The 144,179-nt window shown below is 35.4% G+C and overlaps 10 protein-coding genes, 1 long non-coding RNA gene and 1 pseudogene across 13 annotated transcripts; 5 read left to right on the top strand and 7 right to left on the bottom strand.

Annotated features, from left to right (window-relative positions):
* Positions 1 to 26,546: 26,546 nt before the first annotated feature.
* Positions 26,547 to 40,170, top strand: LOC141832356 (prolyl 4-hydroxylase 1). Its single transcript, XM_074719859.1, has 12 exons — positions 26,547 to 26,713; positions 31,718 to 31,765; positions 32,609 to 32,661; positions 35,071 to 35,136; positions 36,374 to 36,448; positions 37,760 to 37,834; positions 38,394 to 38,464; positions 38,541 to 38,592; positions 38,691 to 38,783; positions 39,568 to 39,660; positions 39,799 to 39,892; positions 40,012 to 40,170. The coding sequence occupies exons 1-12, from the start codon at positions 26,650 to 26,652 to the stop codon at positions 40,083 to 40,085; spliced, it is 858 nt and encodes a 285-aa protein (XP_074575960.1). The 5' UTR covers positions 26,547 to 26,649; the 3' UTR covers positions 40,086 to 40,170.
* Positions 40,171 to 40,688: 518 nt separating this feature from the next.
* LOC141832420 (uncharacterized) lies at positions 40,689 to 41,540 on the bottom strand (annotated as a pseudogene).
* A 4,739-nt stretch (positions 41,541 to 46,279) lies between these two features.
* Positions 46,280 to 47,040, top strand: LOC141832659 (uncharacterized protein At5g48480-like). Its single transcript, XM_074720119.1, has 2 exons — positions 46,280 to 46,562; positions 46,639 to 47,040. Exons 1-2 carry the CDS (start codon positions 46,336 to 46,338, stop codon positions 46,853 to 46,855), a joined length of 444 nt encoding a protein of 147 aa, XP_074576220.1. The 5' UTR covers positions 46,280 to 46,335; the 3' UTR covers positions 46,856 to 47,040.
* A 2,345-nt stretch (positions 47,041 to 49,385) lies between these two features.
* Positions 49,386 to 57,962, bottom strand: LOC141832341 (sister chromatid cohesion protein SCC4). The gene is made up of 10 exons (XM_074719842.1): positions 57,239 to 57,962; positions 56,687 to 57,155; positions 56,366 to 56,404; positions 54,377 to 54,498; positions 53,353 to 53,499; positions 53,148 to 53,237; positions 52,946 to 53,070; positions 51,000 to 51,205; positions 50,705 to 50,829; positions 49,386 to 49,995 (listed from the first exon to the last, which is right to left on the bottom strand). Exons 1-10 carry the CDS (start codon positions 57,887 to 57,889, stop codon positions 49,804 to 49,806), a joined length of 2,166 nt encoding a protein of 721 aa, XP_074575943.1. The 5' UTR covers positions 57,890 to 57,962; the 3' UTR covers positions 49,386 to 49,803.
* Positions 57,963 to 59,408: 1,446 nt separating this feature from the next.
* On the bottom strand, positions 59,409 to 61,722 carry LOC141831860 (transcription factor bHLH78-like). Its single transcript, XM_074719272.1, is given in 8 exon segments — positions 59,409 to 59,777; positions 59,859 to 59,942; positions 60,023 to 60,094; positions 60,184 to 60,252; positions 60,318 to 60,383; positions 60,465 to 60,638; positions 60,709 to 61,174; positions 61,176 to 61,722. Coding segments are annotated over 8 exon segments (1,314 nt in total). The 5' UTR covers positions 61,457 to 61,722; the 3' UTR covers positions 59,409 to 59,675.
* Positions 61,723 to 66,627: 4,905 nt separating this feature from the next.
* LOC141831663 (70 kDa peptidyl-prolyl isomerase-like) lies at positions 66,628 to 69,759 on the bottom strand. The gene is made up of 13 exons (XM_074719072.1): positions 69,484 to 69,759; positions 69,307 to 69,393; positions 68,860 to 69,120; positions 68,700 to 68,774; positions 68,532 to 68,612; positions 68,258 to 68,452; positions 68,082 to 68,171; positions 67,829 to 68,004; positions 67,625 to 67,747; positions 67,397 to 67,543; positions 67,181 to 67,308; positions 66,979 to 67,099; positions 66,628 to 66,875 (listed from the first exon to the last, which is right to left on the bottom strand). The coding sequence occupies exons 1-13, from the start codon at positions 69,680 to 69,682 to the stop codon at positions 66,813 to 66,815; spliced, it is 1,746 nt and encodes a 581-aa protein (XP_074575173.1). The 5' UTR covers positions 69,683 to 69,759; the 3' UTR covers positions 66,628 to 66,812.
* A 6,611-nt stretch (positions 69,760 to 76,370) lies between these two features.
* LOC141831446 (uncharacterized) lies at positions 76,371 to 99,820 on the top strand. Of its 2 annotated transcripts, none has more exons than XM_074718803.1 (13): positions 76,371 to 77,489; positions 77,560 to 78,403; positions 79,429 to 79,927; positions 80,933 to 81,084; positions 81,164 to 84,622; positions 84,717 to 84,926; positions 87,805 to 88,005; positions 88,120 to 88,320; positions 90,592 to 90,750; positions 94,103 to 94,456; positions 98,795 to 99,239; positions 99,316 to 99,406; positions 99,480 to 99,820. In XM_074718803.1, the coding sequence occupies exons 1-13, from the start codon at positions 76,375 to 76,377 to the stop codon at positions 99,703 to 99,705; spliced, it is 7,956 nt and encodes a 2,651-aa protein (XP_074574904.1). In that variant the 5' UTR covers positions 76,371 to 76,374; the 3' UTR covers positions 99,706 to 99,820. The 2 variants fall into 2 exon arrangements, with proteins under 2 accessions (XP_074574904.1, XP_074574903.1); XM_074718802.1 differs by lacking the exon at positions 76,371 to 77,489 and having other exon boundaries at positions 77,705 to 78,403; positions 81,164 to 81,641; positions 81,702 to 84,622.
* LOC141831448 (6-phosphogluconate dehydrogenase, decarboxylating 3, chloroplastic-like) lies at positions 99,736 to 101,385 on the bottom strand. The gene has a single exon (XM_074718804.1). The coding sequence runs from the start codon at positions 101,306 to 101,308 to the stop codon at positions 99,818 to 99,820; it is 1,491 nt and encodes a 496-aa protein (XP_074574905.1). The 5' UTR covers positions 101,309 to 101,385; the 3' UTR covers positions 99,736 to 99,817.
* Positions 101,386 to 106,049: 4,664 nt separating this feature from the next.
* Positions 106,050 to 106,608, top strand: LOC141831374 (uncharacterized). Its single transcript, XR_012602054.1, has 2 exons — positions 106,050 to 106,387; positions 106,466 to 106,608. It is a non-coding gene; the product is annotated as an uncharacterized LOC141831374 (long non-coding RNA).
* Positions 106,609 to 109,189: 2,581 nt separating this feature from the next.
* On the bottom strand, positions 109,190 to 118,172 carry LOC141831543 (putative bifunctional methylthioribulose-1-phosphate dehydratase/enolase-phosphatase E1). The gene is made up of 8 exons (XM_074718924.1): positions 118,025 to 118,172; positions 112,213 to 112,383; positions 111,846 to 112,001; positions 111,574 to 111,723; positions 111,390 to 111,491; positions 110,065 to 110,174; positions 109,863 to 109,981; positions 109,190 to 109,549 (listed from the first exon to the last, which is right to left on the bottom strand). Exons 1-8 carry the CDS (start codon positions 118,112 to 118,114, stop codon positions 109,458 to 109,460), a joined length of 990 nt encoding a protein of 329 aa, XP_074575025.1. The 5' UTR covers positions 118,115 to 118,172; the 3' UTR covers positions 109,190 to 109,457.
* A 3,015-nt stretch (positions 118,173 to 121,187) lies between these two features.
* LOC141831542 (putative bifunctional methylthioribulose-1-phosphate dehydratase/enolase-phosphatase E1) lies at positions 121,188 to 130,948 on the top strand. The gene is made up of 9 exons (XM_074718923.1): positions 121,188 to 121,328; positions 121,875 to 121,964; positions 127,628 to 127,798; positions 128,010 to 128,165; positions 128,288 to 128,437; positions 128,520 to 128,621; positions 129,923 to 130,032; positions 130,116 to 130,234; positions 130,548 to 130,948. The coding sequence occupies exons 1-9, from the start codon at positions 121,203 to 121,205 to the stop codon at positions 130,637 to 130,639; spliced, it is 1,116 nt and encodes a 371-aa protein (XP_074575024.1). The 5' UTR covers positions 121,188 to 121,202; the 3' UTR covers positions 130,640 to 130,948.
* A 2,795-nt stretch (positions 130,949 to 133,743) lies between these two features.
* LOC141832200 (uncharacterized) lies at positions 133,744 to 142,702 on the bottom strand. 2 transcript variants are annotated; one of them, XM_074719687.1, is made up of 9 exons: positions 142,500 to 142,702; positions 142,041 to 142,377; positions 141,842 to 141,935; positions 135,102 to 135,220; positions 134,922 to 135,026; positions 134,384 to 134,443; positions 134,252 to 134,306; positions 133,965 to 134,026; positions 133,744 to 133,886 (listed from the first exon to the last, which is right to left on the bottom strand). In XM_074719687.1, exons 2-7 carry the CDS (start codon positions 142,344 to 142,346, stop codon positions 134,253 to 134,255), a joined length of 738 nt encoding a protein of 245 aa, XP_074575788.1. In that variant the 5' UTR covers positions 142,347 to 142,377; positions 142,500 to 142,702; the 3' UTR covers positions 133,744 to 133,886; positions 133,965 to 134,026; position 134,252. The 2 variants fall into 2 exon arrangements, with proteins under 2 accessions (XP_074575788.1, XP_074575787.1); XM_074719686.1 differs by having other exon boundaries at positions 133,965 to 134,306.
* Positions 142,703 to 144,179: the final 1,477 nt, after the last annotated feature.

Below are 144,179 nucleotides of genomic sequence, written 5' to 3'. Positions count from 1 at the left end.
ACATAAGCACTAAATAATCCTAACGGATCAATTATCATGGTCTAAACATGGTATAAACATGAAATAATTATCATGATATAAACATGGTATAAATATGGTATAGTTGTCATATGTTAGCATATTTCGATTATTAAAAATCTGATTTCCAAAAATTGAAATTCTTGATTAGATTAGAAAATAATTTGGAAAGATTTTCAAATTTGGAAGTTCCTAATTGAATTAGGAAACTACTTCAAAATTCAAAAATTCTGAATCAGAATAGGAAATAATTTTAAAATTTGAAAGTTCCTAATCGGATTAGGAAACAACTTTGAAGAATTTTAAAATTTTCAAATAGGGTTCAGAAAATCATTTTCTAAATTTAGAAGCTCCTAATTGGATCAGAAAATAATTTTCAAAATTCAAATTTCCTAACGAATTAGGAAATAATTTTTAAAATTAGAATTTTCTAATAAATTAGAAAATATTTTTCAAAATTGGATCCTAACGGATACGAAATATGCGGCTAGCACCATTGGTGCTACTAAGCGCCTCTTCGATCCTTTATGAGAAAACATACGATAGCTCGTGTCATGTAAAACCTTAGATCTACGATCTATGTCGAAACACAAGTAGCTCTGATACAACTATTGAAGTTTTTCATAGGATATGAACGTATGTTTTCAAAAAATACACAACAAAAGCGAAATAATTTTTTTAAAGTTTTACGCATCCTAAAAATAAGATCATACATGTGCAAGACATAAACGTAAATAAAAAAGAGTTGTTTAAAAGTCATACCTTTCTAACGATATTAGATGAAAATAAATCACCTAACAAGACTTACCTCTATTAGTATCCACGTCGAAATATCTTCAAGACAACTTCACAAGCCACAATGCCTCTTCATTTGGTACTAGCCAAATCAAGAAGACAGAACGAGAAGAAGAGAGAGGGTTGACAGTTCCAAGGAGAAAAATCGATGGTTATAGGAGTTCTTCCTTTCGAGGACCATCCAAGTGAGGAAGAAGAAAAGAGGGGGAAGGGCTTGTAGGAGGCACAAAAGGGGAAAACCCCCTTGATGGGCGATGGAAAAAAAAAGAAAGAGGAGAAAAATAAAAAAAACTCTTTTCTTTGTTCCATGGAAAGGTATTTATATACCTTTGCATTAACTCTTGAGGGACAAGCCCAAACCTATATCACATATGTAAGTCTGGCTCATCTACAAGAGGAGTGAACAAAACCCAAGCCCATGCCGCATGAGTAGGCCCAACTTGCTTGCATGAGGTATGGTCCATAAGTGCTTCCAATGCAGCAAATACTTTTCATGTTTGCCCTTTTCCTAGTCCAACCAGACTTAATCTTTCTTTCTTTAAGAATTTTATTCTCTAACTTATTTTTAATTTTTAAGATATACTCATAATGTGTGTGACCTAATAGGTTCTTGGTTTTATTGGTCATTCATAATTAATCATTAATTATGAATAGATCATGAGTGACACCTAGTAGCACATTATGACCCCCAATTGACTGAAAAATACAGTTAATTTCAAAACATATTCTAAACTCTTCAGCAGCTACAGTTATTAGTATTTCTGTTTCTGTCACCCATCTTATACCCATTTAGTTCAGGACATGATCTATATGTCAGTTTCCACTAAACTGACTACATCACACTTAGCTCAAGTAGTAGTTCCTTGTCCTGTGGATTCAAATTACTCAAAAATATATGTCTAAGAAGACCATCCTCTTAATATGTTTGCTTTGGCTAAAGACTTATGAGTAATAATCCTAACAAGAGATCATAGAGTATACGTCTCCTTATAAAAGAAGTGATGAATCTTCTGTGGGTTATTCAAACATCTTTGGGCATATTGACATATACCCAACATCACGGACCTACACCACTTAAAAAATGTTTTGCTAAGATGTCAAAGTATAAGCCTCCATGGCTAAGATAACTTGAATACCTCAAGTCTAAGAAAACTTACACTCGAGCTGCAATGAGATCCTTCATTGACATATAAAAAATCACATGAAGTCTCATAGTAGGTCACACCCGATGAACTAGTTACCCTTAACTAGCATCTACATTTTAACTCTCAACATTCCTATGTTTTCAGCCAGGGAGGATCGACTACTTAGATAAAATAAGGAGTATAATATGTGCTAGTCTCACAAAATTGATGATGTCCAGTCTTATCAATTCATTGACTAGGGAAGATTTTAATACGTACATAATTACACATGATGAGATACTCACTAATTGTAATTCAAGCATAATTTCTCTCATGCTATGCTTTATATTGTGAACTTCATTAATTGAGTTTAAGATCAAATCATATACATATAGAATGAACACTCAAATAATGAATTTTATTTATCAAATAAATAAGATAATATTTAAGATGATTGTCTTTAGGACACCTCTCAAATATAATAAAATCTTGATTCTGATCGAGGAACAACATGGGCCCGATGATAGGAGATCTGCACTAACACGGGCCTGGCTTGATCTCCAGGATGCCATTACCACGTTCTAGCTGAGAGGTTGCATAATAGTGGAGCACCTGCGAAGAGTCAGAAATAGGGAATGGAGGGCACCGTTGGACTCTTTGCAGCCTCAAGAACACAAAGGATCTGAAATGGATCTGATTTGACTTGTCTAGGTCGATTAGTGGGTTTTGACCCAAACTCACTTATGGACCTAGGCTATTTGGATTTATGCAAATTTACAACTACTAGGAAGGGTTGAGCCAGGAAATGGTAGATATGATATCAAACCTTGGTTTTGATTAAGAAACAACGTAGGCTTAATGTAGGAATATCAACACTACAATGGGTCTGGTCTGATCCCATATCAGGCCCAACATGGGCCTGATCTCTAGGATACCATGACCACGTTCTAGTTGAGAAGTTGCATAATAGTGGAGCACCTGCGAAGAACCAGAAATAGGGAATGGAGGGCATAGTTGGACTCCTTGTAACCCTAGGAACACAAAGGATCTAAAATAGATCTAATCTGACTTGTCTAGGTCGATCAATGGGTTTTGATCCAAATCCACTAATGGACCTAACTATTTGGATTTCTGCAAACTTACAACCACTAAGAAGGGTTGAGCAAGGAGAAGGTAGATATGGTGTCAAACTTTTATTTTAATCAAGGAACAATGTGGACCTGGTGTCGGGAGATCAGCACTAGCATGATGGGCCTAATCTCTAGGATCCCATGACCATATTCTAGATGAGATGTTGCATAACAGTGGAGCACCTACAGAGTGTTAGAAATTAGGAATGGAGGACACCGTTGGACTCTGTGTAGCCTTAGGAACACAAAGTGTTGGGTTGCAAAGGTGCAAACATAGTCCCACATCTATAACACATGGAAAAGATCATGGGTTTAAAAGGATGGAAGATATCTCCATTGGTATGAAGCCTTTTGGGGAGAGCCCAAGAACAAAGCCATGAGGGCTTAGGCCCAAGTGGACAATATCATGCCATTGTGGAGATGCAGACATCCTTGGGGACCCTACAATTGGTATCAGAGCGAGGCCGCTCTTCACCGGACTAACCGTCGGATGAGCCATGATCCGGATCTAACCATGTGGGTTGAACCTTAAAAAACAAAGGAAGTGGGGGCTCCCGTGTTTGAATCAAGAAGGACCAGACACCGGGCAGGAAGTCCTAGTAGGTCGGGTAGACCGAGGGGCATGAAGTCCTGGTTGCGGCTGGGCAGGAAGTCCTAGTAGGTTGGATAGACCGAGGGGCATGAAGTCCTGGTTGCGGCTGGGCAAGAAGTCCTAGTAGGTCAGGGTGGACCGAGGGGCAGGAAGTCCTGGTTGCGACTGGGCAGGAAGTCCTAGTAGGTCGAGTGGACCGAGGGGCAGGAAGTCCTGGTTGCGGCTGGGCAGGAAGTCCTGGTGGGTCGAGGATTCAGACATCAAACGGAGGCTTTCCGTTTGAGGGGGGCCTGTGGTCCTTTGTTTGAGGGGGGGGATTGTTGGGTTGCAAAGGTGCAAACATAGTCCCACATCTATAACACATGGAAAAGATAATGGGTTTAAAAGGATGGAAGATATCTCCATTGGTATGAGGCCTTTTGGGGAGAGCCCAAGAACAAAGCCATGAGGGCTTAGGCCCAAAGTGGACAATATCATGTCATTGTGGAGATACGAACATCCTTTTGGACCTACACAAAGGACCTTAAATGAGTCTAATCTGACCTATCTAGGTTGCTCAGCAGATTTTGACCCAAACTATTACATCCTGAGGGTATTCTTGTCTGATAAATTGGGCAATACCTGACCAGTGTTGTTTTTTATTGTTTTTTTATTTGTCATGCGCACCATTTAAAATTTATATTTTGTAATTAATCAAAACCCCTAATTTACACTAAAATAGCATAGTAGAAGTCTGGGTCGTCTCTCTCATGGAACCAATGATAGAAAGTTGTATTGGACATCATAACAAGGGATTTTTATTTTCTAATATTATTCAATCATAGAAAAGGACTATACCTAACAACAAGTAGGAACTTATGAGACAAGCTTATTTTAACAAGGAGTAATCAAGAAATATTTATACAACAACTTCTAATGAGGAGACAGTCTAATTATACATCATTGAACTAATAACCAACTATACATACAAACAAATGTACAATTACAAAGTAGCAAAGATAAAGAATATGCAATCACCATTTTATCAAATACATCCATGTTAATATTATTACCAATCTAAGAATATAATCCAAGAATGTATTAATCCTACTTAACAAACTTATCCTAAATATTCACATGATCACATTATTAACAATTCAAGATTACAATTCAATAATGAATTTACGTAACTTACAAATGAATCCCTATATACACCCTAATTACAAATTCATTCAAACAACAATCATAATTACAATTTCATTCCAAATTAACATATTTATAATTAAATCTAAAAATTTGACAATTCCACATTTAAGTCCAAAATTTCACAAATTCACAATTCATTCACTAATCAACTTATACTTAATCAAGGTTTATCAAAACACGTTCAATTCATTTCAACCAAATTCATAACTTCTATAATTGTTTAACCGAACTAAACAATTCATTCCAAAGGAAATAACTTCACAATTCATATGGTTGCTATTCAATTCAATTCACAGATCAACATTGAAGTCATCCGTTCCATTGCAATTAAGCTCAAAACAAGAACAAGATCAAGTACAAATGGGGGTTTTGATTAAACAAAAGCAAAATTAATGGTTACTGTCTTCAATTCATAGAAAAGAATATAAGGGTTACAATCTCCCAACTTGAACCCAGAACAGAGTCACCGACCGAATCATTGTTCTGCTCTGGTGCAATCGCGAAGCCCTTTTGGTTGAATGCAGGTCGACTGGAAGCGGAAGGATCTTCATCGAAGCTGGATCACTCTGACAAAGTTCGATCGGAGAACGCGAGATCCAATCACCGATAGTCTACCTTAATCAACTGCCGCAACTATGGAAATGGATTAGAATAGAAAATTAGACAATCCTTACCTCAAATTCACCGGTGGCTGAAAAGGCAGTCGGAGATAAACGAGGCAACCCTTGTGTTCACAAACATGTTGGTGAGAGGTACCCCGATGCCGAGCTCTGGTGGATGTGAGAAGGGAGGGGAGCTCACTAGAGCTGGACCACTCCGACAGAGTCCCTAGATAATGTGGTACGCCAGCCACTACCATTTACCAAAGCCCTAACCAGGTCGGCAGGCAACACGTTGGCAGAGGGGGTGAAGAAGATGCTCACCAGAGCTGGACCACTCTAGCGGAACTCCTAGCCGATGCATCACTGAATCTTCGATCGGGAAGAAAGGGGCTCGGCAGAGAAGATGTCATGAAGAAGAAGAAGAGAAATTACAATTTCGAGAGTTGACCTAGCGCAAGCCACCTTCTGCATGGACTGGTTTCCTGCTTTTAAACCCCATTGAATTGGACTATTAAATCGGACCGCTGAACCAAACCAGTTTTTTTTCAAATTGGGCTTTTTCTTGGGATTTTTGAATTCAATTTTTGGCTTGATTCAAACTCCTTGAAATTGGGCTTCTCTTATATGAAATTTGGCTTGATTGCAATTCTCGATTTGAACTGGATCACGATTAAACCTAACCTGATGTTTCCTTCTCAAGTTGTTATCCTCACCCTAAATTCTTGTAAAATAAAATATGATAAATTAATAATCATGAATTACCTCAAATTAATAGAAATTAAGATGAAAACCACAATGAAATCCAAGCTAATAAAATATACTAGAAACACAATTTAAGATACAAAAGAAGATCAAAACATTGAGATATAATCCTAAATTAGCATATCCCAAATATGATTATCAGTACCCCTAGTGACAATATTAGAACAATGATACCAAATCAATTCAAATCCAATGTAAAATATCAATGCAATATAAAAGCCCTAGCTAAATAGCTAAATGAATGCATGTACAGGTGGACATAATAAAACTAAACAAGGTAAATATTATTATTCAAAAGATAATTAGTTGATTCAAAAGAAAAAACAACCAAAACTATAGAAAAAAGCTCCATAACAGCAGAAACAAGAAACCTAATAACTCTAACATCAAGTGAGATCAACAAGCACTAATCTCTGAGCGACACTAAGGTAGTCGACACAACATGTCCTCTATCTGCTAACTTGAAAGTTAAAGAACAAAGAAAAGGGTAGTGAGTACAATGACTTAGCGAGTATAAGAAAGATAGTGCATGAAATACGTAGTGTAAGGAGATCAAAGGAAGCAGTCTCAGGTAATGTTACTTAGTAACATAAGTAAATGCACCAATATATTCATCTGCTAACAACAACGTATACCTCCACTGACCTACTCAATTCAATATAGCCAATAAGTTGGGAGTACATACAATACATCTAAAAATTACCTACATAAAATCAACACATAACATGCAGATAATAAGTCCTGACTGAGCGCAAACTTATGCTACCACTATCTGATCAGTGAGCAGTTAAGGTCCCTGTCTATAGGCAAACTCATGCTACCACTATATTGATCTAGTGGGTAGACAAAAGAGGTAGCTATCTAGCTCCTCAACTACTGACTGTGGGCGAACTTACGACACCACTATTTATAGTCTAGTGGGCAGTCAGAGTGTATGACTGTTGCTATCTGCGGGCAAATTCACGCTACCACTATCTAGTCTAATAAACAGATAAGACGTGTAGCTTTTTAGCTATGGACTACGGGTGAACTCACGCAACCACTATCTGATCTAGTGGGCAGTCCAGATACAGAGGAACATAACAAGTACAACAACAGCAAGTAAAATAGTAATAATCTCCATAAAGAGAATACTAGACATCTAGTCATGATATCTCATCTAACTCCTTGGTATCATCATAAATACCATAAAACAACAGGGTCAAAATCAAGTAATCCTAGATATTGGCTCGAAGAAGAAAACCTAGTGGGATACTCTACCACTCTAATAGGGAATGATATCTATCATTTGCAAGCAAGTAAAGGGTGGAATCAAGGTACTTCATGAATAACAAAGAAGACTACATAGATATCAAAATAGACTAAAACAAGTGCAAGCAAGTAAAGGTCAACTCAAGAAATAACATAGAGTGGAGTCAAGGTAACGTAAGTAACTACGAAATACATATAAAAGAATCATGCACTAAGATTAAAAGAACTATAGAGGTTAAAGCAAGAACCACCCACCTCAAATGTAGATTGTCTTAACTATCTTCAAGTCAAAGGGGTTTGCTTGATCATGATACTAGGACCATGTTCTAGTTGAGAGGTTGCATGATAGTGGAACACTTTCGGAGAGCTAGAAATAGGGAATAGAGGACACCATTGGACTCCTTGTAGCCTAAAAAAATACAAAGGACCTTAAATGGGTCTGATGTGACCTATCTAGGTCTATCAATGGATTTTGATCCAAACCCACTGAACCTAAGCTATTTGAATTTCTATAAACTTGTAACTACTAAAAAGGATTGAGTATGCAGAATGTAGATATGGTGTGTAATATTAAATCTAAGCAATGTAAACTAAATTATGGTCGTTTGCCATTTGACACAAACTCTGAGACAAGATAATCATTTTCAGTTTAGGTTTGCTGGGATTGGTTTACATTGACGATATTCACTGTGTTCCGTGCCAATTTGGGCATTGTGATTATTTCTATTTGGCTAGGCAATCAAGTTATTCTTGTAACCATTCAATATACACTTCTCATATCATAGATAGCATTGTCTATTACACAACCAATACTACATATACTACATACATTAGGATTAAATATAATTTGCAAATCGAATATATAAAAGTAACAACACTAAATAATTGTAGATTTTCATTCCCTACCCAACTGTTTTTCTTACAACACTATAGATAATTAATCTGATGTTTTGCATGACATGTCCCTCAAAATTGATACTAGTACATCAATTCTAAATTTTTTTCATGTCTGTTTGTTTGAAGTACATCTTTAAATCATATAGTAGACATCAAATCTATTGCATCACAAAGAAGACACAATTGACACTGAAACTAACATCAGCAATTTAGTATTCAATATTTAATATAAAATTTTATATTCATACTATTTTTCCTTTACTTATCAGGCTTCTTGTTGTAGACATTTTACTGTGAAAGAGACTCATTGGTCTAAGGGATGATGACTTTCTAAATAAGGATGGATTGCAGCAAGTATCTTACGAGTATATTATTTTAATTCCGATACTTGTAAGAATGAACTAAACTATAAAGTAGACATCAATTGAATTTATACTACAATACTAACATGCACATGAATATTAGATATTCACTGTTGCTTCAAAATCAGAATTTGATTTACACCCATTTGCAAGAGAATTGTAATGATTGAAAGTCATTGCTTTGGTGTCAACGGCCAACAAGTGAAAGTGTGCCTGATTAGTAGTCAAAGGTATAAAAATATATCTAACCCCATCATCTTTCATATCTATTTTTATCACTTGTTGCATGACAGACTTCCTTGAGGATTTTAATGTTAACTACGAATATGCAAAGACAAACATACTTAACCAAAAAAATAAAATATATTATAATATTATATATTCTCAAATTATTTAAACTCCTTACAGTGAAGAAGGTTGAACAATAAATAGATATGTTATAGGACCTACCATAAGAGGATGCCCCCTAAATAGAACAATATAATAGGTATCAATTAATTTCCCTATTGAAAAAATCTCTCCATTCACACCAGATAAAAAAGAAGATATGGTTAAACTAAAAAGTGGTTCCTTCCAAACTATTTTAGTTATAAACCTACAAAGTAAATCAATTACTATAAATTAGGAAAATAAATTAAAGTACCAGATAATTATCTCAATTTGCCACTTAATTGAATAAACTATGTAATTTAGAATTCAGACTACCATACTTTAGCTTCTCCAATTGTTTTAACAAGTAGGTCACATCTTCGTCTTGTTTTTTCTTCTTCGAAGTCTTAAATTGCTTTTTGACATACTACCACCATAAACATAAAATAAATTTAATTAATGATTTTAATCAAATGACTAAAACTAATTTATGTGTAAATACACACTTACGACAATGACTTATTTTCTCATTTTATTAAGTTGGGCAATCCTTGCTGCATCCTTCACTGCCTTTTTTTTGGAAATTGCCTTCATTAAGTAAGAAAGTCTCTCTTTCTTCTTACATATCATCCCCATCAATTTTTCCTTTTCCCTTGTCCACAACATTTTCAAATTTTTTTATAAATTTTTCACCCTCTCCTTCTCCTATGATGTTCTCCGCAAGCTTGCAGATGTTAGTGCAAGGAGCACTAGGTTTGACCCTAGTTTCGATCTTTGACAATACACCTGGGTCTGGTCTGTTTGACCAAGGGTTGATCCAAACAGGACTTAATATTTGGATGTAAGTGAAGTTTAGTTAGGTCAGTTTGACCAGAAGACTAGCAAGAAGTCCTAGTTGAGGTTAGGCAAGGAAAAGTCCTAGTTGGAGGCTAAGCAGGGAAAGTCCTAGTTGGAGGCTAGACAGAGGAAGTCCTGATCTGGAGGATTGGGCAAGGAAGTCCTAATTAGAGGCTAGGAGAAGTCCTGGAGGATTAGACAGGGTAAGTCCTAACTAGAAGGTTAGGCAAGGGAAAGTCTAAACTGAATGTTTGACAGATAAGAAGTCTACTTATATAAATGACTAGTCCTAATTGGAGGTTAGGTAAGGGAAAGTTCAAATTGGATTTTTGACAGGTGGAAAAGTCTACCTATGGAAGTGACTAGTCCTAACAGGGAGTTAGGCATGGATAAGTCAGTAGGTTAGACCTGCAGAATAAGGCTTAGGTAAGCCTAGTAGGTCAAATGGACTATAAGTAGGCTTAGGGTGCTTGCGTGTTTGTATGCTTATCTTACAGGAACCAGGAGCTGAAAGAAAGATGAAAGAAGCATAAGAGGAACACACAGAAGCAGTTGAACCAAGCTCGGAGTCAACTCAGGTCAAACCCGAGTTGAATGGATCCGAACGCTCGGATGTTATTCCAGGCACCTGGATGGTCCAGGCGCCCCTAGAAGATCGAGGCGCCCGGATCAAAAAGAATAAGCCTACATAAAGTCTGAAGAGATCAGATCGAATACAAGGCTGCCTGGAAGACTCTATATAAGGAGGTTGAACGTGCACCACAAGGACAATGACTCTACTACTCATTCTTCATCTTGCAGTGCTGCTGAACGTGAATGGAGTCAGGCTCGTGTGACCGGAGAAGTTCCAGGAAGGGTGTGCTGCGCTCAGGACTTCCGAATCGGCCTACTCGAGATTGGTTAATTTATTTAAGTCTTATTGTCTTGCTCTTTATTCTTTCTATTACTATTTTGAACTGTAAGACGGGTTTCTCCGTCTCCGAACGAAGATTCGGAAAGGAGACCACTAGTGGACGGGCGCCTTCCATACATAGGTTTTGGATGCACTAACTCTAGGGGGTTAGGAACCAAGTAAATTCGCATGTCCTTGCATTGTTTTCTAATTCTGCTATTGAGTTTCTGTGATAGAACGAACGAACAAAAATGTTGAACGCGCTATTCACCCCCTCTAACTGATCCTACAATTGGTATCAAAGCAAGTCTGCTCTCGATAAGGACTAACCGCCACGGGAGCACGATGACAATGATGGAGTGGGAGAAAGGTATTCATTTTAAAGTTCATTTTAGCAATAGATGCTAGAAGTCCGGAGGAACAAAGAACACATCACGTGCTTCAAGTGCTAGAAACGCGGGCATTACAAGAATTAGTACCCGGAAAGGAAGACGACAGAGAAGAAATTAGAATTAGGGCGATTTTGGTTTGATTATTTATAAAAATAACCTTAGGATTTTACATGCTAGATTTAATTTTATTGAAAATATAGATAATTATTTAATAATTTATAATTAAAAATTAATAAAAATATTAATTTGACTAATTCAACCATATAAAATTCAAATTTAAATAATTTAAAAAATTCAATCATAGAAAATTTAAATTTAAATAATTTAAATCTAGATAATTCTATAGAAAATTTAGTTAATTTAAAAAAATTAAATTTAGATAATTCTGTAGAAAATTAGTTAATTTAAAATTTTTAAATTTAGATAATTTTGTAGAAAATTTAGTTAATTTGAATAATTTAAATAATTTAACAATTAAAACTTGAACAATTCAAATTTACATAATTCAATTTAAATAATTTAACTGATTCAAATTTGACCAATTTAAATAATTTAAAATTAACAAATTTGAAAAAGTCAAATAAATTTAAATTTTTAATCAATAAAAATGAATTAAATAATTAAACAAATTAAATCTAGAACTTATCAATAATAAAAATTAACCTAATTTGAATAAATTTGAATTCAATAATTATTTAACTAATTCAAATTCAATCATTAATAATTCAAATATAATTAATTTGGATTTAATTCAAATAAATAAGAAATTAGACTAATTCTTTAACCTATTCAATCAAAATAATCTATAATTAAATAATTCAAATTTAATTAATTTAATAAATTTGAAAATTAATAACAATTTCACCAAATAAGATAAAATTGATAATCATTAAGATAAATTAAATACTTTAATTTTATTAAATAATTAAAAATTAAATAATTTAGATAATTTTAATAATAAAAAAACTTAAAACCCATCAAGATAAATACTAAAATTAATAATTTAATTATAAAAAAACTAAAATTAAATCTTAAAAAATCTTACAATAAACTTTCAAATGTTAAAAAATACTAATTCAAATTTAAACACTAAAAATTCAAAATTAGCTAATAAAATTAATTATAATCGTCTATCCTTTAATTATGAAATAATGAATAATTCTAAAAATTCAAAAATAAATCTAAAAAATTCAAAATTAAATTTCAAATTCAAAAAATAAATCTATAAATTCAAATTCTAAAATTAATTACCATCAAGTTTCATTTAATTATGGAACATAATTGAATTTAAATCTAAAATTAAAGATTAAAATTTAAATTAAAGATTAAAATTTAAATTAAAAATTCAATTTTAAATTTGAAAAAAAACTTAAAAATTCAAAACAAATTCAAATTTAAATTCAAATTAGAAATTCAAATTAAAAATTTAAATTCAAATTCAAAAATAAATTAAAATTTCAAAATAAATAAAAAATTTAAATTCAAAATTCAAAATAAATTAAAATTTCAAATTTAAATTCAACTTAAGAATTCAAAATAAATTAAAATTTTAAATAAATATAAGCCATGAACCTAATTATAATAAAATATTTATAATTATAAAACTAACTTAAAATATCACCTAATGAAATAAATTTATATAAAATTTAAAATGTATCAAAGTGGATTGACATATTCGCGAGTCCACACAAAATATATCAAATCGAGAATTTGATATATTATTAGAAATTAAAAATTTCTTGACTTATTTGACTCATGCATATCTGTCATGTACATGCATATGTTTTATTTTATATAAATGTCATGTTATCATATTTATTTGCTGCTTAATTTAGAATGATTAATTAAGGATACATGAATGTTTGATACTTGTCAAACACAACCAGGGTGGGGTGAAATGATAATACGTTAGGGAAGCTTAGTCTAGGTAAGGAGTACCTTTTTTGGTCTACTTAGCTATGTCAACCTAACTGAAGCTACCTCATCACATCCTAGACTAGTTAGACCAAGGTTTCTCAAGAAGTTGATTAAAGCCATAATTTCTTCAAAAAAAATTTTTTAAGAAAGTTGTCATTGTTTCGATAACCAAGAAGGTCTCTGCCTCACGACCTGAAAGCTGATTTTTAAAATGTAAACTTAATTGATTAACGGTTAAACTTGAATCTAACACAAGGTTAAACACTCAGTAAAACTCAATTTAAATTAATAAAGATAAAATTGACAACTCATCTCACAAAACTCATAAGGTAATCCTTGGATGTCATGTACTGAGGCACTTAGAATCGGTGAAATGATAAAGACAATTAATGTACAAAGTTTTTAAAAAAAATTCAAAAATTATTAAATTATTTTTTTTAAAACTATTTTTGAAAATTTTAATAATTACTTAAAATTCATGGTTGCTGTGTGTACTTATATTATGGCTTTCAAAAATATAAATCTTTGAAAATTAGTTTACCAACAGTTAGACACAAAACCTTTAGGTCAACACTAAGTCTAAAACCCTAAGACACATAGACAGAAAATCCTTAAGGTGCGTTTGGTTGGGGGTCATCCGTGATTACCTTGGTTATGTGATTACTAAGTAATCACATAACCAAGGTTATAGGGAATAAAACATAACCTAATGTTGTTTGGTTTAATCCTAAGTAATGAGACAAAATCTTATTTGTTTGAAGGTTTTAATACATTACTTATTGTAACATTTACTATATTACCCCTAGTTCAATTATAATCATTTTTTACAATTAAATTAATTTGATATTTAATTATTTTTAAAATTAAATTAAATTATTAATTATAATATTACCTTGACAAAATAAGACCTTACCTCTTGCCCAAAATTGTGACAAAATGATAACCAAGGGATCATTCTTCGGCTAATTTTTAGTTATTATTTTTCATAAAAATTGAAAAATGTTCTGAAATGTATTTAGTAGGATTTTTTTTAATGAGATTCTAAAATAAGAAGAAAAAGAAATGAAATATATAACACAAGTAAAAATAATTTCCTCAAATAATTAAAAATAATAAACTTATACAGATTTATTATTATTATCATTGATAACGGTTAATTATTAATATTAGCATATTAACTACTACTTATTATTAATTTAATTGTTATTGTCGTTATTGTTTACTATTTTACAATAATACAACTAAAATACAAGATTATTATATAATATTGTTTATATATTATTTAATGTAATACTATTACACGTTATATAATCTATTCTTCTATATTTTATTTTGATCTATTATTTTATTATGACATAGTGTTAATAATGAACCAAACAAATCATTATTATTATTATTTACTTTACAAATAGTTCAATCTACTAACCCCTAAATAAGTTTTCACATTTTTTATTTTAAAAAATAAAAAATATTCTTAGTAAGCTTGCAAGTCTATCCGAGAATGTTAACACAAGATCATTTCAAAGTAAGCTTGCAAATCTTTAAAATGTAACTTATAAATGGAAACTGAGACAAATCGCCAATTTAATTCCATTATTAAACATCAATGATGAGAGGAAGAAGGTGCCATTTACAAGTACACTCAACAATCCCAACATCTCTAAACCTGGTAGAACAACCACCATCGATACATCTTCGATGCATCCAAGAATCTCCTCCTGCTCAGTAAAACTAATGGCTCCCCATCTTCATTCTCTATCTGGTTAATCATACCTACACTATCGAGTAGGCTCGAATCACCTCGATAATGGGCACGCGGCACAACAAGCACTTGCCGCCATCTCGAGCCAACTCATGCGCACATCGCGAACAGGTGCACATGTGCCCACATCTGGATGGGACAAAAAGGAATGGAAAACAAATGAGAAAAAAGGTTGATAACAATACAATCTATACCAAGAAAATTTTAACCGGTAAAGAAGAGAGTCGATTTGATTATTGCAGTAGACGCAACAAATCCCTTTTTTGACATGATTCCAGTTTGTGCCATCAAGTAGTAAGTGCTGGCTATCTGCTGAGTAAAAGTAATGCAAGCAAAATATATGACAAATTGATTTCTACAATGAAAAATTCACACAAACATAACTTTAATCCTTAATTCGTCGCCAAATAGCGACGAATTTGAATTCATCACCAAATGACCTAATTTTATCACCCATCGCCTGATCCCCTTTCTTCTTCCTCCACAATTTCTCTCTTCTCCTCCGCGATCTGAGTCTTCTGCGGTGCGACAGTGATTTCTTCCTCTCCAATCTCTTCGACGACTGCGACGGCGACAGTGAAGCGTTAGGCGACAATCCTCAACAGTAAAATCCTTTTCTTCCGGTTGGTTTGTGTTGTTGCGGGGTGGTGGCCGGCCAGCTAGTTTTTGTTGTTACGGGGTGGTGGCCGGACGGTTTTTGTCAAAAAAAAAAAAAAAAGGGTTCTTTTTAGTGGTGCTACCCTAGACTCCTTATAATGCCTCCATTTTTTGTCAGGAAAGGGATCGGGATCATTTTTCTCAGTTTGTAATTGAAGGTTTCACTTCATACTCTAAGAGGAAAAGGGGAGACAAGGTATTTTTTGTTTCGGCTCGATGCCGACGACAGGCAAGCCACCAGTCGATAAAATGTTACATCAACCTTCGTTAATCCGCCAACGAGAAAAACCTGAGGAAGAGAGAAACGAACGAACGGATTAGTTGGGCGTCGGGGATTCCCGGCGAGGCCACTCCGACGCTTAAGTCAGAAGAGAGAAAATAGAAGTGGTAGTATGCATAGAGAATTCCAGATAGCTTTCCTTCATACTTGTGGGGTTTATATAGAGGTAGCAGAGACGTGATCTTCGAATCTCACCGCTTGCGATTGGCTGTGACGGCGCTATCAACGGACCGATCTCTGACAGTTTTCAAACATCTAATTGCTCAACGGTGTTGATTATTTTCATTCGATGACTAGGATGATCAGGGACCAAGTCTAGGAACTCGGTCTCTATCTTTATCCTTGTGGATGAGTGGATAAGTCTGGCGAAGGAATTAGCATAATTGTCCGTTGAGGTCTAACCTAATGCCTGAGGTTGAAAGATACATGACCGATCTATAGGAGTATGCGGGTATTGTCTGAGCTTATATGAATTGTTGAACTGAATTAAGTATGCATCGGAATTCTCCCATATGATGTACGCCCGAGCTGACCTGAGCGAGTGGCCTAGCTCTCCTATGTATGCCTGAGCTGTCCTGAGCGAGTAGCCGAGCTCTCCTATACATGTAGCTAAGCTGAACTAAGCGTGTGATTGAGCTCCCATGTGAATGGCCGAGCTGTCCGGAGTGTATGACTGAGCTTAATGTGTGATACTAGGACCAAGTAATGAGATCAGCTCTTGAGGCCGGGACCACGTCATGAGGTTGGTTATTAAAATCGGGACCAATTCCTGAGGTCGGTCATAAGGTTGGGACCAAGTCATGAGGTCGGTTCGTAAACCCGAGACCAAGTCCTGAGGTCGGCCGTGAGGTTGGGACCAAGTCATGAGGTAGGCATGTGATACCGGGACCAAGTCATGAGATCATCATGTGATGCAAGTACTTTACTAAGATTACGGTAGGAGCTCGGTGTGCATTGACTGATGCTAGGAAGAGCTTGGCATATGTGCTAGGGAACATGTCAACCTCCACATGAGGTCGGCGACTTCTTAAAGACGGATATACGAGTTAGAAGTAGAGAGGTCGGGTTTTCTGAATGAGTATTGTACCCATTTTTTCTTATCTCTCTTCTGACCCGTCGTCCATGTCATCACTACCTATTCTCGCCGGATCAATGAAGAACATTATTTTTACATCCTCGGACTATTTGATGTATTTAACACCGTTGTGCATTTTGAACTCTTTGCACTAATCATTTTATTGCTTCGTGTGTATTTTATATGGAACAGGTAATTATCGGCTGCGGAGGTGGAAAATGTCTCTCCCTAATACGTGGTCCTAGGCAGATTACTAATTCCACCGAACTTATTGGTGCAAATCTTTTAGAGATCTGTAGCAAATTAATTTCTGCTATCAAAATCATCAGTAGAGTTGATGGGTAACTGAACTTTTTACTGTGATGTTTTCTTATTACTTCATCTTGTTGCTAAGACTGAATGGTATATGTGGATAGAGGACACTGAATCTTCCAGTAAATGTTGTTTTCGTCTAAAAACTTTATTCTACCAAACCATTTTGGTTGCTAAGTTCAAACTTGGCCTTCGGGTTGTTGGTACTTTTAGTGCTCGTGCCTATACTTACAGATAGAAAATTGACTTTATCATACTGTGCCCATCTACCTTGTTTTGTTTTTCAAACTTTTGTAATGGCATTGACTTAATGGGTGGACCAATGAGAAGATTTAATAATTTGATCATTCAGTTGATGGTAATTATCGGCGGCGGAGGTGGTGGTGCATTCATCGGCGGTGGTAATTATCGGCCCCCCCCACTATGAAATCCTGGATCCGCCCCTGAATATATACATTAGATCCACAAATAACCTAACTTTACACTTACCATATATCAAAATATAAGTTCGATGTGATGCTCGTTTACAATCTTCATCATCTAATTCGTCGCCCTCCTCCACAAAAGCAGTTCTCTGCAACTCTAAGGCCTCACCCGCCTAATTCTAGCGGCGTATCAAATCGAAAGCTCATTTGTTGGACAACAACAAGACCCACTTATCCCTGCCCTCCCACACCACATCCTTCTTCCTTCTCGACAAGACCACGAACTTAAACTCCACGGATTCTAACCCTCGAAGCTCCAGACTTTAGGTCTATCTATTGGGAGTCCACTCCAATGCCATATGCTTCTTCCATGATCCAAGCTCCTTGGTCGAGCCATCGTCGCCGACGTGCTGGTCGAACTCAACCTGGTGGGCGAGCAAAATACAGAGTAAATCTAGGGATGTAAATGAATTAAATATTTGCGAAACAAACTTGATGTTTGGCTTAATTATAGCTTATTTATGTTCATTCAATATACAAAAATTTAATTAAATGAACAAACTTGAATAGCTCATTAAATTACATGAACAAACTTGAACATATATATGTTTAACTTGTTAATGTGGATAAAGATTATAAATTGTTCATAAATAATATTCATGAACATACTTATAAATCACATTCATTAATAAAGTTGTTATCAAACTTATAAATTGATTAAAAAATCTTAAAATGAATAAATAAGCTTGTAATATCAGACTTACTAACCAACCAAACAACGTTAAAAATATAAAAACTTCTCAAATTGAGAGCTCAATAACATCTTAATAAATCAAACTCAAGTTAAGCTTGAACCAAACTAAACTTGTAAAAAAAGAAGCAAACTTGAACAATCATTGCAACAGCTTGGTTAATTTTATGCTCGGCTTGGTTTGACTTGGTTAGCTTATTAAATAAGCTTGAACAACACAAACTTTGGCTCGGTTTGACTAAATTACAATCAGCCTAGGCAGATCTCTTCTGCTCTGAGTTGTTGAACTTCTTTCTTCTTCTCCTCCTCCAAGCTCCTACAAAATAAACCAACAAGGGCTTGTTATTGGCCTTTCTTGATTTGCGATTTTCAGTTTTTGGTGTGCAAAAAAGGGCTTACCTCCTGAGTGATGTAGCAATTGCAACACAACAACAGAAGCAACGACGAGGGTGAGGAAGGGGAGGAGTGAGGAGGCAGAAGGGAAGGCTGTGAGAAAGTGTCGCCATTAGAGAGGAAAGGAGGGGATGGGAAGGGAAGGTGATCTGAGGAAGGCCTAGAAGTGGTAGAGAGAATCCATAGTGATGGAGTTGGGATCGAATTAGAGATTGAAAGGTGGTGCGGGATATTTATAAGCAAAGTGGATGATGAAGATAGACATAAAGGTTGAGGGAGAAGTGGAAGCTTGGGGAAGTGTGAGAAAGGAGAGCAATATTTTATGAATTGGTCGTGTTAGGACCTTGTGAGCTAAAAGGAGTTGAATAGCTCAAATCGCTTCATCTTGAACTAGAGCAGTGGAAACTTTCTAGCAAACCAACCATGCCACACACACCATGCTAACTTGAATGATTTTACTTGGTATTCGCCTCATTGAGACGACTAATCCAAGAATCCATTCTTAGCTCACCACTTCCACTAAACCTTCTCCTTTTCAGACAAATCTCGAAAGCGAAGAAACCTTATTACAATAGGATTACAATTGCTTGGGAAAATGATAGTAGAAATACAAAGAGGAAAAAGAGAGTTTTACAATGATCTTGAGAGTTTTGCTTATTCTTCTTCAAAGAATTGCTCCAAGTTGTGTAGTAGAACATCAAATGACTTCTTCAACACTTGAGCAAGAAAATTTGGAACTTTGAGCATGAACAGTGAACTAACAACGACTAGCTTTCTCCCTTTAAACTTGCTAACTTTTTTGAAATCCGTTCGACTGATTTTTCATATCAGTCGACTGATTTGGTCAACGATCAAATAACGACTTCTAAACCTTCTGAAATAGTATCTGATTTTGTTAATTTTCAAATATCAATCTAATCGATCCATATACCAGTCGACTGATATGATTGATCGAATCACTAGTCAAATCGATTCTCTTTTATTTGCTTCTAAAATAGAATTAGTCGACTAATATAATGAATCAGTTGAATCGATTCTCTTATATTTGCTTCCAAAATAGAATCAGTCAATTGATATAATGAATCAATTAAATTGATCCTCTTCTGTTACTTCCGAAACAGAATCAGTAGAATCGATTCTCTTCTGTTTGCTTTCGAAACAAAATTAGTCGACTGATATAATGAATCAATCAAATTGATTCTCTTCTATTTGCTTTCAAAACAAAATCAATCGATTGATATCCCTTATCAGTCAAATTGAGCCTCAAATCAATCCGACAAACATGATAATCAATCGATTGATACACAGAATCAAAGCTGAACAGAAGTATCAGTCGATTGATGATTCACTTCCAATTGATTGGTATCAACATCAGTCAAGGATATCATGACCAATCGATTGATAAAAGTTTTGGTTATTCTAATGACTGAATTCATCTAAGAGTTTTCTACTTATATGTCCCTATTTCTTCTATGGGATTTTGATGCATCCTTTCCCTCAAAACTGATCCACCACACATCTGATTCATAATACGCTCGATTTTTCTTCTCTTGTTAGGAATTTGGTTATCAACCTTCTTGGACTTCACTTGCCTCACATCCAGCCTTCTGATCTATATGAATTTCCTCTGGCTAAGAATTCACTTCTCGACTTTCTTGGACTTTCCTTTGTCTTACATCTAACCTTCTTACCTGTAAGGATTTTCTTGCACACTTGATACACAAATGAGGTTTTTTATAATTTTGCTCTAAGTTTTACTGATTGTCAACTATCAAAACTATAATTCGTTGGCACAATTGCATCAACAATCTCCTCTTTTTTATGTTCGGCAATACTAAAGCTTAGAGCACTTAATCTCCCCCTTTGACAAATATCAAAATAGTATAACAACAAGATAATAGTAATAAGAAAGCACATTAAGGGTTACTTCCCCTTAACCATGGCACGTATCATATACAAGAGGGGGGAACGCCCTCATATAACACACATGTCAAACAAGCTTCATTGCCAAGCTCGTCAACATGATCATCATGGCCTTCATCCCATATCATGGTATGGAAGCCCTCCTTCATCCCAGCTACAGAGAAGTTGTATAGCCCAATCTGATCATACTCAGCCAATGATTCGATGTTGCCCCTACTCCTAGTCACATCAATGTCCAAAGATGCAAGCCATGTAGTAATGATATGGGGAAAGAGCATGTGGATCTTTTTCTGAATGAGTTTAGAATAATGCACAAAGCAATGAAACATATTGAGACCTACATCGACATCTAACCTATAACGAAAGGCATATAATAGGAATAGATGGCTTAGCCTCACATAGGCTAGAGCACAAGTAACAATAGGTAAGATGCATCCGACAATGACCTTATATAGGACATTGTTGGGAGCTAAGAGACCTTGAGCAGAGAAAATTCTCTTATTCAATGGCCTAACCCAATGAAAAAAATGCTCGAACATATGATCAATGGTTAAATGCGCAAAAGGCTTTGGAAGGGGCTCTCTATAAGTTGGGTAAAACACAAAGTCATTGTCGATTGACTACCTAGAAAGGAATGCAAGATGGCCGAAGTGAAATTGAGATCGTGTTTGGTCGCACGAGTTCAATACATGGGGGGACCATCACCAACGCAATGAAGGTTGTTATAGAACTCGGCTACTAGATCTAGATGCATAGGACTGTTACAAAACATTATGATTTCCAAATTGTAATATGTAACAATGTCTAAGACATCAGGACACTGCTTACAAAATCGTGTAAATACCAAGCAGGAATGATCTTAAAAGAGCTAGGTTGCTCACTAGGGTCCTTTTTCTTAGATGAGGTTCTAGATGGGTCTTGACTAGTCTCAATATATCTATTTTTATTCCTACATATATGCATGAATGCATCAACAAACAGATTAGAAACAAAATTATCAATTAACATGAGATTGATGCAATGGATATAAGGAGGAGAGTTTTACTTAGGAGCCATTGTCGTGGAGAAGATAGGATAGGAGCCTAGAGCTGAGAATACAAGCTTGGATCACTGCCATTGGGAAAACGCAAACACAAATCCTAAAAGAAGATAGATTAGGGTTAAATCCTACTTGAACAAGATCGATTACAGTTGAATCCTTGTGATAAGGAGACAAGCAACCGTTGGGTTTAGGATTTATCAAGGAATTTGCTTATGAGTTGCCGAGAGGTTGTTGATGCACAAGTGGTCGAACCACTAGTTGTCAGAGGAGAAATGGAGATATACTATGTTCGAGTATGGTCGGAAGAAAAATAATGGTGAGGTGAGAACAGTTGAGTCGATTTCACAGCAGGGAGGATCATGAGGTTAGGGCACAAGATGAATCGCGATAGAAGGAAATGAAATGAATTTTAAAAAATGGTCGGGTTTTTGAACCTACATTGATTTTTCTGAACCAGTCGACTAATGTATCACATTAGTTGAATGGATTCCCCTCTAAGTCACATCAATTGACTGATTTTGATTTCAATCGAATCAATTTTCTTCTGTACTAAAGTTGTTAGCAAAATAATCGACTGGTATTAATTCCAATCGAATCAATTTGCTTCTATATCGAATTTTCAAGAAATCAGTCGACTGTGTTTTTGAATCAGTCGATTGAATGCATGTTTGATTATCAATTGTGTCATACAAAATCTGAGGTTTTGGGAGTTTTTTATTGTCAAGGTAAAAGTGTGTGGGTTTAGTTACATATGATTGAGTCATGAGTCCTATTCAAGGAGATAGATTTGATTAATTTTTATTGGAATTGTCAACCATGATCTTTGGACCAAATACACATTAATTATATATCGATCTTTCTCATAATTGGTCAAATGAATGGTTCCTTAAAGTTTTTCTTTTTTAGTTGAAAGTAATGCATATCATAATAAGCATTATGAACCAAATAGTTGATCCTAACATCTCATTACATTTATGTTTCACAATACACAAGTAAGGTATTTTTTAAGTGTTTGAGAGATCTATATGAGTTCAGTTTTGAAGTGATCATAGAGGATTGATTGTTTCAACTACTGAGCGCATTCCTAATTCTTATCTTAATGACTAATTTTGACTTCAGGGAGTGATTTAGTGACAATATCAGTAAGGTTTAATTTTGACTCAACGTAATTAATTACAATATCACCTCTATTGATATGATCTCGTATGAAATGATGTTGTACTTCAATGTGTTTCGTTCTTGAATGATAAACTGGATTTTTGATCAAATTTATAATACTCACATTATCACAAAGGACTTGGATATTTTTGTAAATGAGTCTATAGTCCTCTAAAGTGTGAGTCATTCATAATAATTATGATACACATTTTTCCATAGCGATATATTCAGTTTTAGTCGTGGAGAGTGCTACATAATATTATTTTTGACTTGTCCAGCTAACTAAGGAAGATTCAAGAAGCTAACATTCTCTACTAATACTTTTATGATCCAATTTGTATCTAGCATAATCAGAATTGAAATAGCTCACAAGATCAAAAGTTTCGATCCTAGGATACCATAATCATACATTTTGTGTTCCTTTCAAGTATCGTAGAATCTTTTTAATTGCACATAAATATGACTCCTTGGCACATGATTGATATATTGCACACATACCCACGGCAAATAAGATATCGGATCTACTAGTCATAAGATAAAGGAGATTATCTATGGCACTACGATACAGTTTTGGATTAACGTCTTTTCCTTCATAATCACTATCTAATTTTGTGTTAGTGGTCATAAGAGTAGATATTTCTTTGACATTTCCATCTCAAATTTCTTGAAGGTTTCTTTTACATATTTAAATTGATGAATATATATGGCTTCTTAATTTGCTTAATTTGTAACCCTAAAATAAAATGTCAACTCACCAACTAAACTCATTTCAAATTCATTCTTCCTATTTGTTTGTTTTCAAGAAAGGGATAACATGCAAGAAAGGGATAAGATTATATAATACATTTTTATTATTCATTTAACTTTTTAATGATTCAGAATGCATCGAAAACTCTTTGGAAAGAAATAAATAACTTTCTGAATATAAAAGTACTGTGTTGATATCTTTATGAGAGCTGCTTTTCCCACCCTCTTGACACCGCACCCCCCTCCCACTTCCTCTCTCTCCCATTTTAATGACATTTCTATCCTCCTCTTTTTATTTATTTATTTATTATTTATTTAAATTTTTATTTAGTTTTATTTTTTAATTAATTTTATTTAAAAATAGCTCCTATATATTTTTAATTTTATTTAGTTTTATTTTTTAATTAATTTAATTTATTATTTTTTTCATCAATACGATATTTTTTTCAATTTTATTTAATTTTTATTTAGTTTTATTTTTTAATCAATTTTGTTTATTATTTTTTATCAATACTTTATTTTTAGAATTTTATATAAATTTTATTTAGTTTTATTTTTAATCAATTTTGTTTATTATATTTTTTCAATTTTATATAAATTTTATTTTTTAATTAATTTTGTTTATTATTTTTTCATAATACTTGTATTTTTTCAATTTATTATTTTTTAAATTTTGTTTTTTATTGATTTTATTTTTTTGTTAATCAGTTTTTTTCCAATTTTTTTATCAGTTTTATTGTTTTGAATAATTTTTTTATATGTTTATAATCTTTTATTTATTTTTAGAAATAAAACTAAATAAAAATTAAATAAAATTTATAAAAAATTTAAAAATTTTAAAAATAAAACTAAATAAAAATTAAATAAAATTAAAAATATATATATAAGTATTAATGAAAAAATAATAAACAAAATTAATTTAAAAAATAAAACTAAATAAAAATTAATTAAAATTTATAAATATATATATATATATATATATAAAAGTAAAATAAAAAAAAAACAAAAAAAAGGGTAAAAAGTCATTTAAATAGGAAAGAGAGGAGGGGAGGGGGTGCGGTGTCAAGGGGTGGGAAAAGCAATTTACTATCTTTATTCAGTTCCTGATATTTTTTTACTCAAAATAAAAGATTATTATCAACTCTTATGTACAAAAAATAATTTGTTACTATTGTTGTTCCCGTCAAGAACCTCTTCTGGGCAGAACGACACGTCCTCTGTAGTACTATGCGGGAGAACGGAGGAGACTGGCTGACGACCGCCGGAGACCTGCAACCACAGACACCGTGAGATGGACGGCCGGCGGGACCGGCGAGACCACTCCGATGCTTAAGTCAGAGGCCGCTGAAGAGAAAACAAGAGTGGCAATAGTTAATGAACAGTGAGCACATACCTCGCCCCTCCGCAGGGGCTCGCCTTATATAAGGGTGAGTCGGTCCGTACCACGGACGAGGCAAGGTGGACCTTACCTTGAAGGTACTCTCCGTACCTGGGAGGAGTGCCGTCTTTAATGAGGAGGTACATCGTGGACAGTGTCGTACGCCGAGACGGCGCATGGCCATGCCTGGCGGCGTGCTTGTCAGCTGGAGTGGTCAGTAGGACAGGAGAGGGAGTGGTCAGAGACAGAACGTACGATTCAGCCCCGACTCCATGGATCGAGTCGGGCACGCTGTCCAGTCGGACTATCCGGGAATCGGCTTGGCAGGACTATCTATGACACATGCTGGTGAGCTCCGACTTCTCAGGACTGGTCGGGTACATTGTTAATACTAAAAACTTATAGGCAGTGTCTACAAATCAATATTAACGATCCTTGCGCATGGAGTCGCATTAAATTAACAGACCTTCTTTTGGCTGTTTCGTCAAACAAAAAACCACTCTTTGGCAAACCATTGTAAGTTGGAACTTCCTGTACTAATCAATCTTCTTCTCTTTGTTTTCAAACTGTGAAACAAACTTGGTCATCACTCATCACTTGCTCACTTGCAAGTCGCAAGCAATTATCTCATAGTCTTAGCTTATGTTATTACATCACGGGGGCACTGTCCAATTTAAACTCAAAATAGGGAGAAAGAATAATTTTTAAAATTGTTACTTGTATAAATAAAAGCACATACAGAGTTTGGAAATTCCTGAAGGTCCAAAATCATGCGAGCCTCGATGTGCCAATATAGCGCACGTTGCAACCCTCTCTGCTCCAAGCATACTCACCCCTTATATAAGGACAAGGGCGTGACCCAACTGACAACGACCTCAACAACACGGCGGACAAAGAGAACGACGACCAATGTTTTCTAGTGGCAGCGTCGCGATTTTGGAATGGGGACGCAATTTCTGGATTTTAGAGTTAGCAAACCCTAAAATCCAAATGAAGGCGACGGGACATGGCGACGGTGGTGATTGGGACGGGGAGAGGTGACAGCGGCGACGAGCTCTCTCGCAGAGAGATCGAGATCGGGACGGGAGCTGACAAAGGGAGAGGCAACGGCGCCGACGACACAGAGCAGAGAGATCTCGTCGGGACTGGTCACCGACAAAAACGGCGGCGACGACGGCGATGACGCAGAGCAGAGAGATCTCAGGACAGTGAGCCGACGAGAGAGAGAGGATGAGCTATCGCAGAGCAAAATCGGATCGCGCATGGATTGGAGAAGAAACGGCGGAAGGGCGGAAGGAGGAGGAAATGATTCATGTTCGAAGTCGAGTAGCGCGGATGTTTTGCTCAGCCGGCGAGGTGTTTCGAAACGGAAGAAATGGATCAATTTAATTTGAACAAGAAATGAATCAATTTAATTGAAAAGGTACATCGCCCAAGTAACCTAAGAAACGGGAGAAGAAATGGGAGTTTCTTATGTTACTTGCGATGTAATTAAATTGATTCATTTCCAAATTCTTTGTAACTCCCGTTCTGATCCGCCGTTTCTTCTCCAATCCATGCGCGGGGGAGAGGGAGAAAGTACGAAGAGGCGATTTTGCTCGGGTGGTCGATTGTGGTTGCGATGATGACTCGATCCATGTGCGTCATCCTGTTCCTCACCTTCATCACCGCCGGCATGATCCTCGGTCCGTTTCCTTTTTCCCTGTCCCTACCATGTCCTCGGCGTCTCGTTCTCTCAATTTGATGCGTGCCGTCTTGTTATCGTTTTTTGAAATCATGGTCAGTGTGGCACATCTTGTCAGAATCGCTATGTATGCTATCTTTCCAGTCCTATTTATAAAGAATGCCAAGCACCGTATTTCATCCATGAAAGGTTCCAATTTGTACTGAACCTATATTAGGTACAAAATTATTGGAACTAATAGTGAATCATGAATTTAGATTTGAAAATTAAGTTGAAAAGGAAGTTCGGCAAGGTAATTGGTGCTAAATTTTTCTTATCTTTATTATGCCTTCGCAAAATGGACATATTGTCAACATTGCCAATATTTATACACTGATTTTGATGTGCCGTGTGGCTAAGAGATTAGTGAAGGAATCAGTAAGTTGATCAACATAATGCATATGAAACAGAAGAAAGTTACTTGTTTTGAATTTGAGACCGAATAAACTGGAAATCAATCTTAATGCGCTTCATGTGGATGCGGAAAATTAGAGTTTAACATGGATAAAGTTATGCTAACATTATTTACAATCAATTGTTGATGGAGCAACCAGACAGAAGCTAAGTTCTCATAGCAAGTTCTGAACCCAATGAGCTTAGCAATTGTATGACTACAACTCTTTATTCAGCTCATGGAGGCCCATGGATGGAGTTGGCTAAAGAAGGACATGGTTGATGGTTTCGTTGAGGTAGCAAAGAACTTTCTCAGCACTTGACCAAAATGAGCGAAAGATACTGTAGAGCACCATTGACCTGTCAATATTGAGAAAAATCTATAGAAGACAAGCCAGTTACCAGTTGACATGGATGAGGTTTGGAAAGTAGGCTTGGGTTTAGGCATGACGTGTGACCAGCAAACATTGGCTCAATTTCCAAAGTTATCACAAATTTTGACACTGATTTTTTCCTCCATTGAAGTTTGGTGTAGGTGGATTACAATTAGGTAGCACCCTTATTGATGTAATTGCTAGCATATTGTTTACTAAAACTCAGTTGGCCGCCACCTTGGTAGTTCTTCATTTTATTGTTATTATTGGGGCCTCTTTGTATCGGTTGTTGTTATTCAATCACTAGTTCTATTGGGCAGTAATGGTATGTGGCTCCATCTTGCTAGCTTCAGAATTCATGAAGACTTGATGACACAAGTTTATTGTATGATATTGTGGTGTCTTGAGCATAGATGACAACACTAATCTCTTCTGGTACAAGACTGGTAAGAGCTTTAAACGCAAGTTCATCATCGACCAGTGCTAGTTCATCAATGGCAGTTTCAATCTCATTTAGTTATTTCCAATCTAACTAATTATCTTTGACAGTGTAGGCTAGAATTGCTCAAAGACCATAGACTCTGGTCCTTGATTTGTTGGCATATGTCATGGAGAGGCTATCCCAAGCTTGCTTGGTCTTTTATTGTAACAATGTGAGCAATGGTGGTGTCAACTAGAACCACTATGGGATTTTGAAGAAGACTGACTATATTGTCTTCTCCACAGTTTATACTTGGACACATTTAATCTTGTAGGCATGGAAATGTATCATAAATACAACTCATCATATCATATCCATAGAGCAAAGTGAGGATTTGCGTTCTCCAAGTAGAGGCTACATTGAAGGTCATCAATGTGACAACTTGAGGATTGGATCCAGTTGGTGGAAGAGTGGTGGGTTGGAATTTAGCAATGGAGGTTTCATGGTTATTAGCTATAGATAAATTATACTTGTTGAAGCTTGTGTGGCTCTGATACCATATAGAGAGCATCGAGGTAGAAGACAATTAGCTAAATTATAACTTTTGGAATAATGAAATGCCAATAAGATGGTAGAGTCAAAGAATAATGAAGAACCTATGTTAAGTACAAAATAATTATAATTAAGAATGAATTATGAATTTGTATTTGGGACAAAATCAAGTCAAATAAGGAAGGATGACTAATGTAATTGATGTCAATTTATTCTACTATTGGGGTCGTTTTAGTACTTCTCTTTAATGTGTGGGTGGGTATCTTCATTTGATTGGCCTAAACTTAACACATGAATAAGTATTTTTGACATAGGCAAGATTGGAGCCATAACCTCCTTCTCTAATACCATTGGTTTACCACTTATACCAAAAGCTTGAGTTGTTAGTAAATAGACCAATTTATATATTTATATTGTTAATAAAGGTAATGCTGGGTTGAGGAAGCATGTTTCTCTTATCAAAGAATTATGACATGGGTGAGATTTGTGAAATGTCCAATTTTGGTGGACTTGTGAAAAGATTTAACAGAAAATATGAGCTTTCATTCATCCATAGTGTCCAACTTGTATAACAGCTTTGTAGTTTTCTGTGTAGTTCTAGAGATAGTTTTAGAAGAAGATACATTGATCATTAGTAGAGACCATCATGATCTAACAGAGTCACTCATTCTAGAGATTTTCACACTTTGACCTTAAAGATAATGTATAGAAAATCTAGGATATATACCTCCTTTAACTTACCCGCCAACAAAACAGATATTTTATGAGGATGAGTTCACTTGTATCCATAGTTCTTCATGCTTGTTACTTATACATAGCAACACACTTGAAGGATATATTTTCTTGTCACAAACTAAACACATTCATATGTTAGGTAAGATATACTTTTCCTACCACAAAATAAAGATATATCACAAAGTAAAGATATATTCATACGTTTGATATGCTAGCACCCTTGGATTGTAAGCAATACATATAGTTAGTAGATAACCAAAGTATAAATCCGTGGGCTTGGTTAGATTGACTTCTAATACAAAACATAATATATCATGTAGCCAATTTATTGCTCTATATTCTACTTTGATTGTCCCACATGTCTTGTTTCTTGTTTTTTCTTGAAATTAAGTTTATCTCCTTATGGAACTAGGGACCTAATGTAAATATCATTCATATCAGGGTCTAGTTTTAATTTTTAGATTGATTAATAAAATATAGAGGTAGAGGGGACTACTTAATTTGATGAATTAGTTATGAGCTTACCTGAATGAACTTGATACTTAGCTCTCAATGGTCCTTTTAAAAAATAAAATAACTGAACACGTTTGAATACTAGTGCGCTTAGTTCATTTCATTAATGTTTATGAACAAAGTTCATGAACAATTCATAAATGAACGTATTTATTAATTTGTCTAAAATTCGATTATGATCTTATTTCTTTATATTTATATTTAAATATATAAAAACATAAGGCATATCTTAATTGTTTTAACGAATGTTTGAATTTTGACTCATGCTCAAAGCCGTGCTAGGCGACAGATTGAATTTACCATTTTGTTCCTTAGACGAAACACAAAACAAGGTGCATGATGCAAGTGAAATTTCATACTCCCTTTGTGTTGGAATAGCGTTGCCCATGTCGAGAACGATTAGGTATTACAAATTAGTCTTGGTCGATATAGAGGATGACTAGATGAATCAACTATAGTTTATCCCATGAGGCTTCAAATGATTTAGTTTGTCATGCGGAGGGGAAAGGAGAGGAAGAAGACACATTATAAATTGAGATGAAATTAGGAATGAAAGCATACCAACAACAAAAAATAATCGAGGAGGTGGATGGAGGAGGGAGGTGCTAAGAAAAACTCCAGAGGAGGAATCAAGTGATATTAGTCATGGAGTTGTGAGGTAAATTTATAAGAGGGGTTTTTTGCCTTGTCGTTAGAGTCAAAATTTGCATCCATGAGTCAAAATCACCACAAAGTCTTCCCTGCAATAAAAGTTGCGCCAAAGAAGTATATGTATCTATTTTTTTCTCTTCCTCATTGATTAATTGACTAATGTTAGGGTACATTTCATTTTAACCTTATATCTTAGAATAAATTTCACTCTACCCTCTGATTTTAGTACAAATTTCATTAACCTGTATTTTAGGCTAAATTTTATTTTATCTCTGGATTTTAGTTTAGGGTAAGTTTTAGTTGAACCTCAAATTTTACAATAAATTTAATTTTAATCCTGGATTTTTATAGTAAGTTTCATTTTAACCACAGGTTAAATTAGGGTTTTATCAATTGTTTATAATTAAATCAATTAACTGATTAATCAATTTTAATCAAACAATCAAATTAACTTATTTTAATCAATTAATATATTTATTTTATTATCAGTTAATCCTTGATAAGTTTATCAATTAACCAATTTCAAGAATTAGCTTGTCAGTACTTTAATTAATTAATACTGTAACAAATAATTATATATAGATTCTGTAATTAATTAATACTATAATTATCCATATAAGAGTTATGATTATGTTAATGGACATGTGGAGAAATAAGTATCAAGTAAAATTATTTAATTTGGATGTTGGACAATTATGAGAATGATGTCACAAGAATATTGCAAGAATTGATGCTCAAACATGATGCATGACAATTATCAAGGAGATTTTTGTAATAATTTTTATTCCTCTTAAATATTAATGAAAATATTTACTTTAAATTGATATAAACTCATATCTGAAAGTAACTAAAAACCTATTTGTAGGAAATCCTCTCTCAACATGTCCCTTATGAAAGTAGCTAATACAACCTTACCCATCTTTCCTAGAAAGGAAGGAAATAGCTAAGGAAAGAAAAAGGTAGTATGAGAAAATTTATAGGAAAAGAATTATGATCTATTTTCCATCCAATTGTTTCCTTGGAAGGAAGCAAAAGAGGGAGAAATACCTAAATCTTAAATTTTTATTTATTAAAAACATTAATATTTAATATTTAGACATTTATTTCTTTCTCCTTTTCCTCAATGATTTTGATTGGGGATACATTCTTCGTATAAGCACTCAAAGGAGTTCCACTCTGTTCTTGGGGCTCCTAAAACAAATGCTATGTCTCAAGCAATAAATGATCTTATTGTTCTGTAAAGTTAAGACAATAGAATAGTTGTTTTCGATCTTCTTAATTTGCATGATTCAATCTTTAAGTGATTTCATACTTGTAATGCCTGCAGGTATTTTCCTCCAGTTGTTACAATTCTGGAATTTGGAAAAGTCATCTGGTATAATTTCTTCTTGAATGGGCTTGCAGTTAATCTACTCTTGATGCTTTAATTGAAGTTCATAGGGAGCAATACTCTGTTGTATTCAAGAACTCTTAATTTAAATACTCCCTAATCTCTCAGGTTGAATTATTTTGTGTGACTTTAATAGATAACCATGTAATTTCTTAACACGTCCATGAAGTTTATGCTAATTTTTAAAGATAACAGGAACCAAGTTTCTCTTCTACTGCAACTATATAGTTTGATTAAGTTATACAGCTTTCCAGTATTGAAGTTTTGTTCTAGAGTGATAACTTAGGGTGTTTCACACACTTCCTAATTATGTTAGAATTCAATTACTAGATAAGATATGACATATTTAGCTAAGGAAGAATGATGTGATATGCGTGGTAGTAGTTGTCTAACTTGTCTTTACCATTTTTATTAACTTCAAACTATTTCCATTTTTATATCTTCGTCAATCTTGTTTTTTTTTCTCAATGATGATTCACACTGTTGCATGCCTTTCAAAAAACTTCTTTTAATGGACTGTGGGTCACTCACTGTTACAATGTTGCTTAACAAATTTATACATTTCAAAGGGTGTATGATTATGGCTTCATGTTATTTTCATTCTGATGTTTTTTCAAAGTCATGTAATTATTGATATATATAGTCTAGGTAATATCTAAGAATTTGTGCCCACCTTCACATACATAAATTAGAGGAATGCAAAATCCTAGTAAGTGGTAGAATTTTGCAAAATGATCTTCGTTTTTCAATGAGTTGAAGCTTTTATTGATTTGGTATCATATACTATGAGCAAAGTTCCAATCTTTCTTAAAAAACTCTTTGTCCTAGGCCCTTCCCCCTGGGTGTCCAAGAAACAGTCTGCTTTCCTTCATCTTGGACTGGTATGCTTTTGCTTCCTTTCAAAATGATGAAATATTTATTCACCTTTTCTTGTTGTTTAATTTTACAAAATAATTTTTGTTAACATCATCTAGCCAACCCCAAATTTTTGGGAAAAAATAATTGGGACAAATATAATGATGATGGTGTGTTTTTGCTGACTGTAGAGTACTTCTTTTAATGACTTTAGTTTCTTGAAAAAATAGCCTTCACCTTGTGTAGAGCAGATGATAAAAAGCCGCAGAACATAGTTGGTTCTTGTTCAGATCTTCAATGGAGTAGATTTATTTCAAGTTTATCATCCAATTTTTGTTTCTTTCCTATAACGCACACTATCATGAGGTTCATCCAAGTCTGCGAAGCTAACTGAGCCATGACTTGGTTTTCCATAATTGAATATTAGAAATGAAAGGAATTAACAAATTCTCTTAAGGCCTACAAAATTAACATGGAAATTTGTCCCTCTGCTTGCTTTCACTTGAAGAATGTAATTAGCTGAAAGTTGTGAGGGATAGAGTGAGAGATTGAAGATAACTATATTTAATTTAACTAAAAGCAACCAAATTATCTGAGTATTGCTAATGATATAATCATAATTAAAGCTCAATGATGGATAAGATTCATGTAGCAGGCTCAAATAGCTAGGGCATACAAGTTCTAGTCATTGCCCAAAAGTGGTTACAAGATTCAAATTATCCTCTTGTAAACTAGTTTTTCTAAATGGGTCATCTCAAACAAGCAGTCCTAAGATTGAGTTAGTCATCTTTTGATTGAAGGTATTGCAGCCGTTAGTCCTACTAAATTGATTGACTAACCATTATCCCAAAAGCTCAAGCTATTAGGAATTGATCTATTTATATCTTTATATTGTTAAGCCTCCCTCTTGATGTGTGGGTGGGGTATTTGACATGATTAACTTTGAGCTCCCAATACATGAGTTGATTAGATATCCATTTTAACATAGGTGGGAAGCAAACCTCCAACATCCTGCTCTAATGCTTGATTAACTAACCACTTATTCCACAATTAAAAATTAAAAGTATAAGTATAAGAAAGAGACTAATGTGTATATTGTATAGTTAATAAGTCACACGTAGATAAATGTGGTAGTTTATTTTGTTTGCACATAACGAGGGTATTCCCATCCCAACTGACTAGTCATCTTTGGATGGAATGGGCTTCACCCTAATTCAACATTGTATTCGCATCAGATCACTGCTTCTGAGCTATAATGGACAGGAGGAGCATGTTTAAGCTATGATACTCCATATCCATTAGTCCTACAAAGATAAGAATGGTGGTTGATTATGTCTATATATTAAGAGGGAGTCCCCTGATAAAGCACATAAAAGAGAATAGAAAAGAAGAAAAGAAATTACTTTCTTTTTTGATTCAGGATTGTAGACTAACATGCTTATTTATACAAAATATCTAGACAATATATGGAAGATATAATGATTAATATAGTAATAGTGAATATGGTATACAATCTCAATAATAATAATAATAATAATTGATAGTGATAATTCTGGGCATATTAAGTCTTTATAATTGGAATCAATTTGTGAATTATGGACTGTTCTTTTTGTCGTCATCCTAAATCACTAGTAATTTTGGAATGGAGTAGGGCCTCCACTCCAATTCAACATGCAGAGCTAACAACTACCATGCATCTCTCATTTGATACAAATGGAGTATATGCAAACTATCTAAAGTTGTGTAGTTCATCTACCCTCCAACATTGAATGAGACTATATCGTATAGTATGCAATGTTGAAAAATAACCACTAGTTAGAACTATCTATTTAAGATAATATGAAAAAAAAAAATCAACAATAGAAGGAAATGACACAATGTGATATATTAAACAATTTTCTTCATTTGGATCTCGTAGTTAATTTTCATGCTCAACTACCTAAGCTAAGAGGTGTTAGGTGATGAATAAAAGAGTTTAACAATAGATCTTAGTGTTTGCTTTGTTAAGAAACCCTAACTTACTAATGGAGTTGCAACATGCTTCTACACTTATAGTGGAATGATTGGATATGACAAACAATTTTCTAAGTTACTGGCAATGGTGTTGGACAATATCTATTTCTGAAAGCTTGTGATAATTCTAACATGTTTAAGAAATTGGCTTACTTGGTCTCTAATTTTTAACAACTGAAATTGTCTTTTAGACAGCTCCATCATCTTGAGTTTTATATATTTTTCCAATCTTAAATGTTATTTAGGTCTGAGCATGTAGCCACTTTGTGCAGTTTTCTTCTGGTCCAAAATGCTTTCTTATTATCAGATGTGTGTCAATTGTCTCAATTAGAGCTAAATTTGGGCTATAGATCCTCTTATGGTCTGTCAGATTGTTTGTAATACCCATTAAATTATATTGATATTCATATTTGTTTATTTAGGTAAAACCTGAAATTCTCAGCTGGTCACCACGGATTATTCTTTTTCGTAATTTCTTAACGATGGAGGTATCACATTTCCCTTCTAAGAATTTTTTTTCTCAATAATGTTTTATTTCATCTTTTGTGTATATTTAAATTTTAGATTTTCTTTTCTTTTAGGGGATGGAAATGGGGTGGGGCATAGTATGTATGGTGTGCATTGCTGGTGTTAGGATTTTTTTCTTTTGATCTTTGTCCTTGCCAAAGTTACCTAGTTACTGTAATCATAATCAACTTGGTTCACTAATTAGAAGTTGGTATTTATCCACTGTGTTTGTCCATCCCTTGTGCTATATTCTTGAAAATAAAATAACAGTATTAGGTCTGGGAGAAAAACGTGTCTTCTATTTTTCCACCTCTTCACTTCTTTATGCATTGCTGCATTTTGCTTGTAAATTTTAACAAATATTATATGCATCCAATATTTTTTATGTAGATTCTTTTATTATAAGGTTTTTGTGTACACCTTTGATGGTTGGTCTCTCATTGCTTCCCAACTTAAACAGGACTTTTCCATTATTATTTTTTTATGTGATGTAGAGAAGCAAAAAAAAATCAAAAGGGCACCCCAAATCATTCTTATCTTCAAAAGAGTGGCTTTCTTTCATAAATTATCAAAACAACATCTCACCCATAAATTGATGCCCAAAGTGCCCCTATATGCTTCATCTTGGAGTGGCTTTGCAATGCAAAGTGCTTTGATCCCAAAGTGCCCCTATGTGCTCCAAGGTGGGTAGGTAAGATATTGTGTTTATTGATAAGAAAGAGATTTGTGTTGTCGAGGTTATTTCTTTAGTTGAGAATGGAGATAAAATTTTAGACATTATATACGTTGATTTTTTAATTTTTATAGGTTTTTTGTTTTTTTACTTTTGTTTCCTTTTCCTTCTATTTCCTTTTTTTCTCTTCTAGTTAGCGTATCAAAAAACAAAAAATAGGAAAAAATAGAAACAAAACAAACAAACAAAAAATCAATGGTGCAATTTTGACCAAAGTTGCACTAGTTTTGGTCAAGGTTACTTTAAGGTAGTGCAACTTTAACCAAAGTTGCTCCAAGGTGGAGGACACATGGCTAGTTCGGGTATTAAATTATGGGCAGGTGCTCTTTTGATAAATTTTGAAAGAGAGGCATCCTTTTGATGATATGGACAATTTGGGACGCTCTTTTGATTTTCTGTCAATTCAGAAATGGATATTGCAAGTTTGATTAAATTGACTTGAAGGTTGTCATACATTTCTCAGAGTTGTGTTGTTACTCTTACAGGAATGTGATTATCTTAAAACAATTGCTGAGCCTCATCTTCAAGCTTCTCAAGTGCAGGATACTAAAACAGGGAAGGTAAGTTTTCATTCTCATAACATATACATGAAACAACTCTATGGACCCGCTTAGCCTTTTTTTATTAGGGGCGCTATTTTTTTATTTACTTTATGCTATTTTTTCTAACATGATCTACTATTGTGTTTACTATTTGATTCTTTTTCATCATTCATCAGACTGCTTTTAACACTTGAGGACAGGTATCTGCAGAGGTGGTTTAACTTCATGATCTGATTTGAAAGTCGAACAAATGGTTGGTTTTATATGGTCCAATTATACATATATACACATGTACATATATAAATATATGTATAAGTGTATGTATGCATATATATATTACTTCTTGAATGAGAAACAACTAGATAATATCAGCACCATATTCCTTGGAAAGTGGAAGTGTTGATAGGTCAATGACTATGAACATGCTTGTTGATTTTGCCAAGTTTATTTTAACAACATTTTACCTACGACATTTTTCTCAGTCGAAGTCGCTATTTTTATATGTATATCGGTGTCTAACAATAAGTAGCATGACTTTTCTGTTTGTTTTTCTTCTAAATATTGATGTAATCTTAATTTAAAATTTTCTAATTGGTACTAGACTAGAATGAGGAGCCTTGACGCAACAGTAAAGTGGTTGCCATGTGATCTGAATGTCAAGGGTTTAAGTCATAGAAATAGTCTCTTGCATTGCAAGATAAGGCTGCATACAATAGACCCAATATGGTCTGACCTTTCCTCGGGACTCCGCATTGGCGAGATTTTTATGCACTGGACTATTCTTTTTTACTAGGTTAGGATGGAAGGATCTACGGTTTACCATTCTTGGACTCTTCATTTGCCCCCCTTTAATATCAGTTTTGGGTATACAATGCTCTTAGTCAAATTCTAACACTTTATTGATTGTGTGCAAAAAAATTTCTAAAACATCCATGTTTGCCACACATCGAACCTTGGTTATATAGATTTTTTAATATTATTTTGTATGTAAGAGTTACATATGCAATTTTTCTCACTTCTCCTTTTCTTTATCAGGATTATTTTTTTAGTATGTTGACTTGAACATTGTTTATTGGTTTATTTTGTATACAGTGCCCGAGACCTTTTTTCTTAGGTCTATTTTCTAATAAACAAATTCATGAAAATAAGAAGTCATGAAATAAGATTTCCTATGTCAATGTGTCATTTTTTTCTGTTTAGGTTGTTTTGTTGAAAACCTATTAAATGTTTATTTTTTTTAAAGAGAAAATTATCAACTATTTATTATGCTACTGTGAATTTGTCTTGAGAAGTTGTTCCATGCTTCTTACCTCATTCTTGTTTTTTTAGGCCGTTACAAGTGATGCTCGAACAAGTTATGGTACCTTTCTAACACTTGGACAAACAAAATTCTCAATGATTCAGGTTGGTATTACTTGCAATTTTTAGTCGCCTTTTAGTTTTAGGACTATCAGTTCTCAGAAATACAATTCCTCTTCCTATTGAATATGTGCTTGTAATTCTAACTCATGAACGCTTGCTTATTTCACTGATAGTGTGATGGTGTATTCATATTGACCGAAATATGATCTAAAAACTCATTCTAACTTGACTTGAATTTTGTTATAGGGAATTATTCATCACACAACCCTCTAGATAGACTCGCTTACCTATAGATGTTATTAAGGAATATAGAATATTACAAGGACACCCAACTTGCATGCTACATATGAGCTCATCAAGGTTTAAGTAATATAGCGGAAGCTTATGTGATTGTTAGAGTCTTTTGATGTCACTTTATCCTGTGGAGGTGCTTCTTAGTAATTTGTATTTACTTCTTCGACAATAATGTCAGTTTATCCTGTGGAGGTGCTTCTCAGTAATTTGTGTTTACTTCTTCAACAATATGCTGATTGGCATACATAACAAATTCATAGATCCAATTTATCCTTGACTTACCTTTGATATTTGTCTACTGTGTAAGGCTGTTGAAAAGCGGATTGCTATATTCACTCAGATCCCACAAGAAAATGCAGAGCTGCTTTATGTAATTAGGTAGCAATAATTCAAAATATTCTTGCAGAATAGATATTCATGAATAAGTAATAATCAGGAATGCTCTGTTGCACAGGTACCGACCAACCGAGTATTACTTGGTACATCATGATTATCTGCCTGAAGATGTAAGTATTTATTTTTTGTCAAAATAGAAAATAATAATAATCTACATCTAAATTCCTTTATCTAAGGATTACTGTTGCAACCCGAACCCTCAATGCAGACAATAGCAGGGCTAAAGGGAGGCCAACGTGTAGCGACGATGCTTATGTATTTAAGTAATGTGGTAGAAGGGGGCGAAACATACTTTCCATTGGTTAGTTGTGATGAATTATCTCTCATCATGTTTCTATTTGGAGAATGCTTGTCTGTATAAAAAAGAAATCTCTTACACACTGAAAACTTAACTAGTGTTAACCAAAATTAGCCACTTCTAGGGAACCAATTTAGATCCATCTTCCATTAGTTGCTAAAAATTTTTGCAAGGTGTCTGATTATTATTATTATTATTATTATTATTTTGTCAGCCTCAAGTGTAAAACAATTGAGTAGAAATAAAAATGATAATATCCAAACCTTTTGAACTAAGTTTAGCCTAAATTAATGGTTAATGGGCATTGATTGCTCAAGCCTAACCAGAATGGATGCCTTGTTTGCTTGCTAATGCAATGAGTTGACATTTGATATCTTCTAACTAGTTTTTTAAATTGTCATGTTAACTTTTTACCTCAGTTTTAGTAAACCAGCGCATGTACTTGCCCAAATTCTATTCTTTAAACAAGCATGTATGTTAGCAAACATTGTTAAACTGATATGATCATTTCCTCTACTTCAGTTAGTTAGGTGCTTTGAGTCAAAAGATGCTTTTGCTTTTAACAAGTTCTCAATCTAAATTTCGACCTTGAACTAGACTAGTTCCGAGACTGTCGACCCATCTAATCCACCATTTAATTCTGGATCTTAAAGTATTGTTTTCATGAAACTCAAACAGTGTGACCTTTGAAAAATCTTTGCTGGGAGCTTCAGTTATGATCTAATTTCCTCCTCATGCATCCATCTGCTGATGATCCCTTTTCTTTTTCAAACATTTTCCTCTTCAGGCAGGATCTGGCAACTGCAGCTGTGGAGGTGTGACGGTGCAGGGACTGTGTGTCAAACCAAACAAGGGAGATGCACTCCTTTTCTGGAACATGGTCCACCTTCTCACTCTTCTTTCATGACATGATCTACTTGTCAATGCAATCTATCCTTTTTATCTCGTTGCAAGCATGAACTCTGCAGAAGAGACATGGGTCAAAAGTGGTGTGCTTTCTTTTTTTTTCTAATTGTAGGGCCTCAACGGGAAAGTAGACCCAAGGAGTCTTCATTCGGGCTGCCCAGTTCTTAAAGGGGAGAAGTGGACAGCCACGAGCTGGATGAGGCAGGGTACGTTCTTCGTCAGACCATAATGAACATAAGACGTACCTTGTAGGAACTGAAAAAGTTCATGTGGACAAACATCAACAAAATTGATGCTGATTAACTTGTATAATGTAACACGACAGGAAGTGCGAGGGGCTTTTGGAATACCAAGAAACCATGGACTTCTGAGGCATTCAAACGATCCTATACGGCATGATGAAAGATCCACCATCAGGAGTCAACAATAGCAACTTTAGTCATTGCCTGGCCTTCCACTCAAATAATGGAGCGTCAGACAATAGCTAAGTTAACTCCTCAAGAAAATGAAGTATAATTTGTTTTTTTTATTATTATTCAATAGATTATTGAATCATTTGATGATTTAAAGATGTCTTTTCCAAAGGATAATTGTGTTGTGTCGTCCAGTATAACACTCTATTTCTACTTGTTTGACTTTTACTTTGTCTTTGGTGAGAAAAAGAAGAGAATAAAATTACCATAGTGCCCTCATCTTTGTTGACAAACACTTTGAACTGTTTAGGACATATGCGTTTTGGATCGAAAAATTGCTCTGCGGAGAGAGTAAGTCAACTCCTCTCCGTCAGTTTACCACAAGGAGAAGGAGAGCTCCTCGAAACTAGAGCTTTCTTCTCCATCAACAAGAAAGAACACACAGGAACTTTAGGTTAAAGTTCCTGGAGGTTGCAGAAGTACAGAGCTAACTGAAACGGTTAGCATGAAAATGTAATTAGATTGCTATAAACCACACTTAATGAAGAAACACCTAGCTTCTTGGATTAACTCTCTTTGATATCCTCTCACTTAATTCTACCAGTCACTGATGCTGTTGTCCTCCAACATCCTGAATTCTCATGCAATGCAGTGCAATCCCATGCATCCCGACCACAAGCTCCTCAGCAACCTCTTCTGCATGCACTCAAACAAGCCCATGCACTTCTTATATCTTTAATCACGCTTGATTTAGGAAGAAAAGACGGTCAGCAATTTACCCTTTTCGGCTTCTTGTAGAGGAGCTCAGGAGGGATCTGGTACAGGTCCTCGTCTACCGCCCTGGGATCTCTCCTAGGCCTTGCTTCTCCTCTCCTCTTCCTCCTCCCACAGCATCATCAAACACCTTCCCCTGCTTCCTTTCCTGCCCTCTCTGAAGCTGCTTCTCATCCCCCTTCTTCACCTTCAAACCAACACAAAATCAATCAGGTGCGTGTTTACCACAGAAGAGAGATAGAGAGAGAGAGAGAGAGATCTGCAGTGAGTTACTTACCCTTCCTCCACAGGAAGTTCGCAGAGGTGGCAACTTGAAGAGATCATCACCAGCTGCTGCCTCGCCATGGAATTGGCACCCTCGGACCAGCCCAGCCTGCACAGCCGACTCGAAGTACTGGGTGATGGGGAGATCGCTGCAGTAGTCCCAGTTGCCGAAGGCTGGAATGCTCTGCCTCTTGTTCGTCGTCGTCACCACGTCCTGCAAAGACTCATCTAAGAGATTCCAAGTGGATGACGATGAAGGTACTCTCGACAGCTAATTAGTTCACATACCTCCATTGATGTTCGGACGCAGCAGAAAGGCAGAGAAAGTAAGCTGATCTGAGGGTCTATATAGAGGAGGTAAAAGTTCCCTTCGAGATTTCTTATATGTCGAGAGAGAGAGAGAGAGAGACCCATTCCATGTGGGATCTATGAAAGCATCGCCTGCGATGCCATAAACGCTAATGGCAAAGGCTCTCGATCTCATTCATTCGACTTAAAGCGAGAGTATGTGAATACATTAAATGGCAGTATATGAACCAACTACTGTGCAGTACTTTTGAGCAAGCTAAGTCTGGAAATCAAAAGACTGAACTAGCTAGGGAAAACAACAAAACTGGTGATCAGAGTAATTAAGTAGCTAGCTAGTAACAAATGGAGGGAGGGCTACGTACAGATTAAAATACATATAGAGATCGATGAAGGTCCTTGTGTTGTCACAGGGCGAGGAAAGAGAAGCTAGCTAGGATACAAAGAGCTGAACTGGCTTCCTCATTATACGTAGTTTTGGCTTCAGACCAGGAAGCCAACTGTGTTGCCCAATATAATATAAAAGAAGGTCATCTGGATCCCCTAAAGTCAAGCCTTTCCACAGTCTGTTTGCTTTACGACTCGTCTCCCAAGAAAACAGGGACCCTTCCTTGACTGCCCCTCCCCTAGTCCAAGGAAAAGAAGTAGAATATTATAACTGCCCGGTCAGTATTTTTTTATTTTTTTTCTTTCTTTCTTTTTCAAATTTGACTGTGATTTTCTTTTTAATTTTACCAAATTAAATCAGATCATGTATAATTTAAATATAAGTTAATATTGTGTCAGAGAAAGAATATTTTTGTATAGGTATTGATTGCTGGGCAGTATAGAAGATATTGATCATCTACCACTTTGGGCGGGTGCCAAGGTATTTGTAGTCTCACTGTTAACGTACACATCTGTCACTCCCTGCACCGGTAAAAAACAAAGTGCATGCCTCTTTGACCGACAGAGACAAAACTCCGGTAACCATTTTTTTTTCTTTGCTTACAAGAAAAAGAAAGAAAAATTAAAATGAAGAGACAATTACTTATATTTATAATAGTTATAGAGCAGTAGAAATTATGAAATAATCATGAAAGAAAAAAAAATGATCGACAGGTGCAATCATAAAATAGATAGAATAATAATAGAAAGAGTTGACTTGAGTGATGATGTGCAACATGGAGTAATCAATTATCACAGTTGTGATTCATAATCATAAAGAAATTATATTGTTATTATATTATAGATAAATATAATGAAATACATTTTGTATTACATAAAAGATAATATCAACATATCATACATATATAAGTAGAAATAATTTTATAAAACATGCAAAAAGGAAATGATTAAAAGTCAGATGGTAAAAGGACGTCGATAAATTTTTACAAGACATGCATACAATAACAATTTTAATTTTTTACAATAGTTTATCTATCATAAGAAGATACGTGTATCTCTATGAGCAAATATTTCTTAATAGCATTGAAAGAATCAATAGTTACATCGATTGCAATCGCTTATAACAATCATGATTCACAGAAAAAAAAAAACTTGTGAAAATGGAATAATGATAAAAGAGAAAAAGAGAGATTGATTGTCGGGTGTCGATTGCTCCTGATAGTAATAGCAGGAGTCGATAGGTGAAGCTGTGAAGAGCAAAAAAAAATCCGACGGATGAAGAGGAAGAAGAAATCACGGATGAAAAATCAAGTGGATAACGCAGAAAAAGAAATCACGTGCGTGAGAAAAAGAAGGGTTAGGGATTTTATTTTTTTCCAAGTTTCCTTCCCTCTTTATGTAACCTCCGTAAACAAACAAAAAAAAAAAAAAGCTCTTCCCATACAAACAATCCGATTTTAACCCAGACTATGGAAGAAACCGTCCAATTTTTTACTAGGCTATATAATTAAAAATTAGATCCTAAACTATTATTAAAAGGAAAAATAAAATATTAATTGGACTTAATTAACAGCCCGGGTAAACTTGCTTCCGTCCTTGAACTAGATGATTTCAAGCGGTACAAGAGTCGATTCTCAATAGGTACATAATGCTCCGTTAATTATCTCACTTTTTCTTGTGGACATTACTATTATTGGATAAAGTTCTCGTAATTAATCTCCTTTTATAAAGTTAGGATTGTCAAAATGATGATTTCACCTTTTATTAGGAATAAAAAGATAAAAAAGATAATTATAGAATACTCTATGTATAATAATGATATTTTTCTGAGATGATAATATAATATAATAAAATTTAATATAATAAAGATGGGAGACCGTGTGTAGCAGCGGCAGCAGCTCCCATGCACGTCGTCGCGCGCCTCCCCATGCACGTAGGTAATCGCTTCACGTAAACCGCCGTATCTAACGTTGGATGATACGCTGCGAGAGCAGATGGGTTTAGGGCACAGCCACATGACCACCCTATTCAATTAATTAATTAATTAAGTTTAAATATATATTATTAATTTTTTTTGAAAAAAAACTCAAATGTTATTTCCGTTTTAAAAAAAAATAAAATAGTATAATAATAGATGCCACAATAATTAGTACAATATAGAGTAAACTTATTTTTAATTTTACCAAAATTAATAAATAGAATATTATTATATTAAAATAATTTTTATTAATTTGTTAAAATTAATTAAAATCATTTTAACTTAATTACAAATTATTTTAAAAGTATTGTAGTAACTATGGATATATATAGTTGTTATAATTAATAGTTTTAAAATATTTTTGATCAAATTTGAATAATTTTAACTTAGTTGATGAAGTATTTTGATTTTTATATACATTAATTTTGATTAAGTTGGGTGAGTTTACTTTAACATATTATTTCAGCTATAGCGATAATTACTACAATATCATTGGAATAAGGCTATTTTTAAAATAAAAAAATATATATTAAAATGATAATAAGAGATAGACTAAAAAATAAGTTAAATTGTAAAAATTTATTAATTAAAATTTTGATATTTTATTGCATGTTAAATTTAGTGTAATAGAAGAAGAAATAAATTAATTTTCCATATGATCGAGGCCCAATTAAGATCGGGCCCATATTTAATTGGGCCATGTAATCCTTCTCGTCGAAAAATTGGGTTGGGCCGGATCTTGTAACTTTAGTATTAGTTACAATTCTGATTCACAACTCGAAATTATAAAAGTTATTGGGTTGGGCCGGATGTAAAAAATTTAGGGGGCGTTTGGTTTGGAAAATATTTTCCATTTTCTGTTTTCCATTTTCTATTTCTAGTTTTCTATTTTCTGTCTAGTTTTCAAAAACAAAAATATGTTTGGTATGATATGTTTTTTTCTATTTTCTAGAATAGAAAACTGGAAAACGCGTTTGGTTTGATAACTATTTTCTATATTTTTTATTTTAACTAATAATCAATTATCTGATTCACAACTCGAAATTATAAAATTCTCGCGTAGCTTGGGATGGCAGAGGCGGCGGACAGGCGGCAGCGGATGAAGGGCTTGCAAACAATTTAGTTTTTTTCTCCTCTTCGCGAGCTGGCGACAACTCGGTTTGGAAGATCTTACTTGACTTCTATTTTCAAATTATTTTAAAATGATTTTATAAAAAAAAATTTTATCAAAATTATCACTTCTTTTTATTTATTTATATTTTATAAAAGTTTTATCAAAAAACTTCTTTTTATATTTTTTAAAAAAAATATTCTTAAATTTATATAATTTATAATACCTCATTTGACTTTGTTCAATTTAAAAATATATATATACTTTTTGATATTGTTAAATTCGTAACTCACAATAGGTTTAGTTAAAAATACATATATTTTTTATTTATTTAACAAATTTTTATTAAATTTAATATCAAAATTGTCCACGAAATGCCCTATTGATAAATATATATATATTTAAAAATATTTTATAAAAAGAAAGAAAATGCCGTGTATTCAAAACAAATTCGACAGACAGCGAACCACACCCACGAGCAACCCACATGTGGGCCTGGTCACGTACAAGAGGGTCCCACTGCCGCAGAGCAAGGGACGAACGTCCCGAAAGTACCACCAACTATTTCTCCAAATTCCACCTATGCCTAAAAGTACCTCGCACAAAACACACCAGGTACTGAATTCGATTTAAGTGTGCGGTCCCACTCGTCGGAGTTCAGACCTTTCTGGGTGAAACTTCGGGTTAGAAATCTGGTACGTCTAATATTCCAGGCAAGGTAATAAAAGCGGGCAAGTTGATGGTCGTTGCCAGGCCCACTGTCGTATCGGATCCTATCCATCGGCTACTCTCATTCAAGCGTAAATCTCACCGTTCAATCTAAGCTCAAGCTGCATCCAACGACTCGGATTTCGTAAAATCGAACTCACTTCGAAGTATTCTTGCAGAGAATCCTATGACTAGGGTTCGACGCTCTCTCTGTCAGCATTAGCCCGCCTACCTACGCGGAAAACGTGAAAAAACTGCTTTCCACTTCTACCCCTACCTTCAACTTAAAATTTCATGTTTGCCCCTACGACCGCACTGACTCGTTATCCGTGCCGGCGTCCTTTCAATTCCCTTCCCTCATCTTGTCCGTTGGATTGCTCAATGACCGAGAATCGGACGGCTGACATGGATTCGAGAGGCCTCGGGACCCGCGGCTTTATACATCGTACGAGGACGCCTCGGAACTGAAAAAAGAGCGAGCCGCGGACCATTGGAATGGCAGTATCGTAGTTTTCGGGCAGTACAAGGGCATTTAAGTACTTGGATTAAATTAAATGGAGTTTACTCCAACGGTTTGAGGACTTGGCTTTCTATAAATACCTCGGCATCGGATAAGCGTCCTCGCTTCTTGCTCATCTGCCTGCTCGTCTCCTTTTGTCCATCTCGCTGCTTGCTAGGGTTAGGGTTTCGGGAAGCTTCGATCTCGCAATGGCGGCGTCGGCAGCGGGGCTGTTGGGTTTCAAGCCGCAGCTGATGGTTCCTGGGGCGAAGGCGGAGGCGGCAGTGAAGTTCTACAAGGCGGCTTTTGGGGCGGAGGAGCTGCGGCGAGTGTCGCACCCCAAGCGCAAGGCCGACCAGGACCTTCCTCTCATTATCTCCTCCGAGCTAAAGATCGGCTCCTCTTTTCTGCTCGTCGGCGATCGCTTTGACGAAGGGTAAGCCGTAAGCAACTTTCTTCTCTATGTCTTCATTTCCGCTACCATTTGGGCATGAAGCTCGTGTCGTTGGCAGGGGCGATGATGGATCTGCGCAATACGGCGGCGGGGTCGTGTTCCGGCTCGAAGCTGAGGACGTCGCCGAGGTGGTGAAGAAGGCGGTAGCTGCTGGTGCGGTGGTCGTAAGCGAAGTGGCGGAGGATGAAAGTGGAGTCGCCGGGACGGTGAAGGATCCGTACGGTGTTGTCTGGGTCATCGCGGCCGCCGTGAAAAGCGCCGATCCAGAAGCTTGATCTGGGCTTACCGATTTACTACTTCATCATATAGCATATCTCTTTTTGGGAAACATTAATGAACTTGAACCGTCTGTAATAGCTAGCTAGCTAGTAGGCCTCAGAAAAACCACAGTAGTCATTGTGGGTTTCTCTCGTAACACTCGATTTACTAACCTGAAGGACATCAAGGTTACTGGTTAAATCATTCCCTATTTTGTGATGCATCTAATCATCCTTCTTTTGCAGGAATATTATATAGCGGGAAGTTTTAACCCCTTGTCGCTCATTTGTTACTTGCTTTCTTCCTTAATTGATTTCCGCTTTATTTTTTTATATATTTTTTGACTCATAATCTTGTTACATCATTTCAATGCCTGCTTCAGCCATGTATTTTGTGAGTCATCGAACCTTCTCTTTTATATTGCATAAGTTGTTGTTAAGTTTAGATCTACAGTTCTATAACTCTAATTCTCTCTTTTGACTTGCATCTTCATTAAGTTTATATCATTTGTTATTGACTGGCTCATGAATCATTATTCTGGAAGCAAGTTTCTCTGATCGTTGTGGATCTTTGTTCTTTTTAACCACACCTTTTTTGTTTGGCATTGCCTTTTAGTATCTGCAATTAACTAATTTTGTCAGGTGATTTCAGCAGTTTGTCATCTAGGCATTTGGAAGGTTTCAGGATGATCTCAAATTGCAGAAGGATAACTTGTAAATTGTTTATTTGTCTGCTATATTTTTTTTTACTGCTTAATATTCTCTTTGATAAGGCTCTATGATAATTTACAGGCGAGTTTGTCTACTGTACCATGTTGGTCAACCAGGTTGCTTACTGAATGAATAAACTACTCATTACCAAGAATCTTTTGTTAGATTTCTGGAATTAAAACTGTTGTAAATCCTTGTTGCTTATATCTTATTATTCTGATTAGAGGCAACCAGAACTGAGTTGGGTAGTTGGTACAACAACCTTTTCTCGTGAAACTCCTCAAGTATAAATGCTAAATGTCAGGGGTGGTGGTGTCAGAAAATGGCAGGAAATGGAGACCCGAAAATTAAATAGTTGCTTGGGAGATTGCTAAGGCTGTTGATAAATAGAGCTTGTTCTTCAACAAACAGATTAGCCAAGTGGTGTTAAAGTATATGATTTGCATGTTGCAGTGCCATTGTTCCTTGTTATTTGGTATTTATTTGATAGTTATTCATAGTCAGTCGATGGCTTTAATGCTTTTATTGTTCTCTGACTGATCCCATAGTTTTGGAATGAAAAAAAGACTGGTTGTGTGTGTTAATCCATACCCTGCCAGCGTAACAAAAAAAAAATAGGAGAATTTAACCTCCCCTTCCTATTCCTCTCCAAAGGAGTTCGATCAAAGCAAAGACACATCCTCCTCCAATCTAAGTAAAATAATTTCTTTGATGCCTACACTTAGTGTAGTGTAGTAGTAAAGTATTTTTAAAAATAATAAAGAGATTAAAATTTTAAATGGAATGAATATTTTAGAGATTGCTTTTGTATAAATTATACTTTTGAATGATTGATTAGGTAAATCAGATAGATAAAAGGAACTTTCAAAATTAATCAGGTGAAATTTAAATATTTGAATTATAAAAAATAAAAAAATATTTTGGCATCCAAAACACTTGCCCTTTTCTCTTTCAAACACATTCGCAATCTTTTCTCTCTTTTTTTTAATAATTAAAATGTTTAAATTTTATCCAATTAATTTAGGATAGAGAATCTTCCCTCACTTTATTTGCTTTCAATGTGGCTCTGAACTATCTCTTGCCAGCCTTTGTCCAATGCTTCCCCGCCTGCATCCCGCTTTCTGCCATCTAACTGCATATCCTTTCAAATTGATCAGAAATACATGAGAATTTAATCTCCATCATAAACTTGTCTATGCATTTTTCAAGTTTTTAATTTTTACAATTCGATTAATCTTGAACATGGATGACCCTGCAATAAGTTTTTCACCAATCCCAAAGAGTAAATTCCGAAAGTGATCCCTACAGTCTTCACCGTCCTTGGAAGACAGTCCAATATCGAATCAATACTCTGCTCGTGAAGACAAACTCATAGATTTTTTCTGCGCATGAATACTTCAACACACGTCCATCCAACTTGAGTTTTTCACTAAATTCAATGTCAATATATGTCCCAACTTAGGATCTTATACTCACCAACCCAAAGGGCCTTTAACTCTCATCTCTTTCTCAACAATCACGATTGCCATGGAGAACAAAGTAGTTAGAACCATCAACCTGATTGATCTTTAAAAGTAGTATGTATGAATCCTTTCTAGATAACTGTGTAGTAATCAGTTGTAAGAATTGAATGAGTGCTTTCATCAAATGCCTCAGAACTTGAAAAGCAATAACCAAGTATGGAAACTGATTTCCTAATAGTCTCATTGTCACGCAGTTTGAACTCTGAGACATAAGTCCAACCCTTGTACTTGAGTCATCAGTCCAGCCCTTGCACACCTACCAGAGTAAGGCATTTAACCTGATTGAATGAGCGGCAACCAGACACAAGTATAAATTGTCTGAACCTGGGGCAAATTCCCCACATGAGTTTGCCAAATCTAATGACATTACAAATTTGCTACTTCTTGTAAAGTTGATGACAAATATCGCTCATTTGAAGCACTGCTGCCCTCAGATTCAACCAGAATTTCTTTATTGATCCAGTTGAAGCAATCTTCTGGCAGATTCCTCCTTAGTCAATCGAGGGTTTGCATTTGAAAACCCTGATAACAAACCCTTGTTTAACTTTAAAGCCTTGGTTAGATTGGTTAAAGCCCTGAAGTAGCTCTATGTTTAGCCATTACATTACATACAATTTACAGATTAGCTTTTGTCCACTATTTGTAGCCTTTTCTGCTTGTAACTGGGGAAGAATAAAACATGAGCACAGTGAAATAAATCCCCAGGGATTGCTGGCAACATATTATATGCTGCTACATCTTCATCTTCCCTCGCCTCACTGAATCAATTTCTCGCAATTTTGACGATAACATTGCAGCAGGTTGCGGCATGGGCACACCAACTGATTCAGGAATGTCCAGGTCAACTTTTGCCGATGGACCAGAGATCGTTCTTCTTGTGGCAAGTTCATGTGGTTGCTGAACAGTGAATCTTACCCTTTCAATCTGCATCACAAAGACAAGACTGTATCAATCTATGGACACGGGGGAAAAAAAAAAAAAAATAGTAGCTTGATTGCAAGAAGAAAACTTATAAAATCTGCATAATCAGTCTTTAGGTCTAATTCATTCAGAATCATCAGATTAAACTTGCTTAGCATAACAGAACTAAATCACTTGCTAAAAAAGTTCAGCCCCTTAATTTTTAGATCCATGTATCTTGTATTCCATTGCAGCACTATCAACTCCTAATATAGCACAGAACTATATAAAACATGGCTAGGATTGCCATTGTGGAATTTGAAATTTCATATAATTTTGCTAGTTTTTCCTTGATGCTTTGCTTCATCCATGCATAGCTGAATTATCAAAAGCAGGATACAGAACAGGTTAACAATATTGGTGGCATTTTTCAAACCAGTAGATCCTTTATAACAACTCTATAACCATTTCCCTAAAATAAATACTCTAATTTATCCTTGGCATTAACAACCTAGCAAGCTGAACAATGATACATTCCAAATATTGTAATTGCCCTTTCAACACTAGAATGAATATGAACTTGTAATGAAGGTGAAGAGATATACTGCATTTAGATTAGAAAATGGTGATCAGTTGTTTCTTTATACACGGCATGTAACTACAAGAACTATCACAACAATAGCCTGAATTTCATAACAATCAAAACAGAGGTGTAAAGATAGATTTTGCATACCAGGTCCTGGTGATGAAGGTGGGAAAGAGCATCAGATAACCTCTTTTGCAAGTCATCTTCCTTTTTTCTTTCATATTCTGAGTTCTCCATTTCATTTCCCCTCTCTCCAATTTCTTGGTACAATGCTGCAATGATTATTTGATAGATTTTACTCTTATAATAGATGCATCATTTCGAAACATGTATTCCAAACTGTAGACTCAAAAACCCATCCCTATAGAAGCTGCAGCACTATTTAAACGAATAATCTTATTCACCTAAAATCGTGAAGAGACAAACTATATCACCTACATACCTGTCAAGACAGAAAGTACCCATATCTGGGTTGGAATGTCATAAAGTGTCTTTGCAAGTGTCAATGATGACTTCAATATCTCCCTAGCTTGAACAGTGTCATGTAGCTGAAGGGCTAAAGTACCTAAGATTGTCAAGTACTGAGATACGAGTTGAATATTACCCAATTGTTGGTGTGCGATTTTCAAGCCACTGGCGAGTCGGATTCTATAAAACATACATGCATGATTATCTGAGAAATGAATATTAGACATTTAAGGATACATCATTGAACTGGAAACACACAATGTGAAGAATGAAGAACAAGACCATAGCCAAGAGTCTCTTTCTGAAAAGATAAGACTTAGACACAGCACCAAAACTAATTTAATTCAAGCTTAACAATTTCTTCTTGTGTGAAAGGACAAAAGTGAAAAATAGTGGCAAGGTTCAGAAATTTACATATTCTACAAATGATAATGCACCAACGTGTTACTAATCATTTCCAATTGAAAAAAACTTTCCAGGAAGAGTACATTGAAGTGGAAAATATTAAGCTAAATTGTTATAGCTCCAGGAAAAAAACATTCTGATTTGATCTATTTTTAGTTCCATTTGTTAAGTATTAGAAACATAGATGTCTTATTCTTCAATAAGTAATACATGCGACAAATAGGTTTTTCTGTTATGAAGACCAATCCATTCTTTGACACAGAGGTGGTTTGTCGGCCCATTTGTACAAGACCCACAGATAGTGATATCGCAGAGAAAAATAAAGATGAAAATAACAAACACTGTTTGATTCAAACATTATGTATATTTTTTCTAAGGTTGTAGAAAATATTTTTGTGACAGTCAGCATATGCTAAACAGATCATTCAGCCTTCCAACAGGTACATAAAACAAGTCGAGACGGCACAACCGGACAGAATTTTCTTGCAATGCATCTGTGAGCGACATGAGGCTTCCACGAGGGCTAGGGTTTAACTTTTTCATGATGAAGTTTGTCTTGCAATAAGGGCTCATGACAAGGCTCAAGGGGATGAGATTTCAACCCACCAGAACTTCCACAATGCGACAAGGAATCTTCCCAGGTGTGCCTCTTATCCTCTTTCAACAATTGGTCATACCTCAATATCACAAACAGATAAGATTTTTATTTTGTAGAACAGATACATATCTCTTCTGCCATTTGAAGTATAAATAGTGATTCCATATCACTTGTTTTACAGCTCCACAATAACATATCATAATATACTGAGTACTGACTTCTCTAACAACTCCTAAAACTGCTTGTATAGAAATGGTGATATCATCATGTTAGACTTGGAAAACATGACAAGCAGATGCAGCTAGACAAATGGGAGGTAACTTCAAAAATGTCAAGACAAATAACAGAAGCAGTGGATTCACTTATCAAAAGTAATGACTTAGATGTCTCAGCCTTTCATTAATTCCTGAGATCATATTGAACTTTCAAAATAAAGTCCAGATCCAGATAGAGAAAAATTGGAGTAAGACAATTTCAAAAGGTAATACAAATAGAGACTCAAGGCATTTACTTCTCAGAAAATAATTTTATTATGGATTCAGTAAAAAATTTCCAGTTTGTTTCCCTATTAATTAATTTCATCAGCAACATATACATTCAGGAAGAATTGATTCTTCCTCAAGATATATTAAGCATAAACATAACTTCTACCATGAATGGAAGCTGAAAAAAAAATCATAAGAGGGATGGTTAAACAGCAAATACACTCCATCACAAGATTGCAGTTTAGACAACAGAAATTAAACGATGAATAATATCTGGAAGAAAAAAAAAAAAACCATCTAATGAGAATTGATGGGAAACTATCACTCCTGAAAAGGATTTGATTATCTTTAAGCAAAACACTAGAAAACAAAAACCACATAAGTTTCCAAATGAAGTGTCATATTACATAAACAATGAGTTAATATCTGTACCGTGCCTCTTGTAGATTATGTTGCCTCATCAGCAAAAGGCCATAAACAAAGATAATACATGTTTTTTCTCGCACACCAACAAATGAATCCATGATTCTGAATACTGGCCCCACCAAATCGAGAGCCTAAATAGACCAAAAACAACTCACAAAAGTCAAACAAAATACCAGAGAAATAGTACTCAAATTCATGAAAAGTGTACCTTAGAAGATGATTCGGCGTCCCCTATACAAATATAGGAGACAGCTGCATAAACTTGGCACACAGATTGCACAGATCTACTTTCGGTTAGCTAGAAAAATAATAAAAAATTTGCAATTAAAGCAAAACACACCACCAATCCCAACTCAGTATTATTCATTAGAAACAGTTGAAACGCATAAGTAGAAATTAGATTAGAGCTAAACCTTTGTAGCTTCAACAAAATGAAAAACCGCCTCATGGAAGCAACCAACAGAGTGAGAATAATGCCCTCTTAACATCTCAATAGTGCTTTCACATGCTTGAAGGATTGTTGGGAAACGGATAAACCAATTCTTCATTTGTACTAAGGCCTATAATCACAAGATAAAATTAAGTTAGAGCACATAGAATTTAAGAATCAAAGAGAATACTGAAGATCCTATTGGGTCCATTTCCTTCATATGCCTAAAAGTTTCTCTCTTAGCTTCAGTTCAATAACACCCCCACACAAATTGCAACAATCACTTCAGAGGAAACTGGTACTTTTCAAAAATATACAGTTAGGAAGTCTGAAGATATGGATGCTCAACATGTAGGGAGATTACTAGGATTAACTATACTGCATGTAAACAGTCAGGGATACTAGAGGCAAGTTTAAAGAGACCCAGATGCATTAGTTTACAGTAATTATAGAAATGGTACAAGTACCAGATGACCTTAAAGCACACACTATTAGAAACAGCAAAAGAATCCAATTGAACCAACAAGAAGTAGGCAATTCCCCTGCAAGCAGAGGAAGTAATCTTCTAGATTACATACCTCCAGAATTCATAGGAACACAACAATCTTATAGAACTCTAGCATAAAACAAAAAAGTTTCAGACAATGATTCAGAGGTTCTGCCTCTTGAGCACCAACATACACAAGCCTAAGGAGAGAGATAACACTGAACCTAAAGATTTTGCAACAAAGGAAAGTAGGGTATCGATAAACTTGTAACAGTTTTTGGTGGGAGTAAACAAAATCGGTCTTATTTATCATGTTTTCACTGACTCAATATAATTAAGGACATTGTAATAACTACTAATGAAATAGTCATGTCCTGGATTTTAATTTTCATCCTCTCTTAGATATAGCATAAATTGAATGGAAATGGAAATATATATTACCATTTACCAGAACTCATAGGAGCACATTTTATAGAACATTGGTACAACAAAAAATCAAGCAGAAGTTCAGAGGTTCTACCTCTTGAGCATCAACAAACTCTGACCGAGTAAGTTCTACAGCTACTTTATTCTCCAAGAACTGCATGAGAAGCACCAAATAAACCCCGGCCATCCAAATTGCCGAGTGCTGCAAATCCACCTCTGAGCATAAAGGAAACATTACCCCACACCAACAATCATTGAAAAAAGTTACAACTCCGACAAAAAATCAGAGAATTAGATACATTAAGAAGACAGACTTAATTTCCCAAATCATGCATAAGATCAGCCTCGAGTGACCAGCTAAAGGGCATACATAACTGAATGTACTTACATAGAAGGGCATAAGAATGTGAATATCATACGAGAACTTGTAGTTCTCAGCATGAACTAGAACAAAATCGATGTTTGGAAATGGTCCTTAAACTCTGATAGAGTTCGGGGGAAGGAACATTTTATTGATTGCTATCTATAGAAAATACCCATTACATAGTATCTATAGGATATATCTAAAATCGTTAACCTAGACATGCCTCATAATGCATAGTAATTCCAACGTGCCACCTTAAGGTTGAGCAAAGATACAATCCATGTCCAGCTTATTTCATACACTAGAAAAGTTCTTGCAAGAAATGTATAAACTAAGACAAGACGATGATGAAAACAATAACACAATAATTGCACATAGAAGTTGATTCCTTCAACCTTGATTAGCACATCAACAAAGAGAGGGTGAACAAAGATCAAAGACAAGTCTCTTGAGTGGGTTTTCATTGCAGCACATGCAGCAACACATGGTAGTTTGAAGAGAAGCAAAGCGCTCTGAGAATTCTCAAGGCAATTAAGGGGATAAAGACATAGGAACATGTGTCTCAGGCACATAATCTGCCACCCTGGCTAGCACAGATAATAGATTACTGTAGACACCATGTTCCGTAGCACAGTAGCAAAGCGAGTGCTCAATATTGCACATTGAGGAATTTTGCAAAGAAGAGAGATCCAGTTCTTTAAAGACACATGGGAGATATCATGATCATGAAGAAGGGGACAAGAAAATCTGTAGATTGTGAGCTATGAAAAGGAGATGGTGTGACTCAAGATACAACAGGTTATGGATGGTATGAAGAAGTAGCCAGTACAAAGGATGGTCATCGAAGAGATAAAGGGCAGCAACTACTTGAAGTTGATCTTGTGGTCTTAGAAGCCAAGTGCTTGCACTCTTCATGGTGGCGAAGACCTTATAGGCAAAGAGATCCATGTGTGCAGTCCACAAGAATCAGGAAAGATAAAGAGATCAAGCCTCTTTCATGATGATGAACTGACATGGTTAAGATGATAAACAAGCAGAAGACAAGGACGAGGGCGCTTATTGCCCTCACATTACACTCAAAGACCTCCCCTTCTAGGATTACTTTAGAAAAAGATAAACCTTAAAGAGGGGCTCTTGTACCATGTTAAATTTTGTGAAACTGAGATTGAACCACTACTAGAAAAAGTAGAATGAAGCAGAATGACTGAGATTCTGTACAAAATACATCACCATGAGATTAAGATTGAAAACCACGATAGTTATAACATTTAATGAGATTCACATCTCTGTAAATTACAAAACCATTCTTCGCAGGTTTATTGATGAAAACCAAACCCCTAACACCATTTAAGATGACTAGTTATCCTAAAATGCAAAGTTTAGCTGATGATGCTATCACCAACAGATGAATCATTTTCCCTATAATTGCAACACCCAATCCAGCCTGGGTTGCACCTTAACTCTTCGATAGTAATGCAGGAGAAAATCTACAATATGAATTGTAATTGCACATGTTATTGTACGAATGAATTGAATAATAGTATAATACTATAATATACTAACTAAAGTAAGGTTTCTGTGAAACTAAAAGAGAAGATTTAAGTCATAAGAAAAACAGCATTATATAACAAATCCTCAATTTGAACAAATAATCAACCATGCATTTGATGCTTCCTAAAAGCCAAAAAAAGGACAAATCTAACAACAAAATATGCATACCTCTTGTGCCATCGACAATTCCCAATTTCTCGAGTTCCTCTGGACAAAAGTACAGATTTCAATATATTAATAAAAAAATATTAAAATGAAAGGCCCAACTTTTTGTTTTTTGCCCTCAACACCCTCAATGAAAATTTTGAATATATATTAAATGATTAGAGTAACAAGAAAAACAGTAAACTTGTTTGCTATTTTGGCATCTAGAAACTCTAGAGTAAGAGAATGCAAGAGACTACTGAAATAAATAGCACATAGATGGTTGATACTTGAGTGTTACATATGTAGATTAACCAAACTATGTCACTCAAACTCAATATTTACCATAAATTAGCTCCAAGCCAGACTGTATCCTCCTTCCACACTCCTTAAATACTCCTTTTGGGCGATTCAACATGACGGCCATAAGATCCACCAACGCAAAGACAGCAGCTCTCGGAAGCCACTCCCCGTCCATAGGTGGAGGCGCCAACAGCAACTTCTCCTCGATATCCAACAACCTCCTAGTGGAATCCTCGCCAGTAGCTTCTCTCAATTGCTCTTGAATCTGGCCCTGCTTCTCAAACAGAGCCAATCTATCTTTCTTTTGCAAATTGGAACGGGAGAGCATACCATTCACAGAATTAAGGTCTTGGACCAATTCTTTAATATATTGAACCTTCTGGTGCTCGTTCTTCATGGCAGCATCAAGTTTTTCGACGTGTTGAGCCGCTGCCTTGTAGTCGCATATCCTCAGTAAATAGAACGTTTGGAGCAACTCGTTGTAGAAAAACAGGCCAATGTGGTGCTGTCTCTGAAGCAACAGAAGTAGCAAAAATATCAGGCAGGAAAAAATGCCTTGCCTGAATCTGAGCAAAAAAAAGGCGGATGTGAAACCTGATCGAAAGGGATGGATTCCCAGAGCTCAAGGCACTGGCGAACATTAGCCTCAACTGACTGAGAATCTTCCCAGTGAAGGAGATGGACGTGGAGAGAAGAGGCGGCAAAGAAGAGCTTAAGCTCAGAACTGCCTAGCTCAGTCGCCGCAGCAAGACCAGACGCCAGAGTGGAGAGTGCACCTGGGTAATCCCCATCGATAGCAAGGTTAGAAGCGAGCTGGGAATGGAAGTTGGCTGACCAGAGTAGAGTGTCAGTCGCAGGGAGGGCGGCGGCGCCGCGGCCATCAGCGGAGGAGGAGAGCAGGTTGAGGGCACGGAGAATGATATGCTTCTGAGCCGGGATGGCGCCGACGAGGTGGTAGCATCGAGCGAGGAGGGAGTGCGCGCTGAGCTTGAGGTGGAGGGAAGCGGAGGGAGCCGAGGAGAGGAGGAGGAGTGCGCGCTCGAGGTGGGCTTTGGCGTGGTTGAGATTGTAGGAGCGATTGAGGAGGATGTAGGCGAGGCGAAGCCGGGTGCGGATCTCGACGAGGGGTAGGAGAGATGCGTCCGACTGGAGGAGGGCCTCCAGGCACTTGACGGCGGCGCCGTAGTCGCGGCGGAGCTCCGCCTCCTCCGCCAGCGACCACAGGCCCTCCACGACCGCCTCCATCGGCGGAGCTCCGCCGACGGCCGAGCTGCGAAGGTTAGGGTTCGCACGACAGAACTCAATTCTCGCTGAGGAAGTCGAAGATCGGCCCGGCCGGTCAGTAAACTCAAGAGTGGAAGTCAAACGGGCAGCCCGATTCTTTAAAACTATTTTATTTATTTGGCAATTTAATTAAAAATATCTCTTCTCTTTTTTTTTTTTTGGTGCATTTTTCATTTACTTAATAAAAAAACAATTTCCAAAGCCTATTACTACTTTTATCTATTTAAAGAAAATTGTTATAAATTTTTAGTACATTTACAACAAAACACTACTTAAACCCTATTTTATGTGTTTTATCACCAACACTAATCAAGTCAATCAATTATTGAAGTAAATATTTTTCTAATTGAATGATTTTGAGAATATTTGTGTGAGATTATTAAGATTGAATATAATTTTGATTAATATAATTTATTTTAGGAGGAGGGACATTTTACGGTTAAGTGTGCGATTTAGATAATCCTATGCACATTGTAGGAGCTCCTCCTGCTCGCTCGCTTGGTCGCGTACACGAGCTCCCATGATCGACGTTGGTGAGGGGAGAACAAATGCGAGAAGGGAGTCACTAGGATTTTGACAATTTGCAAAGCGGAGAACAAATACGAGAGGATCAGCTAGGATGTGAAAGGGTCGGCTGAATCGCGAGTTGCAAATGACGCGTTCGAGAGTCGGCTAAAATGGGTTGAGACGCAATTTGATATTTGATACACGTTTAAGGATATTGTTGTCATAAAGGATAAATATTTAATGATATTTTTGAGATAAATTTATTGTTAATCTCGGAATCGTGAAAAATCTTACCCTATTAAGGTAATTAGATTCTAAGGTTATAACTCATTTTGCTGACGTAACAGTAATACTGTATTACTCAAGAATCGTTGATAACATAAATCAAACAATGTTATCATTGATAATCTTAGACAGATAATCAAGGTTATAAAAGATAACCTTCAATTAAACGCCCCCTAAAAGTTAAATGCCACCAAAACATATAAAAGCTCATTGAATCAGGTTAAATCCTCCACATGAATGAACAATATGAGCCACAATTGCCTCTGGAGCATGATTGAATTGGTTATTACGGGATAGGCTTATCGAAGTGGACAAGAGTCAAATCTCGATGAAATTGAGACAATGCCCTCCCTGTAATGGTCAACTGCAGTTTGCCGATTTACCTTCGTATAAATGATCCTGGGACCGATCGTATAAAACTGCTTGAGTAGCAAATTCCACTCTTATTGAAATTGAAATATGAGCTACAGTGAATTTCTCAAAAAGTTTTTAACTTTTTACTGTAAAATTAATGATAAATAGCCAAATGGTTGTTGGCCCTTGAGCATTTAAACTAGCAATTAAATGCTGCTTGTTCATATCTGAGGCCAACAACAGTTTGGTCATTCAAACAAGCACCAGTTTGAGGTAGAATTTGATAATATTTGTTTTTTTTCAGTTTATTTAAATTTTGTTATAACTTGTCCCATGCATGAGGTGCCTCCATGCAATACAGAAATGGATTACAGATTAAACAAGTGATGTTAATCAACCACTTCACTTCACTCACTCATCTCTGAGGAAGTCATAGAACTCTGATAGGCATTCCTGTGCTTGTTCCACACAAATACATTACATTGATAGGTAGATAAGCACAAGATGCATCTAATAACCTAAGCGAGCGAGCGATCATACACATGATTCGATCTTCTTCTTTGGAACATTGATTGATCGCGACGACGATGGCGCTTCGATCTCACTCGGCATCAAGAGTTTGGGGGGAGAAAGGTGCCTCCTGGCTCTGCGCGAAGCCTGTTTGAATGACATACCGAAGGTCGTCTTCGTAGAGATTTCCAAGCTGAAACACAAATCAAGTTTTTAGCCAGTGAGACTACTCTCCACACACTCGAATTTGTGTTCAGTAATGCATTTCGACTACCTGATTGTCGATGGGAGGTAGTTGCGAGGTCGAAAGCATTTGGATCGACGAGTCCAACTGGTTCTTGGCTGCGTGCAAAGCCATCTGCTGGGCAAATGAGAAAGGTGAGGTTGCTGTGGCAATGGTAGATGAGTGTGATGCATGATCGAATGAAAGAAATTTACTTCTTTTGGGAGGAGAGTCGCCATGTTGAACTCGAGCTGGGGGTTCACGGTGGCCAGCTTCATCGACAAGAACTGAAAGAAACCAGATGAACACGATTTAGAAGGAAGTGTTACAGTTTGCTGAAAAGAAATTTGGACTCTCTTTTATGGTATGGTTCTACCTCGACTTGCCGCTGCAATGACTGCACGTAGTTGATGATCTCATCGAGCATAACAGCCTTGCCTGTTACCTGCAATTCAGAGGCATATTGATTCAAGAGATCGGAGCAAGAAAGCATTGTTGGCAAAATTCTACCTTGTTGCAGCCTGGCACAAGATCTTGCAGCAGCTTCATCCTCTCACTGATCTTTTCTCTCCGGACCTGGTGAAGAAGAAGACAATGGCGAGTTCAGAAATGGGAACGAGAGTTGATCGTGGCAGGAAGATGTGTTTCTTTGCTCACCCTCTCGGCGAGGCTATGGCTGTCGGTGGCTTGCCCTCTTCTTGCCCTGACATGGATGTAGTCCTTGGGCAGCTCCGGAGGCTTGGCATTGCCGTCTTCTGTCGGTTTCTGGCCGTCGTCGCTGCTGTTCTGCTCGGTCTTCGGTTTGCGTCTCTTTGAATCAGGATTATCCTCCTGAAGAAGATGAATGAGTTCTCGATATTAATTTCAATGGCTTACGAAAGATTCGATTTTGGGGACTTACCTTGGGAGGACGATCCATGGCGAGGGAAGATGAAGGCGCCCCTTTTCCTTTGCCCTTCGGAGCTGATTTGCGCTTCCTCCGGTTATTTTCGGCGACAACCGCCGGTAATTTTCCAGACGCCGATGAAGCCTCCGGCGACGGCCACTCTGAGGCCCTGCCGCGACCAAATTTGGGCATTTCCATCACCGTGTCGGAGACTGTTGCCTCCTTCCTGTTGGGCGCCGCCAGAAACTGGCTGCTCGAGACCCTCGACAGCTTGCCGGCCTCCGCGAAACCTAATTGGGCGTGATTCCTGGCGCCGAAGCAGGAGAACCTCGCTCCTGACTCCGCGAACAGCGCGAACTGCGCGTCCGCCGTTGGGCTCGCGAGCATGCCTTGCTGCTGGTGATCCGCGCCGGAAAGGTTGAGCTTTGGGGGAGAATTGAGCGGCGTGCTGTAGTGCGCGCTGTGGTACCGAAGGGGAGGCGTCCCCGGAGTTGCAGATGTTGCCGAGACGGCCGATGAGTTCGCGAATGACGACGCTGTCGTTGCCGGCCGGCGCGTTGGACGACGGCGACGAGACGAGGGAGCTGAGTGCCGACTCGATGTGGGCGTGAGATTCCTGGTGCATCGCATGCTGCCACCCGAGGTTGGCGAAGGAATTCGGCAGCTGGTCGGCGCCGGAGGAGGAGTTCACCTCCGGCGGAAGCCCAGCGTCCGCCGACTGCCGATTCCCGACGAAAAATCGCTCCTTTTCCATTCCCGACATGGAAAACAGCCGCGAGAAGCCAGAAAAAGTGCAAAAGGTGAGATTTTAAAGGGAGGATTCGGAGGAAGAAGAAGAAGGAAGAACGGAGAAGGAGGAAGAGGTAAGAAAGCAGAAGAAACAAAAAAGGGCAGAAAGGTTTGGTTGTTGACCTCGGAGCATATATAGAGAAAGGGAGGAGAGATAGAGCCACCGCAAGAGGGGGTGGGAGGATGCCGGGCTTCAGACGCCAGAGCAGAGGAGGAGGCGTATGTGCCCCTCCACCACCGGTGACCCTTTATGGGGATTAGCTCAGCTTTGGGTAAAGAGAGAAGAAGAAGATGATGAAAAACACAGGGGTAATTTTGAAAGTTAGAGGGGGGAAAAAGAAATATTCTTTAGAGTAAAAATTATTAAAATTATTAAAAGGGAGTTTCATGTTAAAAAAATTAAAATCACAATTTAGTAGTTTTAATTAAAATATTTAAAGCACTCTTTACTTTCACAACAAATGTCACTTTTGCACTAATATAATATTTTTTTTTAAATGACACTCTTATTTCGAAAATACTTTTATTTTTATATTAATTTAATAATTTTAACCAAAACTATTTTAACATACTCAAAAATTTAAATAATTATAGACAAAAACTATTTTAACATGGGTTTATAAATTCCTTAAAGGATTTCCATTGGAAGGAGTGATCTAATTTAAATCGATTAAATATTATTTGAATAATTTTGATCAAAATTATTATAGTTAGAGTTATTTTTTACTATAATGGAAAAGATTTTATTTTGTTATAATATAAAATTTTTAATTAAAACTACTATAATATAGAGCACTTAATTAAAATTATTAGATACATTTTTGATAAAATCTACTCTAATTGAAACATCTTTAATTAAAACTGCTTCAATCTCATATCAATTTTGATGTAAGTGAATTTTTTGTACCTAGATTTTTTATTATTTCAACATTTATATTTGTTACTATGGAAAACCTTCAAAATTAAGATTTTTTTAAAATTATTTCAAGATAAATTTTCAGTTTACTACAGACACTTTTTAACTTTCAACTCTACAAACTCTGAAGTCTAACTTTATTTTCCAATATTTAATATTTTGATTTTAAATTTTCAATATTTAAGATTTTTTTTTCTATTATTCAATGGTTTCAAAAACAAATGGTGACACTTTTATTTATTTTTTTTAAATTGAAAGGTTTTTTATTCAGAAAATATGAAGATTTAAATAATTGAAAATCTGACTAAGATATCACTCATTGGGTCCTGTCAATGTTCATTAATTGACAAGATAATAAAGAATTATTTATTATTGTTATTATTTAGAAAAATGTAAATAAAATATTTTGATTATGTTTTATTTCTTAAGATGAAAGGAAAAAAAATAATAGGTAGAAATATAAAAATTAAAGAATGTTCATCCTCCACCCATCTCCCTCTACTAAAGCTCTTGAAAAATCCGTAGGTGCGATATTACATCTGAAGTTTGAAAAACTTATGATACTAAATTCTCTGTTATACGATTTATCTATCTTTTCTAATTTATCTTATAAAAACTCATGATACTAGATTCTAGAATCACTTTTAATCCGTAGCTATAGGTTGAATGTACCTTTGTTCGTTTCATCATCGTATATCTGTTTAGTTTAAGACATGATTTATGTATTAATTCCCACTAGACTGACTATATTATACCTAGTTTAAACTGTAATTTTTTATTTTACAGATTCAAGTTATCCTAAATAACTATTTAAGAGAATCATCCTTTAGATGATTATTACTTTGATTAAAAACTTATGCATAACAATTCTGATAAGTGTTATAGAGTATACGTCTTTAAAGAGTAATGAATCTTCTGTTGATTACTACTCATCTGTCTTTTTTTAATTTATCTTATAAAAGAGGGGACATAGGAGAAGGTAAAAAGTTTATAAAAGTGAATATTTTATTAGATGAACTTGTTGTTTGATAATGTGGGTAGGGTGATGCTTAGGGAATAAAGAAGGCATTTCCTTTACAAAAAGAGATTAAAGGAGTGTTCCCTTATGGCTAATCAATCATTGCATTCATCAATTATTGTAATTACCTTTATAAATAATCATCTTTAATTACTCTAATGTCGAATGATATATTTAACCATGCAATTTAAAATAGTTTCTATCCAAAACAAATGAATAATTATTTGTCATGATTCATATTCCAAACAACATCATCATAACCCTCTTGATTTAATCTCCATATACCATCAAATAATTAACAACCCATAATGTGTTGCAATCATTAATGGAGGAAGACAAGCAAATTAAATCAAATCCCAAGGTGACTAGTTAATGAGACCACACCTAATAATTTCAGTTTAATTATAATTATATATCTATTTTTTTTCAAAATACCCTTATATTTACTAAAATTAAATATCTTTATTTCCACTATCTATTTCATGAAATTTACTTTTAGTACATCGATCAATTAAGTGTGATAGTAGGGACTAGTAATTAGGTGGACCACATCCTTCATTGTCTAATCAATTATTAGATTTGGTAAATAGATTGCACAACCTTTTTAAGATTTCCACACTTTTGGTATGTGTTTAACCCTCATAGATTTTAGATGAACAAAAAGAGGAAAATCTTAGTTTTGGGGGATTTTTTTCCCTTATTTACCATTAAAAAAACTAGAGTAATTTTATAAAAATTAAGAGGTGAATAGCAAGTTCCACTATTTTCATTTATTATAATGTTGGAGCTCACCTATACTTCGTCTACTCTCAAATTTCGTGTCTAGAGTCTCTGTGTCTTCATTCACCTAACATTCAATCTCCTAATATGCTCGAGCTTTTTTTCTTATCAAGAATTTAACATTCAAACTCCTTAGATATTATCACTAGACTTTCTCTTTATCAAGAATCCAACTTTTAGTCTTCTTGGACTTCATTGTTGTGCATCTAATCACCTAATCTACTAGGACTTTAAATTCTCTTTCATTAAGTTGATAATTTCTACACACTTAACAATCAACATTAGACTCCAACATTTTGTCTTAATTTAAACGCCGTCAATCATCAAAATTAAACTACATGAAATACAACATGTATGTATGGTCATGATTGCACTAATATTAACAACTAATATTAATTTTTTTTTAGTGTATACTTAGATTCAAAGGTTATATATAGATGTAATGAACTTTCACATAATCCTACTTCCTTGACAAGATAGTTAGTTAGATAGATAGATAGGTAGGGAGCAACCCTACTTAATTGACTTCAATCGAGTTGGTTCACATAAATTTCCTATTTTAGTCAATAAATCAAAGTCATAAATTTATAGGACAAAGACAGTAGTTTGTATGCTATCCATTTGATGGCGATATATAAATGTGGTTTTAATATGTAAAGGGTTGCGATCCAGGACACCACTTGACCTTCTAAGGGCATTGCCTCAGTGGGCACAACCTCATTAATGTAACCTAGCTCTTTGATATTATATGCTATTTAGGGCAAGCCCGCGCTCACACTTCTTCTTCTTCTTCTTCTTCTCCTCGTACCAACGAGCGTATCAAATGAAATTACTATCGTAAAAATCCTAGCTATCGCGGGTGTACATGTAAAGATGTTAAAGTACTAGATTATTTTTTTTTCTTTTAATTTAGTAGATAAATAAATGTGTACTTGTCATTTAAAACTAGCTAGGTCAACACTAACTAATTAACTCATTAATGCATGGATTAAGAATAAATTAGTTTGTGGAATGTGTACTTTTGGTCTGCTTAATTAAGGAGCATCTAGTTTAATTGGTTTGTTGGGCAGATAGTTAATTAAGCAAGAAACATAAAATAAAAGAAATACTTTTTAATCAAGAAATAAAATAAGTAATTAAGTGATTAATTAATGGGCACAAGCAGTCAAGATCTAACAACTCCTGCAAATAATATAATTAGCAGCAATTTAGTAGGCCATTGGAATTTGGGAACACAAATTGGTGAAATTATTTATAATATTATATTGCTAATTAAGTAAGAAAATTATGACAAAGTATACAAGTTTTAGTAAATATTTAAGTTGAATTTTATAAAATGATAATCGTAAAGGAACCGTTATTAAGATGGAAGGCCACATACTGCTCGTGGTCAATGATTTTCTGCTTAGAGAAGACATGGATAGAACTTAGAGGAACCAAATTCGAACTCGACGAATTGAGCTAGGAATGAAGAGCCCATAGAGCACCTTTGAGAGCTTGAATGAGTTGCGTGGAGAGGTATTAAAAGCGGATTCAGGATTTTAAATTTAGAAGGGCCAGGTTGATACTTGTTAGGATAACAATCAAAGTCCCACGTTAAAAATATGGAAAAGATCCTAGGATTATAAGATGAAAAATATCTCATTGGTATGAGACCTTTTGGGTAATGCCCAAAAACAAAACCACGAGGATGTGGATCCAAAGTGGATAATATCGTATGGAGATATAATATGAATTTAACAATGGTATCAGAGCGGATCCATGTGATAGAGTTCCTATTAAAGGGTCCATTGGAATAGTTAAAGGGACTCATTGGGATCCGTACCAATAAGAAATCCGTTGGAACCGTTAAGGAGACGAATCCGTTGGAATTTGTACCAATAAAGAGTTTATTGAGACCCTTAAAAGGGAGTTCCCAGTGGTCCTTTGTTTGAGGGGTAGATTGTTAAAATAACAATCAAAATCCCACATTGAAAATATATGAAAAAGATCCTAAAAATATCTCATTGATACGAGATCTTTTGGATAATGCCCAAAAATAAAACCACGAGAACGTAAATCCAAAGTAGACAATATAGGATAACAATCAAAGTCCCATAATTAAAATCTCACATTGAAAATATATGAAAAAGATCCTGAAAAATATCTCATTGGTATGAGATCTTTTAGATAATGCTAAAAAATAAAACCACGAGAACGTAAATCTAAAATAGACAATATCGTATATAGATTCCATCTAGATTTAACAAATACGTCTCCCAATTAGGATTCTAAATTTAAAGGGGCCAAGTTGATACGTCTCCCAACGATACGATGACTTGCTCCATGAAAGCGTCATCGTAGGACAACATGATCCACGACCGGTATCCCAAACTCTTCTAAAGTTTCTTAATCAACGATAATCATGGCTGAGTAGGTCAGTTTTCTGGTTGAATCTATAATTCGTTTTGATGCTGCTTACAAGTACAACACTTTATATACAACTCACTCCATGGATGCAATGAAAGACAAACAGAAAATGAAAGAGTTTATTATCTATAGGTTGTGCCTCACACCCCCACTACGTACGTACATTTGTTAAGCAGCAGAAAATTTGAGACCTTTTATGGGAATCACTCATGCAGCACTCTCAATGCTCATTGGTCGTGCCTCTTGCTCCGGTGCCATAGAACTCGTTTTCTGCAATTACAAAAGGGTATTCAGCTGCAATCAGTTAAATTAATCTACAGCCAAAATGCAATCAGAATATAGTCGGTTTGAGAGGAGTAGAAGCCCTCCTTACATTTGCCTCTATCTGCTCTAGTTTGTTCAGCTTGGCAAAAATGTTGCTATAGAACTTTGCGTCTTTCTTGTTATACTCTCTGACCTTCTCCTTTAAGCGCTTGTACTCTAGCTTCACATCCCTGAGTGCCACAAACGATCACAGGTAATGCCAATGTGCATTGATACAAAGTACTTAATAGATAGATGTAAGAGTGTAGAACCTGTTGTCAGGATCAATTTCAAGGGCTTTTTTAATATCCTGTTCTGCCAAATCCAGATCACAAACATTAATGTATGCTTCTGCCCTCCTGTACAAGGCCTTTACATTTCTGCTATCAAGCTCCAACACCTGATTTTTTGGGGAATCAGTTGACATCAGTTTACAGATTGAAGTTACAATTTGTAGAGGATATAGCTGCCAAGTGTTTAATACTTACCTTTGTGCAAAGCTTCTCTGCCTGTTTGTAGTCCCTCAGCTTCAGCTTGCAGGCGGCGTTGTTCAGGTTGCAGGTTAGTTTCAATGCCTTGGACTGCTTTTTCTCTTCATCACTGAATGAGCTATCGTGCTCGATGAACTTGGCACCCTGCATAATATAGTACCACAACATGTTCAATAAACTTCTGGAGATTAAAAAGATATCTTCCAGTTGTAATGGATAGGTTACCTTTTCATATCTTTTGGAGGCCCTGGCATATTTGCCTAACTTGAACAACGCATTGCCCTCCTCTTTCTTCTTAGCAGCAGCTTCAATTTTCTCCTGAGTGTTGAGATCCCAAGATTCTTTTTCCTGGAGGTAGATAAGTTCCAGATTCACCAAATGTAATTTTTTTTGAAATTAACATTAACAGGCCAAGGATCAATAACTGACCTTCACAAAGGAAACTAACTCAATTTCGTAATAGACAGTTGAATTGGGAGGAACCACGGCAAGTTCCTGTTTTGATTCCACAGAACCGAATGCATGCTGGGGGGGAATTGTGACAAATGCAACCTCCCCTTTCTTCATCGACATCACAGCTGCGTCTAATCCTTCAATTACTTGTTCTGCATATCATGGAAAGTATCAAAACTATTAACACGGTTCAAAAACTAACAATATTTTAGATGCGAACACGAATTACCTTCATCAGTCTTGAACTCGAATGGTTCATCACCTTCATGTCCCTTCTTCACAAAAATAATTCCATCTTCGAGCTTTCCAATCAGCTTTACTGAAACAGATCGAAATAGGATATTAAGCAGCATAATTATAAAAGATCAATACAAGCAGGACATAGCATTATAATCAAAACAATACCTTTGACGACGGCACCATCGTTGGGACGCTCATAGCCTTCCCCTTCTTTTAGAATCTTCTTAATGATCGTCTTATCATCACCAATTTCTGTCACAGTTTTCCAAGACACCAATTCCAGGTCAATGTGAAGAGTTGAATTTGGAGGAACAGCTGCTTCATCACCAGATGCTTGCTTTCCCGTTTCACCAAATGCATCTGTTTTATAAGATTCAAAAGAGAGTTAGCATCTCCAAAAAAAAAAAAAACTTAAACTGTTCCTGGTTTCGATTCTCACATTGTGGTTTAACTGTTAGTAGAACTTTTTCGCCCTTCTTCATCGTCTTCACGGCTTTTGAGAACGCAGGACAGAAGAATCCTGGTCCAAAAAATACAGTTCAGGGAAAAAAAATTACATAATGGTTCCGATAAATCATGTTATCGTCAACTTTGCACAAACACTAACCATCTTTCACAGTGAACTCTACGCCATCTGATTTTGAAACTACAGTTCCATCTTCAAGCCTTGCCTCGTATTTTACTGCACAAAAATAAAAGTATTATGATCAGAGACCCATCCAAGAAAATACAACACAAATGGGAGCTTCAGGAAAACGCATTTATACCTAGAACTTCATCTCGGTCTTTGGGATTCTCCCATTTCTCCCCTTCAACCAATATTTTCTTGAAAAGTCCGCCGTCTTTGCAGATATCTTTGACGCTGGTCCAGGAAAGCAATTCAACATCGAATTGAAGAGTGGCATTGGGAGGAATGGTGGGAGGGGATCCCGTTGCACCATAAGCCAATTCCGGCGGGATGGTGAAGATAGCATTCTCACCCTTCTTCATTGTCTTGATACCTTGATCCCATCCCTTGATCACCTCCCCTGTAACAAATAACTGTGAGAGAAATAGCCAAATTGATCTCCTCTTAACTCGCACTTCAAAATCAGGACCAACAACATCACAGTAATCCTATATTGCTTCTCGATTCAGCCAGAATCTACAATATATGTAAAATACAATTCCAGTTTGATTTACCCAACAGCGAGAAAGAGACAAAGAGAACACACCTTTGCCAAGGTTGAACTTGAAAGGATCTCCGCGATCACGGCTGGAATCGAACTTAGTCCCGTCGAGCAACGTTCCAGTGTAATGCACTGCGACATAGATCAAACTCTCAGCCCTTAACCCATCAAGAAGCCATAAAACTCTCATTCGACCACAGACTAAAACTTTTCTCGACTTACCTTCGACCTCATCGCCAGTCTCGGGATGATCCCACCCCTCCCCCTCCTTGACGAGCTTCTTCTTGAGTCCCTGCTTCCCGATCTCCTTCTCCTCGCCCACCTTCATCACTCGTCCTCCGATCTCCTCCTCAGGCATCTGATCCACGGGGTCCTCGTCCATCATCTCCTCGCCAGCCGGAATATCGAAGTCCTCATCCATCTCCGCCGGGGAAGAAGTCGAATCCTACGAACGAAGAATGCGTAAACGTAAAGATGCACGCAAAGCGTCCGAGAGCAAACGAGATTTGGATCGCGATGCCGGAAGAGGCAGCAGCGGAGGCCTTAAATAGAGCGGGAGCGGATCTCTGGAGAGTTCGGCGAATATCGCGATAGAAGCGGGGAAGGAGGAGCCTGCAAAATAATTAAATAATTGTTGGAAAAATGAAAAATAAAAGATGGTTCTAGCGCGAACTGGTGGCTTCGCTTATTTGACACGTGTTGGGAGGAAATGGAACTGTGGGTTATTGTTCTAGAGAGTTCTCTCATAATTAAGCTGATAATTAAAATTGAAATAGGATTAGATTTTTTTAACAGAATTAAGAGTAAAATAAAATTCTTTAACAGCTGAAGCAAATAAGGTAAGATAAAATTTTTAAACAATTTAAAAATGATGAATTTCTTTATTCTCATTGAATTTTTAAATTATGCATCATAATTTATTTATTTTTTTTATAATTCAGGTCTTCAAATTTCATCCAACTTATAATTTATATATACTGATCTCTAGAATATTTATAAAAGATTCAAATTTTGATCCAATTTTTTTTTGATATCCTAATGTTTTAATGTTTTTTTTAAAAAAATCCTCACTATTTATCTCTCATTTCTCTAAGAATAATATTTTTTTCCTTTTTTTCCTTTGTTTTCATATTATTATTTTTTGGGAAAAACATAAAAATTATCTTTTATTTTTATTATTGCCAAAAGAACCTCTCATATTAAAAATATGTTGCTTAATTCTAATTTTTATACTAAATATACCCTTAATTTAATATTATTATAATAATGTTGGCTAACTCACTACAATACGTATAGTAATTTTTATCAAAACTCTCGTATCACGTAATATAATAATTTCAATCAAAACTACTACCACGTATATGTAGGGATCTATATGCGCGAAAAACTGATTAAACCGCATATATGCAGCAGAAAACAGGATCCCTCCAGAAGATCCATGCGAAAAACATACTCGTTTGACGATTCTACCTATTAGAATCGAGATTACCTTTGATGCGTGTCCTTCGCAATCCTGACAACAACTCTTTGCCTTCAAGATCGGCGGATCTCAGCACGATCAGTGTGTTCGCGCCTCCACGGTATCCACACAAACACTGAGATGGAGAAGAATCAAACTGTGGTACTAGCCACAAGGGGAGGTTCGGCCAAAGGTGGAAGAGAAGAAGAAAGGGAGAGCAAGAGCATCTAACAACCCCTTCATCAAGAGCCTCTCACCCCTTTTTATATCCCACCATGAGATATGAAGGATGAAGGGTTTTCTTGACTTTTAGTGATCTACGAAATTAATATTTTATTAATTTCCATGCATCTCATGCATGAAGATCTTTCTGATGCATGATAATCTTTCTCTTCTTTTAAGGAAGATCATGCAACTTTTTAATGATCATGCATCTTATGCATGATAATCTTTGATGAATTCGAATTTGGCTTGTGTGACTTGAGTCCAACTCGAGTCTCACACAATCTGAGTTGATGAGTCCAACTTGAGTGAATTGACACTAATGGCTAATTTTAACAGTATAATGGTTATGATAAATGACGCAGTCAAGATTTTAACTGCTCTAATTTCAATTGTCAAGTTATGTTGGACTCTAGACTGCATTGAGCTGGATTAATTGGATTGCACTGTAAAATAATATATTCGTTCCAATTACAAATGCACTATAAAATAATATATTGATTTCAATTGCTGAGCTGTATTGGATTGGAGCTCAGTACAGTTCAGCCCTAGCTACGCCATTGGTTATGGTTGAAGTTATTATAACATATAGTATTTTTGGTAAAATTATTAGAAGCAATTTTGGTTAATCTATTTCATGTTATATATATTAGTTTTGTAAAATTATTATAATAGTGTTAAAGTAATTTTGATTAAATTATTACAATAATTGTGTCACATTATAGGATGAGAAATTTTTTTAATAATAATTAAAATAAAGGAGACTCTTTTAATATTCAACCTATTTTTAATGTATCTTCATAGTTCATAATGAAGATTCATATATCTTGATCAACTATAAGAGCATCCGCAATGCGCGTTAATCGTGCGTTAATAGGGTGATGTGGAAGAAAGAGGAAAGGACGTGGAAGAGTGAGAGAGGAGAGAGATATTTAACACGTTCAGAACATTGAACGTGTTAATCGGGACAGTGGATGGGTCCCACGTAGTGCGCGATTGAATTTTTACACGGGGATCGATCAGTTAATCGACCACATGTGGTGGTGGTCGACCACTACCATGTGGTCGACCAGTGGTCGACCACTACCATGTGGTCGACTAGTGGTCGACCACCAAAGTGACGTGGGCGTTATAACGCCACATCCATTGCAGTTGCTCTAAGAGAATGGTGGATAGATGTCGGCCTATAAAAAAAACATTCTTGTAATTAATAACAAAAAACAATCAAACTCATTGGTTGCCTAGAGTGCGTATGTGTGAATCAATTGATCGTGTCAAGCATTTACACAAAGGAAATATAGAATAAAATAGTAAAGAATGAAAACAATGTTGACAAGATAGATGTGATACGATTGTTAGAACATGTGCATACGATTGTTAGGACATGTGCAAATTGAAAAAGGAAAGAGCTGAATAATTTTGATCGCTTTGTCATTTAGATGCACAATAAAAATCTTGAAATGAAGTCAACGAAATAAAATATGACACTAATAAATTTATTTTACTTAGTTCACCACTTGACAAGGCTACTACATCTAAGATCTAGTCCTAACGACTACCACTACTAATCTTTCTCTTTTTGGATATCTTTCGGAGACAGAGAAACATCTTAAAAATTTATGATTACATACAATACAAGTAAATGTAAAAGATAAAAGCAAATACAATGAAAATAAACTATATACATGAATTTTGCTTTGAGCTCTTTCTTGTTTATTGGAATTTGCCTCTTATTGATTCGGAAATGTACTAACACTTCGCTTTAGAATCTCTAAGAATCGACATCGAAAATCTCCTCGTGACCCTTCTTTTTCAACCTCAAGTTGAGACTGATTTTCGCCTATCAATCGACTGATCCACTGTAAATTTAAACATTGCTCTAACTCATTAGCTCAATGGTTTCATCTAGCTCAGCATCAGCCAACTATTTCCTAGTCAGTTGAGTCATGTAGTTGAGTTCTAAACTCTTTGTTGCTCGAACAATGACATCAATTGATTGATCATAATCATTCGAGTTTTGAAGCTTCTGTATATTGCTATAATGTCTATCAGTCAACTAATTAAACTTATCAGACAATTGTTATTGCAACAACATTGTAACAAAAATACTATAGTAGAATGTTATTTACGGTCACTGTAGCAATATTATAGCAGTTTTGTAACAGTTATATTTTTGGAAGTTTTGGATTTTTTGCATGCATTAGTGGATTGATACACTCTATCAATCAACTAGTACTTTTATTTTAACTTTATCAAAGTTAAATTCTCATTTTGTTTGGTATCCAATTGACTTCAATATACCAAGACTTTTTTTCGCTTAACATCCAATCAACTTTACCCCTGTCAAGATTTTTCGTTGCCTAACACTTTATCAATCTTAACTTACTGAGACTTTATCGTTGTTTAGGTATCTAATCAACCTTGACATGCCGAGACTTCATATATTATGCCAATTTTGTTGGTGCAAGAAGCACCAGATGATCGAACCTTAGTTTTAATAATGATACTAGGTTCAAGTTAAGTGTGTTATTAGACTGATGTATTTGATCTAGTGTGCAAATAACACAGGTAAAGTCCTAGTTGAGACTAGGCAAAGGACAAAGTCACAGTTGGAGGCTAGGCAAGGACAAGTCCTGATCTGGAGGATCAGGCGAAAGTCTTGGCGAGTCAAGAGCATCAGGTGCAAGCCCATGCAGTGTCAGAGGACCGAGAAGCATGGCCAAATCCAGTTGAGTACGATCATGAGACCAGAGGATTGGTGAAGACTGGACGATCTGGAGGACCAAGTCGCAGTAGCAAATCCTGGAGTTAAGGACAAAGCCGAGTAGAAAAGTCCAACAAGTCTAGAGGACTTGGTTGACAATCAGGTAAACTCTCCCAAGAGGAGTGGGTCAGGACGCGTTCTCGAAGAGGAACGTTAAGCGTCGGTCTAACCGAAGGTTTCACCAGAAACCTAAAGTTAAGATCAAGAGACAGTTCTAAGAACTGACTCTCCACCTGTTCTTTATTTGTTTTGGAGCTAACTTGTAATGCAGATTGGAGAGGTGAAATAGTTGACTCCGGGCAAAATTATTCAAAGTTCGGATGTTCAAGTCGACCGGAATAGACATTCCAGTCGACCTAAGTTTGGATAAGTGCAGTGGAAGTTGAAGTATATCAAAACCCTCCACGTCAGCTTGCAGTCGATCGAAATGGTGAGTCCAGTCGATCGGAGTGCCGAGTCTATCGCAGAGAAAGTGGATCGAAAATCCAAGTGGAGTTGACCTGAGATATACTCCAGTCGACCGGAGGGTCCTATAAAAGAAACGCCGATCAGAGGCTCGTGACAACAATTCTTACACTTCCATGATCAAGCCCTGACGAGCTGACGACGTCCTGAGCAAGCAGAAGCAATCAACAAGACGTTGTAACGTCGGATTCACGCCTAATCGAGGATCAAGAAGCTTCGACATTTAGGTAACAGACTTTAATTGTTGAATTTGTAAATCCGATAAAAGTTTTTATCGCGATATTTTTGTAATCAATACAAACTTGTTTCCGTAAGGAAACAAGTTCATTAGTGAATTACCCGTCGGAAACGATCACAAACCGTGGATCTTGGAGTAGCAGCCTTCGGATGTGAACAAAGTAAAAAAATTTGTGTCTTGCCTATTCTTATTTTTCTAAGTCTTCTGCAATCACATTTTTCTAAGTCTTCCGCTATCGCATACTCTGATTTTCGCAATCGAACGCACAAGTTTTAGAAAATCGAGAAAAACGCTTAAGCGCTATTCACTCCCTCCAATCCTACAAATTCTTGTTGGATTTTTGACTGCTAAGTGTCCAGTCAACCGTGACTCATTTAGACTTTCTTCTTATGCCAACTTTATGTTGGATTTTTGATCGTCAAATGTTTGATTAATCATGATTCACTTAGATTTTTTCACTGTCAAATATCCGATCAACCTTAACCTACTTTACTCTTCATCAACCAACTAACATATTGATCGACTGTCAAGTAACCGATCAATCTCGAGTCGATCTCAACCTACTTGATATCTCACTCAATCAACTAACATATCAATCAAACATTACAATTTTAATTTAAGCTAAATCAAACTTGATCAATCTTTGACTAGAGATCGATTGCTCCAATAATAATTTTAAATTTATTCATACTAAATAGTCTTATCAATTGGTTAGGTGAATCACTCTCGTGAATCTACTATCATACTATCAGCTAATCATTCCCAAAGATAAAGTAAAATCCATACACACCCAATAACTCGCGGAAAACTATAATATATTTTCTCTCAATATAAAATGACAAAATAAGCAAAGGGAAGAAAAATTAGCAAGGGCTTATAGAAACAATCCTTCAATTTAAATCACAAAATCTCAGTAGTACGTGGTCACAATAAAATTATAATTATTTTTGTGCACTCAGGAATCTATTCAATGATTTAAGATTTTCTAAGGCTCCAACAATAGAAGGACTCTAAAAATTCAAAAGATGATTTTTTTTATTTTTTATTATTTTTGTCAAACTAAAATCCTTTATTATTTTAAATTAACTTTTAACACACCATTACCTCTATAACTTAAAACTCCTCATGGGTTTGAGGAATATCGTAAAATACTGAAAAAGGGTAAACTTGGAAATAGAATATTAGAAGGGTTTAAATTGTTATTATTTGATTAGAACAAACTTGGGGACTGATTTGGTAAAATCAAAAAAGCAAGGAGTTTTTTGTTTTTCCCAGTCGATTGACGACGAATCAAAACCCTGAAGCGGATTCCCTTAAAACCCTTCGCGGCCGGTTGCTCGCCAGACGTGCCGCCGATCACAAGGCAGCCGGACGCCTACCGGACCCAGATTGCAACCGTGCGCTTTCCGCCATCTCAACCGAGCCGACGTCTTCGAGGCGGTGCGCTTGCTCCCGTAGGCCATCCTTCGCGACTGCAAGCTTCCGATTTCAGACGGGGGAAAATTGGCTCTTCCGCCGGATTCCTCTTGTTAGGTAAATAGGGGATAGGGAGTACGGCAGCTGGCTTGGAAATCGTGCTTGTCCGCAGATTTCAAATCTTTATGCCTAACACAGCTTTAGTTTTTTTTTTTCAGCTTGAAATCTGCGTCTTGCATTCGCTTCTTCACCCAGCTCGCTGTCGGCCAAAGGTGGGGGCTTTCAGCTTCTGTCGCTTTCGTGGTTTGCGTGGATCACATTTAGATGGCAGATGCTGATGATATTTCCCCTGGCGGCGACCTCCCACAAGGTATTTTTAATTCTTAAGGCCGCTCGATTGCTATCATGACGAGACTTGCGTTTTTTCTTTCATAAAAGACGTTCTTTTTAATATCGAGTATTTTTTTTGAGTTGTTCTTTTGTGTTATCGATTGGTATTTTCCATAAAATTTGATCGTTTGGATCTTTTTTGAAGGAGAAGAGGAACTTATGGATGGAGAAGACTATATTGAAGAAGAGGACAACATAATTGTAGAGGAGGAACCTAGAAAAGAATTGTCAAGTTCGTACAGAATAAAAATTATTGAAATTTTGAGAAACCTACATTCTCCAGAGATAAAAATTTATTCAGATGCCTCCAGGAAGTTCATTAGTTCGTTGAGGGGGGAAATAGGCGGAGAGATCCTACATGAATACATTCAGTTGTCTCCACAATGCTCTGAAATCGTGGAAGCTTGGAGGATTCATCAAGGAAAACCTGGGATGGTGCATATATTGTCATTAGTTTCTGTGATTTTTAACCACCCTGAAGGGAAGTCTCAGACTAATGGATTAGGTAGGAATCTTGATAAATTTGCACTATTGATAATTGACACCAAAATGAGTGACATTTATGCTGAACTTGATAGTAATGAATCAAGACGTCAGATGACAGCCCTGGACCTTTTGGCTTCAATAGTTAGGCGTGGTGGACGATTTGCTTCTGAGGTTGCCAAAAACTTTGATTTTAAGCTGCAAGTTCTTTTTAAGATATCAGGACTACAAAAGAAAGGTAGGGAGGAGAGGCACAGCTTAAGACGGTCCATGAGGAGGGCATTTGTTGGCTTTTTCATGTCATTTATTGAAGTCGGGAATCCTAGGCTAGTGAAGCGGGTTTTGCAGCAAGGCGAGTTGTATTCCGTGGTGCTCCGTGGACTTGCAAGTGATGAGACTGAGACTATAACGTATGTCATCACTACACTGCAGAACAAGGTCCTTTCTGAAGATTCACTGGTACCACCCTCTATCCGGAGTGTTATATTTGGGAGCATCGCCTTAGAGCAGTTGTGCCGCATTTCAGGAAATCCAATGGCAGGCGGTGCTGCTGAGCTTGCACATGAGATTTTGGTAACGGCATGCACTGATCCATGTAATGGTTTGATGCCTGGTTTAAAATTGAAGGGGAATGTGAAAAGGCTGCTTGAGCTGATGAAGAAGTTGAAGGTAACAGAGGTTGGTTGCCATAGAGATTTATTATTGGCTATTTCCACCAAGTGTCAATCCTTGGCTGCAGCTTACATGGATGCCTTTCCCTACAATGTTGAGCCCCAGCCATTGCCTTCTTGGTCAGTTACATTGTCCTAAATTACTTTTGTCTCCTTTATTATTCTACTCTTTATAATATGAATATTTCAGGTTTACTGCTGTATCCGTTGCAGCTGATGTCATTTCTTCTGTAGATACTGAAGCTAGTGCCTTGTCACTTGCTTATGCTTTTGAAAATCTGCCATCTACAGTCAGTGATCAGTTGCAAAACATCTTTAAGAACATCATTCCCCGAGTCTGTAGTCGATCATTAGTAAATAAGGGATTGCTTCATGCTGACATTCTTGTTAAGCATGGTTCTCTCAGACTTATTATGGAATCACTTAAGTCACTAAAAGTTCTTGTCACAACAGTAGATAATGCTTTGAAAAATCGTCTTCATGAGAAAATAGTCAATTCACATGGCAAAGAGATTGTTGAACTGCATGGTCCTCCAGGGTTGAGTTCCTTTCTAAGAGTGGATAAGTTTGTAGATGATGGAGCATTGTGCCCTGATAATGTAGGAACCACAAAATGGATGTCTCTAAGGCAACACATACTGGACGAGATAAGAGTGTTGCTGCCTGATCCTCAAGTTTTGCTCAAGTTGTTATCTTCACTAAGCTACAAACATTCGGCAAAGCACTCAAAGAGCTTAAAGAGAACCAAGACCATGGCTGAAGTTTCAGGAAAGAGATTGAAGTCTGATACCACTATAGAGAATGATGATATCGTTATTGGCGGAATTAATACTTCACCTGTTGCTGAACTTGTTAAATATGAAAATGAAGTTAATCATGAAGTTACCATCGCTGAGTTGGACAGGGACAAAGATCCTAGAGCAATAGTAGCTGAGATATGGAAATTAAATAAAGAGAAATTGGTCACAGACAAAGAAGTGGATGAACAAGATTATTTTTATGCAAGGCTGCTTGATGTCATTGCACTCTATATGGTAATTCTGTGACTTGCTCTTCATTTTGCGTCAATAACATAACTCTAATGCAAAACTTAAACTAGAAGAATTTGTTTCCTTTAGAGTGGGCACTATTCTAAAGATAGAGTTAAAGAATGCTTAGGCATCAATTCACTATTAGAATACAGCGATCATGTGTAATTGATTGATACTTGCAATTTTTAACTTAATTGTAACGTTTGATTCTGTTCGTCTGCATACATACTTCTACTTGCATGCAGTTGTTTTTCAGTGTGATCATATTATTTCCAGATTAATCACACCTTATTACTACATTATTTTATGCTGTGCTTTGTTTGGGAGCTCTGAATTGTTAAGAGGATGCTAGTTGATGATAACCACTGTCATGTTAAATCTTGCCATTTGACCAAGCGTTTTTGGGTTCCAAAACAAAGAATGTAGAAAAGAAAACACATTCTCTTACAGTATAGCAAAATTTGAGAATAGAAATAATGGAGTCAAGTGAAACATAAATGTTTAATGTGCAATTAAGAAAACCATGATGTAATTTTACAACCATTTATAAATTTGATGCTTTTGAATCAATAGTTTGGCACACTTCTTAATTGGTTATGAATTATGGTTTTAACACTAGGAACTCTTAGTTTTAAAATGGTTCAGAACAGGTTATGAGCTCAATTTCTTGCTTTCCTTAATCATTTCACCGTATTATTTGCTTATAAGTTAGCCTCTTTGTGCCTAATTTGTCTTGCACCTCTTTGGGTTCAATAGAAAGCCTAACTCAAACCTGGGATAAAAGAGATGTTATTAGTAGTCTTAAAATATTGTAACTGAAGCTATTGAAATGGTGATCCAATTAATGGTTGACAGTTTCTAAGAATTGTGGAATCTTTTGTTCAGTTCTATGTATTGTGAAAGGAAGATCTAGAAGTTTTTCTGGTTTTATGTTGAACAAGGATAGTTGTTTTACATTTTTTTCAAGAGACTTAAAATTTTCTTTTGAGGCATTTGTTTTAATAATGATTTGAAATGACTTCTTGCAGTGGATTTTGCCAAGTGCTTTTGAAGGTTCTTTTGACTTTTTCAAAATTCTGCCAAGTAATATTTTAAGTCTTCCTATAGCACAACAACAATCTCTATTGTCTTTGCTGGTAGAATCAATTGGACAATCTCCAGGAAGTAGTGCTTCAGCCAGAATTCCAGATTTTATGTACAAACACCTGCAACCTTTAATTAATCTCTTGATATATTCACCATCTAAAGAAATTAAAGATCTAGCATATATATTGGCAAAAGCATCCCTCATCAGCACTGGGGCATTCGACCAGAATATTTCAGAAGTTGATGCCTGGATGATCTCCTTACCTGGCTTTAGCCAAGCGTCACATTCTTCTGTGGACAACAAAAGAGCAGAAACATTTAATAGCTTATATTCAGTTGTCATTTCATTTCTTTGTGATGCTGTTTCAACCGTGGGAAATAGTTTATACAAATATTTTGACCAAATGCACAAGCTTATCTCTAATTTTGAAAATTTTCATGGTAAAATTTTTAACCCTCAAATTACCTTGTTTGTTCATCTTGACATTTCAACCAAGTGGCTGTTAAGGCCATTAGATATTGTGTCTACACAAACTTTTATGCTCTGTGATTCTCATCTCCTGTTTTTCCCATCCTATCCTCTGTTATTGTATAACAATTTTTGTGGTTGGTGATCTTGATTATGCTATATTTCACATAACTCAGCCTATGTTGAATATTGGGATGTCAGGTGTAGTTTTGCTTCAGCATACTTCTGTCTTGAAAATATTTAAGTTAAAGATTTCTGTTTTCAAGGTGAGGAAACTTGTTTGTGAAGTTATTAGATTACAAAAGAAATCATCTGCTATGCTATCTGGAAAGGAATTCTTTTGAGTCAAAGTTTTTTTTCTTTCTTGTATTTGCACTTCGATTAAATTTATGAATTAATGGTAGTCATTTATACTGAGAATATTATATAAAATAATTATACTCCATTCAATTGTATACTTGGTAGGAACATGAAAAATATAGACTGGGTCCTTTGGCAACAACTTTAGATTTCAGTATAAATGCTTATCGTATCACGTATTGCATAATGGTTTTTAAATTATAAGGTACACAATTTGCACTGACACCATGCCAGCATTTTGTCTCTTGCAATTTGTGCAGGGTTGGACTACATGTGCATGGTATATACTTTTTGTTAAGTATCTGTATTGCCTCATGCCTCTAAATGACACAAATTCTCCTATGATTAATATTGGCTCATCTTTCTTAACTCTCAGCTGTTTGCTTTTGGTTATGTGCTAAAAGTTGTGCTGTAATGGTTACTTCTACTCCATTTGCCATTAAATAGTTTGGAACTTTTTGGCACCTATGAAATAATTTGCATGCTTTTTCTTTACGTCTTTTGTGATGAGCTTGACCTTTTTAGGTATGACTTTCATTTTCTCTCTTTTCTGTTATATTTATTGAGCTCATTTTCTTGCTCAAACTGGCCTTGATTGCCACTTTAATTTCTTGTAGATGATTCCCCTGGATTTAGCCCTTTGATCATTTGCATCTTTCAGAAGTGCTTGAGGTTGCTTGAGTCAGATACGGGAACCTTCAAGTTATATGAGAGATCTGTTGTTTCATTGTATGTATCTAACACCCTAAAATTGATTTTACAATCACAGGTATACAGTCTGTGCTACCCTCTCTAAAATTTTCCTATCTTATGTTTGATGAATATGACATTCATGTAATATTTGATAGGTAGACATGAAAATACTGCCTGGTCTTATAAATTCAATATTGAATGAGAAGTTTGTGGATGATTCAAAGAATTCACTATGTGAATGGAGGCCACTGAAGAATCTATTTCATTTCTCCCAAGATCTTTTAAACCAGAAAGGATTTACTTTGTACTCCATGCCAGAGATTACAACAGAAGGACTTGACTCTTTCCAATTTATTCATTCCAAAATGAAGGAACTTGCAGGTCGGCCGCAAGATGAAGTAGCCTTTGCACTTTTATCTTCAATCATATGTGCTCCGGTTGAGGATCTCCTAAGAAATCTTCATTTCCTTTTCACAATTGCTCCACTGCAATTTAATTCTCTTGTCCCATTCCTGTCATATCTACTCTTTATTGAACCAAAATTTCTTCCTGAAGCTATTAATTTGCAGCCGAATATGTTTCTTTCTTGTCAGAATAAAACTGATGATGTAAATGCAGTACACGACTGCAAAGGTAATTTCAACCATTCACTGTGTATAGATGATTATTTGGCTGATATAACATTATTCTCAGATGCTGCTGTTTCCAAAAATTCAGTTGCTAGTGCATTGTCTTCATTTTTAAGGCATGCTCCTTTTTGTGCACTAGTTTCTTCATTTGTTAGCTTGGGCAGCTATGGGAAATACTCAATCAGAATGTTAGAAATAGTGCGCTCTCCCTTATTTATAGATCTGCTTAAAGATAAGATAGCCAAAGGTTCAATTGATGACTTGGTTTTATTTCTCGGATGTGTACTCTTTTGGTCTCACCGTATACGGTCATTTTATAAGGCTGAGCCATCTGATGTTCTTGAAGAACTCTTCCAAGTGTGCTTCACTCTTGTAGAGTGCATCTTTGAGCATATTCTGGTAGATTCTGCAGCTGCAGTCAAATCTGTTGACGTGGAAGGATCTTCATTAACTAAAAATGTTATAGATGCTGTTCGGCTCTTTCTCAACCACCCACTGATTTCATGGTCTATATCAGATCCAATATGCTATAGCAAAGATGTTGGAAATGATAAGCTGCTAGATGCTACCAAATCTTTTGATTCTCTTGTAATTTACTCAAAGCAAAATTTTCATAAAATGGACAGTCTTGTGTTGCAACGTTTAACTAAGCTTTTTGACAACTTCTGGTCTTTGATGAGTCAAGATCGACGTTCCTCCCAAAGCCATGTATTTGTTGAATCTGTTCTTGAGGTTTGTAGGCACCTAATTCAGAAGACAGCCCTCTTGTTCAGGGAAAAGTTTGATGTTTGTGTTGATAGGAGTTCTATGATTGGCCTTCTTCCTCACTTCTATATCTTTTACTCCATGATGAACTTCTGTTCTCCTTTTGATCTTCTTGAACTTGCTAACTGGATGTTTTCAAAGATAGAGACCGGAGCTTCTAGCTGCAGTTCAGAGCTTCTTGTGCCTCTTCATTTCTGTATGTCTATTGCTGATAGTGCATTGGATTTGCTATACAGTTATATGAAACAGAGGAATGGCACACCTGAATCATATGGGTTTTATCGAGTGGATGAGAAAAGTTTTAATGTTGCCATTCTTCAGAAGGTTTACTGCAAGATCATTGATTTGGTCTTATGCTTTAATATGAAAACTGCAACTACTTGCCTTCTGAAAGCTGTTTATATTGTGTACAATCAGAAGTCTTCATATGTTCACCCTACTTCCCTTCCATTGTACATGCTATTTTCTAGGATGATCATCCATAGTCCAATGAATTTAGTTATCTGCTGCCTAAATTCCACAAGCAAGGTTAAGGGAATGATATTGTCGTTGCTTATGGAAGTAAGTCCTTTGTTCATGAGTCTCTTTGGACAGATATTCTTGGGCATTTTGAGCAAGGGTACATCTGTTTGTGATTTCCTAAATATAGATGGTGGATGGTCACAAAGGACTAAGGTTGTTAACCAGAGCTGCAACTTTTGCCTTTCTGAGGACGATTTCATGCTTCTACTTCCAGCTACTTTGTCATATGTCACCTCACACATAAAGGATCTTAGATCTAATGAAATACTGATATTCTACTCTAAAATTCTTTTGGAGAACTTTTCAAATTGGAAGAGCTATGTGTCTGGCATTATTTTAATGGAAACAAACTCTCCTGAATATCCGTTCACATCATCTGAACATTTTCATAGATATTTGAACAATTCTCTTATTGGAAAAACACTCACTATGTTGCACTACTTTTTCACTTCAAATGGGAATTTAGTTGGGAAGAAGCAACGACTGCAAATATTTAATTCTCTTTATCCAAATTCCATTGAGCTACTTGATGATAACCTCAAAGAACTAAGCAGTTGTTCTTTTGAGGAATCCTTGAAGATCATTATTGATATTTTTGCCAAGATATCATTTACAAGGATGTTGATATCACCTGTGGAAACTTTGTCACCATGTCTGGAATCAGAAACCAGAGAATCCAGTGAGATGACTCAGAAAAAGGGTTCTGAAAGATTGAATCGTGCAAGATTGAGGTTTATGACTATATTGGTTGGTTCATTGGATCAGATTGTCAGCATATTGCCTCTTAAGAATGGTAGCTCATTCGATTCCTGTGTCCCTGTTAGTTATAGTATTCACTGTTACATGGAACATTATATTTTGAAAAACATTGTTGAATTGGCCATTGAAATGAGGAACTATCTTTCTCAGATACCTTCTGTTCCGTCTCTAGATCACTTTATCAGATCTTGCCTCCTATATAGGTTTGAGGATCCTGCTACTTTAAAAGCAATTCGTTGCTTTCTAGCTGCACTACCTGAAAAGACATTTTCTTCATCTGAAATTCTTGGGCTTTTGCTTGGGCACTCTAAGTTTGTTTCTACAATTCTCTCAAGTGAGAGTTTTGCTGATTCATCTGCTTCAATGGCTAATGAGCAGTCACTCCCAAGTGTTCTGAAATTTCTTGATATCTCTAATAATTCCCATGAATCTACTAAATTAATGGTCAAAAGAAGCTCTGATAGAGACGAAAGAAGGTTAGAATTGATTAAGTTGGTCAGAGTTTTGTTTTATTTTGAGCTTAGAGACTGCAATGTGAGACCTGAATCCAGTGACAGGGATTCAAGGGAGTTATTTTTTCTTCTTTTATCTGCTTATGGTGCAACTCTGAGTAAAACTGATTTGGAAATACTCAATCTGATGCATGAGATTGAATCAATCGAAGGATACGACAAAATTGCTGAGATGGATTATTTGTGGGGTAATTCTGTCTTAAAAATAAGAAAAGAAGTTGTCCATGATGGCCAGTCCTCTTTAGCCATGGCATCTTATTGTGAATTGGCTGAAGATCAACGCAAAATGCTATTCAGAGAGAATATGCCAGTTGATATGATCAATTGTGTGATGACAGTTTTGAATTTATGTCATGATGTGTCTCAATTAACTACTTCAGTGTCAATAGAAAATCTTCTTCAGGATAAATTCCTTGATGTGATAGAGGTAATTCCAGCTTTCCTATAATTGATTTTTGTATTTTTCAGAAAATTTACATGTCACAAAGTTCCCTTAAATCCTCATTCTGGTACTTCTGCAGCAACCTTCATCATGTGACTCAATTCTAGGATATGATCCTGCTTTCATATTGCGGTTCTCACTCCATTGCCTTGTGATAGGGTTCATCGAACCCATTGAGTTCGCTCAGCTAGGCCTGCTTGCTGTCGCTTTTGTAAGCATTTCTTCTGTAGATGAAGAGTTGCGGAAATTGGGTTACGAAGTCCTTGGAAGATATAAATTATCACTCGAGGTATAAAAATGTTACCACAGAAGCATACTGTACTGAGCTACTAAATATAACTCTTTTATCCTTTGTCTTTGGCTATTGATGTGACACCATATCTAATAAAAGATATTATCACCTGCAACCTTAGTTGATCTTGTATGAGTCTTTTTCTAGTTTGACTGACATATCTACTTATGAATTAGGCTACGTGATATTACATTTGTGACTCAATGATACTTATTTGACATTTAGCTTTGACATGCAAGTAACACCTGTGCCTGGCTGTGTCTATGTATGTTTTTTATCAAAGGTTTGGTTGGATAATTTCATGTTCTAGTCTTTTGCCTATTTATCTCCAAAATGTCTTTTATATGTTGGTAAACTGCTTTTCCCTAGCAATTGATGATTATTTAGCAACATAATTTTCACTTTCTCGACACTATTAAGGTTATTAAATCCTTCATGTTGTGTTTTTATGGACTTTTATGCAGCCCTCTATGTACATCATCTTAAGCTACATTGCATCATCAGACTAGCCTATTTTTCAATCTCAAAGTCTTATAAACTGCAAGCTATTTTTCTCTGGAAACCGATTTACCTTTTAATGTTAGAAATAATGGGTATAATTCATTAGTCCAATAGCTAGTTCTTTGATTTAGTTAGACCTAGAGTTAGAGGCTATATTTACATGAATTTAATCTCCTTGAGAAAATAATAATACAAATTTTACTTCTCAAGTTGGTACTGGAGCAAGATTTCCACCTTCTATGCCATTGCTATCTTCTCTCTCTGATTCACTCCTATCCCTTATTTATTGCCCTTGTTTCACTTGGCAATGTGAAGCCTTGTCCTGCCTTGTTTCACTTAAACAATCTATTTACCCATTCCTAGTTCTATTGCCTTGAGATTACTCTTCTCTCCCCTTAGTCGCCTTCGCTCTCCTTGGATAGTTAAAAATCCCTTGTCTGGATGACTATCCCTTTCCTTTCTTGGATCAATAATTCCCTCTATAGTCGCTAATTTGTGATCCCACCATAGCTTAATAGTCCTTTCATCTTCATGGATTAACAAATCTCCTCCAACTATATGTTGATCGCTCCCTCTAAGATCACTTTTCATGCTCAGCCACTGCCTGCCCTATAATGCTTAAGCCCAAATTAACTTGTCAGTTCATCTAAGCTCATAAAGCTTCTTTATTAGTCTAGAACTCCCATGGGGGCCTAAACTTACACGTTCATTCTCTTCAGCTTAAAACTTGATGTTTCTATCAAGTTTGAAAGTACAACTCAGTTGATTATCCCTAACTGACAATAGAAGAGTCTCAATGGTGGCTACACCATCATGTAAACATCCTCTGCAACACCTCACTGTGCCTAAGATTAAGTCTGGTATGATCTCGAAGTCATATGCCAATCCATCAAATTATGTTGCCTAGTACTTAAAGATGCAGTAGTACAAGTTGCACATGTGGTGTTCATGGGTATATGTAGTTATTATTAAAGATATTGATATGAAAAATCACTAATATACATGTAATAAAAATGTGTTAATCGACGCATCCAATTCATACTTTTGCAGAAAATGTTAATGAAATAACAATTGCTTGGTCTAGTGGTAAGCGAACTAGGTGTAGAGGCCTTTTGGCCAAAGGTTGGGTTCTTATGGTTGTGCACTCATTATTCTCTGTGTAGTTTGATAATCAGCCATGCAGACTAATTCCAATGCTGATGAGTTATTAATCCAAGAGTACAACTTCAGAAGATGCATATGTTTAAGTTTAGTGCAGATACTTATCCTAATCCTTGCAGCCTAAGAGCATATCAGAATGCAAGGTCCAAGATCCATTAAAATTGAGGACTTTGCAGAATCACCTTTGTGGTTTTACTTTGGGGAATAATCCGCACTAGTCAGCTGTGTTTGTACCAGACACATGGAATTTAAATTAGAATCCGTGAATGCTTTAGTAAGAAGCTACTAATTGGGTAAAATAGTTGTCTATAAATTTGGAATCTAATAGATTGAGAGTGCTCCTTATCTAAGAGAAACAATTTTTTTTCCTTCTCCAAGGAAATGTCAACAAAGAAATGATGCCCTCATTTTCTCAACAAAGCAAAGCCAGGCACGTTATTTGGACCTCACTTCAGTTCTACTTTTATTTTTCTCGTGTTCATTCTCCTTTTGTCCATTCTCTGCTCATTTCCTTATTTAATTTTCATAGAAAGGATCTATGTTTGTTAGCATTAAATCTTTCAGAATTCATTTCATAAACTAGTTGGGTTATGTTGGAGGTTGAACTGAAATGGAAGATTTTCATAGATAAGTTGTTGGGATGGAAAGACTATTTGAGTATCCATTCAAGATTTGCTCACGGTGATTCATGGTCTTGGAATTATTTTCATCTCAATGCTGGTTGATTTTTTTTGGTCTTGATAACTAGCATACCACTGTCCAAAAAAGTTTCAATAAGTTGCAAAAACACTATTTTGCATCCATATGTTGGAAATTGCCTGTGATGTGGACCAATGTCTTGATCATTCTGCCAACTAAAGTTTTGATCTTCATCTCTAAAACTACCCATCATTCCGTGACTATTGTGACAGGTGGACCTAAATGTCTATGAGCAAGATTGTTTTATAGAAATATAGCACATTTTGATAAAATCATAAAACATCAGAGAAAAGTCAAATATAGTTGCCGGAGAAGAGATTATCAGAATTAGTTAGTGAAGCATGTTTACTATGGTCAGTTTACAAGCTATAGGTATCACAAAGACTAGACAGTAAATGATGTTGTTATCATCTTCCAACTGTTAACAGATGAAGTGTCTCTTAAAATATAAAAATTGTCTATTTTCCTTAGCTTCTCATTGTAAGTATTCCTAGTAACATGCTGTTATATGCAGAATTCTCGAAATAAAGACCTACTGCAGCTCCAACTTCTCTTAACATATTTCCAGAATGGTATAACACAACCATGGGAAAGGGTGCCTTCCATTTTCACTATTTTTGCTGCAGAAGCTTCTTTCATACTCTTAGACACCAGGCAGAATCATTTCTTTACTATAAGCAGGTTCTTAATGCATTCACGTAAAATGGATTTTAAGGTAATTATTTTCTAATCCTGTGTATTTTTTAGTGTACAAAGTCTGAATTTACTTACATTTTACATGACTACGGGATTTGACTCACTGCACACAACTTTTTCTTTATGGCTGCAGAGTGTTCCTTTGTTTCACACAACTTTCACAAGTACTGATTCCAACAAATTGGAGCACATTTGGATCCTTCAACTTTTATATGCAGGAATCAACTCAATTGATGATGCTAAAATATATAGGAGAAACAAACTTCTAGAATTCTTGCTAAGTTTTCATGCATCATCAATGTCAAATTCTCAATCTAGTTTTCTCATTCTTCAGGTATTTTCTCTCTGGATGTTATGGTTTTCTTATTTTCCTTTACCTTTTATCCCCAATATTAGTTGTTCAATGGGAAGAGTAATGCTTTGATAAAAAACCATAGTATTCTAGGTTCTTTTAGTGGTATTAAAGTATTAGTAGACTCAAATGTATTTGGTTTTTTACTCAAGATAATTGATAGCAATTTCAAAATCTAGTTCTCATTCTTCAGGTATTTTCTTTCTGGATATTATGGTAGTGAACTGTTTTCTTATTTTCCTTTACCCAAAGGTTTTATCTCCATTATTTTTTTGTTGAATGCAAAAAGAATAATGCTTTGATAAAAAAAAACCATAGTTCTCTAAAGTTCTTTTACTGGCATTTGGCTAATAGTAGACTCAACGTATTGGTTTCTTGATTTAATGGAGAAGGTTGTTAAATTCTTCAAGTTCATACCGAGGTACGATTTAAATGATACAATTAGGGATCTTCTACTGGTGTAGATTGTTGTAGGCTTTGAAATTTTAAGCCTTTTGAGTGTTTAACGTATCTAAATAATTGGTTAGAGATAGCATGCATCATCATCTCTGATGACTTTAACAACTGTAGTTTATTAGAGAAAAAAAGTAAAAAATTAGTTTAGTTTGTCATCCGTGTTGGATCCTGCACAATAACAGAAAATAATTTAGGATTCCTGTGCCTAGATTATGATTATACAATTTAATTTACTTCTTATATCTTATAGAATTTTTTTTAATCATAAGTTTATTTTGGCATAGGAATGATAGGAAATTTCATATTTGGCTGAAAACTATTTTCTATAAACCGAGAACATAAATTAGTAAATTAATATTGTTTTGTTCAGGAAAATTTTCATGGCCTGTGTTCAGTTCCTAGAAATAGTTTATAGAAAAATATGAAAATTTACATCAAAATATCTGTCATAATTTTTATGTCAATTTTCAATTTGATCAATTTTTCATATTTTTATTGCTAACTATTTTCTAGAAATTGAGAATAGAAACCAAAAATGAAAATTTTCCTAAACCACAACACAACCTAAAAAAACTAAAAATTTCCATGAACCAAATGCAACTTGGTTGGATCATTTTCATCTTGTTTTTTTTTTCCTTTTCCTCTCTAATAACAAAAATGAGTTTTCTCTGTCTGGTTGATTTCTTTGTAATGAGATCCAGAAATATAAAAAAATGAAAAATGAAAATGTAAAATATGAAAATGGTGAACTAATAAAAGTTTTATAAAATTAAAAATTTCATGTCCTTTTCTTGAAAGAGTGAAAAAATATTGCCAACTGAAATGCTAATACATTTATAGAATAGTTTACGGTATTATATAAGTAGCATTCCTGTATCATAAAATATATATTATATTATATAAGTAATATTGTAATTATATATGGTTTGCTAATTATTTATAATTACTATATATAAATAACAAAGTATAAAAATATTAATTCTAATAGAATAGAATATATAATGTTATTTAGTGATATTGTATATACAATGATATTATATCTAATAATATAAATATAAATAATTAAAATTATATTATGTTGCATTATGTTATATTATAGTTTGTTTATATTTAATATTATACGAAATAATATATGATAACATAATAATGTACAATAGTTTGTAATATTTGTAAATCATATTATATTAATATAGCAAAGTATTTTGTTGTATTATTATCATACTAGTATATATTGTTTATAAATTATATTATATTAATATAGCAAAATACTTTGTATTATTATTATTATTATACAAAAGGATTTTGCTGATACTATTTCTCCATCATACCATTAATGATCAACCAAGCAAGTTTTTATATATATTTTTTGTCTCCATGAATACTAGTACTTGTTTGATATACCAAACAAGTTTCCAAAGTTTCAAATTCTGGAAAAAAGTTATAAATTTTTTCATGTCATGTGCCTGCTGAGAAATTTTTGTGAACCAAAAAGGCCTGATGGAGTCGTATCTACTCCAAGTGCTAATGTAACAAACTAAACCTTTTGACTTTCATGCAGAATTATAGTTTGTGGATCATATGGCTTGATAAGCAATGTATTCATGTGCATAATTTTCTAGCAACTTTTAGTCTAACCGTCAGCTCTGCAAGTTATTCTCATTCCATTGGTTTTTCTTTAAGTACTGCCGAGAGACAAGATTATTGAGTTTCTTGAGTGCAGTGCAAATTGGGTTTCTGTTTTCTCTAAAATTACGATGAAACATAATGGTTTAACCAGATTGTAATCCTATGTCACAGATTGTACAGAAATCAACAAAGCTACCTATTCTAGCTGAATGTCTGGTGAAGGAATGTGGTTTGCTTTCATGGTTATTCTCTGTTATAACATATTTCGGTGAAAAACTGCATGCAGAAGAGAGGCAATTTTCATTAACTGTCATGGAATTGATTTTGAAGGTACTAGTTACTTCCAGAGCATTGCCTACTGCTTCCAGTTGGATCTTATTCAATTCATTATTTTAGATGAAGCATTATAATTAGTATGGATTTGAGTATAATAATAGGGGACTGCTTTTGTTCGAGAATAGGACTTATTCCACATTTGTTCGACAGGAATAGTTTAATCCAATTGTTGAATCCATTATTCTGACACTGACTGGTGTCAAGTTGAAAGAACTAGAGTTGGTTCTTGATGCAAACATAATGTTTCTAATAGCTTGAATATTAATAGGTTTTGCATAGCCAAAAATAGTTTCCCAAATGAAATCTTCATTTTGGTGGAGAAAGCAAAGTTAAAAAGAATGTGTAATGGTTCATGCAAGGTTTAAAATATCGAGCCGTGTCGAGGTTTTGGTCCCAGACTGGAATGATACAGTTTCGATACCGTATCGTACCGTGCTAGTATAGTTTCGGTATTTTTTAAAATATAAAATATATTAACTAAAATAAAAAAAATTAATCTAAATATAAAAAAATAAAATACTTTTAAAAAATAATAAGATAATTTTATGGGTTTTAATAAAGTCTATTTAAATTATCCCCAACTATAGTTAGGAATTGATTATTAAAATCTTATTAAACCTAAGTTAAAAAAAAAAATAAAACAAAAACCGCGATTGGCCACTCGTGCAATCGAAGGGGGGGGGGGCGCGGCTCGCGTGCGGAGGTGTCGCCGGGCCCGCATGACGCCTTCGGTGGCGTTGCCGAGCCCATGCGACGCCTCTGGTGGCGTCGTCGGGCCCGGGTAACCCCTTCGGTGGCATCGTCGAGCCCGGGCGACGCCTCCGGAGGCGTCTTCCGGTCGGAACGCCTATGCCGATGCTTGGCCGTGAATGGAATGAAATTTTTCGCCGATATTGCACAATACGGCTCGAAATTTCAATCCATGAGTTCATGTACCATCCAAGTTAGATGTACACACCCATGCACAACACATATGTATACTACTTCACAAGTTAATTCATGCTGCATATTTATCATGAAATGTTATTGAATTGAATGTGTTAGAGTGTTTGGTGTTTGTTATTATTGGTGTCTTGATGTGGAGTTGTTCATCAATATATAGTCTTCTAGGATCCGTATCCTGAACAGTGCATTGTTTCTTGATCTTTACGAGCTATAATTCTTTTTGAAATATATTCTTTTAGTGAAAGTTATCTAGTTTATGCTCAATCATCTAGTTCAGTGGTCCACTTATGATTCAGCGTGTCATTTTATTAGATTTGCCTGCAAATCCAGGGGATACGTCAACATCATCCATAGGTTTATAATATGTTGGTGTAGTTTGCCTTCAGGGTTTCGATATTTGACAATGTACCTAAGTTTAGTTAGTTTGACCAAGGGTTGATCCAAACATGTCCTAATGTTTGGAGGTGAGTGAAGTCTAGTCAAGTCAAAGTTAACCAGATGACTAGCCAGGGAAGTTCTGGTCAGTGAAACTAGGCAAGGAAGACTTGGCAAATCGAGGGCACTAGGCGGAGAGTCTAGGCGGGTCAGTGGACCGGACGTCTAGCAGGTCGATGGGTCAGCGAGGAATCAGTGAAGGTCGGACATTGGAAGGAAAGTTCTGAGGGTCAGAGGATCGGATGTTGAGCAGGAAGTTTAAACAGGTCAATGGTGATCGGATGCTTGGCAGGTGAGAAATCTACCGAGTGACTAGTCCTAACTGGAGGTTAGGTAAGGGAAAGTCCAAGCAGGTCTGGGGGACTAGATGTTTGGCAGATGTGAAGTCTACTGAGTGATTAGTCCTAACTGGAGATTAAGCAAAGGTAAGTCCAAACAGATCAAGGGTGATCGGATGTTTAACAAAAGGAAATCTTGAGGAAGTAACCCTTAGGTAAGCCTAGTAGGTTAGACCTATAGGGTAAGACTTATGCCAGCCTAATAGATTAGATAAACTACAGTCAGACTTAGGTTGCTTGCTTGTTTGTTATATGCTTATCTTGCAGGAACCAGGAGCTGGAAGCAAAGACTAAGGAAGCACGACAGAAGCAAACAGACGTAGCCAAACCATGTCCGGAGTCAACTTAGGTCAAATTGGGTTGAAGTAGTTCTGGGTGCCCGAATCATATTCGAGGTGCTCAGACGGTCCAGGCGCTCTGGTCTGGTCCAAGTGTCTGGACCAGGATGAAACTTGACTCGATAAAGACCGACAGAGTCAGATCGTATTGAATTGGTTCGGAGCGCCCAAAAGGATCTTTATAAGCCCTCAACGAGCAACATCACAAGATCAATAATTCATTGCTACTCTCAGATCTTGTTGTGCTCGTGAACGCGATCGAAGCTTTGCTTGTGTGATCGGGGAAGTTCCAAGAGGGATGCGCTGCACTCAGGACTTCTTGATCGGTTCGACTTCGAGTGTTTATTTTATATTGATTTAATTCTCATTATCTATTCTTGTACTTTGACTGTAAGACGGGTTTCTCCGCATCTGGAAAGAGTTCCGGAAAGGAGATCACTAGTGGACGGACACCTTCCGTACATAGGCCTTGGAGTACCAATCTTGGGGGATTGGGAACCAAATAAAATCCTGCGTGTCATTTTGTGTTGTTTAATTCCATTGCCAATTTTCTTTGATAGAAAGACGAAATTAAACGAACAGACGATTTAGATTCCCCTCCTCTCTCTTGCACGCAACGGTCCTACATAATCTTCCTCACTCGCATTTAATGGTGAGCCTTAGCAAGTGCATGTATAGAGATAGTTAAATCAAAAATCTTAGGGAGATATCCATAAATTAGCGTATCCACTATCCAGTACATAATCAAGGTGCAAATGCTTGCTGGTTTCGTCGATGTCCTTTTACATGCTTTTTGTGTCATCCATTACAGGCTTTGATACTTGATGTTCTTTTGGAATATTCTTCCACATCCTTACCTAATCCCTTGTTTGAAAACTTCATGTCTGTTTTATGGAATCTCTTATTCTCTAGAAATTAACACTTTAATTATCAAATTATTTACTAAATTTTAGTTGACTTCATTATTGTGAACGGACACTTACGCTTTGTAGTTGTAATAATTGAATCTCTATAAAATAACAGTTTCATTCATCAAAGGCCAGGGAATTTGTCACTCCCTTTCTATATAGTAACATAATTCCCACAAAGATAGCTATGATTCTAACTGTTGTTGATGTTGCAGAAATTACTTCCGTGTAAAGGAAGTGATGCTGTCATTCTATCTATATATGTTGCTTCCCAAGTGACATGACTTCTGTTCTAAATATATATCAAATGAAATGTGGTTTTGTGTGTAAATGTCCTTGTTGTTTTGATAATCTCAAATTTGCTGTATTTTTCTGGTTTTAGGCAGTGAATGAAGTGGTTTCTAATCCATCTATTGCTGAATGGCTTCAAGATTGCGCCCTCGAACAATTATCAGAACTTTCATCTTATTTACATAATTTATTCGTGAAAGACATTAAGTTGCTGAAGGAAAATGTTTCATTGGTAAGCTTGATCTTGAATGTGGTGATATCAACATTCAATATATCTCAGAAAAGGGCGATAGACCAGCCAAAATTCACCATTTCACTTGAGGGCTTATATAATTTATACTTCTCCATCAATGCTGAGTTCAGTATAACGGAGTGCGCAATGGCTAATGAACTTGGATTGACTGCTATGCTTATGAGCAGTCCATTGCCAGTTGTATCTAAGTTGGTATGTGTCTCTTCTTTCTGTGTTTTCATGCCATTTCTTGCACTATAATTACAATAATCTTTTTTCATCTGTTTTTTTTTTCTGTTCTCTCGATTGGCTTTGCCATGTTACGTAACATATCTATGTTTCTATGGAATTCAGAAAACAAATATATAACTTCACCACAACTTTTATGGAGTCGATTCAAGTTATTCACAACAATTTGAAACTTCAATCTAGTTCCATGAAGTTTGTTATTGAATTATGGCAATCATTAATGGTTTGGTTGGTTTACCACAACATTAATAGAATTGATTCAAGTTATTCATGGAAATATGAAACTTTACTCTAGATTCATGAAGTTTGATATTAATTGCCCCACTAATTCCACTGCTACATCATTCATAATTGTAATGCCACCACAAATTTTAATGTGTGTTCAATTATATTAATTGCAGTATAGTTACTGTTACGCCCCGGGAGACAGCTTTCCGAGAAATTTCGACAGCATCTCCCCTGTAACAATTGACTTTCCCTGAATACATACATAATAAGGCCTACCTGGCCACCATACACAAGTCAAAATATGAACTCCGTACTAATTAATATAAATAAAAAAAAAACCACTACCAATTATATAAGCATGCACCACCACAACTAACACATACGAAAATTCACTGGAAATAGAACAGTTTCTGACACAGTACGACATAAAACAATTCCTGCCACAATAGACTCCGAAAATGTACGCAAAAGGAATTTAAGCAAATTGCAACTCGACGCGGGACTAGCAGCAAGGCTCTCCAGACAGACCTCAACCTGAAAAGATAAACGCAACGGGGTGAGTTCAATGAACTCAGCGGGTATCAAGTAGACATGTATCAAATAACTAGCAGACAGAAATAGAAATACCGGTAGAACAATGACAGGAAGGAAAATCTGAATTCATGTGTAAACGTACTCACCAGAACATGCGAACGATATAATCATAAGTAACATGATCACTAACCAATCCATACGACCCCTGTATATACATATCCAACATATGCAAATGATCTGAAAGTAACCATATCACCAAAGAATCCCGATATCATGCACAAGTATAAAATCCCATCCTGGTCACCCCTGCTACCCATCTGATCCTTACATACCAAAGTGAGGTCGCGTGGGTCCTCAATGATAACTGCCCGTCAGATCCATCACCGAGATGTGAGGTCGCGTGGGAACTATGCCCGTCAGATCTATCACCGCTAGGTGAGGTCGCGTGGGAACTGGATATGCCCGTCAGATCCATCACCGGTAGGTGAGGTCGCGTGGGAACTGAATATGCTCGTCAGATCCATCACCGATAGGTGAGGTCGCGTGGGAACTGAATATGCCCGTCAGATCCATCACCGCTAGGTGAGGTCGCGTGGGAACTAAATATGCCCGTCAGATCCATCACCGATAGGTGAGGTCGCGTGGGAACTAAACATGCCCGTCAGATCCATCACTGGTATGTAAGGTCATATGGGTAGGGGTATAACCGCTGTGCACTCTGACGTCATCGCTAATGCGTGACCGAATGGACAGTATGCTGGCCAGCATGTCATAATATAAACATGGTATCTAACCCTAGTACGGTACCCACCTACAATCCCTAAGGCATACTACACTAGTACTACTGTGGTACGAAGTCATATGTCTAGCATGTGCATCAGAAAAAGTGATGTATAACAATCAAGCAGTAGCATATGGAATGTGTCACATGATATTCAATCAAAGGAATAACAGATAAATAATCAGATCATAGGTATCAAACAAAATCGGTATAAACTGAAAATATACTATCACTGGTAGCTAGAAATAAATACATGTCTAAACCGGCATATCTATAAATAGATAAGTCAGAGACAAGATACCCGCCTTCCGAAAGTAGTTGGTGCCCGAAAATAAAATCTCCGTTCTTCTCAAATATTGCACTTTTCTAGGCTGTACCAAAAGCTGCAAACAATGTGTGCAGAACATCAACAGTCTCAACATATTGCATGTTCTCAACGGACGCAAGATGCACATTGCTCTCAGGTTCCTTCACTTTCCCATCAGGTCCAAGGACAGGCTGCATGGTATCCTCAATTGCTTGGGATACTACTCCCATTCAAGGCATTTCTAGCTTCCGCAGCAATTGCTGCATCAATGTATTGAATCAATGCCTGGAAACCAGCAGTCCTTTCAAAAGTAGCAATTTTGTGGACAAATCCAAAAGCAGAAAATACTATATGAAACATCTAGGCTGACATCACCAGCTTCCACACCCTCTATTGTAAGAAGCAAGATGTTTCCAACAACCTCTACAGAAGTCTTGATGTTCAAAATCTCTTGCCTGATTAAGGTCTACGAACTCAACAAAAGCCTGGTTGCGCAGGCGAAGCACCTTCGATGGTGTCTGGGTGTAGCGAAACTGTGGCTGCCCGAGGAGGAAGACCTATTTGATGATCGGACCAGCCGGAAGTGACTTCCGATCTGGGAGACGACCAGCCGGCGGAGACGCTTCCGCGAGCGGAGGAGCTCGCCTAGGGCTTTGGAGGAGGAAGCCATGTCTTCGGGATTGGAACTTGGGAGGTGGGGGAGGGCGGTGTGCGATGGAGGGCAGCGACGTCGAGCACCAGATCGTGGGTTTAGGGAGGGACACCTATTTTGAGGAGCTACAGTAGTTTATAAGGTTTAGGTTGATCATGCGGCGCAATTAGGCGGGCTGAACCGGCTAAAAACCTAGATTTACTGTAGCGATTGAACCGATTAGTGTAGCAAACCGGGTTCGATCCTGGTTCGCTCGGTTCACTAACCAAACGATCTCCGATTTGATCCAAATCAGTTTGGTTTGATTCGTCTTCGCAAGACGAATCTTCTTGCCCCTTTTATTTTGTCAACCCCTCTTCTATCACGAATCAAACCAAGTTGGTTCGATTGGGTCCAAAACTGACCTACTAAACCTAATGGTTTTAATATAATTTTAGCTCCGAGCTCGTTAACCTAAATGGCTTGGCAAATTTTAGGATTGATAAATTCTAACCCTAAAATTTCTAGGAGATTACAGTTACATACATCCTTGTGTGTACAACCACTAACTGCAAAACATACATCCAAATGTGCTTAACCACATTAACTGCTGTGTAAGTACAGACGTTTATGTATGCCCACACAATTGCACTAATTGCAATGTAGCTATAGACAACCTGTGTACAATGTGTTGCTATTGACATCCAAATGTACAATTATACTGATGATAATATAGCTACTACCATTCTTAATGCTGGATAACACTGTCAACCATGTATAGTACTGTCACGCAAGCCGTCATATGAATAACCTTATGACACGTAGTACTTAGGAGCATACATGTGAATTCTTGGGTTTTACCCCTATGCTCTGACTACCTATCAAGAATTGTACCTTGTCACCCAAACACAAGTATGACTATTGAACAATCACTACAGTTCGAACGTGATGCATCTAACAGCATACAATCATTGACATCTAATTGAGGTTGACAGCCAATTCAAGCCATGAAAGTGTCATCCAAGTCCAGATATGTATCATTAGTGAGACCGTAGGTTTTATCATTCAATAGGTTATCCATCATGATATTATGCAAACATCTGCTTCCTACCATGCTACTAACAAGTATATCAGACTAGAATACTAAGCGCATCAAAAATCTAAATCAACTACCAATTATCCTCATGAATCATACATCTGCCATAATCTACCACACATATACATGCTACGTATAATCTAATAAATCATACCATGAATGATACTCCATAGTAAATGCTAACTACTGTCATGCATTCACGTAATATAATATTTACATTAATTTAGATCATAAACTACACATTTATGTAAATCATTGATAATCAGTAACATTAAGGTATTGACAAAAAGAATAGAGCATGCTAAGTAGAATGAACAATAAGGCATGGCTTAAAATCTCTTACTGCGTCGGACAGTGCTGTTGAAATGTATTGTTCCAATAAATTATCAAAATTTGATACATAATCTATCTTGTGATATTGTGTCATGTCAATGAGTATCGTGTCATACTGGTAGGTTTCTGTTTCTTTTCAGATAGCTCAGCCACGCTGTCAGTACTGTTGTGCCTAATTCTGTGAGAAACACACAAAATAATCAGTATATTTAATCTCTATTATGTATGGTAAGCTGGTGGTAGCTTGACAGCTTAATACTTTTTGGTTGTTAGTTACCATGTCAGAAGGTTGTGAGGTTGTGCCTGTGTCATAAAAGCTGGTTTATGTAACTAAATCATTGCAGTTATTACCATTCCATTGACTTGATTTCTCTTTTGACTTTGAATGACAGGATAAGGCCAGACTAGTGAAACTTACTGGTTGGGCAATTTCAGCTTCTTTACAATCATCATCTCGTAAGGGATGCCTGTTCAAAGAATTGTATCCTCCTTTTTTAGTTGCGCACAAAGCAAAACAAGAAAACGAACCTCTTATATCAAAGCTGCTGCGATGGGTTGTCGCTTCAGTAATTCTGGGCGCAATCTCAAGTGCATTTTACAACAAAAAAACAGATTTCTGTTTTGGGTTATCAAGTCCTACAACTCTGGAATCCGCACTTGAATTTTTTACCCCAAGAGAGGGCAATATCGGAGAGGAAGAAGAATTGTTTGCTAATGAGGCATTAGCTTTTACGATACTGTATCTTCAACAGCTTCTCGGAAGGAGCTGTGCAGATCTTCCTTCAGTGATATTTTCATTATGTTTATTGCTTATTTCTGATGGATCCAGTAAAACTGGTATGCACACATTCCCCCTCATTTGATTTTTCTGTCCTAGTTTTTACATTGCATTTGATGTCTTATTGTTCTATAGGTAAGGACTATTTAAACGAGAATCATACTCAGATCCTCTCACTGTGCTCAAAGATTCGTTGCCCCCCGGAGGTTCATCCTGCTTGGAAATGGTATGGAGTTTACATTATTTTTGAGTTGTCGTGGTGATCTTAACATAAAACGTTTCTATCATCACACACACAGGTCCTTTGCTCAGCCATGGCGGGAGGATGCCGCATCAACCCGAACGGAGATGGAAAAAATAGAAGAAGAACAGGCTTGTCAGAGTCTGCTCATTATCTTCTCAACTGCTCTCCATGGGAAACAATCTGATTTTCCAGGTCTCTCATACGAAGACCTGGAGCGGTCTGGGCTGTTCCAATGGGAGCGAGATATCGCACTAGACAACGAGGTAGGTACTCTAACTTGATGAACATAAGGCATCAAACAGAATCCAAACTGCAGTAACAAACCGAATAACATTGTTTGTGTAAAGCTCACAATGCTTTATTAGAGAAGTCTGAATAAAATGATGGCTTCAGTTACGGATGGATTCCAGTGCCGGCTCTACCCTGCCTCGCGATCTTCGACCACTCGGTGTGGAAGGATCCCAGGCGGTCGACCCGCTCGTAGGTGTGCGCTCCGAAGTAGTCCCTTTGCGCCTGCACTAAGTTCGCAGGCAGCCTCGCCCGACGGTAAGTGTCGAAGTAAGCGAGGCTGGCGCACATGCCTGGGGTGCTGATCCCTGCCTCGATCGCGAGTCCGACCACCCTCCTCCAAGCTGCTTGTCGTTGTACCATCTCCCTCGCGAACTCTGGATCGACGATCAGGTTTGCGAGTCCTCGGTTCCGCTCGTAAGCCTTCTTGATCCTGTCCAAGAATCTGGCCCTTATGATGCAGCCGCCTTTCCAAATCCTTGCTAGCTCCCCGAGATTGAGGTTCCAACCCTTCTCCGCGCTCTTGGATTTGAGCAAGTTCATGCCTTGGGCGTAGCTGCAGATCTTGGAAGCGTAGAGGGCCTGGCGTACGTCGTCGATCAGACGTTTTTTGTCCACGGATCGGAATGTGGCGAAGTCGGCGCTGCTTATTCCGGCTTGCTCTAGAGTCTTGGCGGCGGCCTCCCTCTCTTCCTTGAGCCCGCTGAGGTACCTGGAGTCGAGTGAGGCGGCTATGGTCGGAGCGGCAATTGAGAGCTCAGCTGCCTGCTGGACTGTCCATTTGCCAGTACCCTTCATCCCGGTTTTGTCCAGGATTTTGTCGACGAGCTCCCCGTCCCCATGCTCATCGCGGACTCCGAAGATGTCGGCAGTGATCTCGATGAGGAAGCTTTCGAGCTCGCCACGGTTCCATTCGGCGAAGGTGTCAGCGAGCTCAGCATTAGACAACCCGCCGACGATCCTGAGTACGTCGTAGGCCTCCGAGATGAGCTGCATGTCACCGTACTCAATCCCGTTGTGGACCATCTTGACGAAGTTTCCAGCACCGCCCTCCCCGACGAAGGTGACACAGGGACCGTCATCGACCTGGGCGGCTATACGGGTGAGGATGTTCTCGATGTTGTTGTAAGCCTGGTGAGATCCGCCCGGCATGAGGGAGGGACCATTGCGGGCGCCGTCCTCGCCCCCGGAGACGCCCATCCCAAGGTAGAGCAAGCCTCGGGCAGAGGCCTCGCGGATACGGCGCTCGGTGTTCTCGTACCACTCGTTGCCTCCGTCGATGATGGCGTCGCCGGGCTCCAGGTATCGGGAGAGCGTGTCGATGGTCTGGTCGACGGGGGCGCCGGCCTTGACGAGGATGACGATGGAGCGGGGGCGACTGATGGACAACACGAAGTCCTGCGGCGAGCGGTGGCCGAAGAGGGGCAGCCCGCCCTCGGAGGCGGCGCGAGTTACGGTCTCGTCGACCTTGGCGGCGGTGCGGTTGTAGACGGAGATGGGGAAGCCCTTCTCGGCGATGTTGAGGGCCAGGTTCTGGCCCATCACCGCCAGGCCCGCGAGCCCGATCCGCGAGAGCATCGCCGATTCCACCGCCATCCGCTCCTAGTCGCCGCTCCGCCGCTCGAATCTAGGGTTAGGGTTGGGGACGAAGAGGAGCAAGAAGACGGAGAGCAGAGAAGAGGAGGGGAAGCGCTTAAATAGGGAAGCGGAAGCAAAGCGTTAGGTTGGTTCGGGCGGATTCGTCGAAGCAACGGAACTATCAAGACCAGCTGCACGAGGTGTGTTATCTAAATTGCCTTTTCCGATGGAGTAAAATGCAAAAAAAGAAATATGAATTGAATTTAAATTGAATGAATGGAGTTGACTTTTTGACCAAGTCAAAATCTGGAGGCACCGTATCGATACCGATACTTTGGCGGATGGACGCCAATATCTGGCTTTGACCTTCCAAACAATTCTAGTAGTTGGTCAACGGGGCGTCTACTCGATTAATTATAAGAGTCCCATGAAACACATGTTCATATCAAAATCAATTAGATTTAAATCCGCTGCTTAGATCATGGCCCCACATTTAAATTTTATTTATATTCAATTTTATAGGGCTGTCCTATCTAAATCTTAGATCGATCGAGCACATTGTATTGTATTGTATGTTTTAGTCGACAAGGAGAGGGAGAGATAACTATGCTTATGAACGATATCATCACGAGCCATAATAATATTTTATCGCAATGTTTTAATTTTAGAATGATGAATATAATTTTTTTGTCGGATAAATAGTGCTAATATTATTACACAATTAAAATTAAAATATTTTTATAGTCAACGGAAGTCTAGCAACATAACCACTCATTGTTTACATACTTAGCCCTCCCAATATAATAGAGCAACGTAATATTATTTTCTAGTAAACCAACTTACAAGAGAAGAATAAAACAATCGGTAACTTATGATTTTTCAATTAGCTTTACAACTCTCGAGTTGGCTTGAATTAATTTTGATATTCGATTAGGGGTGTAATCAAGTCAAGCCGCTCACGAGCTATTCGGATCTCGGTTTGAAAAAAATTCGTTCGATTACGTTAACGAGCCGAGCTCAAGCCTGATTTCGAGCTAAAAAATATTATCGAGCCGAGCTCGAGCTTAACAATATTTGGTTCGTGAGCTCGTGAACGTGTTCGTTAGGAGGCTCGCGAACATGTTCGTTAGGAGGCTCGTGTGTATATATATATATATATATTTTAAGGTCTAGTTTTTATGTGTTTAATATTTATTTATATATATTTTTAAAAAACAATATTTACTCTTAATTTTAGATTAATTTAAAAATATTATTAATTATTAACTTTAAATTATTCTAATTGTATTTATTATTGATTTTTTAAATTATATATCTTATGTTTAAAAATTTAATCGATTCTTCTTTTTCTGTATTGATCTCTTAAAAATATATGTAAAGCCTGACAAATAGTGATTATTCTAGAGGCAAAAGATTGAAAGAGAATTGTATTGAAAAGAACAAGTTTGAGAAATTAGAACAATGGCTAGAAAACCGCGACGGCATCACCTCTAAAGTTTTTGTCAAGAAAGAAAATTTTTATTCAATCAACCAAACTGGCCGTAAATGATTAAACACTCCTATAAATAGGCTGTAAACCAAAACCCTAACTTGAAAAAGTTAAAAATATCAAAAAAAACCTAAAAATAAAAAATTACTATAAATAGTAAAAAATAAGTTTGAAACTACGGACGGAGCACTAAACGATGTCAGATGGGCTCAAGAGTGAGTTGGTATAGGTTTTACCCGGTACTAAATAAAGGTCTTTGAAAGAGTTTCGATTAGCAACCGACTGTGCCTCATTCTGATATCCGAGTCAAAAGTTATGATCCGTTAAAACTTCGACTCCTCATGTCGAGTCACCCTGACATCAATATGCCTTACAAAGGGCATCCTTTTCCTCCCTCATCGTGATCTCCCTTGTTCGTAATTTCTTACTCTTTCAAATAAGAATAGAAAAAAATTTAAATTTAAAATTTTTAATATTTTTTAAAATTTTTATTTTTGACAGATTCATGGGTTGATCATCTTAATTAAATCATAAAAGTAAACAAAAAAAAAAAAACCTCATCTGTTTAGTAAACAAAAGAGAAAAAAAACCCTCATCCGTTTAGTAAACAAAAAGTAGAAAAGACCCCTCATCTGTTTAGCGTTTAGCTGTTTAGTAAACAAAAGAAAAAAACCCTCATTTGTTTAGTAAACAAAAGAAAAAAAACCTTAAATCTCTCTATCTTAGGTAAAACCCTAGTTGATCTCGATTACCATCCGTCCGTCCTTGCTGCCTCAAGAATCGTCGACTCTCATCCGCTTTGCTGGCTCTCAACGCTTCGCTGCCTCAATGCCTTCAGGAATCGCCTGCAAGAATGCCTCCCCGTGAATCGCATAGACAGTACGCCTTTGCCTTCAGGGAAACACCTTCGATAGTCTCTATCTTTGATCTTCAAGCAATCCCTAATCTCCAAGCTCAAACCCATCAGTCCCGGCAGTCCTTCAACCTTGATCTCCATTCTTCAAGCTCTTGTTTGAGGTGAGAAAATTTGTTTCGTTTCCTAGTTTCTAGTTTCCTTCTATTTCGTTTGTGGTTTCCATAGCCTTTTGCTCCTTGTTCTCAGCCCATGTCTTACATAATATGTGCCTATCGAGCATGGCAAAACAAACAACCGGGCTTGTTGTTTCTTTCTTTGCCCATGCACATTGCACACACAAACAACACTTAGGATGTGATTTTTGTTTGCTTATTATCAAGCTTAGAACTTTTGCAATTAAATTAACATCAACCTTTTCTCTAGTAGCAAGTAAAACTTGTTTGCTTGTAGAGTGATTAATTGTTTCAATGCTTAAAACTTGCTTGCTTGTAGCCTTTTTTATGCAATTTTTATACAGGACTTTTGTATTCAATGTCAACTCCGCATTTATCAACTGAAGATTCTGCCATAAACCCTACTTTGGGAGAAATTCAACCTTCAGCAAATAATACCAATGAAACAATTCAAACCAATAATGTGCAACAATCCGAGACAATTGAAGAAGAGGATGAAAGTCCATATGCTCCAAAGAAAAGAAAACGAACATCCAAAGCGTGGGATGACTTTAAAGAGGTTACTCTTCCGAATGGGACAATAAAGGCTGAATGTATTCATTGTAAACATCGGCTCACAATAAACAAGACTGGTGTTACATCCCATTTTTTGAGACACCTCAAGGGTTGTATGAGGAAGCAGATTAGTGAGAAAGGTCAAAATAATCTTACCGTCTCTACAACTATTGTTGAATTAGAAACTGTTAATGCTGTCCAAAATTTCAAGTATGATCATGGGAAGATAAGGGAGATTCTTTCTCACATGATCATTGTTCATGAGCTGCCATTCCTTTTCTCAGAATATGAAATATTCAATTTATTGAAGAGGACAACGACTCCGTATTAAGTGTTTTTCCTAGATCATGAAAAAATTTGAAGAAGGTTAGTGTTGTTTGTTCACTTGAAATGAAATATGAAATGTGAGTAGATCAAAATTGATTGGATATTTAAGCATGAGAAGTTTTGGCAAGTCAAGATGATCAAATTAATAATGAAGTCCTAATAGGTGAAAGTTAATCGGATGTTAGACAATAATAAAGTCTCAATAAATCAAGATTTATTGAATATTAGATAATGGTGAAATTTTGATAGGTCAAAGTTGATTGAATATCAGATGAAAGAGTCTTAAAATTAGAAGACGATAATTTCAAGTCAATGGAGGTAAAATTAGAAGATGATAATTTTGAGTTCAACAGAAATTTAACAAGGAAAAAATTTAAGTGAAATATGAAAGAGTGGATACTTGACATGAAAATAAAATCCAAGTGGATTATGAAAAATCAGACACTTAAAATGAAATATGAAATTCAAGTAAATCAAAATTGATCGGATATTTAAGCATGAGATGAGAAGTCCTGGCAAGTCAAGATGGTCAAATTAATAATGAAGTCTTAATAGATCAAAATTGACTGGATGCTAGACAATAATAAAGTCCCAATAAGTTGAGGTTTATTGAATGTTAGATAATGATGAATTTTTGATAGGTTAAAATTGATCGAATATTAGACAAAATAATCTTAAAATTAGAAGATGATAATTTTGAGTTCAACAGAAATTTGATAAGAATAAAATCTAAGTGAATTATGAAAGATTGAACACTTACATGAAATGTAAAATCCATGTGGTTAATGGTAATAAGACATTTAAAATAAAATATGAAATCTAAGTAGATTCAAGTTGATCAGATATTTAAATATGAGATGAAAAATCCTGACAAGTCAAGATAGTCAAATAAATAATGAAGTCTTAATAGATCAAGATTGACTGGATGCTAGACAATAATAAAGTCTTAATAAGTTGAGGTTTATTGAATGTTAGATAATGACGAAGTTTTGATAGATCAAAGTTGATCAAATATTAAACAAAAGAGTCTTAAAATTAAAAGATGATAATTTCGAGTCAATGGAAGTAAAATTAGAAGATGATAATTTTGAGTTCAATAGAAATTTGATAAGGATAAATCCAAGTGAATTATGAAAGATTAAACACATTAGATGAGAAATCTTGGCAAGTTAAGATGATCAAATCAATAATAAAGTCTTAATAGGTCAAGATTAACTGAATGTTAGACAATAATAAAATCTTAATAAATCGAGATTTATTGAATGTTAGATAATGACGAATTTTTAATAAGTTATAGTTGATCGAATATGTTTCTTAATTCACCAATTAACTAGGTTGTTGTGATTGTACTGCAGAAAGTGCAAGCTTTAATTGAGAAGAAAGGTCAAGCGCCAGAGCTTTCAGATTGAGGTAAGCAAACTTACTGAGGTTGAAGAAATCAGTTTTTCAGTAAATGCGACTTTGGAACATTATAAAGCATCGGCATCATGTCGTTTTGTTTCGGGCAATACTAGTTGTTAAAGGTGGCCGAATTGAAACACAATTGCAATTTTGATATATTTGTTCTAATGGGCTTCTTAGCTTGCTCATTTGCTCATATTGTTGTAAATGCTATCACTTACTACATCTTGCAAGGTCCATTCAAATGAAAGATCCCAACCTTGTTCCACATTTCTCGAGTTCTATTATTTTCCAAGGTTTGTTTTTCCTTTTTAAAAAAATTTTTTGGGTCTCCGTTTGGGTATGATTTGAGGAGCTACAATCTCTTTTTGCAGATTAGCAAGGACCATTAAATCTTTACTGAGATTTATTATTTTCTCTGCCTAAGTTGTAAGTTGTTCTTTTAATGTAATTTGATTGAAAATTTTAAATTGTGTCATCTGAACATCTATGCGTTATATGAATTGGTTTAATCAAAGTTTATGGTCTTTATTTATCATACAATTTGAAACAGGAAATTAGAAAACTTAGATAAAGAATCACTCCATATAGAAAGATCCCTATTCAATTATTACATTTTCTCTATTAAAGAGCAGATGAATCAAGAGTCTTTCATGAACTTGTTGAAGAATTCCTTCACATGAATTTAAACTGATTTAAGAAATCATGACTAAAAGGAAACAATTAGTAAGAAGCTTACCACAAAAATGTGAACTATGTGATGAAGAAATTATCTTAGGACATGATCTTATTAAACCTGGTATGTAAAATAAGAACTGAAGTCAACTAATTGGCAGTTATTATGATTTTTCAAATAATAGTACATTTTTAATTTATAATCCTATCGTATTTATTAATTCATATTTGTGTGTTATTGTCAAAATATTGATTAGGAGTTTTATCACCTTGAATACATTCAAGGTCTTCTTACATATTACATGATAAAACTCTACAATGATTTTAATTGTCTGAAACATTCTTATTTATGATTTCTCATTTGTACCGGAAATGCCTAATTTCTTCTTGCAAATTTTTAACTACAATAATAATTTTTATTAAAATTCCTCCAATGTTGATTCTCTTTATTGATATTTTTTTTCTATAAATTTTAATCAATGATTTTATTTTTTTTAAAAGTAATTATCATCAACGCACTCTTTGTTCATTATTTATTTCATGATTTTTAAACTTACTAATAAGCATTTTTCAGTCTCTAATTGAACTGCAATTAACTTTTGACTAAATATTTTATAATAAAAATAAATTATTTTATCTAATTCTTTCAAATATACCCATCACCTCCTTTCATATTTTCCTCATTTTGATAATTTTTAAATGTAACGAAGTGTAGAAAAGTGTTAAGAATTTTTCATCATATGCAAAAACATAATTAATTTCTTTATCTTTTTATCAATCAATTCATTTTCTAAATTATTGATATTAATATTTGATAAATTAGATTTATAATTTATTATTATTATTATTTGTTATTAAGAAAACTCATTAGATTTTTCATATCAGTTTTCAAGTACTAGTAACAAATCTATCTATCCCAATCTTCTTGGGTTAGAATAAAATTTTCTTCCTTTCTTTGTTCATATATTTTTAATATCTAGATTGGTATTTTTTTATTAGACATATTTGTATTCAGATAGTAAATATTTTATTGAATTTAAAAAATACTTTAAAATACAGGGAATAATAGAACCTATTCTATTCTGTCATTTAACTTTGATATTACTTCACAATTGACTATAAAATCATTAAAGTAGATAACAGCTAAGTAAATTTTAAATAATGAAAATAAATAAATTAATAAGAAACTATATTAATTTTTAACATGTTATTCTTTTTACAGTTAAAAATCTGAAGAAAAAATGCAAATCATTTATTAGAAAATCTGAATAAACATGATTATTGATCCTCTTTTCCAAAGATAAAAAATAATCTAAAATAACCATAAAAATTAAATCATTATTTAGAGATAACTTAGAATTGTAACGAACTCTTAAGCCGATGTCCTTACCTATGGGCTTATAACTGTAAATTTAAGTGAACTTGCATTAATTCTAGCTAAGCTTGATTATTAAGATATAATGAGTACTTTTATGATCTATTATAAATTCATCATAGCATTAACATTACACAACTTTGCATTTAGACACTATTAATCTAATTAATTACCTAATAAATTAAATTATCATTGCTTTTGGTGGTGAGAGGGCCTTAATGCATTATTTCATCAGCAATTTAATTTAATTTAATTTAAACAATTACATCATCACACAATAAGGGCATTAAATATCACTCACATGGTATAGCAAATTAGAGCCAACTTTGGGACACAAACAAGGAGAGCCACCACTTCATGGCAGATATCGCCGGTAGTCACAGTGACAATGTCAACTTCGTCGATCACATCTCCTACGACCTCAACTATGGTTGCGACTTAGATGAGTTCATGGCGCAACTAGTCATCGACGCCGACGCCGTTGGAGATGTGGCGATGATCGGCAAAGGGGAATCAAATTGTTTATCGAAGATGATCAAGGAAAGGCCGGGGAAAGATTTTGGTGTTGGAGAGGAAGAGGAGGGTGAGCATGAAGGGAGCTGTATGAGCTAAGGTCTCTTGTTCTTATAATAACCAAGGCAAGGTACGGATGTGTATCTTCTTCTTCTTTAGTTAAATTAATTAGCTAGTATATATGTTAATTAATCCACGATCGACATTAACTCCGATAAAAGCAAAGCTAAATTAAATTGAGTTTTTAATTATTGTTAGTAAGATCTATGTTCTTAATTAGGAGATGAAATCTTCTTTTTTATTTGAATATTGAATTTAGTTTGAAAAACGCAAAAAATATCGTATAATTACTATAAGACCAATAATAATAACAATAATAATAGTAATAGTAATAATAACAATAATAATAAAACTGCTCTTTTTTTCTCACGCCATTATTCATTCAGTCACCTATCTTATAATGGATAAGAAGACCACTGGACTGCATCTGTAAAACCTGCTCTTTTTTTCTTCCCACAGACAAACAGACAACATATCAGAAACATGCTTCATGATGTGCATTCTTAATTATGAAATTGCATGGCAACTCCATTTTTTCACAGGATTACACAAATTATATATAAAAGTACATCATTTGCTGGTGAAAGATGGATTTGAAGGTGTCTATTTAAACCACCTTATTTGGCACTCTTTATTAGTTCAAAAGAGTAGGCTAGGCTAATCCATCAATTCTGAGAACTACGAGAGCTACATATCAGCCATAGTTTACCAAATGAAACTTGCATGAGATGACTTGTCTTGGTTTATATTTCCGCAAATGATCTAATAGTTTTGAAGCCATGGTTCTCCGGAAGGACTGCATTTCCAGGACGGACAGAGATGAGCACGTCGAGACCTACAAGCACGCAAAATGAATTATCATATACGAATACAATGAGTGATATCTTGAAACGATAAGTTTCTTACAATAAGTTTTGAAGTCTACTCCTTTAAGTTGTTGTAAGTTAGAATGAATACCATTTATCGGACTATCAGAAAAACCAATTCAGATTTAATCAGCCATGTATAAATCTAATCTCAATGTTTAAAGCCTGAACAATATGGATTTTGACAGAATCACACGATAACCACTTAGCCTCTGTTTTCTCCATATTCTAGTATAATATATGCTAAACTAAGCAAGGAATTCCAGAAAAGTATGCACTAACCAGCTGCCTTAGCTGCCACGGCTTCTTGATAGACATCGGTTACAAACAAGATTTGGGATGGTTTATCGACTCCCACTGACAGTGAAATTTCAGAGTAGCTGTGTGATTCTCTTTTGTTACTGTGGATGAGAAAAGGAAGAACGGAAAGGTTACTTCTGGCAAAGAGCTTTCTCAGGAGCAGAGGAAACATGCACAAGCTTACCCGACTGTGGTGTCGAAAAATCCAGACAAGTACATCCTCAAATCACCATAAGGAGTATTTGCAAATAAAAGCCTTTGGGCCTCTCTGCTACCACTTGAATATATGTAAACCTGCAATGCAAACACCCATGTTTCTTGAAACATGCAAAGACCGACAAATATTTAACAACAACATCATGCTCCGAGCAATGTTGCCTGAAACAAAATCATGCTCCAAGTAATGACCTATGTTCCAAAAACCTATATGAAAAGGACTGGATATTTCTAAGACAAAAGGAAGAAAAACAGATTAGTCAGTGAGAAATAATCCAAGCTGGTCACTTACCAATGAAACTGTAGCTTTTACCTATGGTTTAACTAAACTTATTTTATGTATTCAGTATTTACACAAAATATTCATACAATAATGGAAACAAAAAAAACGTAAAAATATATATGTTAGCTAGGTGTTATGCAAGACTAGCATATAATTCAGACGAAAAAGCGAAGATACTTGGAATCTCAATATTTGGACATTTTAATGAAGTTGGAATAACAAAACCTTTAGAAGATATACGAAATGCAAAAAGGGGGACCACTAGTAAGAGTTGTACCAGATTGAAGTTCAGATGGTGTTATTAATGATACTAACAGTACAAATGTATGGTTATATTAGTATAATTCATTCACGAATATAACCTAGTTTTGGAATAAAACTCAAGGGAAATGTGATTTGTTCCCAAGGTCAGTAGGTGATTGAAGAACAGAATTAGAAATAAATACTGGTTTATTCTACTGGACTCTTAGGACATATTTGAACCAAGACTCAAATTTAAAATACATTATGAGAACTACAAGATTGTGACCATAAATGTTGGATTAAAAACTAACTACTTATTTTTAAAATTATGTCCATTGTCCAAGTAAAATAAAATTTCAGATGGTTTATATTATCAACAAAAAGAAACTTTTGGAAAAAAAATCATATTTCATATCCTAGTTATCAGAGGATTGCAGAAGGAAAACAGAATAAGAGATGAGAAACTGTTAAACGTTCAGCTGACCTAAATAAGATGCAAGGAACAATCGCTAGATGAGAGCAATAAACTCAAGCCATTTCCTAACTATTATTTGCATCAAGAATCAATTTTACAATCGCTAGATGAGAGCAATAAACTCAAGCTATTTCCTAACTATTATTTGCATCAAGAATCAATTTTATTTCCCCACTTTTTGAAGTCATAACAGACTAACCCACCATCCATATACAGAAACACAAACTAAGCACTAAATAAAGGATATCACATAGCTATAAAAATATACAACATCAGGATCAACAAATTTCACCTTTATGCCGCTTTCATGCCACTTCTTAAGAGCTTCAGGAACATCATCATAAACAACCCCCTGCAGTTCCTTGTGCTCGAATCCAGTTCTCCAAATATGACCCTGAATAACAAAAAATATATATAAACTTCAAAAATAAAAAATATGACGGTGAACAAATTAAGTAAAAATGGGTATGTCTTACTTGTAATTGTTTTAAAGAAGTAATTTTCCTATCTGACTTTATCATTGACTCCACATTATCTACAAGAGAATCAATAACCTTCTCTTTCAAAGCATCATCAGGTGGAATAGGCACAGAACCAAATAAGCCCTGCTTCAAATCCTCCTCAACCTACAAAAGGAAGTTGTTCTTTATCAAATCATCATCAAAAGTAAAGAATGGAAGCATACTACTCTGATAGACTTAACATGCATTCTTGGAAAGAAAAAAATAATATGGAAGACAGATCTTACTTGAGCTCGTAATAGCTTAATATCATCCTTAGTTTCATCAGAATCATATGTAGAAGAAAGATGTTTCCTCACATTGTCACGTGCATAAGGGAAAAGGACATCAGTAACAAACGTTATAGGAGTGGTTGTTCCTTCAATATCCAATACAATGCAATGCTGCATGAAGACCAGATTAAACTTAAGATTGAATTGATATTAGTTTGGTTAAATTTTAAAACAAATTAAATGATGGCTAAAGAAGAGATAGTCTACCACCAAAAATGATCTGCTGTTCCACAATAGGACATAAGTTTGCATAAATGCGCACAGACAGTAACTACCACATTACAAGAGTTTTGGAGAAATGAAAAGAATACATTAAACTTACTCTTGAGGGATCAGGAGCATGTACTCCATTTGCTAACCCTGAGCTTAGATGTTTGTTTTTGCTTTGAAATGAACTCGGACTGTTGACTGGACCGTGACCTGGACTGCTGTAATCAATCCCTAGTTGATGAAGCTTAAGTGCAGCATCAAAAAGATAATGATAGCATTCAGCCTGAAAAGCACCCAAGAAAGGGATCATAATTCCAAAATAATGGCGTGAATATACAATGGATGGGTAAGAAAATAGAGAGAAGAGTGACCGTTAGAAATGACAGCCATAATAAAGTTAAAAATGAGCCATAGGCATACATAATACAACAGCATCACTCCAGTTATTTCATACAAAATAACCACATTAAAGCCTGATTTAATTGTTTCTGTCATGGACCCAGATTATACTTGTGGGAATCCCTTGAGGCTTAGAGGAAGATGGACTTCATTAGTTTGCTCAATTGGGTCGCTGAGAAGACAAAAGATTTCCCACGCTAATCAATTTTGATCTCGTTGGGTTATGAAAAACATTGGTGTCTTCGCAGCATCAGTTGCAGCCACCTCTTCTACAGATCTCTTTATTGTCAGTTTTGACCCTATGCACTACACTAACTCCATCCCTCCTTGAGATCACATTCTGAATGATATTTGATGCATTCAGTTAATGTGATGGTATATTTGTGGCTCTTTGTTTTTCTCAATTTAGGGATGGGATTTGACTTAATACATGAAAATAGAAATATCCAACTATCATCTCTATGATCTAAAAGCAAAGAAACAACCATAGATTTGGTTCTTGGAATATTTATTTTGACAAAATTGCATATATGTCCTTGTAAATATAAAATTTTACATATTTTTCACTTTAAATTGTAATTTTACAAAGATATCAATCTAAAATTTTAACTCTTATAGACACTTGTGTATATACACCATTGACGAATTTATCCCATTTAAAATAATAAAATAATGACTTAGTGGCTACTTTTATCTTCTAATTTTATGGACCATATTTTGCATAAATTATTTTTTATCAAATCAATTATTAACTGAACAAGTTTTAAATAATAAATGTATATGAATAAAGGTTCTGATATTATTTTAATATATATCAATGGTCAAAAATTATAAATTTTTAGCCTATCATTCTCTAAATAAACTTATGCATTATAGGGTAGACACGTGTACGAAGCTCCCGCCAATGAAGGTTCCCAAGGAAAGGTCTATCGTACGTAACCTTACCCTACTTTGTAAGAGATTGTTTTCAAGACTCAAACCCATGACTTCCAAATCATACGGCAACAACTTTATTGTTGCGCCAAGGCTCTCCTTCAAATATACTTATGCATTATTACTAAAAAAATTATAAATAATATATTATTTCCTAACTTTTGATGATCGTTATTTTTTCCTTTTTCACATTACTTAATACATTTTACCCATGCAAAATGTAGATATTTCAGAATCTAGCTTTAAGCAAAGAACATAAGGACCCACAAAACTTAACAAGATGATCTAACTGTTATTGCTTGCTGGTTTACTAATCAAGCCTAATAAAAGATTGAAGAGGGACAAGGACTTGGTTGTTTATAGACATCGTGAAAGGCTAGCAATAGATTCTATAGTTAGAAGAGTAGAATTTTTGTGAGGGTAGAAGGACACTAAAGGAAATATTAGTTAAGGTAATAAAAATAATTTAATTAACCTGACTATTATCAGTGATAACATTTTGCATAGAGCTAAATAGGAGAATAAGATTCATCATTGGAACAATCAAAGCTTGACAGCAATGCCACTTTATTAAAACAAGCATAGCTTGATCGAAATGATGTTGTTGATAATGATGATTCAGACTTGATTGTTTATCAAATTAAAGAAGCACAAAGGATTACCTAACAATCTAGCATCAAGTTGATGGAGATGGCTTGACAGTATCACACCACAACTTTGTTAATGTACAGCATTTTGACATGGATGATGAACTAGGGTTATGTGGATGAACTCTTACACCATTGCACATTAACGACCTTAAAATTCAACACAAAGCATTATGTTGACCAGTACCACACTAACCTAGATCCAAGAGTCACCCTAATTAAGTTGTTTCTAACATGTTCATTTGCTTCAAGCAATTATTTCAGTTGGAAACCAATCATATCAACCGAATGTTTGATCGGAAGAGTGATTGGAAAAATTAAGAAGTTTTAAATTTTTATAGGTCTAAAAGGCTTTAAGATTTGTAACATTTTATTTTGGTTAGCCATAGCAAACTAGGTAAATCTACATAATTATTCAGAAATATATAATTTGTTCACCAAGTTTATGGGGAATAGATTATTTATTTCCAAGTAAGCCAGTGTTAAGACCACAAGATCTCAATCTCTTGTTTAATCAGATTCAGTTTAATAAAATATGATGCTCTTGAACTTTTGTTTGTTTCTTCCTGGTGCCCTACCACCTCCTTATCCTTCTCTAGCAACACCAGAGGAAAATTCCCTCCTCATATCTCCATGAGGCTTTTCACCATCCTGTTAGCCAAGATCTGTGCCTGCTTAGTATCTCCAGCCATCATGCCTTGATGTGAGACAGTTGTTGGAAATATTAGATTAATAGGCTTATTTGTCTATTGAGTTTAGTCACCCATTTCTAGTTAGTTGGTATCAATCAAATTCAAGATAAAAACATTCAAATGTTATGAAAATATTATGAGATATTTTAAAGGCACTATTGCTTATGTTTTCAAAGGATGGGTCAAACCAAGGTTTAAAATATCGAGCCGTGTTGAGGTTTCAGTCCCGGACCGAAACGATAAAATTTTGGTACCGTATCGTACCATGTCGGTATAGTTTCAATATTTTTAAAATATAAAATATATTAACTAAAATAAAAAATTTAATCTAAATATTTAAAAATAAAAAATAAAATACTTTTAAAAAATAATAAGATAATATTATAGATTTTAATAAAGCCTATTTAAATTATCCCCAACTATAACTAGGAATTGATTATTAAAATCTCAATTAAACCCTAAGTTTAAAAACAAAAAAAGTAAAAAATCGCGGTGCGCACGACTGGGGTCGCGCGCGGCCTGCACGCGAAGGCATCACCGAACTCGTGCGACGCTCCGGAGGCGTCTCCCGGCCGAAACTCCTGTGCCAGTGTCGGTCCGTTAGCGGAACGAAATTTTTCACCGGTATCGCATGATACGACTCGAGATTTCAATCCATGGGTCAAACCTATGTTTACTTGGATATTTAGACACGAATTGGGGAAAACACCTTGATCAACACAAACCCACTTTCTTTCTTACAATCAGGTGTAATATTTTAGTGTAGTAAAAAACAAACACGCATAGCGCTATTGACTATGGAGGCTAAATTTATTGTATGTTCAAGCATTGTGCAAGGTGGTAAAGATTTTTTTTTTTTAATTAGAGAGTTAAAGTGATCGTCTTGAATAGTGTTTCAAATTTTGTTTTGTGTGGATCAACAAAGGCAAAAGTTTTCATTTTGCACACTGACTAGCAAATGAGGTCTGAAATCCTTTGTACACAAGTGAATCCTTGGCATAGAAGCTCATCCTTCATTTATGAATTTGTTTGCATCCTTCATCTGAATGTTTGTTGGCGAGTGAGCCGCAAGCTCATCCTTCATCTATGAGTTTGTTCAGAAGCAAATCTTGAGCTCATCCTTCACTTGAGTTGGTGATGCCCTAGCTCTAGCCCTCATCAACCACGAGCTAATCCTTCATTCATTCTGTAGTTGCCTAAACCCAACTTTGCCATAAAGTTTTCACCTAGGCCCTCATTCCATGCCCTTGTTATGACTCGCCTAGCATCAACAATGCCTCCTTCAGATAAGTAAGCATCAATGATGCCTCCTCCAAGTGTTCCTCGTTGGCACAAACAACACCATTTGTGAGCACAAGGTGAAACAACATGAAACTATTTCGTTCCAATGGGGAACTGACACCCAGCTTAGAATGAGATTTTATTCCTTAGAGTTGGACAAATGAATGCATATTGTGACAATCAAGCACTTAGAATGAGGTTTTAAAACAAATGAATGCCTATTGTGACAATCAAGCAGTGATTGCTTTTGTAGCTTATAATTGGTCCTTTGACTAAACAAATCCCAACAATTGTTTATCTTACACGTGATTTCTCTTGGACTGCATAGAATATAAAATGTGTTTTGTTGAGCCCATATATCATACTTCTCTAATAATTGTAGGTGACTATTATGTCTTAAATTTTTGTTTCATCATGATATATACACACATCATATATTGTTTCAGACTCGCAAAGAGATATCGCTTAGGTTTTAAATTGGCATTCTTACATGAGCAATCAACTCTAATGCTTAGATACCAAGTAGAGATGAGGGATAATTTTCTTATTGACATTAAAAATATGAGGTTATAACTATATTTAATAACCGATTTGAATAAGTCTATATCCAAATGATCTATGAAAGTCATGTGAATTATCAGTTATTAAAATGACTACAAAATGAGAGTTTAGGTTAGGTATGAAGTACTAATTGAACCACTATGTACAATGTTTTATAAACATTGAGAAGTTACAAACATTGAAGCTCATGATTAATACCATGTGTGCAAGTTTGACTAAAAAATAGTAGAAGAATGGATCTGCTTTCCACTGTATGAGAACTTTTGACGTTAAGTTTAACCTCAAAATATTACTACTAATCCTTTTCATTGTTATTTGGTGTTTATATTTATAGTTTCCAATCACGCACCCTTAAAACGTCTATATAATAAGTTAAATGCAAATTGTATATTTCGGGAAGGTTTTTGCTTGGCTTGTCAACCTTGTCTCATGAGAAAAGTGATTATGGGCACACAATCGAATTCATTTAACATGTTTTTTGAAGGATTATAAATACTACAAGAAAAGGTTGAAGTTACTATTTCATTCCTAACAAATGCATGTTTGTCAGGTTGCACAATCTATTGGTATGAAAATGTTGCACAGAATCCCCACAATGGCGTATATTCCTTGTCATGCGCGAGAGGAAGATGGCAGTGGTTGCCTATGTGGGCAAGATCACAACCAGAAAAAAAAAACAAATGCAACTGCTCGTGGTAGTTGTACTGTGTGACAAATACCATGGACAGTTGCTACCAACCAAAATTTCAGCCCCTCCCAATTTGCTATTTGACATAATAAATAACGGGGTGGAATGCAATGGAAATAGTGAGAGGAATAATACATACAAGTTTAAAATAGAATGTTTTGGATAGAGAGGATTGTGAACAAGTTGGATTATCCAAGAGAATTTCATGGGATTAAGTGGTCATTTCAAGTACAAGTAGAATCATATGAGGTAAGTGATTCATTTCATTCTATTTCAATTTTGTGCAATATTGACAATTATGGTTAATAATTGATGAATGCAAGGGATCAAGACTTGAAACCTTAATATTTAACATGGTAAATGTTAACCACACACCACAGAAAGTTAGATATCCTGTTAAATTAATTAAATTCTTAATCCATGTTCAGACTGGTCTGTTTTCTATTTGTAATCAATATTTTTAGCTACAAGGCTTTAAAATTTTAAAGGGCACAAGACTATGACAGTTCCAAATCTTCTAACACCAAATATGTTACTACGAAAGAGAAAGGTAATAAAGTAAGAGTCCAATTCAAATTGGCTGTTACAAATTTACAGATGCAGTAGCAGACAAGTTGCAATGGTTACTGTTACTTCCAGAAATTTGAGCAATGAATTGCTTAGGTAGTAAGAACTGATGAGATTGTCAAATGCACATATGAATAATTACAACAAGAAATCAACCTGTGTCTTGGCATTAATCCATGAGTCTCCCCAGACATATATCCCATGGTTACGGACAAGCACAGCAGTTGCTTTGGGATATGCTGCCATCTATAAACAACATTAAATAGCTGTTAAAGTTCCATATAACTATTAGTAGGCATTGAACTACAATATTAAAAAAAATAATCATTACAAAACCAATGCAGAACAGCATAATTATCACCTGGATTAACAATGCAGTTTTCAATGGTTAGAAACTTTGAAACTTAGTTAAGCTGCATATGTGGCTGTAAGGACTAACTGATTCATCAGAATCTTGAAATTTTTTTTTGAAATACATGACTATGGTTTGAAATTTGAACTGTATGCACATACCAGAGTAATGCATTATGTTTAGCAAACACACTAACTTTTGGTGATCCACTTATATATTGTCACACCAATCCATTGCCCTAACTGCTAGGCACTTGCCCAAGAAAAGCTATGTAATCCAAAAGTAAATGGAATCAGATCCAATCACCCAAAAAAAAACAGTAAAGAGAAGCGACTGCAATAACAATGGCCATAAAGTAAAGTGAACATATTGTTGAAAGTTGAAACTGTTGTGCATTTAGATTTTGATCAGTTTGGTGCATTTTGCACTTTGTAAGACTCGAGCAAATTCCATCTTTATTGCACCAGATATCAACAATTTTTTCCCAAAAGTAATAGGGCCCACCACCCAGATAATCCATTCCCTTTCTTCAATGAAAGTTATGCTTCTCAATGGGTTATACAACATCACTAGCTTCTTGCAGCATACAGGCTTCCTCAAGGTTCAGTCGTCACCAAAAGGAGAGGCATATTTGGTGTTTGTGCCTTGATGGGCATGCTTTGCATACATGACAAGACTGACAAGGCAGAAGGAAGTAGTTGTTACTGAAAGTGATTGACAAAGCCATCATTTGCACGAGCAACTGAGGGAATTGTCAGTACACAATTTCATGATGAAAAGTATAGGAGAAGCATTGGGGTTGGCGGTAATAAGAGTAGAGATGACGAGGTGACATCACCAGGATCTTTTGGTCATAAGGTGTGGACAAGGGGAACAATAGGAAGGAATCTGGGTTTAGCTATGGCAACACAATGGAGAGATGATATATTGGAATTTAGACCATGAACTAGTTTAGCTTATTGGACCTACTTATCTTTAAAATGATTTACTTTATTTGCATCTCTACTATTCTACAATTTTAATTTTAAATGACCATGAAACAAGGCATATTTTTATATTTCATGAAGACGAAGGAATTCCATTCTAGTAAGAACTAGAGTAACTAATTTACACTATCCAATTTTAACAATATGATTATTAGCTTTCTCAATCTGAATCTATGAGATGAATCGTGGAACAATCATTCAACCAAAATGCATTTAGAGGGAATGATTATGAAAAGAAAGTGAAGTTATATTGATTTGAAGCAATGTATTTCATTTAATCTTTTGTTGCACACAAAACCAAGTCTTAAAGTAAGTTGGCCAAAAAGAAATTGTTTGATTATGTGAGAATTTTAATTGAAAGATTGCTGACTAATGACTTAGAGCAATACTGCATTTAATCCTGACTTAAATTAATTTATTCTTTTCAGACTCTTAGATTGTCTCAATTGAATGAGTAATCCACAAACATTATCAATAGGTGATTTAACCAAGAAATAATGAGCTTTCTGCAAGAGAAAGTTACTAAGGAGTTCAATGTTAAATCAATATAACTTCACTTTCTTTTCATAATCATTCCCTCTAAATGCATTTTGGTTGAATGATTGTTCCACGATTCATCTCATAGATTCAGATTGAGAAAGCTAATAATCATATTGTTAAAATTGGATAGTGTAAATTAGTTACTCTAGTTCTTACTAGAATGGAATTCCTTCGTCTTCATGAAATATAAAAAATGCCTTGTTTCATGGTCATTTAAAATTAAAATTGTAGAATAGTAGAGATGCAAATAAAGTAAATCATTTTAAAGATAAGTAGGTCCAATAAGCTAAACTAGTTCATGGTCTAAATTCCAATATATCATTTCTCCATTGTGTTGCCATAGCTCAACCCAGATTCCTTCCTATTGTTCCCCTTGTCCACACCTTATGACCAAAAGATCCTGGTGATGTCACCTCGTCATCTCTACTCTTATTACTGCCAACCCCAATGCTTCTCCTATACTTTTCATCATGAAATTGTGTACTGACAATTCCCTCAGTTGCTCGTGCAAATGATGGCTTTGTCAATTACTTTCAGTAACAGCTACTTCCTTCTACCTTGTCAGTCTTGTCATGTATGCAAAGCATGCCCATCAAGGCACAAACACCAAATATGCCTCTCCTTTTGATGACGACTGAACCTTGAGGAAGCCTGTATGCTGCAAGAAGCTAGTGATGTTGTATAACCCATTGAGAAGTATAACTTTCATTGAAGAAAGGGAATGGATTATCTGGGTGGTGGGCCCTATTACTTTTGGGAAAAAATTGTTGATATCTGGTGCAACAAAGATGGAATTTGCTCGAGTCTTACAAAGTGCAAAATGCACCAAACTGATCAAAATCTAAATGCACAACAGTTTCAACTTTCAACAATATGTTCACTTTACTTTATGGCCATTGTTATTGCAGTCGCTTCTCTTTACTGTTTTTTTTTTTGGGTGATTGGATCTGATTCCATTTACTTTTGGATTACATTGCTTTTCTTGGGCAAGTGCCTAGCAGTTAGGGCAATGGATTGGTGTGACAATATATAAGTGGATCACCAAAAGTTAGTGTGTTTGCTAAACGTAATGCATTACTCTGGTATGTGCATACAGTACAAAAATCAAAACCATTCTAGGAGTTGCTAGATAAGATTGATACATCTATGAGATAATCAGCATGTTTCCAATCTGATTGAAGAATCTCATCATTTTTTTTCCCAATGTTGATTGTTTTGTATTTACTTTAGTCTAATGTAAATAAATTGGAAATGTGGCCCATGGAGTCCAGGCAAATTAAGCAAATGAAATTAATTCATCAACTATCCTTGCCAATTGGGAAGGGAAGAGGGGGAGCTTGTTAGTTGAGCTTCTTTAAATCCTAGCTTGGTTAACATAAATTTTTTACTTTCTTTTGTAGACATCCAATTCTGGTTGCTTTGTAGTTTTAAACATTATTATCTATGTGTTTTTCTGATGCAGATCACTCACATGGAGATGATAAAAGGAATTCAAGGCCATGGTTATTATGATGAGCTGGTTGTTCCAATAATTGAGAATACTGCACATGAGCGTGAACTTACTGAATCCCTTAGTGAAGCTGTATTCTTTTTCTAAATATCTTTAGCTTTATTACTGAAAGCCTCAATTTCTCAACATACTTCTGTGTGATACGTAGTTCTAAGGCATAGTTGTGTATTATCTCTGAAACAAGCACAAGTTCACATATTTCAATAAGTTGCAAGATAATGGATTCATGTTTATTACAAGTTCTTATTGTTGTTCAAGACAAAGTAGGGAATTTATGTTTGCTCAAATCTTATGCACATAGGCAATCTTAACTGATGTAACCATGTTAAGTTTTGTCGTTGTCTGCCCTAAAGTTTCATTCTTATGCTTTCAAACCAGAGCCTATGTATTTCAAAAAAAAATTTCAAGATTCTGGTACTGAATCAGTTAGTCCTTACAGCCACATATGCAGCTTAACTAAGTTTCAAAAGTTTCTAACCATTGAAAACTGCATTGTTAATCCAGGTGATAATTATGCTGTTCTGCATTGGTTTTGTAATGATTATTTTTTTTATATTGTAGTTCAATGCCTACTAATAGTTATATGGAACTTTAACAGCTATTTAATGTTGTTTATAGATGGCAGCATATCCCAAAGCAACTGCTGTGCTTGTCCGTAACCATGGGATATATGTCTGGGGAGACTCATGGATTAATGCCAAGACACAGGTTGATTTCTTGTTGTAATTATTCATATGTGCATTTGACAATCTCATCAGTTCTTACTACCTAAGCAATTCATTGCTCAAATTTCTGGAAGTAACAGTAACCATTGCAACTCGTCTGCTACTGCATCTGTAAATTTGTAACAGCCAATTTGAATTGGACTCTTACTTTATTACCTTTCTCTTTCGTAGTAACATATTTGGTGTTAGAAGATTTGGAACTGTCATAGTCTTGTGCCCTTTAAAATTTTAAAGCCTTGTAGCTAAAAATATTGATTACAAATAGAAAACAGACCAGTCTGAACATGGATTAAGAATTTAATTAATTTAACAGGATATCTAACTTTCTGTGGTGTGTGGTTAACATTTACCATGTTAAATATTAAGGTTTCAAGTCTTGATCCCTTGCATTCATCAATTATTAACCATAATTGTCAATATTGCACAAAATTGAAATAGAATGAAATGAATCACTTACCTCATATGATTCTACTTGTACTTGAAATGACCACTTAATCCCATGAAATTCTCTTGGATAATCCAACTTGTTCACAATCCTCTCTATCCAAAACATTCTATTTTAAACTTGTATGTATTATTCCTCTCACTATTTCCATTGCATTCCACCCCGTTATTTATTATGTCAAATAGCAAATTGGGAGGGGCTGAAATTTCGGTTGGTAGCAACTGTCCATGGTAGTTGTCACACAGTACAACTACCACGAGCAGTTGCATTTGTTTTTTTTTTCTGGTTGTGATCTTGCCCACATAGGCAACCACTGCCATCTTCCTCTCGCGCATGACAAGGAATATATGCCATTGTGGGGATTCTGTGCAACATTTTCATACCAATAGATTGTGCAACCTGACAAACATGCATTTGTTAGGAATGAAATAGTAACTTCAACCTTTTCTTGTAGTATTTATAATCCTTCAAAAAACAGCTTAAATGAATTCGATTGTGTGCCCATAATCACTTTTCTCATGAGACAAGGTTGACAAGCCAAGCAAAAACCTTCCTTTTCTAGTGGAAATATACAATTTGCATTTAACTTGTTATATAGACGTTTTAAGGGTGCGTGATTGGAAACTATAAATATAAACACCAAATAACAATGAAAAGGATTAGTAGTAATATTTTGAGGTTAAACTTAACCTCAAAAGTTCTCATACAGTGGAAAGCAGATCCATTCTTCTACTATTTTTTAGTCAAACTTGCACACATGGTATTAATCATGAGCTTCAATGTTTGTAACTTCTCAATGTTTATAAAACATTGTACATAGTGGTTCAATTAGTACTTCATACCTAACCTAAACTCTCATTTTGTAGTCATTTTAATAACTGATAATTCACATGAGTTTCATAGATCATTTGGATATAGACTTATTCAAATCAGTTATTAAATATAGTTATAACCTCATCTCATATTTTTAATGTCAATAAGAAAATTATCCCTCATCTCTACTTGGTATCTAAGCATTAGAGTTGATTGCTCATGTAAGAATGCCAATTTAAAACCTAAGCGATATCTCTTTGCGAGTCTGAAACAATATATGATGTGTGTATATATCATGATGAAACAAAAATTTAAGACATAATAGTCACCTACAATTATTAGAGAAGTATGATATATGGGCTCAACAAAACACATTTTATATTCTATGCAGTCCAAGAGAATTCACGTGTAAGATAAACAATTGTTGGGATTTGTTTAGTCAAAGGACCAATTATAAGCTACAAAAGCAATCACTGCTTGATTGTCACAATAGGCATTCATTTGTTTTAAAACCTCATTCTAAGTGCTTGATTGTCACAATATGCATTCATTTGTCCAACTCTAAGGAATAAAATCTCATTCTAAGCTGGGTGTCAGTTCCCCATTGGAACGAAATAGTTTCATGTTGTTTCACCTTGTGCTCACAAATGGTGTTGTTTGTGCCAACGAGGAACACTTGGAGGAGGCATCATTGATGCTTACTTATCTGAAGGAGGCATTGTTGATGCTAGGCGAGTCATAACAAGGGCATGGAATGAGGGCCTAGGTGAAAACTTTCTGGCAAGTTGGGTTTAGGCAACTACAGAATGAATGAAGGATTAGCTCGTGGTTGATGAGGGCTAGAGCTAGGGCATCACCAACTCAAGTGAAGGATGAGCTCAAGATTTGCTTCCGAACAAACTCATAGATGAAGGATGAGCTTGCGGCTCACTCGCCAACAAACATTCAGATGAAGGATGCAAACAAATTCACAAACGAAGGATGAGCTTCTATGCCAAGGATTCACTTGTGTACAAAGGATTTCAGACCTCATTTGCTAGTCAGTGTGCAAAATGAAAACTTTTGCCTATGTTGATCCACACTAAACAAAATTTGAAACACTATTCAACACGATCACTTTAACTCTCTAATTAAAAAAAAAAATCTTTACCAAACATCTCCTTGCACAATGCTTGAACATACAATAAATTTAGCCTCCATAGTCAATAGCGCTATGCGTGTTTGTTTTTTACTACACTAAAATATTACACCTGATTGTAAGAAAGAAAGTGGGTTTGTGTTGATCAAGGTGTTTTCCCCAATTCGTGTCTAAATATCCAAGTAAACATAGGTTTGACCCATGGATTGAAATCTCGAGTCGTATCATGCGATACCGGTGAAAAATTTCGTTCCGCTAACGGACCGACACTGGCACAGGAGTTTCGGCCGGGAGACGCCTCCGGAGCGTCGCACGAGTTCGGTGATGCCTTCGCGTGCAGGCCGCGCGCGACCCCAGTCGTGCGCACCGCGATTTTTTATTTTTTTTTGTTTTTAAACTTAGGGTTTAATTGAGATTTTAATAATCAATTCCTAGTTATAGTTGAGGATAATTTAAATAGGCTTTATTAAAATCTATAATATTATCTTATTATTTTTTAAAAGTATTTTATTTTTTATTTTTAAATATTTAGATTAAATTTTTTATTTTAGTTAATATATTTTATATTTTAAAAATATTGAAACTATACCGACATGGTACGATACGGTACCAAAATTGTATCGTTCCGGTCCGGGACTGAAACCTCAACACGGCTCGATATTTTAAACCTTGGTTTGACCCATCCTTTGAAAACATAAGCAATAGTGCCTTTAAAATATCTCATAATATTTTCATAACATTTGAATGTTTTTATCTTGAATTTGATTGATACCAACTAACTAGAAATGGGTGACTAAACTCAATAGACAAATAAGCCTATTAATCTAATATTTCCAACAACTGTCTCACATCAAGGCATGATGGCTGGAGATACTAAGCAGGCACAGATCTTGGCTAACAGGATGGTGAAAAGCCTCATGGAGATATGAGGAGGGAATTTTCCTCTGGTGTTGCTAGAGAAGGATAAGGAGGTGGTAGGGCACCAGGAAGAAACAAACAAAAGTTCAAGAGCATCATATTTTATTAAACTGAATCTGATTAAACAAGAGATTGAGATCTTGTGGTCTTAACACTGGCTTACTTGGAAATAAATAATCTATTCCCCATAAACTTGGTGAACAAATTATATATTTCTGAATAATTACGTAGATTTACCTAGTTTGCTATGGCTAACCAAAATAAAATGTTACAAATCTTAAAGCCTTTTAGACCTATAAAAATTTAAAACTTCTTAATTTTTCCAATCACTCTTCCGATCAAACATTCGGTTGATATGATTGGTTTCCAACTGAAATAATTGCTTGAAGCAAATGAACATGTTAGAAACAACTTAATTAGGGTGACTCTTGGATCTAGGTTAGTGTGGTACTGGTCAACATAATGCTTTGTGTTGAATTTTAAGGTCGTTAATGTGCAATGGTGTAAGAGTTCATCCACATAACCCTAGTTCATCATCCATGTCAAAATGCTGTACATTAACAAAGTTGTGGTGTGATACTGTCAAGCCATCTCCATCAACTTGATGCTAGATTGTTAGGTAATCCTTTGTGCTTCTTTAATTTGATAAACAATCAAGTCTGAATCATCATTATCAACAACATCATTTCGATCAAGCTATGCTTGTTTTAATAAAGTGGCATTGCTGTCAAGCTTTGATTGTTCCAATGATGAATCTTATTCTCCTATTTAGCTCTATGCAAAATGTTATCACTGATAATAGTCAGGTTAATTAAATTATTTTTATTACCTTAACTAATATTTCCTTTAGTGTCCTTCTACCCTCACACAAAAATTCTACTCTTCTAACTATAGAATCTATTGCTAGCCTTTCACGATGTCTATAAACAACCAAGTCCTTGTCCCTCTTCAATCTTTTATTAGGCTTGATTAGTAAACCAGCAAGCAATAACAGTTAGATCATCTTGTTAAGTTTTGTGGGTCCTTATGTTCTTTGCTTAAAGCTAGATTCTGAAATATCTACATTTTGCATGGGTAAAATGTATTAAGTAATGTGAAAAAGGAAAAAATAACGATCATCAAAAGTTAGGAAATAATATATTATTTATAATTTTTTTAGTAATAATGCATAAGTATATTTGAAGGAGAGCCTTGGCGCAACAATAAAGTTGTTGCCGTATGATTTGGAAGTCATGGGTTTGAGTCTTGAAAACAATCTCTTACAAAGTAGGGTAAGGTTACGTACGATAGACCTTTCCTTGGGAACCTTCATTGGCGGGAGCTTCGTACACCTGTCTACCCTATAATGCATAAGTTTATTTAGAGAATGATAGGCTAAAAATTTATAATTTTTGACCATTGATATATATTAAAATAATATCAGAACCTTTATTCATATACATTTATTATTTAAAACTTGTTCAGTTAATAATTGATTTGATAAAAAATAATTTATGCAAAATATGGTCCATAAAATTAGAAGATAAAAGTAGCCACTAAGTCATTATTTTATTATTTTAAATGGGATAAATTCGTCAATGGTGTATATACACAAGTGTCTATAAGAGTTAAAATTTTAGATTGATATCTTTGTAAAATTACAATTTAAAGTGAAAAATATGTAAAATTTTATATTTACAAGGACATATATGCAATTTTGTCAAAATAAATATTCCAAGAACCAAATCTATGGTTGTTTCTTTGCTTTTAGATCAGAGAGATGATAGTTGGATATTTCTATTTTCATGTATTAAGTCAAATCCCATCCCTAAATTGAGAAAAACAAAGAGTCACAAATATACCATCACATTAACTGAATGCATCAAATATCATTCAGAATGTGATCTCAAGGAGGGATGGAGTTAGTGTAGTGCATAGGGTCAAAACTGACAATAAAGAGATCTGTAGAAGAGGTGGCTGCAACTGATGCTGCGAAGACACCAATGTTTTTCATAACCCAACGAGATCAAAATTGATCAGCGTGGGAAATCTTTCGTCTTCTCAGCGACCCAATTGAGCAAACTAATGAAGTCCATCTTCCTCTAAGCCTCAAGGGATTCCCACAAGTATAATCTGGGTCCATGACAGAAACAATTAAATCAGGCTTTAATGTGGTTATTTTGTATGAAATAACTGGAGTGATGCTGTTGTATCATGTATGCCTATGGCTCATTTTTAACTTTATTATGACTGTCATTTCTAACGGTCATTCTTCTCTCTATTTTCTTACCCATCCATTGTATATTCACGCCATTATTTTGGAATTATGATCTCTTTCTTGGGTGCTTTTCAGGCTGAATGCTATCATTATCTTTTTGATGCTGCACTTAAGCTTCATCAACTAGGGATTGATTACAGCAGTCCAGGTCACGGTCCAGTCAACAGTCCGAGTTCATTTCAAAGCAAAAACAAACATCTAAGCTCAGGGTTAGCAAATGGAGTACATGCTCCTGATCCCTCAAGAGTAAGTTTAATGTATTCTTTTCATTTCTCCAAAACTCTTGTAATGTGGTAGTTACTGTCTGTGCGCATTTATGCAAACTTATGTCCTATTGTGGAACAGCAGATCATTTTTGGTGGTAGACTATCTCTTCTTTAGCCATCATTTAATTTGTTTTAAAATTTAACCAAACTAATATCAATTCAATCTTAAGTTTAATCTGGTCTTCATGCAGCATTGCATTGTATTGGATATTGAAGGAACAACCACTCCTATAACGTTTGTTACTGATGTCCTTTTCCCTTATGCACGTGACAATGTGAGGAAACATCTTTCTTCTACATATGATTCTGATGAAACTAAGGATGATATTAAGCTATTACGAGCTCAAGTAAGATCTGTCTTCCATATTATTTTTTTCTTTCCAAGAATGCATGTTAAGTTTATCAGAGTAGTATACTTCCATTCTTTACTTTTGATGATGATTTGATCAAGAACAACTTCCTTTTGTAGGTTGAGGAGGATTTGAAGCAGGGCTTATTTGGTTCTGTGCCTATTCCACCTGATGATGCTTTGAAAGAGAAGGTTATTGATTCTCTTGTAGATAATGTGGAGTCAATGATAAAGTCAGATAGGAAAATTACTTCTTTAAAACAATTACAAGTAAGACATACCCATTTTTACTTAATTTGTTCACCGTCATATTTTTTATTTTTGAAGTTTATATATTTTTTTTGTTATTCAGGGTCATATTTGGAGAACTGGATTCGAGCACAAGGAACTGCAGGGGGTTGTTTATGATGATGTTCCTGAAGCTCTTAAGAAGTGGCATGAAAGCGGCATAAAGGTGAAATTTGTTGATCCTGATGTTGTATATTTTTATAGCTATGTGATATCCTTTATTTAGTGCTTAGTTTGTGTTTCTGTATATGGATGGTGGGTTAGTCTGTTATGACTTCAAAAAGTGGGGAAATAAAATTGATTCTTGATGCAAATAATAGTTAGGAAATGGCTTGAGTTTATTGCTCTCATCTAGCGATTGTAAAATTGATTCTTGATGCAAATAATAGTTAGGAAATGGCTTGAGTTTATTGCTCTCATCTAGCGATTGTTCCTTGCATCTTATTTAGGTCAGCTGAACGTTTAACAGTTTCTCATCTCTTATTCTGTTTTCCTTCTGCAATCCTCTGATAACTAGGATATGAAATATGATTTTTTTTTCCAAAAGTTTCTTTTTGTTGATAATATAATTTTTTAAAAATTTTAAAAATAAGTAGTTAGTTTTTAATCCAACATTTATGGTCACAATCTTGTAGTTCTCATAATGTATTTTAAATTTGAGTCTTGGTTCAAATATGTCCTAAGAGTCCAGTAGAATAAACCAGTATTTATTTCTAATTCTGTTCTTCAATCACCTACTGACCTTGGGAACAAATCACATTTCCCTTGAGTTTTATTCCAAAACTAGGTTATATTCGTGAATGAATTATACTAATATAACCATACATTTGTACTGTTAGTATCATTAATAACACCATCTGAACTTCAATCTGGTACAACTCTTACTAGTGGTCCCCCTTTTTGCATTTCGTATATCTTCTAAAGGTTTTGTTATTCCAACTTCATTAAAATGTCCAAATATTGAGATTCCAAGTATCTTCGCTTTTTCGTCTGAATTATATGCTAGTCTTGCATAACACCTTGCTAACATATATATTTTTACATTGATTATATTGTATAATAAATTTGAGATTATGTGTTTTACAAAGGCTATTTTTTTCTAAAAAGTTTTATCAATTGTATGCAGTCAACTTATATACTCCGTTTTTTTTGTTTCCATTATTGTATGAAAATTTTGCGTAAATACTGAATACATAAAATAAGTTTAGTTAAGCCATAGGTAAAAGCTACAGTTTGATTGGTAAGTGACCAGCTTGGATTATTTCTCACTGACTAATCTGTTTTTCTTCCTTTTGTCTTGGAAATATCCAGTCCTTTTCGTATAGGTTTTTGGAACATAGGTCATTACTTGGAGCATGATTTTTTTTTCAAGCAACATTGCTCGGAGCATGATGTTCTTGTTAAATATTCGTCGGTCTTTGCATGTTTCAAGAAACATGGGTGTTTGCACAAGCGACATTGCTGCAGGTTTACATATATTCAAGTGGTAGCAGAGAGGCCCAAAGGCTTTTATTTGCAAATACTCCTTATGGTGATTTGAGGAAGTACTTGTCTGGATTTTTTGACACCACAGTCGGGTAAGCTTGTGCATGTTTCCTCTGCTCCTGAGAAAGCTCTTTGCCAGAAGTAACCTTTCCTTTCTTCCTTTTCTCATCCACAGTAACAAAAGAGAATCACACAGCTACTCTGAAATTTCACTGTCAGTGGGAGTCGATAAGCCATCCCAAATCTTGTTTGTAACCGATGTCTATCAAGAAGCCGTGGCAGCTAAGGCAGCTGGTTAGTGCATACTTTTCTGGAATTCCTTGCTTAGTTTAGCATATATTATACTAGAATATGGAGAAAACAGAGGCTAAGTGGTTATCGTGTGATTCTGTCAAAATCCATATTGTTCAGGCTTTAAACATTGAGATTAGATTTATACATGGCTGATTAAATCTGAATTGGTTTTTCTGGTAGTCCGATAAATGGTATTCATTCTAACTTACAACAACTTAAAGGAGTAGACTTCAAAACTTATTGTAAGAAACTTATCGTTTTAAGATATCACTCATTGTATTTGTATATGATAATTCATTTTGCGTGCTTGTAGGTCTCGACGTGCTCATCTCTGTCCGTCCTGGAAATGCAGTCCTTCCGGAGAACCATGGCTTCAAAACTATTAGATCATTCGCGGAAATATAAACCAAGACAAGTCATCTCATGCAAGTTTCATTTGGTAAACTATGGCTGATATGTAGCTCTCGTAGTTCTCAGTATTGATGGATTAGCCTACTCTTTTGAACTAATAAAGAGTGCCAAATAAGGTGGTTTAAATAGACACCTTCAAATCCATTTTCACCAGCAAATGATGTACTTTTATATATAATTTGTGTAATCTTGTGAAAAATGGAGTTGCTATGCAATTTCATAATTAAGAATGCATATCATGAAGCATGTTTCTGATATGTTGTCTGTTTGTCTGTGGGAAGAAAAAAAAGAGCAGGTTTTACAGATCCAGTCCAGTGGTCTTCTTATCCATTATAAGATAGTTGACTGAATGAATAATGGCATGAGAAAAAAAAAGAGAGCAGTTTTATTATTATTATTATTATTATTATTATTATTATTATTATTATTATTGGTCTTATAGTAATTATACGATATTTTTTACGTTTATCAAACTAAATTCAATATTCAAATAAAAGAAGATTTCATCTCCTAATTAAGAACATCGATCTTAACAATAATTAAACACTCAATTTAATTTAGCTTTACTTTTATCGGAGTTAATCTCGATCGTGGATTAATTAATATATATACTAGCTAATTAATGAACTAAAGAAGAAGAAGATACACATCCGTACCTTGCCTTGGTTATTGTAAGAATAAGAGATCTTAGCTCATAGAGCTTCTCCTTCATGCTCACCCTCCTCTTCCTCTCCGACACCAAAATCTTTCCCCGGCCTTTCCTTGATCATCTTCGATGAACAATTAGATTCCCCTTTGCCGATCATCGCCACATCTCCAACGGCATGAATGTTGGCGTCGATGGCTAGTTGCGCCATGAACTCATCTAAGTCGCAACCGTAGTTGAGGTCGTAGGAGATGTGATCAACGAAGTTGACATTGTCACCATGACTACCGGCGATATCGGCCATGAAGTGGTGGCTCTCCATGTTTGTGTCCTAACAACGGCGTAGTCAGGATTTTGACTACCCCGGACTTCAATTGTTGGGTTACATTGTGCTCTAGACTGCATTGGGCTTGACTGGACTGCACTATAAAATAATGTATTGGCTCCAATTGCAATTACACTGTAAAATAATATATTAGTTTTAATTATTAAGCTGGACTGGGCTGGAGCCCAGTAAAGTCTAGCCCTAGCTACGCCATTCTGTCCTAAAGTTGGCTCTAATTTGTTATACCATGTGAATGATATTTAATGGCCTTATTTTGTGATGATGTAATTGTTTAAATTAAATTAAATTGCTGGTGAAATAATGCATTAAGGCCCTCTCACCACCAAAAGCAATCATAATTTAATTTATTAGGTAATTAATTAGATTAATAGTGTCTAAATGCAAAGTTGTGTAATGTTAATGTGATGATGAATTTATAATAGATCATAAAAGAACTCATTATATCTTAATAATCAAGCTTAGCTAGAATTAATTCAAGTTCACTTAAATTTACAGTTAGCCAATAGGTAAGGATATCGGCTTAAGAGTTCGTTACAATTTTAAGTTATCTCTAATTAATGATTTAATTTTTATGGTTATTTTAGATTATTTTTTATCTTTGGAAAAGAGGATCAATAATCATGTTCGACTAAACTCTTTGTACTTATTCAGATTTTCTAATAAATGATTTGCATTTTTTTCTTCAGATTTTTAACTGTAAAAAGAATAACATGTTAAAAATTAATATCGTTTCTTATTTATTTATTTATTTTCATTATTTAAAATTTACTTAGCTGTTATCTACTTTAATGATTTTATAATGTCATCCATTATCTACAATTTTATAGTCAATTCTAAAGTAATATCAAAGTTAAATGACAGAATAGAATAGGTTCTATTATTCCTTGTATTTTTAAGTATTTTTTAAATTCAATAAAATATTTATTATCTGAATATCAATATGTCTAATAAAAAAATACCAATCTAGATATTAAAAATATATGAACAAAGAAAGGAAGAAAATTTTATTCTATCCCAAAAAGATGGGATAGATAGATTTGTTACTGGTACTTGAAAACTGAAATGAAAAATCTAATGAATTTTCTTAATAGCAAATAATAATAATAATAAATTATAAATCTAATTTATCAAATATTAATATCAATAATTTAGAAAATGAATTGATTGATAAAAAGATAAAGAAATTAATTATGTTTTTGCATATGATGAAAAATTCTTAACACTTTTCTACACTTCGTTACATTTAAAAATTATCAAAATGGAGGAAAATATGAAAGGAGGTGATGGGTATATCTGAAAGAATTAGATAAAATATTTTATTTTTATTATAAAATATTTAGTCAAAAGTTAATTGCAGTTCAATTAGAGATTGAAAAATGCTTATTAGTAAGTTTAAAAATCATGAAATAAATAATGAACAAAGAGTGCGTTGATGATAATTACTTAAAAAAATAAAATCATTGATTAAAATTTATAGAAAAAAAATATCAATAAAGAGAATCAACATTGGAGGAATATTAATAAAAATTATTATCGTAGTTAAAAATTTGCAAGAAGAAATTTGGCATTTCAAGTACAAATGAGAAATCATAAAGATAATAATAAGAAATTTTCAGACAATTAAAATCATTGTAGAGTTTTATCATGTAATATGTAAGAAGACCTTGAATGTATTCAAGGTGATAAAACTCCTAATCAATATTTTGACAATAACACACAAATATGAATTAATAAATACGATAGGATTATAAATTAAAAATGTACTATTATTTGAAAAATCATAATAACTGCCAATTAGTTGACTTCAGTTCTTATTTTACATACCAGGTTTAATAAGATCATGTCCTAAGATAATTTCTTCATCACATAGTTCACATTTTTGTGGTAAGCTTCTTACTAATTGTTTCCTTTTAGTCATGATTTCTTAAATCAGTTTAAATTCATGTGAAGGAATTCTTCAACAAGTTCATGAAAGACTCTTGATTCATCTGCTCTTTAATAGAGAAAATGTAATAATTGAATAGGGATCTTTCTATATGGAGTGATTCTTTATCTAAGTTTTCTAATTTCCTGTTTCAAATTGTATGATAAATAAAGACCATAAACTTTGATTAAACCAATTCATATAACGCATAGATGTTCAGATGACACAATTTAAAATTTTCAATCAAATTACATTAAAAGAACAACTTACAACTTAGGCAGAGAAAATAATAAATCTCAGTAAAGATTTAATGGTCCTTGCTAATCTGCAAAAAGAGATTGTAGCTCCTCAAATCATACCCAAACGGAGACCCAAAAAATTTTTTTAAAAAGGAAAAACAAACCTTGGAAAATAATAGAACTCGAGAAATGTGGAACAAGGTTGGGATCTTTCATTTGAATGGACCTTGCAAGATGTAGTAAGTGATAGCATTTACAACAATATGAGCAAATGAGCAAGCTAAGAAGCCCATTAGAACAAATATATCAAAATTGCAATTGTGTTTCAATTCGGCCACCTTTAACAACTAGTATTGCCCGAAACAAAACGACATGATGCCGATGCTTTATAATGTTCCAAAGTCGCATTTACTGAAAAACTGATTTCTTCAACCTCAGTAAGTTTGCTTACCTCAATCTGAAAGCTCTGGCGCTTGACCTTTCTTCTCAATTAAAGCTTGCACTTTCTGCAGTACAATCACAACAACCTAGTTAATTGGTGAATTAAGAAACAAATTTGTTGTAGAACAAAAATTAGTTTTACCTTGACAGAATTTCCAATCTCTTCGAGTTTGTGCAATATCATATCTCCAAGAGGGGGAACCTACAAACAAGAATGGACTTGGAAAGATTTTCTAAATAATAGAAAAGATATCAAAGCAATATCATATAAGTCTAGACTCCACAAACGGAATATCATTTCTGGAGGGGTAAGAATTGCCATAACATAAATTCTTCAAATAAAATATTTTGTGGAGAATTTTTTTTCTTACAGGTTGTATCTACCAGAAATAGTCAAAAAATCATTCTAGGTTCCTTGAAATTCTGGTATATATATATATATATATATATATATAAAAGGAACTTTTACTCAAGTTGACTCGTAAAGAATAGAGTCATCACTTTTCAGATATTTCAGATTTCAAATTACACGCACTCAGCACAAGGGCGATCCGAAGTCATGTAATTTGAAAGAAAATTTTCTTGCACGGGCTATTTTGGGAGGAAGAAAAATAAAAATACCAGTAGCTCCACAAAGCAAAATTGCTTTACGAGCAAGTATGAAAAGCACTTCACCATACCCAACTAGTAGATGGACCAGAACCAAGTGTATGAGGATCTTCAGACATGTAAATTTGCTTGCTGAGACTATCACTCCTCGTATTTGAAAGATGCATCAGAACAGCCTGCACAAAGTAGGTCTAGAGTTTATTACTTCAGCAAATAGTGCTGATGAATCAACACTTATCTGATTGTAGTACCTTGCGGAAAGCCCCAGGTTCAGAAATTCCTTGGATTTGAACATCATCACTTGGAGGCCTTCGTACACCTGTATTCTGTATTCTGACAGAAAATATGCCGAAGAAGGATTGCAAATAACCTGTGCATGCATACAAGATTGTTAGTGTGCACTCAAGCAAGAATTCAACATGGAAATCAAAAAATTATTTTGCATGAACCATCTTGTGTTTCTAGCGAATCAATTACAATAATAGTTACTTATCCATAATGAGATGGATATGCACAAAACAGATACATGCTGAAAAACAATAATGAATCAAGCATGTCACTTGGACTTGGAAAAAACTATTCATATCCATGTAAGATACAAGTCTCAAACACTTAATTTTCTAAAAAAGATGGCACATAGAAAAAAGAGTTTAAATTTAGAATTCAGATACAGACAATAAATCTTTAAAATTTAAATACTAATATTTGATCAATTCACATATATTATGCTATATAACCTAATTTATATATTTACATAACATGTAACATATAATAATTATAACTGATAATGTAACTTATATTATGTTCCCTCCCTCTGGTGATGCAACAGTACTCTCCTTGTGCACCATGATGTTGAAAATTCATTTCCTCCCAGCACAATGGATATTTCAAGTATGTTTATTCTTCCTTTTGCTCTCACAAGTGACTCTGGCTGCTCCCACTCATTTTTTATATAAACAAACATGTGGTGTCGTGCCAACATAGGTACCATGAGGTAAAAGGTTAGTCCGAGTATTGTAGGAATCAAGCAAACAAAATAAAAAACTAATCATCCACATGAAGCCCATGTTGAGGTCACAATATTGGAAATAGTATCAATCTCAGGCTAGATTTTACCACCTACTCAACTTGGTGTCTAGCCATAACTACATACAATATTTTGGAGGAATCAATCAAACCTTGCCAATATCTCCTGACTCTCCAATTAAACACTCTCAACTCACTTTTAAAATATGCTTTTTTGCTATAATATGCTTTGATTAAGTATAATCTTGAAATTTCCTGCCTTCATATTCTTATTTATTGTATAAAATTTCCCAATCTTATAGAAACTTATGATGTTTGCCAACCACACATAACCTTTCATAGGAAGCCTCAGCTACAAGGGCAGCTTGGTGTACAAAACTCCTGCCAATGCGGATCCCGAGAAAGAGTTAGACTACATTGGTTTATTTTATGCAGCCTTACCCTGCATTGCAAGAGGCTATAAGATTTCAAATCCGTGACCACAGAATCACACAGTAACAACTTTATCATTGTGCCAAGGTTACACAAAAGCCTTAGACTATAAGATTTCAAAATTGATTTTATTAGAGAAATAATGCTACAAGCTTAATTCAATTTGTAATTATTGTCAATGATTTCATTTTTCATTTTTTGGCTTTGGAATTTAATAGTGAGGCCTCTTCATTTTTCTTGAATGTCGATATTCAGAAATATTTGAAAAATAAATCATTGTAAACTATGAAATAGGGATTAATCTTTGAAGCTTAAAAGCAGATATCATTTCCATGTTCTAGGTTATAGTTTCTCTCATTTAATGTCATGCAACTTATATGTGGAATATTTTAGGAAAAAAAAGACAGCTCGGTGCACGAAACTCCCACCAATGTGGAATCACGGGGAAAAATTGGACTATATTGGGTCTGAGCATCTTGTGATTTTAGTACTATTTTATTTAGGTTCAACATTTTTTTCCTTTTATTGCCTGTGTAGAAGTTTGTACATATACTATTGTTGCCTAAAACTAGTTAAGTACTAGTCTTTAGAGCAAGAAGTTAGTTTGCATAAATTTAAATGACTGATGCTCTGATTTGTTGTACTTAAAAAGAAACTTTCCATGAATTACTAGCACTTCTAGCTAAATAAATAATGCCATAAAGATTCTTGTTCTAAAACTGGACTGAACAAAGACAGCAAGTTGATGATTCCAGTCCCTTTTGTTCAGTTTTCTTGCAGGAGACATACAGCCATACAAACCAAACAAGTTCCTCTGTCTTGAGTATGGTTGTCAAAATCGGCAAATACACAATCGATCACTTGGGTTGTAGTTGTATGAGTATAGTAAAAGACTAAAGGTGAACCAATTTGTCTCGAGAAATGGAGCATCACGCAAGGATGGAGTAGGTTGAAATGCTAGACTAGATAGACTTTGACAAATTCGGCCAAGCTAAGTTGAAGACTAATGAAGGCATTCAAGAGAAGATGACAATGTTGGTGCAATCATGCCTAAAGTGGTCGAGCTCGATCATAGGTTTTGATATTTGGGCAAAAGGTTTAAAAGACTTCTACCTGTATATTTGATATATATCTTAAGTTGTGCAAGGGCTTGGCTAGATGCATATGGAGTTCACTAAGCTTGTGATTAGATGAAATTGAGTGAGGATGATGACTTGGTGCAGCCAAGGTCACATGCTCAATGGTTTGAAGGTTCGATGGAGTTCATAGAAGGTTAACATGAGGCATTCGAGGGGATGTACAACAAGAAGAATTGGGTGATGATGGAGTAGCTCGTCAAGCTTAAAGTTAACTTGGTGGCTCGAGATCTATTGGAGATCAAAGAAGGATGGAATGAGACATCGAATGGACTGCATAATGAGAAGTAGGTGTAATGTTGATGGTTGCTAGAAGAAGGTGAACTACATGGGCAAAGAGTAAATAATGGCACATAAAGTGAGTAGTGGTCTTGTGCATCCAAGGGACTTAAGACCTAATGCCTTGGTGAGGAAGTTAAGCTGTGGAAAGTAAGCTTTTGAGGGAATTATGAAAGTAAAGCAATTTGTACTTTAAGGTTAGGCTAGCACTTGGCTTAGGCAAAGATTTGATCATTAGGATGGTTGTAGTCGAGGTCCCAATCAATTGTAAGGTGTCTCCAATTGACAAGTTAGTTGACTAACAACTTACTTAGGCTATGTGACTTACGAATAAAATGTTTCTATTTGGACTGAGTCAAGTGGGAAATCAATTAAAGATGTTGAGTTGAATTATGTGTTGCAGTTCAATCGATTGATTCCTTGACATGAGTTAGACCGTTGATTGGACAAAAGAAAGTTGCAATCATCAGATGGCAAAGGGTAAAGTTAGGCAGTCAACTGAAGTTAGACTAAAGTAGTCATTGGCATATTGAAGACCATAGCAATTGTAATAACACAACCAACAAATGATGCAAGAGGGCAATTGATCAGTGGCAACAGAACAATAAAGGTTAAAGGCTATATAAAGAGAACCAAGGAAAGTCCTTGAGGACTAGCAAATCTTGAGCAACATTTTGATAATTCTTAAGCTTCCTGGTTGTAATTTTTAGCCTAGATTTTTTTACTTCTTGTTCTATCTTCTAGTAAGAGACTTGTACGAGGTTTCTCCACTTCTGAAAAGTATGCAAGAAGAGGAAACTATAGTAAGGATTTGTTAGCATCTTTGCTTGTGTTTATTGTCGTTGCATTTAATTGTGTTTGATTGACTTGGCTAAGGCATCAAGAAAAGTAAGAGACACCACCCCCACCCCCTCTTACCCTCACAGTCTTAATAGATAATCCTATCTAATTTTAGAAATTCAAGCTTAAATCTCTTAGCTCAACATCATTTAAGATTTGTTACGAGATCAACAAAATAGGTTTATTGTTGCATGAGATTTACCATTAAGTAGACCAAGCATATCATCCATCTCTTTATCATTCAGTTAACAAGAGACATAGTAGCTTTCTAGATCAATATTAGCCTCAAAACCCTTTTCTCAACTAAACCAAATAATATAGACTTTTAAACAACAATATATGTTAGTAAATAAGAAATTAATATCTAATATTACTTTATATTAATAACTAAGATAGTATCAATTGATGTCTTTTTTATTACTGATTTTATATTCAATAAAACATGAGTTATCATTGGTCAATAAACCTAAAAGATATACATTGGTTTAATAAAATAAACATTATGTTATTGCTAATGACTATCTTTTATCCTTCGGAGATGTCTCTGTCACCTCCTTCCCCATCTCCTCCATTGCCGAATGCACCATCTCTCGCCTCATCTCCTCCATCACAGGATTATCAGCGTCGTCCTCGTTCTGCTTTGCCGCCGCCCATCACTGACGTTGTCATGGACACATCTTTGGAACCAAGTCTTTTGTCTCTTCCTCCGGTCCCATCTCCTGAGTTTGATATTCCCATTGCACTTCGAAAAAGTATGCGTTTCACTCGTAATCCTGCTCCTCATTATATTTTTTTGAGTTATCATTGTATTTCTCTTTCCTATTATTCTTGTCTTTCCTCCTTATCGTCTGTTTCTCTTCCGAAGACTGCAGGTGATGCCTTTGCCCATTCAGGATGGAAACAGACTATGCACAATGAAATATGTGCCTTATAGAGTAGTGAGACTTGGGATCTCATTCCTCTACCACCAGGGAAGTCAGTTGTCGGTTGTCAATGGGTATATACGGTGAAAGTTGGTCCAGATGGAAAGGTCGTCCGACTTAAGGCTCGCCTTGTTGCTAAGGGCTATACTTAGATCTTCGGATTAAATTACGGGGACACTTTTTCTCCTGTTGCCAAGATGTCCTTTGTGCGTCTATTCCTGTCCATTGTTGCGATTCGACATTAGACTCTTTATCAGTTGGACATCAAAAATGCTTTCTTATATGGTGACCTGCTCGAGGAAGTCTACATTGAGCAACCTCCGTGTTTTGTTGCTCACGGAAAGTCTTCTGGTCTTGTATGCCACTTGCGGAAATCTTTATATGGCTTCAAGCAGTCTCCCAGAGCATAGTTCGGTAGATTTAGAACTGTAATTCAACAGTTTGACATGACTCAGAGTGAGGCTAACCATTCTATCTTTTATCGCCATTCATCAACTGGTTGCATCTACTTAGTAGTTTATGTTGATGATATTGTTATCATAGGTAGTGATCATCTCAGGATTTCACAAGTGAAACAGTATCTTTTCAAATATTTTCAGACAAAAGATCTCGACAAACTCAAATATTTTTTGGGAATAGAAGTCACACAGTCCAAAGATGGGATTATCATATCTCAAAAAAAGTATGCAATGAATATTCTAGAAGAAACAGACATGTTAAACTCAAAGACAGTTGACAACCCCATGGATCCTAATGTCAAGTTCCTGCCAAATCAGGGGGAGCCTCTTCCAGATCCTGAACGATACAGGCGATTAGTAGAGAGACTAAGCTACCTTACTGTTACTTGTCCAGATATCTCATTTGCAGTAAGTGTAGTAAGTCAGTTTCTCAACTCTCTATGCAAAGAACATTGGGATGTTATGACTTGCATTATCCGATATATCATAGGCGCTCCAAGAAAGGGTCTTTTGTACGGAGACAAAGGACATACTCGAATCATAGGGTATTCTGATGCAGATTGGGCATGCTCTCCCATTGATAGGAAATCTACTTCTGGGTTTTGTATATTTGTCAAAGATAATCTTGTTTCTTAGAAAAGAAAAAAGCAGAATATTGTGGCAAGATACAGTGTAGAGGCAGAATATCGAGCTATGACCATAGCCAGTCAAGAGCTTATATGGCTCAAACAGCTGCTTCAAGAGCTAAAATTTGGAGAGGTTACATAAATATCACTTATATGTGACAACCAAGCTGCTATGCATATCGTCTCGAATCCAGTTTTTCATAAGAGGACAAAACATATTAAAGTCGACTATCACTTTGTCAGAGAGAAAGTCATATCTAAGATTTTTTATGTTATTTTATAGTTATATTTTATGATCAACTAACAGATATATCTACTAGTTTTGTTAACTCATATGATCAACTAACAGATATATTCACTAAGTCACTAAGAGGTCCTCGAATTGACTACATATGTAACAAGCTGGGTGCATATGATTTATATTCTCTAGCTTGAGGGGGAGTGTTAGAATATTTAGGGATAATAGTCTATAAATAAATAAATATATATATATATATATATATATATATATATATATATATATATAGAATAGGCCCCTAAATTTGTATATAAATAGGGCTTTGTTTCTTGTAATGAAATAGGATTTTTTATGTTATTTTACAGTTATATTTTCTAAAATATTATTCTATCAAATAGTAACAATAATAATCACATATTATTAGCTAATTAATAACATTAATTTGATAATACTGATATTATGTCTTACCTAATTAATCAATCACACTATTCATTATTGAAATGCAATTTTATGAGACATAATAAATATTCTCAACATCTTTTATACCTGACTTTAATTTTTCAATTTTAAGTATTGTCAATGCATCATTTTCTATTGATACTTTGACCAAGTTATGGTAAGCCAATGCAAAATAAATATTTATGAAAGAAAAGATTGTAGGTTCCTCGGTATGGAATGCTTGTTTAGCAGCCATGACTTAAATGACACATCAATATAATTTTCAAATACTAAGTTAACCTGAAATGAAGAAGATCAGTTTTTTTTAGGCCCAAACATAGGTATGTTTTCTAATGGATGTCATCTACGTCGAGGCAGGAGTTTTCATGAAATCTCAAAGAATTCAATTCCTACAGAACCATAGATGTGAAGAACTGAATAAGACTGAACCACTTGTATCAGTGTACACAGGCATATACCTTCCAGTTGCTAAAGAAAAAAAGTAGGACTAATGCCAAAATCTAATCATCAATGAAGGTACCTTAATATTTTAAAATAATAATACATACATCCTAACTCCACACTTCAACCTTACCTTGTTCAACTACAATATCTGCAACTGAGGCAAGCACTACACGCTTTTCTTTCTTCAAAACTCCAAAACAAGGAAAAGCTACTGGTCTTGTTACCTGCAAATATAAAGAAATCCAACTGAGGAAAATCATGTACTAACCAACTGTTTGTTACAGCATAAGGTGAAGAAGTAGAGCATCCCATGATCATGTTTGATTTACCTCATACACAATCGCATTGGAAGTCACATATAGCTTGCGAGAGCGGAAGTCGGATCGCAAGATATGTCTTCGAATTGGCAAATATAGCAACATCAAGGCCCCAATTCCCCATGCTAGCATCAGAAGCAAGGAATACAGAATCCATTGAACCGTTTGGTACTTGACATATTTTTCTTCCATCTCATAAAAGGATGCAGTGTGATGGATGGTGTCTTCTTCAGCTTCATTATATCGATTTGTAACTGAACCTGATAATAATCGTCTCTCCAAGACGTCAATTTCAATAGCTTCGTCGGTTGATCCCATATGAAACCGAAACCCAAGAAGAAGAAAAAATCTGATAGAAAAGATCATCATCAGCCAAATTATTGCTCGCAAAGCTTAAATACAAGGGGAAAACACAATCCAAAGCCCTAACAAACCTTATTGATATCGTGAGTGATGGAACAATCAAATTACCTTTTCAAAGCATGCGGATCGGATTCGTATGATCTTGTGCTGCCCAATTCGCCCAAATTAATACAGAAAGCAGCAAATCGAGGAAAGGAAAACGCGCACTGAGGCCCTAAAACCACGAATCGAGCAAGAATGCTCCGCCATGAATGGACCAATATCACAATGGATTCCAATCGAATTTAAACGGTGAAAAGTTGACTGGTAGGAGAGGTCGAGGAAGAGGAAGAGGAAGAAGAGCGAAATGGCAAAACAGTAACGGTGATCGTGACTGGCCCGGGCAATGGTCTATTGGGCCTAGCCTGGCTGGCTCGAGTTAAAAGTGAATTGTGCTCATGTCAATCCGAGGTTTGTCCGTCGGCTTAATTATATTTAAAAAATTAATATTAAATTAAAACTTATAAATATTTATTGTTTAAAATTCTAATATTTATATAATTATATCTTAATTTCCGACATACAACATGAAATCTAAAATATAATATCTTCAATTTTTAATATAAAAAATATTTTTATTCAAATTTAAGTTTTTCAACCTTCCATTGTTTATGCACCTTCTAAAAGAAGAAAGTTAATACAATTCTCAATACCTTTTTACTTACTATATATAAAATGTACATGAGTTAGATCCTGTTGTAGTGCAGGAATTTAAAATAATGTACCTAAAAGCTCAAAGAGCTTGGTGACTTAATATAGTCGAGTTGATTGGTTATGGGTTTGATGTCTCAAAGGTTTGAAGTGAAGTCGATATATAGGCAAGCTTGGTGAGTTAATATAGTCGAGTTGATTGGTTATGGGGTCCGATGTCTCAAAGGTTTGAAGCGATGAAGAATGACACATTGAAGCAAGATTAAAGAGGTTAGTGCATCCAAGCAATCAAGGGCTTACAAGAGGTGGACTTAGAAGGTGGAGGGAATGACATGTTGAAGCAAGCTAGGAGGGTTTGGTGCATTTTAGGTATTGAGGTTCTAACTTGAGGTGTTTTCTAGGGAGGCCTAAAGTGAGATAGATAAGGGGTGAATTATACCATATTGAAGTAAATTTGGAGAATTTGATGCATTCGAGGGGTTGGAACATTATAATATAAGATGGACGTAGGACAACAGGAAGTATCAATAAGATTGAAGACCTAAATGCACGAAAGATATGAGAGATTGAGTAATGTATAATCTTAGGGGGTGTTTGGTTTAAGGTTTCCCAGATGTAAATGTTCCATTGAGTTCTCAAAATTTGTGCAATGGACGGATGATGAGTGTTTGGGTTTAGATGGTGAATGTACATATGGGGTTGGGGTAACTGGAAATTGGGGGTTGGCAAAAAGGACCTATGGAGATCCTTTTTGCCAACCTGAAAGTTTAAATTACACATCTACCCTTGTGAAAAATATATAAGGATTTTTTAATTTTTTTAGTAAGGATAAATAAGTAAATGAACATCCAAAATACAACTCAACCTCATATTCATCAAACACTCCATTTACAATATTTACATTTTCTCAACCTTTTCTCAACCCCAACTATACATTTACATATTTTCAACCCCAACTTTCCATTGAAAAAATACAACTTAAAACCAAACACCTCCTTAGACATTTACTTGTGTTTAGCTAGCTAAGACTAGACTATTAAGTATAAACATGTCAAGTGAAAGAGAGATCACTCGCTAAATTTAATTGACTAGAATTAA

The sequence above is a fragment of the Curcuma longa genome, chromosome 7 (assembly GCF_044706935.1).
Source record: "Curcuma longa cultivar G26 ecotype Majalengka, Jawa Barat chromosome 7, ITB_CL_G26_1.1, whole genome shotgun sequence".
Taxonomy (NCBI): Eukaryota; Viridiplantae; Streptophyta; class Magnoliopsida; order Zingiberales; family Zingiberaceae; genus Curcuma; species Curcuma longa.
This window is presented reverse-complemented; position numbering and strand designations above follow the sequence as displayed.

Excerpts from the sequence above, each read along its gene's own strand:
- LOC141831448 (XM_074718804.1), bottom strand. The coding sequence starts at position 101,308 with ATGGCGGTGGAATCGGCGATGCTCTCGCGGATCGGGCTCGCGGGCCTG.
- LOC141831446 (XM_074718803.1), top strand. The coding sequence starts at position 76,375 with ATGGATGGAGAAGACTATATTGAAGAAGAGGACAACATAATTGTAGAG. Across the intron at positions 77,490-77,559 it reads CCCCAGCCATTGCCTTCTTG|GTTTACTGCTGTATCCGTTG; the intron begins GTCAGTTACATT and ends TGAATATTTCAG. Across the intron at positions 99,407-99,479 it reads GTTCATCCTGCTTGGAAATG|GTCCTTTGCTCAGCCATGGC; the intron begins GTATGGAGTTTA and ends TCACACACACAG.
- LOC141831543 (XM_074718924.1), bottom strand. The coding sequence starts at position 118,114 with ATGGCAGCATATCCCAAAGCAACTGCTGTGCTTGTCCGTAACCATGGG. Across the intron at positions 112,384-118,024 it reads GGATTAATGCCAAGACACAG|GCTGAATGCTATCATTATCT; the intron begins GTTGATTTCTTG and ends GGTGCTTTTCAG. Across the intron at positions 112,002-112,212 it reads ATGCTCCTGATCCCTCAAGA|CATTGCATTGTATTGGATAT; the intron begins GTAAGTTTAATG and ends GTCTTCATGCAG.
- LOC141832341 (XM_074719842.1), bottom strand. The coding sequence starts at position 57,889 with ATGGAGGCGGTCGTGGAGGGCCTGTGGTCGCTGGCGGAGGAGGCGGAG. Across the intron at positions 56,405-56,686 it reads TGGCTTGGAGCTAATTTATG|AGGAACTCGAGAAATTGGGA; the intron begins GTAAATATTGAG and ends ACTTTTGTCCAG. Across the intron at positions 53,500-54,376 it reads AGTTTGTTGATGCTCAAGAG|GCCTTAGTACAAATGAAGAA; the intron begins GTAGAACCTCTG and ends TTGTGATTATAG.
- LOC141831663 (XM_074719072.1), bottom strand. The coding sequence starts at position 69,682 with ATGGATGAGGACTTCGATATTCCGGCTGGCGAGGAGATGATGGACGAG. Across the intron at positions 67,309-67,396 it reads CAGAGAAGCTTTGCACAAAG|GTGTTGGAGCTTGATAGCAG; the intron begins GTAAGTATTAAA and ends CCAAAAAATCAG. Across the intron at positions 66,876-66,978 it reads TAGAGCAGATAGAGGCAAAT|AAAACGAGTTCTATGGCACC; the intron begins GTAAGGAGGGCT and ends TTGTAATTGCAG.
- LOC141832356 (XM_074719859.1), top strand. The coding sequence starts at position 26,650 with ATGATGACTCGATCCATGTGCGTCATCCTGTTCCTCACCTTCATCACC. Across the intron at positions 32,662-35,070 it reads CTTTCCTTCATCTTGGACTG|GTAAAACCTGAAATTCTCAG; the intron begins GTATGCTTTTGC and ends TTGTTTATTTAG. Across the intron at positions 38,465-38,540 it reads GAGCTGCTTTATGTAATTAG|GTACCGACCAACCGAGTATT; the intron begins GTAGCAATAATT and ends TCTGTTGCACAG.
- LOC141831542 (XM_074718923.1), top strand. The coding sequence starts at position 121,203 with ATGCAGATCACTCACATGGAGATGATAAAAGGAATTCAAGGCCATGGT. Across the intron at positions 128,622-129,922 it reads GGCATGAAAGCGGCATAAAG|GTTTACATATATTCAAGTGG; the intron begins GTGAAATTTGTT and ends ACATTGCTGCAG. Across the intron at positions 130,235-130,547 it reads CGTGGCAGCTAAGGCAGCTG|GTCTCGACGTGCTCATCTCT; the intron begins GTTAGTGCATAC and ends GCGTGCTTGTAG.
- LOC141832200 (XM_074719686.1), bottom strand. The coding sequence starts at position 142,346 with ATGGGATCAACCGACGAAGCTATTGAAATTGACGTCTTGGAGAGACGA. Across the intron at positions 134,444-134,921 it reads CTGGTCCATCTACTAGTTGG|GTTCCCCCTCTTGGAGATAT; the intron begins GTATGGTGAAGT and ends TCTTGTTTGTAG. Across the intron at positions 134,307-134,383 it reads AGATTGGAAATTCTGTCAAG|AAAGTGCAAGCTTTAATTGA; the intron begins GTAAAACTAATT and ends ATTGTACTGCAG.
- LOC141832659 (XM_074720119.1), top strand. The coding sequence starts at position 46,336 with ATGGCGGCGTCGGCAGCGGGGCTGTTGGGTTTCAAGCCGCAGCTGATG. Across the intron at positions 46,563-46,638 it reads GGCGATCGCTTTGACGAAGG|GGGCGATGATGGATCTGCGC; the intron begins GTAAGCCGTAAG and ends TGTCGTTGGCAG.